At 40.3% G+C, this 121,896-nt stretch overlaps 2 protein-coding genes across 8 annotated transcripts; one reads left to right on the top strand and one right to left on the bottom strand.

Moving 5' to 3' along the window:
- Window positions 1–3,138: 3,138 nt before the first annotated feature.
- On the top strand, window positions 3,139–72,084 carry IL12RB2 (interleukin 12 receptor subunit beta 2; the record flags this gene model as incomplete). 4 transcript variants are annotated; one of them, XM_082865634.1, is made up of 15 exons in its annotated part: window positions 3,139–3,328; window positions 4,835–5,122; window positions 12,014–12,128; window positions 13,039–13,223; window positions 14,443–14,585; window positions 15,710–15,860; window positions 24,827–24,906; window positions 37,575–37,794; window positions 51,996–52,196; window positions 57,410–57,508; window positions 57,599–57,757; window positions 61,782–61,919; window positions 64,679–64,769; window positions 67,143–67,242; window positions 71,548–72,084. In XM_082865634.1, exons 1-15 carry the CDS (start codon window positions 3,253–3,255, stop codon window positions 72,082–72,084), a joined length of 2,583 nt encoding a protein of 860 aa, XP_082721760.1. In that variant the 5' UTR covers window positions 3,139–3,252. The 4 variants fall into 4 exon arrangements, with proteins under 4 accessions (XP_082721760.1, XP_082721759.1, XP_082721761.1 ...); XM_082865633.1 differs by having other exon boundaries at window positions 71,545–72,084; XM_082865635.1 differs by lacking the exons at window positions 57,410–57,508; window positions 57,599–57,757 and having other exon boundaries at window positions 71,545–72,084.
- Window positions 72,085–81,190: 9,106 nt separating this feature from the next.
- SERBP1 (SERPINE1 mRNA binding protein 1) lies at window positions 81,191–99,319 on the bottom strand. Of its 4 annotated transcripts, none has more exons than XM_082832425.1 (8): window positions 98,899–99,319; window positions 94,964–95,114; window positions 94,328–94,468; window positions 94,126–94,215; window positions 93,411–93,530; window positions 90,518–90,695; window positions 86,764–86,937; window positions 81,191–85,172 (listed from the first exon to the last, which is right to left on the bottom strand). In XM_082832425.1, the coding sequence occupies exons 1-8, from the start codon at window positions 99,209–99,211 to the stop codon at window positions 85,116–85,118; spliced, it is 1,224 nt and encodes a 407-aa protein (XP_082688551.1). In that variant the 5' UTR covers window positions 99,212–99,319; the 3' UTR covers window positions 81,191–85,115. The 4 variants fall into 4 exon arrangements, with proteins under 4 accessions (XP_082688551.1, XP_082688549.1, XP_082688548.1 ...); XM_082832423.1 differs by having other exon boundaries at window positions 93,411–93,485; window positions 98,899–99,303; XM_082832422.1 differs by having other exon boundaries at window positions 94,126–94,197; window positions 98,899–99,303.
- Between the last annotated feature and the right edge of the window lie 22,577 nt (window positions 99,320–121,896).

Below are 121,896 nucleotides of genomic sequence, written 5' to 3'. Positions count from 1 at the left end.
CCCATCTGGGTGTCCAGGATAACCTCCTCCCCTCAAGGTCCCTAACTTTAGTCACATCTCCAAAGTCCCTTTGTCGTGCAACATAATATATTCACAGGTCTGGGGATTAGGGCATGGACATCTTTGGTGGGCCATTATGCTGCCTACCACAGGGACGTTTATAGGGAATTGTCTGTAGCCCCTCCATCCCTCCTTCCCTTCTCTCATTCAATAAAGACATATTGAGTACTCTTTCCCAATGCCAAGTGCTCGCATACGGCAGTGAGCAAGACAGTCAAAGTTCCTGCTCTCATGGTGGCTTAAACTCTAGCACAAAGACAGATGACAAATAAGACAATCAAATAAATAAACAAGATAGTTACAGACTGTATCATGAAGTAAATAAGGTGATGAGTAGAAAGGAGATGGCCAAGACCACTTTGGCTGTGTGGTCAGGGAGGGGCTCTCTGAGGAAGTGACACATGATCTGAGGTCTGAGAGATGTAAGCCAGTCAGCCACTAAGAAGAGCCAGGGGAAGAGGATTCTAGCAGAGGAAATGAAAAGCGCAGAGTCCCCGGAGCAGCAAAGGGCATGTCTTCTTCAAGGAACAGTCTGAAGGCCAGTGTGAATGAAGCAGAGCTGGCAAGGCAAAAACGTAGAGCAAATGATGGTGGCAAGATAGGAGACATGAAGCCATGCAGTGGCTGAGAGACTCATGTATGGTAAGGACTTGGGATTTTTTTTCTAACAGCAATGGGGACCTGTTGATGTTTTTTTTGTTGTTTTTTTTTTTTTGCTGTGCGCGGGCCTCTCACTGTTGTGGCCTCTCCCGTTGCGGAGCACAGGCTCTGGACGCGCAGGCTCAGCAGCCATGGCTCACGGGCCCAGCTGCTCCGCGGCATGTGGGATCTTCCCGGACCAGGGCACGAACCCGTGTCCCCTGCATCAGCAGGTGGACTCAACTACTGCGCCACCAGGGAAGCCCTGTTGACGGGTTTTAAATAGAAGTGATATGAAGCAGGTAACATAATCTGATGTATGTTTTTAAAAGGTAGTCAGCTATGTGAAAATGACTTAGAAAGGGGCAAAGATGGATGGAGAGGCACATTAAGGAGCTACTGCAGTCGTCTAGGGGAGAGAGGACAGTGGTTTGGACTGGGGTGAGGATGGTAGAAATGGAGAGAAGTGGACTGATCTGTGATGTATTCAGGAGATAAAATTGACAGGACTTAGTGATGGTTTGGCTGTGGGGCATGAGAGAGAGGGTGGAATCGAGGATGACGTCTAGGTTTTTGAGCAATTCAGGGGATAATAATATTATTCACGGAGGTAGAAAAGGCTGGAAGGAGAACCAGTTTGGAGAAGGGAGACCAAAAATTCAATTTGAATATGTTAATATTGAGCAGTCTCTTAGATGTCCAAGAAGTGATGCCAAGGAGACATACATATGAGACTAGAGCTCAGAGCAATGTCTGAGTTGAAGATAAGCATCGGAGAGTCTTTAGCATACAGATGGTATCTAAAGCCAGGTGACCAGAGGAGATCCCTCAGGAGAGACTAGAAATAGAGACAAAACTGTCTTGAGTACACTGAGGTCCTCCAAGACTTAACAGTCAGGAGGAGGAGGAAGAGCCACCAGCAAAGACTATTGAAAAGATGCTGATATTATCTGGGGGCTACCCTGAGTGATGATTGGGTTAGAGGCAGAGGAGTCAAAAGAGCAAGTGGGGCTTCCCTGGTGGCGCAGTGGCTGAGAGTCCGCCTGCCGATGCAGGGGACGCGGGTTCGTGCCCTGGTCCAGGAAGATCCCACATGCCGCGGAGCGCCTGGGCCCGTGAGCCATGGCCGCTGAGCCTGCGTGTCCGGAGCCTGTGCTCCGCAACGGGGGAGGCCACAACAGTGAGAGGCCCGTGTACCGTAAAAAAGGAAAGAACAAGTGGACACTTTCTAGAAGCCCACTAGGGCAGGACTGTTGTATCTCTAGCACTTAACACGGTGCCTGGCAGATGAAAGGTAGCCATCACTGTTGAATGAATAATTGAATTTTTCTGAGGCTCTCCAGTACGTTCTGGCCCATTTCTAGGTATGGGAATGCGAGGTGAACATTTGCATTGGCTGGTTGCCAGTGGCCCAACATCACACAGCTTTTCAGCCTGCTTCATGAATTTCTGGCCCACCTTTAATAGAATTTAGGGATTTGCTGAAGTCATTCCTTAAGTTTAAACTTGGAAACAAACAGAAATCACCAGCTTGTGTTTTCCAAATCATTCAAGGTAAAAATACTCAGTAAAATAAATAAATAATGAATTAACAAGCAAACAAACAAAATTGAACTTCTATAGAAAACCCAAACAGCCCCCTAAGAACCCTTGGAATTCTTTTCTTACTGCCAAAGAGATCAATCTTTTACTAAATTCTTGGTGGGGGGGGGGCCGGGGTGTGTGTGGTTATGAGCCACCTTTTTTTAATTATTATTATTATTATTTATTTATTTTTTTTTTTTTGTGGTACGTGGGCCTCTCACCGCTGTGGCCTCTCCCGTTGCGGAGCACAGTCTCCGGATGCGCAGGCTCAGCGGCCATGGCTTACGGGCCTATGAGCCACTTTTTAATCTCCTGTTACTTCCAGAAGCACATAACTAGATCAGAAATTCTCACTACTGGAGCTTCCCTGGTGGTCCAGTGGCTAAGACTTTGCCTTCCAAAGCAGGGGGTGTGGGTTCCATCTCTGGTCAGGGAGCTAAGATCCCACATGCCTTGTGGCCAAAAAACGAAAACATAAAACAGAAGCAATATTGTAACAAATTCAATAAAAGACTTTAAATTTTAAAAATTAAAAGAAAGAAAGAAATTCTCACTACTCTTGGAATTTAATACTACTGCGTTTGACTATGATGATGCAGCCCTGTTTGGAAGAAAAAAGTTTTGTGTGAGACTGAAGCTCAGAAGGTTAAGTAACTTGCCCAATAGTCTCAAAGTATTTAAACCAGTTCTAAAGGACTCCAAAGGCCAGCTCTCTTCCCCCACCCTTTGCTGACCCCAAGAAGCTTAAAGGACATGGGGGTTAGAGGTGGCTAAGATTTTCAGTTTACTAGTTTTAAAGGTAAACTTCATTAAAAAAAAAAAATCTTAACAACGTGAAGAAAATTAAAGGGGCATTTTAAGCCCTCTGAATAGTATTGGTTCTGGTATTTTGTAAATATATTTAACATGAATGAATTTGTCTTCTTTTACAAGGAAAAATACAGAGGTGTATTCCAGAGTTGACTGTCCATGGTACATACAGTTAACGGGTGCCCATTGGCACTTATTTTTATCAGCGTGTGGCTGTTAGTTAAAGCAAAAATAGGTAAGATATTTCTGTAATCTAACCTGTGGAGGGATTTTTGGTTTAAATTCTCAGTTATAGATGAAATATGCATTTGTGGTAAATGTTCTGGTAGTTGGTCTTTTGTAGTCAATCTTCTGTCAAGTTTAAGTGGATAAGTCTGGTTCTATGTCTGTTACTAATATGTATTTTATTTCATTAATACTAATGATTAAGAGTCCAATGATATCTTTTCCTCTTAACAAAATGACTAGGTATCAAGCTAGGCATCATGAATGAATGTTTTACATTATAGTGCGTTTTAACAGAGGGTATTCATGGATGGATTCAGCTCTGCTAAAAAAGTAATGGCTGGCATTTTCTTTGCTGTTTTTATTGGCATCTTATTTTTTACTTTCTGGCCCCTTAGGATCAAAGAAACAGAAAACAAAAATATAAGTAAGATAAGAGAGAGAAAGAGACTTAGTTCTGAAAATAAAAATGGAAACTTTTCAGAATTCAGTATGTCCTTTATTTGATTTGAATAACTTTTTTACCAATTTGTTTATGGTCGTTGATCCAAGCAATCTGATAATTACCAAAAAAGGCTTTCAGTGGAGGCTTTATATCACATCTAAAAATTCAAGGTGAGTCTATAATTCTGAGGTTTTTTTTCTTTTTTTCATCAGCAGTAGTGAGTACTACCCAAAACTGCTAATTTCTGATTAGTTGTCGTATCTAAATATACAAAACCTCCTGGAGAGTAAGAATGACCTCTCTTTAAGAGTTTATTGTGGGACCTGGCATATAGAAAATAATATGGAGAACTCTTTTTAAAAGAAGAATACATTCATGTGATTTCGTATTAGCTGTATTGGGCAATGCTTCATCCTACCTAGGGTCTTACATCTCGAAGGAATACCATGGTAAGACTTGATTTCCATCCTTGATGCAAACTACACATACAGAGCCCTTAAATATTTTCTCTTTGTTATAAAATAATAGATTACACATACTTTATACCTCTAATATAGCAAGAGAGGGAATTATTCCCAAATCTGCCCTTTAACATTTGTAATAGCCTTTTAAACATTTCTAATAGCTTGTTCATCATTTTGGTATGAGTATTGAAGTAAGTGTTATAAATCATAAGTGGGGATGGAAACAAATGTGATTTATTCTGGGAAGTAATTTTTAGTAGTCTGGTGAATAATTTGCATATAAGAGAGATTGGTTTTTCCTAGAACTGTGCTCCTGACTGTTCTTCCAACCCTATTTTCTCACCACTTTCCTATTTATAGTTCTGGTTATAGTATTACTGTTTTGAGAAGGATGTACATTTTAATTCAAATACAGTTAGCCTTCAATATGTTTGCCTTCTCTCCTCATTGTGCTTCACCAATACAGCCAGAGCAATGTAGCTTATGTATATTTCCATCATTTGACAGGGTTAGTTTTATCCAGCTTCGGGGAATTACACAAACCCTCCATCTTGCAATGGGTTTCTTATATGCCATCTCATGTCTTTTGCATTTGTGTCTATTGCAGATGTGTGCAAGAGAGGGGATGTGACTGTGCAGCCTTCCCATGTAATTTCACTTGGGTCAGCTGTCAACATTTCGTGCTCTTTGAAGACCAAACAAGGCTGCTTGCAATTCTCCAGTTTTAACAAGTTAATCCTCTACAAGTTTGACAGAAGAATCTATTTTCAGCATGGTCATTCCCTCAGCTCGCAAGTCACAGGTCTTCCCCTGGGTACAACCCTGTTTGTCTGCAAACTGGCCTGTAGCAGTAATGACGAGATTCGAATATGTGGGGCAGAGATCTCCGTTGGTGGTGAGCATTCCATCCTGAATTCCTAAAAATTGGTGATCGTCTTGTATTTGTCATGATTAAGCAGAAATCCAAGTAGAAGACAGTGTTCTTTCTTCTTCCACCACAAGGATATATTTAATCTTTTTTTAAATATAAATTTATTTATTTATGGCTGCATTGGGTCTTTGTTGCTGCACGCAGGCTTTCTCTAGTTGTAGCGAGTGGGGGCTACTCTTCGTTGCAATGTGCGGGCTTCTCATTGCGGTGGCTACTCTTGTTGTGGAGCACAGGCTCTAGGCACGTGGGCTTCAGTAATTGTGGCACATGGGCTCAGTAGTTGTGGCACACGGGCTTAGTTGCTCCGCGGCATGTGGGATCTTCCCGGACCAGGGCTCGAACCTGTGTCCCCTGCATTGGCAGGCAGATTCTTAACCACTGCGCCACCAGGGAAGTCCTGGATACATTTAATCTTGATAGTAACATGAGCACCTCAATGTAAGAAGTCCAGAACTCAAATAGAACTGGGATCACATTTAGTAAGTCTCCTCTTCCTTCTCTTCTCTCTTTTCCACCCCTCTCCTCCCCTCTCTCTTTCACTCCTCTTTTTGGCCATTAAGACCATTTACCTATTGCCCGTGGGCTCCAATGGCAGGAAAATGGCTCTCCACATCTGAGTCTTCATTCCTTCTTACTTATGAGAATTGTTCAAAGCCACTGCCCCCTAAAAAGAAGAGAGATGTCTCTTTTGACTTATGCAGCCCAGGCTGATACCCAAGGCTGAGCACTTTTCCTCTCTCTGACTTAATGCATCATCCATCCACCTCACTCCTGACCACTGGTTATCAGACTTAGCAGAAGTTGAGAGAACTATCGTCATACTTAGTATCTTTTCCTGGGTTTTCTAGAAAACTGCCTGAGACAAAACTGACGTGCTAAGACTTCATGGGGGGAGGGGAGTTGTACAGTTCTAGAGAAGCAAGAGTGAGGGAATGAACTAGGAAAGGAGCAGAGCAAACACGAGGTGGTTAAGTGACTGAGCTGGCCTTGGCATCAACAGAAGATACAGCTGGTTTCTTGGTCAGTAGCGACATCCCCAGAAAGAACATATAGAAATAGAGTGACACGTGAAAGAGTTAACAGTCTGCCATCGGTCAGAGTTCACCCACAGAGCACCAACTCCCCCGCACTGCTTGCTTGCACTGTGTGTGGGCTCCTCCACGCAGCCGTGGGGAGAAAGAACTAAGATGTCAGAGTTGGCGTCTGCAGCCTGAGCCACAGTGCACAGGGTGAGCCAACAGCACACCTTCCTGCAGCCTGCAGCCTGCAGCCTTAAAGGCCCAGCCCAGCGAGCCAGTGAGCATACATAGGCCCTGAGCGATCCCACGGCACTCTGTGCCTCTGTGGATCCAGGGAAGCTCCGAAGGGGCAGGTGAGAGGCATAAGAAGAGTGGGAGGAATTGCTGCAGTAGGCTGACTGACCAAGATGCGAGGACAGGGTCCCTCTCCTAAAGAGAGTGACATAGAGCTCAGTGAGACTCTTCAGGATGGAAAGAGTCTCTTTCCCTCTTCTAGGGAAGAGGCTTCCATCCTCTTCTCTGTGACCTATAAGAAGGTGGTTGGTACCAGGCGGTCTTCCTGGAGGTCAGCCACAAGCATTGAGCAGAACACCAAGCAAACGTCTAAGCAAATCATTTGTGGGCACGGAGGCATAAACTAGGTCCTGTACTCCTCTTCCAGATCAGGGGCTCCTGTTCACACCACTTATGGGTCACGTACTCTCAGCTCTGATAGCCTGTGGTGTAGTAAAAGGTACCTGGGCTTTGAATCTCAACACTGCCACTAGCAGTGGACTCTTAGACAATTTCAATTCTCTGAGTCTCAGTTTCTCCATCTGTGTGATGAAGATACTAACACCTACCTCATAAGATGGTTGTAGTGATTAGATGACACCTTGTATGCAAAGTGCTTAACCTAGTACCGGTCACATAGGAGGCACTTAAGTGATGAGCGCTAGGGTTGCAGTTCCATCAGTTTTACTCTTTTCTTCATGTGTGCAGCATGCTGAGCGCTGAGCCTGTTTCTCTTGAAAGGAAGTATAAGCATTGGTTATAGACAAAATGAAATTTTTTTCTTAAAAACACCATTAGTCCTCACCTCCCTTGTCCTCAGAACACCTGAATATTTCATCCAGGTAATTCACAATCTTACAGACCATCATACCATATTGGTATCAGACATTCTCAGCCCTGTGATGTCAGTTCCAGGTGTCCACAGTGCTGCAGGTGTTTTCTTCTTATTTAGGGGGCTAACAATGGCCTTGAAAGTCAGTATCTTTGCAGATGTCCTTAAGCCATTCCATTCCATTTCCTATCTTTGCTTAGGTGCATGAGAGTGATGTAACCCCTTTTCATTTGTTTACTTTTTTTTTTTTTTTTTTTTGCGGTACGCGGGCCTCTCACTGTTGTGGCCTCTCCCGTCGTGGAGCACAGGCTCCGGACGCGCAGGCCCAGCGGCCATGGCTCACGGGCCCAGCCGCTCCGCGGCATATGGGATCTTCCCAGACCGGGGCACGAACCCGCGTCCCCTGCATCAGCAGGCGGACTCGCAACCACTGTGCCACCAGGGAAGCCCTCATTTGTTTACTTTTCCATCCAGAGGTTGTGGATACATCTGTGACAGTTTGCAGCATCAGGAGATCTAGGGAGATAGTGAGGGGTATCTGCCCAGTGCAGCTCAGTTGGGTGACACTGCTGGCATGTTGCTTGTGCAGCATACTCAGGTGGTAACCACACTATCAAATGGCTGCTCTTTGAACAAGTTTAGCACCTTTGAGGTGAAGAACTGACTGGAAGCAACACCTTTTTCTGAGTATGGCTAGTCATTCCAAGAAAAGACACAATGAATGTTGGTTTCACCCAGTGTAGTAAGCTTAAACCTATCTAGTGAGGGAGTGAGCAGCCCATTTTCTTTTTTGTGATAAGCAGTAGCCCATAGTGCCATTGCATACTCTGAGTGGGCCTGTCATAAAGTTGACTGGTTCTTCAGAACTGGGAATGGGTAAATGGCCTTTAAGCCTTCTCTTTCTGGCCCCTTCCTGGGCTTGTGCTGCTCTGCTGCCTGGAGCTCATCCAAATTGTGCAGTAACTAAACAACCAGTGCTCTACCTAACCTCAGAGGATTGGGCCACAAACTATTTGGACAATCAAGGAAATAAATGAAAGACAATGGATCCTTGCTTAGTTGTTTTCAATATATGTTTAGCTGTTGATATTTCTGAAAGCTGTTTTTCTAAGACCTTTTATTTCACCTAGTAAATAGGGCTTTTAAAAATAATAAGCATAATACGCATAACAATTCATTACATGGTAAACCATTTTAATTTTCAGAGACTTTGATTTCTGACCTTTCCTTAGCATCGGCTATTATATATTTGTATTGAAGAGAATCACATCTGGTTTCTCCTGGGACAGACAGTCTCTGCCCAAACTAAGTCCTGGGCTGAAGTAGACACCTTGATTTCATGGTCCAGGGAACTCACACCGAGAAAGTTGACTTGATTTGTGGGTAAGAGCTGTGGTCTTTAAAATGAGATGCTCTGCAAACTTTTAGGAGTAAAGGTGAGGGTGAGTAACTTTTTCATTAAGCAAAAGTGCCAGGTACTTTATCTCATTTGGTCATCAAACGACTGTATGAAGCGTTAGGGTAATGATGCTGGTTTGAACACATGCATTTACTTTCATTCCTTGTGAAATAAAGCCAAGATGCAGTAAAAAAAAAAAAAGTTTTCTAGAGGCACAAACCCTAAAGGACAAAAGGAATGGGAGGGGAGACACAGCAACAAAGTTTTGGAAGCTGGAAAACAGGTGGGCCAGTGATAATTGGCTTAGCCTACAGCTGGCAGTGAGAAACTTCAAGATGCAACCTGATTTAATGCAGAAGCTCCCACCCCAGACAGACAGAAATTGGTGATACCATATACTGCTGGGAGTGAGGGTAGCAGTGGGGATAAAAATGGGAGATTTTAATTGAAAAATCTATTTAAAAAACAGATTCTCAGATTCCCTTCCCAATTTCATGTATCCAGTTACTTGCTGCTTTTCTACACTGGCATAGCCCTGGAGGCCTGGTATCAGAGGGCCACTGAGCTAGTTTCAGCCCATTCAGTTGAGATTGATGGTACGCACTGAAAAACAGAAGGATGAAAAGGACATTGGCATATAGCTCCCTTCAGACCTGTACCCTCCTCCTGGCAGATTAGAAAATCCTTTTCTGGAAATCAGACCAGGCTAAGAGGAAATATCTAAAATTATTTGCAATAGAGGTTCCTAAGAAACCCTTGTCAGATCACCCTGGAGTGAAACCCAGAGTCAACAAGTGTCCCTCAACTGACATACCCACAGAGCTCCAATCTATAATGTAGTGTTCCCCCTCCTATATATGAATAAAAATACAAGGATCCAGGAATTCCCTGGTGGCCCAGTGGTTAGGACTCAGCGCTTTCACTGCCAAGGGCCTGGGTTCAATCCCTGGTTGGCGAACTAAGATCCCACAAGCCACACAGGGTGGCCAAAAATAAAAAAAAAATAAAAAAAAAAACAAGGATCTGAGGAAAATGCCTAACATGGAGAACAGAAACTGAAACAAACATGTGGAACAAAGCATAGAAGCAAAGTGGAAGAAACAGATGTATTCAGGGAGAAGAAATGTTAAGAAACAAAATCTATCCTTGATACACTGAGGAATTAAGAGCAAATATTGCATGTAGAACAAAAATAGGATGCTATAAAAAGGAAATATTCAGAGAATAAAAAACATCCCCCCCCAAAAAAAATAAGTGGAAATGAAAAACTCAATAGGAGGGAAGAAATGTAAACTGAGGAGTTTTTTTCCTCATATTAGAGCAAAAGGATCAAGAGTTTTAAAATATAGGAGATAAAATACAAAATTAGAGAAGAAGGTCCAACCTATGAAACTAGGGATTTTTAGAAAGAAAAAAACAGATAAAAATTATCAGAGAAATAATTCAAAAATGTTTCCCAACATAAAAACTAAAAGTTCCCAGAAGTTATGATCTCTTTGAGAATCCATAAGAATGAAAGAAAAGAGACCCCATTAAGCACAGTCTATACTCAGCCAAAGTATCAGTCAAGTGTGAGGGTAGAATAATGACGTTTTTAGCCATGTTCAAAATGTTTCCTCTCCTGCAACCTTTCCCAGGGAACTACTGGAGGATATACTCCACCAGCACAAGTAATTAAATCAAGAAAGAAGAAAGCATTGGATCTAAGAAACAGAAGATCCAACACAGGGGAAAAAAAAAAGAGAAGGAATTTCCAGGACACTGAGGTCTGGCAGTTCCAGAAAGATAGCTGTGTACAGGCACAGAGGCAAACCCATCTCACTGGAAAGTTCACAAGGCTCCCGGAAACTGGTCTCCAAGCAGATGAAACAAATAGAATTCTCAGTGCTTCTGAGTATGTTGAACAGTGATTCAGATAATTGACTTGAAAGTTTAGAATTATATTAATAATAAGGAAACTAAACAAATGGAAAAACAAGAAAATGACTACCTCCAAGATAAACAAGGTGTTGTACATAAAATGAAAAGTTAACATAGTATTAGTCATAAGCGGTTGTATATACAGATATATAAATGTATACATCTATATATGTATATCTATATATACACATATGAGTCTATTATCCTAGGAAAAGAAAGAGTTTATTATTCCATTAAACAAACCTCTATGAGCTACATATTGTTCTACTCACTTTATAGATGAAGAAACTGAAGCTCTGAGAAGCTCATCTGGGCAAGATCACACAGTGGGTACTTACTGTCCCCAGATCTATGGTGTGTGCTAAGGACAAAAAAAGCTTTTATTCCATCAATTACAGCTTTCTTTTTTTCTGAGCAGACAATGTCTAGGGCTTCGGTGGTACCCTTGTTTTATCTCACCCAAAGGAAGCCTCTGTCTACATCTGAGTCTCAGTATTAGGGTAGAATGAGATGACCCAGTGACAGAGTATTCTCTCTTATCTCCATTAAATCTGAGAAACTCCTAGCTTTGAGTTCTGTCTTTGACTATAAAATGGCTTCATTTAAAAATACACACCTTAAAAAAAAAAAAATACACACCTTATGATAGAAGGGACCATGCCTGCCTTGTTCACCTTTGCATTTCCACAGCTAACACTGCCTAGCCCATGGAAGGTTCTCAATGTCTGTGTACATAAAGAATTAATTTATACATGTTCATTAAGTCCTCCAAGTGATGCTGCAGAAATTAGATTTAGGTGGTACAGCCCAGGAAGGCATGACTAAGGGCCAGTGGGTAAAAGTGCCTTGGCAACAAATCTCAGGTCAATGGAGAAAGAAAGCCCCTCAGTTTTAAACGTTTCTAATATTTGAATGGGCTTCATTCTAAAAAAGTAAACTCATCATCAACCGGGGTAATGGAGCTAGCAATGGACGTTCACCTGTCAGGGAGAAGAGTAAAATACGGTGGTGAAAGGCTTGGATTCAAGTCAGCCACTCCTGGGCTGGAGACCTGATTCTGCCACTTCATCGTTTTGTAATCTTGGGCAAGATACTTCATCTCTAAGTCTTAGGTACTTGATGTAGCTGCTATGATTTCCAATTGAGAAAAACCACACATAAAACACTGAGCATAGGACTTGGCATATAATAATTGTTTGATCCATATTCACTATTATTGCCATGGTTATTAGAAGAAATTCATGCCTAGGAGGCAAATTTGAACTTCATGGGATCTGAAATAGCTCCCAGCTCCTCTGGGTATAGGAGACATAGGGGAAGTATTGTTATCTTGTTGGCAAATAATAACAATGTAATTGAAGTATCACCTGTGTGCTATTTAAAATAGGTGGTTTTGTTATTTATTTTTAAAGTTGTTCCAGAACAGCCTCAAAACTTATCTTGTATACAGAAGGGAGAACGTGGGACCGTGAGATGCACCTGGGATAGAGGACAAGACACCCACCTGTATACTGCCTATACTTTACAGTGAGTGAGACTGTATTTTCGCAGCTTTTTTGGTAGGTCTTCTCTTAGATGACATTTAGAAGTACCGAACAGTTCTAGTTTTACCAGAGAGAAGAAGCAATAAACACCTCTAGATAATTAGATACTTTAAAAAAAATTCTAGTGTTCATCAAGTAAAACTGGTTTATTCATCTAAAGTGTGACTAACTCAGAGTTCTCTTCAGGGCCTCCAAGGCCCACGTTGTAGTTGTTCTTCCCTGCTCTATAGGATTAAACTGGCTGCATTATATCCCTTTCCTTTTCTGCAGTTGTGGACTCTTAGGGTCATGGTATAGACTCTTAGAGTCTATAAATAGACTCTTTTTTGTGGTAGCATTCCATTTGCCTTGGAGGAGTTTCTTTTTAAAGCACCTTTGCCTGACCTGAGAGTTCACAAAAAGAGAGAGTCTGGGAGATTCTTTTCCTTGGAGTTGATTCTGTAATCCTCTCCAAAGATCCCGCTGGTAGCACTATGCCTAAGTGAGTAGGAGATAAGGAAAAGGCAGTGGGGCTCATGGTTCTGGTCTGTACCAGCATCTGGCATTTCTGTGCAGTAAATGCCAAGGTGGCCATGGATCCTTTGGATGATTGGATCTGTCCTAAGGAGATAAGATGTCAGCCAGGGTTTTGGGAATTCAGACAGTGTAGAGATGGTTACTCACCCATACGAATGTCAAAAAGTCTCAGTCCTACCAAAAAAAAAAAGAGAGGGGTGAAGTATGGTCCTATTTATGACCACAGAATACAAATATTCCCATTGTGTATCCCCTAGTAGTAAAACTCACCTTAAAAATGTGAGGAATTTTAAATATATGAACATTTTGTTCCTTTGTGCTAAGAAGGCAACAGCACATAAAGTATCTTGCTAAACACAATCGTCTTTCATTTACAGGTTAAAGGGACCAAAAAATTTAACCTTGCAGAAGCAATGTAATGATCACTATTGTGATCATTTGGACCTTGGAATTAACCTAACCCCTGAATCACCTGAATCTAGTTACACAGCCAAGGTTACTGCTATCAACAGTCTTGGGAGTGCTTCTTCATTCCCATCCTCATTCACATTGTTGGACATAGGTATGTATTATTTCACTTTTTCTAAGTGTCGATCTTTAGCACGTGAATATTATTTTTTAAATCACTTGAATGTTCTATGTGTGATTGTTTCAAAAGGGACAGTGGTTCATGGAAAGTGGCCAGTAGGCATAGGCAAAGGATAGATGTTTCTTTGATGCAAGCAAAAGGATGTATGTCTCTAGAGCTATAGAGAGATGTTCAAAATGGGATATTGAACATTATTCTCTCTGTTGGAGAAATAAGAGCCCCCTGGCCTCAAATCCCATGAAGGCACTGGCTGCCAGTGATACCATCTGACTGAGGCAAGGGTCATGTGAGGTTATTCAAGTGTCTTTTCACCCCCATGGCTACTCCATTGTTCTGAGATAGGCTGCATGTTGGCCTGCAGGGCTAGAGCAGCCAGGTGCCACCTATAAAGAAAGTGTATCATTGTACCAATCCATCTTCCTCAGAGAATACCTACCTCCACCCCTCTCATCAGCTTGGGAGCTAGAGTGAGCCAGTCCCAGCACATTTCTGAGCAAATGTAATTGGCCCAGTTGAATCAGAGGCCAATCCCAGGCATTCCCAAGGTCTCAACATCCCACGTAGGACTGGGCTTCAGGCCTGCCTGAAGTTCTGGCCTCACACTATGTGTCTCTCTTCTCTCTTCCCAAAGCACCTCTTTGCACACATACTGCTAACTGTGAGTCTGAACGTCGGTATCTACTCTATATTTCCCTATCAAAGTTCTGCCCATTCTACCTTCCATCTCTTTACATTGATCATCTCTAGCCACCTTCTTTCCCTCTTATTCTTCTCTTCTATTCCTCTGTTGCTCTCTTTCCTATGGCTTTTCCTACCAATATTTCTTCTCCTTCTGAGGTGATCACCACTAACCACACCTCTACCTTCTCAGCCACTGGAACTCCTGGGTTTTGGCACATTGGTTTTCTTTCAATCATTGAATTAAATGGAATCGAAATTATTACTGATGTTCATCGTAGTTTAGTAAAAATGAGGGTAGATTAAAGGGAATTACTTTAATGATTTAGAAATGAATCCAACCTTTTCTTCTTTCTAAAAGCCAGGGACTACTCTCTTGTCTATTTCACCAAGTTTAGTAGCCATGCATCTTAGAAATGAGATTTGTTCAACTCTTTGTAAGCCCATGTCAATACATAAGACAATTTCCAATTATGGAGCCTGAATCACACTTTTTTTTTGTCCTGGTTACCAGTGAGGCCTCTTCCTCCGTGGGACATCAGAATCAACTTTGTAAACGCTTCCGTGAGCAGGTGTACCCTTCAGTGGAGAGATGAGGGGCTGGTGCTGCTTAATCGACTCAGATATCGGCCCATTAACAGCAGGTCCTGGAATATGGTAATGGTCTCTAGAGTGAAGGGGAAACCAGGGAGGGGTTCTTAGTAGCAATGCCCAGATCTCTCTTTTCATACCAGCAAAATATGGAGTTTAAGAATATTTAGCCCAAAAGTACACATACACATTTGAGACATACCAGTCACTTACACTTCTGTTTATTAAGAAATATCTTAAAATTTGATCACTGATTCTGAAATTTTTTAAGCCACAGGCTTCTGTCAATCCACATTAATTTTCTACAATTTATTTCTAGTGAGTCATTTTTCCTCGTTATTTTACCCCCTACCCCATCATTACTTCCATTATTACTTTTTAGTAATTTTTTTTAACATATTGGAAAGAGAAATATTAGGGAATGTTCAAAGAGGGGCTTATCTGAATTGAATATTCCAAAGAAAAAGCTTCACATTTTGATGTAATAGTAAACATTAATTTTTTTTTTTTTTTTTTTGCCATGCCACGTGGCTTGTGGGATCTTAGTTCCCCTACCAGGGATTGAGCCCCAGCCCTTGACAGTGAAAGCATGGAGTCCTAACCACTGGACCACCAGGAATTTCCCTAAACATTAAATTTTTTACAATAAAAAATATAAGGTTATAATTCCTTCCAGTATTTTGTAAAATATAATGGCTTATAATAATAACAAAGGATCAGCTCCACATGTAGAGAGGTATAATAATTAAATTTTTCACCTATAATTTTTCCTATATAATTTTCTTATATAATTAAATTTTTCTGTTTGGGACCAGTTTTATGTCTGTGTTAAAACATTCATCACATCCTGGTTGTAACCAAATAAAGAATAATCTCTAGTGTAGAAACAAGCTTCTTCAAGGCCCTTTTGAAAACTGGTAGTTTTCAATCTTGTTTTTCAGCTGGTTTCGGGATCCCCCCTTGGAATCCATATAGATGGATTCTTAGACCCAGGAGTTTTTTGTTTTATTAATGAGAAGCTATTGTTTCAGATTAACATCACGTGTATTCAGTAACCCAGTCATTGATATTTCTTCTTATTGAATGACAGATTTGAAAAGTAAAAAGCGTTATCTGGTCTGGTTTTCCTACCTTTTATTTAAATTAATTTAGTATTAACAGGCACTTTTTAAAATCTTGTTGGATTCAAGGTTAATGCCACAAATGCCAAAGGAAGACATGATTTGCTGGATCTGAAACCCTTTACAGAATATGAATTTCAGATTTCCTCTAAGTTACATCTTTATAAAGGTAGTTGGAGTGATTGGAGTGAATCATTGAGAACACAAACACCAGAAGAAGGTATGTGTCTAAAAAAAACGGAGGGGAGGGAGGTGGATAGAGTGGAGGAAAGACAGGAGAGAGAGAGGAAGATGTAATGATTTCCTTGGAATAGAATCTCTAAAGAACTGTTACTGAATCAAAAAGTATGAGTGCATTAATTAACAAGCTCATTTTGACATTGACTTAAGTATTGAAGCTGTCCAGGGAGATACGTTTATATTGCTAAAAATTTTTTAATATTAGGTAAGTCCTACTCCTGTTTGCCACATGTTATGCTGGTTACAAGTTTATGCCTCAGTAATGTTTGATTATATCTCTTATTTCTATTTCACTTACTTTCTCAGTTACTTTCTCTTATTCCACAAAGCTGCAACCAGTAATTTCATTCCTTTATCATTAAACCTTGATACATTTTACCCTTTGGATTCTATGAAAATTAATATGGCTTTATAAGCCATACTAAAATCTTGAAAAAAGGTAAACTCTGGAGACAACATTTTAAAATAAAGTTTAACATCTGGCAATCTTCTCTCCTCCAAATGTTACAGCACTGCACTTCTTCAAACCTTTGATACTCACTGCTCACGTGAGTACCACTAGACTGCCCATAGCTATAAAGAGGAGATCAAATATACTTTTAAGTCTGATGGACTTTTCTTTTTGGTAATTATTGGGAAGACAATTTTATTGAAGTATAATCGAAAAAGCAAAAATGCTTATATAAACTTTATGACAATACTAAATCTTTGGAGATACAAGAAATAGCCATCTGAATATTAGTTTTCAAAAGCACTCAGTGATACAGTATACAGCTTCATAATTTATGAAAATTTGTTTCAGAGGAAAAATAATTGACACATAATCTGTTGCTTTATTATCTGAAGATTTTGAAGCATTAATGTCAGAAAAGCTAAGTCCTTATTTGTGAAACTTATAGATATGTGTGCATGTAAACTAGCCTAATGATTAAGCTACATTCATTTTCTGTGAGCTACTAGTGATTTTTGGTAACTGATGACACTTATCAGTGATACTCCAGTGACTTTCAAGGATGTAAACTATTAATAAAATAAATAATATATAAATTGTAGAATAATTGTATACTCTTCCTTTCTTCTGACAATAATTGCATTTCGCTATTTAAAAAAATATTTTTAAATGAATTCATTCAGCAAATTATAATTTATTCCTCTCATTTTATGATAAAAATCTCTTAAATTAATGTTGAGCCACTTTTTCTCTGTTTAAATGTGTGTCATTTTTATACTCCGGAGCTTACTCTTATTATCCTTTTATTACAATGTCAAAGTAATGCATTTTAAAAATACCTCATGGATTTTTAGACTTTATTTATACATAGTACAGATAAAATTCTTGGAAATGGGCCATATTTTATGTCCAAGTCCAAGGTAGTAAATAGGCTGAAAATTTTTAAGTTATATCACATTAAGCTAAAGTATAAACTAGGGAAACTCTGGGCTTGTAAATTCTTATCATTTTTACTCACACTTGATAATGACCCATTTAGAGATGTATGAAAAGGTTTTTCTTTCTTTCTTTTTTTTTCAAGTGTTTATCTGTTGCATTAAAAACCCAAGGCAGGATGGTAACTTTCTCATATCCTATAAAATAAACCACCATCATAACAATGAGTGCAGCAACTTGTTACGGTTATGAACTCGTAGATGGTTATGAATTGAACCTAGGAAGCTGGCTTATTCAGAGTAATTGCAAACATTCATAAAGAGAGAAACGCATTCTCTGAGATACACCACGCTACCAAGCTCTGCTGGTTTCCTTTCAGTGTCTGAATCTCCCTTTTTTGTGTTTGATCTTTCTGTGGGTTGTTGTAGGATCTCTTTTCTCTTACTCTAAACTTCATGGTTTTCACCTCTAACCGCTGTTCCTGTCATCAGTTTCTGTATGAAACACCAACTGATGTAAACCTAAAAGGTGTGAATTTTTTTTAACACTATTTCCTTTTGACCCCTGAGATGTGTACGGATATATAACTTGGCATTTAAAAAAAAAATACTAGTAAGCTTTTTTCTTTTCTTTTTTTTTTTTTAGTTACTGTCTAAAACTGAATGATCTTATGGTAGAGCTTTTTCTTTGCAGCCTTGGCTACTCAAAACAGAGCACTATGTTATCTCCTGGTGGATTGGGCACAGTTATTTATAGCACTCCAGCAGAGAATGAGGGTATTATTCACTCTGTATGGCCCTTTCCCATGTCATTAAATTCAACTCTTGTCATGGTCCTCCATGAAAAACACTTAAAATGACCACTAAGTAAGGGGTGGAAGGAAAGAGATAACTTTCTTATGTTTAGGAGGACAGTCCAGCAATCAGTAACCATCAGTGGGCCTGATACTGGGAAACAAGCAATCATATTTTACTTCTAGTGGGAAAACAGTCTGAATTTGGGCTGCATAGTGTCCAAACATGCCTGAGAATATGCCCAGATGTTGGGGGGAAGGCACTCCGTCATCATTTTGAACACCCAGGAGGAGACTCCAAAATAAAGATGAATGAGCCATTCCTTAGAGCTGTATCATCAGTTACGTGTTTCTGTCTGTTCATTCACCATTTTTCAGTCTTAAATATATGTTTGGTCTTGCTAAATGTGACTGTGAACAATTAATAAAGGAAGTGTTAAATTCTCATACTAGTGCCAGAGCAGCAAAGGAGAAGTCCTCCCCCACTGTGGTGATGGCATAGGTGATTGGTGAGAGATCCCAAAGAGGAGAAAATGCAAGGCTACCAGCTGCAGCCACCCATGTTCACATTAAGAAGCTAGACAATTATTCATTCATTTGTGACTTTGAACTATTGCTAGGATAGGTTAGGTGTGAACAATTAAATACTACAGGTTATTTTACCATCTTAGTTAGCAAGCAAGATGGTAAGTCTAGCTTAGGAGTCAGCAAACATTTGCTATAAAGGTCCATATAGTAAATATTTTCAGCTTTGCAGACCATATGACCTTTGTCACAACTACTAAAATCTACTGTTATCACAGGCAAGCAGCCATTGACAGTATGACAAATACATAGACAAAGCTGTGTCCAAAATTTTATTTTTGCACACTGAAAATTGAATTTTATAAAATTTTCATGTCACTAAAAATGATTCTTCTTTTGACTTGTTTTCAACCATTTAAAAATGTGAAAACCATTATTATTAGTTCACTGGCTATACCAAAACAGGGAATAAGGAATCAGCCAGATTTGGTCCATGGGCCATAGTTTGCTGACTCCTAAACTAGCTAAACTTGAAACTATTATACTTGCATCTTTTTGCCTAAGTCTTCAGGAAATGAGAATGAATGGTTCTTTACATTCTAAAGGGATTTACCTACAAACATTTTCATTAGAGGGAAAATGTTATGTTTTAGATCCAGTGAGTGTCCCTACCCTTTTTTCTTCTTCTTGTGGTCTCTTCTAAGCCCAACATCTATCCTGGAAGAAGTAAATGCCTGAGCTTAACTATTTGACAAGGTAGTGATCACCCAAATGGGAAGAAATGTTTTCCATGAAGCCCTCCAAAAGAAGCCACTAGGGGAAAAATACTTCTCTGGATGATCTGTGAGGAATGTGTGTATATCAGGAACTATGCCAGGTGCTCAGACATAATGATAACCAGTCAGATCCTCAGACTCAGAGCTTATAGTCTATCTTGGAACGTCACGGAAAGATTCCTGGAAGAGATGACACCAAGAAAAACCTGCAAAGTCCAAAGGGAATCTTGTGGCCTTCCTCCATCTGGAACATGTGGTCTCCAAGGTTATTGCAGTAGAAGAAAAGAGCTATTTCCTCCTAGAAGTACTTGATTCTCTTGAATTCTGTGAAATCCCTTGTTCCTGGTTTTTACTCTACCATGTTGGTCAGTTCTTCTTTGTCTCTTTTGCTGGCCATCTTTCTCTTTTTAATCTCAATCTGTAGGGCTTTATATTGGACCCCCTTCTTTTCCCAGCTGACCTCATTCAGTCTCATGGCTCTAAAACTAGATAGGTAGGTAAAGAGAGAGAGAGAAAGATAGAATATAGTTTCTGTCCTGGACTCTTTCCAGAACTTCAGGTTTGTGTTCCAGTCACCTATTCCATATCTTCACTTAGATGTCAACAGACATTCTAAACCTCACATAGCCTAAACAGACACTTTTATTTTTTTCTCCAAAGCAAAATGTTTCCAAAATGCCTCTGTTTCAATCTTTCCTATCGTGGTAATTGACACCACCATCTTCCTAGCTACTCAAGTCAAAAATGCAGAAATCATCCTTAACTTCTCCTTTTCTCCTATCCCCTCATACCAGCAGTTGACTCTTCTAAAACATTCAAAATGCATTCATTCTTTCCATTGCTACTCTGACTATCCTATTTTAAGCTACTTTCTCATTACAAAGTGTAACAATAAAATGAACACTTAGAAACCCACCATTCAGCTTAAATGCTATAAAATTACCAATATATTCTTACCGTGTCACACTTCACTATACGTAACCACTATTCTGGACTGTGTGTTTATATCATCCTCATACTTTTTCTCGTAACTTTCAGAAATGTATGTATTTCTAAACAGTGATTAGTTTTGCTTATTTTTGAGCTTAATCAAAATTATATGTGTATGTAATCTTTTGCAACTCACTTTTTTCCCTTGGCACTCTAACATGAGGCCTCCATTGACTTTAGTATGGATGAAACATTTCTGCTTCTATTAAGAAACAAGCTCTTCACTTGTGATCTGGATGTTGAAAGGTTATGTTTCTTTAAGAAAAGAAAAGATGGTGGAGTATTCAGCTATGTCAAATGCTGCCAATAAATCCAATGAAATGAGAATAGAGAAGTGATCATTAGATTTGGCAAAATAGCATTCATTGCCGACCAGGAGCAGCATCAGTAGTGTGATGGGGACAGAATCAATTGGCATTGCTTGAGAGTGAATGTTAGGTGAGGGAATAAAGACAGTGACAATTCACAACTCTTCAAGAAGTTCTGTGAAGGAGAGCAGAGATGTTGGGCAGTAGCTGGAGCAGGATGTGGTATTAAGAAATTCCCTATTTGTTTTTGCTTTTAGGATCAGAGATAATACAGTATATTTGCAAGGTGATGATAAGGTCCCAGCAGAGAGGGAGAAATTAATGATACAGGAAGTAGGATAATGGTGGGAGAGAGATCCTTGATGGAGCAAGAGGATGGGATCCAGAACTCAAGGGGTTGGTCTTTGATGGAAGTGGGGATGCTTCATCCACAGTAAAATCAGTAGGGGTGCTGTGTTAGGGAATTGATGGGGAAGTTCGAAAGTTTCCAGGGTGGAAAGATTAGGGAATCCCTCTCTGATTGCTTCCTTTTGCTCAGTGAAGAAGTTGAGAGAATCAGATCATTGGAAGTGGAGGGAGGGACAGTACCAGCCATTGGGAAGGAACACCAGGGTGGATGATGAGCCACCAAAAATAGTGACAGAAAGGAGTGGAAAGAGCGAGTGAACCAAGTGTTGAAAGTTATCAAAGAGGAGGAAGGGTGGGAGCATCTGTGTAGGGCTTCCCATGGAGACATAGCAAGGGGTAACATATAAAGGCAAGAGTATACCACTAAAAAATTGTTTAAGCAAATAGGTGTTTGTAAATCTGTTTGAGTTATTTGAAACTAGATTTTAGAGAAACGTATCACAGCCCAAAGAGTGGACGTGGAGTAACCAAGATGGCAAATAACTTATCTCTATCTTGTCCTGCTTGGAACATGGTTTGGACCAAAATGTTCTCATGGTTCAATTTAGCCCACTACCTGAAATCTCTCAAGATATTCCTTTTTCATATTTACTTTGTGTTAAATTCTCCATTTTCACTGTTCTTAGAGATCTTTCTACTCCACTCCACTGCCTGCTCAAATCTCTGTGGAGGGATTGCTTTCCACTTGCAATTCAATTGCTCTTGTTTACGCCCTTGCACTTGCCTTGGCTTCAGAGACGGATGCTAACCTCAGAAGTAGCACATGGCTTGGCCCTGATTTATTTACCACATGTGCTGTTTCACAGAATCCTAGAATCTTGGGATTTAGAGTTGAAAGAGCCCTCGAGGTCAGTTAGGTCAGTTAAACTGATCTTCTGCTTAATTTAGGATGTCCTCTTTTTTCATATTGGTGATTCCCTCCTCTTTAACCCAGTGGTTTTTTCCTTTACCTTGAAGGTACATTCATCTCAGGAGAACTGACTTCCATTTCTCAATATTCATATTTTTAATCATTTGTACCCATCTTTTTTTTGTCACTTGGACATATGGGCCTTTGACTTACCTTTTCTCGTCTACCCATAGTAGTTTTATCTGTCTTTTGTTAGATAACACTGAGGTTAGGACTTTAAGTGATTTTATGACAGTTGAATGTCAAAGATTGTCTCTAATATTAGCCCTTAAGTTGCTCTGAGCAGAAATGGTTTGACATTCCTGGTCATGAAATTTTATACTTGACACTCATACAGATTTGGCTAATGATTTCTCTCCCATAGAGGCTTATGCTGCAAGTGGGCACCATTAAAATTTCAGCTTCACTTGCAATATATCCTTTGAACAAAATATGACTCTAGAATTTGGTTCTTAGCTCTGTGATAATCTGGTAGGTTGTAGAGGCAATGAGTGACAATGAGAGGCAATGAGTGACAATGAGAGGCAATGAGGCAATGAGTGTTCCCTTTAAATTTCTTACCAATATGTAATTTACTGAAGACATTTAGCACCATGGAACACGTCCACTGGCTTTGACATTGAGCACACCCAAGTTTCCAAATCCTGATTATGTAGTCAATGTCTGGATTATCTAGTTTGTGGAGTGTTCAGATCTTTGCTCAACACGGTGGGCTGTAATGGATGAGCGGGGTCTTTGGAGACAGTGAGACCTGGGCTCGGCTCTTAGCTTTGCCATCACCAGCTCCACGCTTTTTGTAAATCACTTAACATTTGTCAACCTCCTTGTCCTCAGCTGCAAAACAGGTATAATCACATGTACCCTCTGCCTCGTGTGAGGATTAAGTGAGATCATGCATATAAAGTATCCAAAGATTACCTGGCACATGGTAGGTGGTTAATAAATGTCAGGCCCCCTTTCCTTCTGTTGCATGTGCTTTTTTCCTTTTATGCATCTGGACTAGCAGAAAAAAAGTTCTGAGCTTGACTCCTGGCTCCCTGTAATCCTGAACGATTGAGAGCACTTTCAGAATGTCTTCTGTACACATTTCTTACTTCTAATTCCTGGCTGCAAGGGTAAATACTACCACTGGTGGGAAGAGAAGGGGAAGAAAAGAAGTGAATGTTTAGATATAAAAAAAGAGAGACAAAGGCGAGAGAGGCAGGAAGAGGAAGTGACAAAGCAAGAGAATAGAAAGGTGTACCTGATGGAGGATGTAAGTTTTATAGAGAAATCATAACCCTTCACAGAGCCAGGCAACCGCATCATGCAGAGCAAAGAGCACAGGCTATGTGATAAAACAGAGCTGTGTTCAAAGCCTGGCTTCTCCGATGATTAGTTCTGGAACCTTGATCAAGTTCCTTAACTTCTCAGTACTTCAGTTCTCAAAGGAAGAAAACACAGCAGCAAAATTTACTGAGTACTTACCATGTGTCAGCACTCTTCCGTTCATTTACATTCTCACAACAGCCCCATCTGATGTGTAGAATTACTGTCCTCATTTGACAGATGAGGAACCTGGCTTGAGGACATGGTAAACATTTGTTCAGGATCACAGAGCTGGGATTTGCCCATAGACAGTCTGGCTCTGGAGCTCACACTTTAACCACTGCACTGAAGCTAGTGCATCACGGGGCTGAGGAGGACGGGAGATGTAATTGAATGGGCCCACAAAGGGCCTGCCCATAGTATGTGCTGGGACATGTGCTCCCTCCCTGTCCTTCTTTCTCTTCTCCCCTCTCTGGCTGTTTGTCCTCTGCTCTCCAGATGGGACTTAGTTTCTGGAAATTTCCATCTGGTTAAATGGAACTTGCTGCTCCAAAAGGAACCCCAAGATAGCCTCACCCTAATATACTCTGAATGTCACTGTTACACAAGTAAGGTTGGTGCAATTGAAGCCTGTTTTCAGGGATTGCTTCTGCTGATTCCACCCCTGGCTGTAAATCAAAACAAATCTGACAGTGGGAGAAATAAAACTACTTGACCCATTCATACACACACACACACACACACACACACACACACACACACACACTCTTAGACACAGGAGTTGATTATTCAGTTTCTTTTCAAGTATGTTCTATTGACTTTCTCAAATTAAATTAGGTAATATTTGACCATCGTCTTATGGATTGGTGATTATTTCTTCTATGAGTTCAGCCTGTGTTTCAGCATCAAGTAGATAATATTGCCTGGTTTTTTCATTTGCTTATTCATCATTTAACAAAGAGTAACTGGGAGTCTGTTACATTCTAAGCATTGTGCTAGGTATGAGGAGTATTAAGATGAATGAGATAGGCCTCCTTACAAATAGATTATTGTCTAGTGATCATAAAACCAAATAATTATACTCCAGTGTAAGTTCAGGAACGGAGATGAACACAAAGTTCATCATTTGTATTTTGTATTTTTACAGGATCAAAAAAATGTTTCCCTCATGATTTATGTTTATTTTTCTATTGAGAATTCTTTCTGCATTCCAATAAAAAAGAATTAACCAGACGTACTTTCTTTGAGTTGTTTTACTAATACACGTTTTAAGAGTAAGTGAAGAATCTAATTTCCTCGTCATTTTTTAAAATTTGTCTTCAAGGTAACCTTGTTTTTTCTGACTTCTGTAGTCAAAGATATATACATGTTCATTGTGTAACAGCAGAAAAAGGAAGATACTGGGACACAAAGAAAATTGAAATTATCCTATAATCCTACTCCCCCTGAATTATTTAATGAATAACCAATTGACTTCCAAAGTCTTCGTATTGTATAGATATATATGTATATATGAAACTTTTTTTTCCCCTTCAAAACAGAGCCTACTGGAACATTAGATATCTGGTACATGAGACAGCACATTGACTACAATAGACAACAGATTTCTCTTTTCTGGAAGGTAAGTTTGCAGTGTCCACTTAAAATTCAGGAGAATTATAGATTTGGGTTTTTTGTTTTGTTTTTATTGAGGTATAATTGACATATGAAGAGAATTACATATTTGAATGATAAGTTTCAAGGCCAGAAAAAGACCTTCTGTTTCCATAGTGGCTTTGGTATGAGCCTTCAGAGTCTGTGTTGGAGCTCATTTTCTCAGCCAGATCCTCATGATGCTTGATTCTGTGTCATTTATTTTTCCCAAACAAGGGTGAGAACTCTGACTTCCTGCCTCTACACAATCACATCTTTCCCTCACCCACTTCCAGTCAGATCAAGGTTCCCTCCCATCCCCGAGCATGTCCACCCTTTGACCCCACTCAGTACACCTTCTCTTCTGATTCATACAATATGCCCAACAGTGACCATGCAACCTCACTTATTCATTTGTGGGGAAATTAAAGCTGTGGATGTTTAAGAATATGGTTTCTTGCAAATCAAAACTACAATGAGGTATCACCTCACACCAGTCAGAATGGGCATCATCAAAAAATCTACAAACAATAAATGCTGGAGAGGGTGTGGAGAAAAGGGAACCCTCTTGCACTGTTGGTGGGAATGTAAATTAATACAGCCACTATGGAAAACAGTATGGAGCTTCCTTAAAAAACTAAAAATAGAACTACCATATGACCCAGCAATCCCACTACTGTGCATAGACCCTGAGAAAACCATAATTCAAAAAGAGTCATGTACCACAGTGTTCATTGCAGCTCTATTTACAATAGCCAGGACATGGAAGCAACCTAAGTGTCCATCAACAGATGAATGGATAAAGAAGATGTGGTACATATATACAATGGAATATTACTCAGCCATAAAAAGAAATGAAATTGAGTTATTTGTAGTGAGGTGGATGGACCTAGAGTCTGTCATACAGAGTGAAGTAAGTCAGAAAGAGAAAAACAAATACCGTATGCTAACACATATATATGGAATCTAAAAAAAAAGGTCCTGAAGAACCTAGGGGCAGGACAGGAATAAAGACACAGATGTAGAGAATGGACTTCAGGACACAAGGAGGAGGAAGGGTAAGCTGGGACAAAATGAGAGAATGGCATGGACATATATACACTACCAAATGTAAAATAGATAGCTAGTGGGAAGCAGCTGCATAGCACAGGGAGATCAGCTCAGTGCTTTGTGACCACCTAGAGGGGTGGGGTAGGGAGGGTGGGAGGGAGACTCAAGAGGGAGGAGATATGGGGATATATGTATACATATAGCTGATTCACTTTGTTATGAAGCAGAAACTAACACACCACTGTAAAGCAATTATACTCCAATAACGATGTTAAAAAAAAAACCAAATGGAAAACAATATGTTTTCTATGGTCATTGAAAAGGGAAAGGATGGAAAAAAAGCTGCTCTACCTCAGGAATACTAATAATAGTAGAAAATAATAGGAATAGGAAAAGGAAGCAGCCCTTACGAATAGTAGTAAAACAGTAGTAAACTGGACAACCTTCCAGAAAACAGTGAGGCCTAATGTTATTACAAAATGTAAAAGTTTTACAGAGTACTGAAAGCTGGCATTATCATTTCACTTAATCCTTACAAAAACTCTAAGAGGTACATACTAGTATCCCCACGAACACATGAAAACACTGAGAGTCCAAGAAAGGAGGTTCTTCTCAAAGTCACCCACCTACTAAGTGCAGAGCTGGGACTGAAACCCATCCAGCGCTCTTTCTGCTACAGCATGACTCATCTTTGTCCAAAAAAAATAACTATTTGAATTGAGCTACTGATTGGCATGTTCATAAGAAGAGGTTTTATTTCCCAAAACTTACATCCCTTTTACAACAGTTCTTCTAGTTAAGGGCAAATAAACAGTTTTGGAATTATGAAGCTGATGAGCATGAAACCAGAAGTCAGACTAATAAAGTCCTCTGGTGGGGTTAGCTGGATAGATTTTGATAATTGCAATCTTCTTCAGTTTTAAGAAATGAGCTCTTGCTCCCTCTTTCCCTTTCTCTCTCTCTCACACACACACAAAATGTCTGGCATAAGAGGAGTCTACTATAAATAGCTTGGTGAGTCATAATCAAGTTCTTCCCTTCGAAACTAAAACTGCAGCTTAAAATTTATCTTAAAATAAAGCATTGTTAATAGCAAGATTATTCCTAAAGCAAGGCGTTTAGAGCAGCCGTGATTTGTAAATAGTGTAGAAGAACCCAGCTCAATTCCTGGCTATTGGTTTTCATTTTCAGAAGTAAGCGACTGGTTAAAACAAATATCCTTCCTCCCATAAAGATCCCTCCTCCCCAAATGTACTTTACAGTTATCTGAAAAGATACTCTGTTCTGGTCCCATTTCACTCCTCTCTACTCTAGGGTTTCTCTCGGTAGAATGAGGGTAATGAGCCTGGTACCTGCAGAGCTGACAAGGCCGTCATAGGGCCCAGTCAATGAGAAGACACAAACGCAGAAAAATCACGGGGGCCACCAAGGAAAAATTAAATAATACTGCATCATGATTTTTATCCTAACAGGGTAAGCAGTGTGCCTGGTGCTATATCTGTGTATACCGTCACAGAGAGAATTTAGAACAGGCACGAGCAGGGTACCCTGAAACCAACGTCAGAGCAAAGTCAAAATAACTATTTGTTAGCCAACAGGTAATGCTTAGCAAGCTTGCGTATGCAAACTCCTCTCTGCTACTCATCTTGATCCTGTCGCTATTCCTCACGAAGCTTAGATTCTAAAATGAAGCCTTGAAATTCAAAGAGGCTTTAAAGCTCTGCTAGTCCACGCTTTCTCTCATAAACATTGCTCCCAGCCCAGCCAGGACAGACAGATAGCTGGGACCTTCTGGGACAGGGAGAATCGCTTTGGAGGAAGCCCATGCCTCGATGGCATCTCTTATTGAGAAGTTAGAAAATCTTTCCTTTTGTGGAGCCAGAATTGTGGGCCCAAGAAGGATGCTTTGGACTGGAATCGATTTGAATAAGAAACCAAAAATGTAAATACTAGAAGCTTCTATAACCTTGTGCCAGATGGTAGTCATGACAGGGCACCTTCAAAACCTTCAGTGATTGTCCAGCCTGAGAAAGGAAAGTTGGACCCAGTCTTCAGTTTTATAGGGTCATGACAGGATTTAGTCCTTCTCTGTCGAATCCTGGGCTTCTTCAATTGCCTCTCCACCCACCTGGGAGAGGCAATTAAACCCCGGCTGGAGTTGCTGAGATGAGCAGTCCTGCTCTGGACCCCAGAACCACGAATCCCAGACCTCTAGAGCCAAAGGGCATTTAAGCAGCATGTAGTTCTAACACTCGTTTTACAAACACGGAAACTGAGGTCTAGGGAGGGGAAGTGATTTCCCATGAGAGGATTCCATGATGTGGTGCTTGTGCTGGAAGCCTTTCCTGGGCGGAAATACTGCCCTCTGGAACCACCCCTCTCCCACTCATCCGCCTGGGGATTCCTCTTGCACCCCTTAGGCAGGCTTGGGAGTCTCACATACAGGGCTGTGCTGTGACACAAAGAACTCATCTAAACCTCAGGCTAGAAAGAAACACTGTAGCCGGATCAAGTGCTTTGTGGTGGGGCCTCAGTCAGACCACACTGGGGAAAGGAAGCAAAGACGTGTGTGGTGGCTAATTTTTCTTTTTTCACTTTGATCAATACTGGGAAACCAGATAAGGGGGACGCCCCGCCACTGCAAAGGGGAATTTGGGGCTTTGACACCAGAGGAAGCCCCAAGTAAAACCCCATCAGCCTGTGAACAAACGGAGAACACGTTTCTCTTGCAGATAGGGAGAAGTGAGATGACCTTTCATTTTTGTAGGATGTTTACACTAGGGGAGAACAGCTTGGTGCTGAATGGGTGCAGCCCCGGTGTGTGTGGAGGGAGTTGAGGATGTGTGAATGTGCGTGTCTGGAGTGGTGTGTGTGCATGTGTGTTGTATATGTGAGTGCACATGTGTGTGAATGCGTGGGAGGGATGTGAGTGTGTGGGTGTGTATATGTGAGTACGTGTGTGAGTGTGCGGGCATGTATGTTAGGCATGGATGTGTCTTAGTATAATAAAATACCATAGACTAGGGGCTTATAAATAACAGAGATCAATTTCTCACAGTCTGGAGGCTGGAAGTCCGAGATCCAGCTGCCAGCATGGTTGGGTGAGGGCCCTCTTCTGTGTCGCAGACTTCTGTTGTATCCTCACGTGGTGGAAGGGACTAGACGGCATTCTGGGGTCTCTTAGAGAGTGCTAATCCCACCCATGGGGGCTCCACCCTCAGGGCCTAATCAACCTGCAGAGGCCCCACCTCCTGACACCATCACATTAGGTGTTAAAGTCCAACATGTGAATCACCCTCCGCAGTGAGTAAGTGTGAAGGTGTGTGTGGGATACATGTGGGTATAAGTGTGGGTGTATATGTGTGGGTGTTTGAGTGTGAATGTGTATGAATGTATCTATATGCGTGTGATTTATGAAGGTGGGTGTGCGAATATGTTGAGGGTAAAGGAGACCTTTGATGTTCTGGTTCCCACATAGTTACTCATTTTCCCACACCTTGGTTTCTCCGAAAAACTCCATTTCCTCAAAAATATCCTGTACTATTTTTTGCCATAGTTGCTTTTTAAAAATTTTTTATTTTTAAATTTTTGGCCACACCACGTAGCTTGCAGGATCTTAGTTCCCCAACCAGGGATCGAACCCATGCCCCTGGCAGTGCAAGCCAGAGTCGTAACCACTGGACCGCCAGGGAGGTCCCCATAGTTGCTTTTAAGAGAAAAAATACTTTCTATGTTGAAGACAAAAAGTAGAACCTAATCTATGAATCAAGCAAAAACACCTGGATGTTGTTAAAACAGTAAATGCAATAACAGGTAGAAACTGTTGCTGTGTTAGCAACAGCCTCAGTGTTGGGTTAGAGCCCTTTCAGGGGTAGGGGGAGGAGTGTCACCAATTCTTTCCCTCAGATTCACTCTATCATCTCCTTCTGCACAAACTTTCATACCGTTTCCTTTGCTTTGACAAAGCATTTCAATCCATGATTCCAGCACACTTTTCCTTCAGTTAATACAGCTTCTATCCTTTAAGAAGAAAGTCACCTCAAATATATATGGAGATGATGTATGAAAAGATATGACGATGGGTTAAAGCCACATTAACCTTTCCAATTTCCTCTGTAAATTTCTTCAGTGTCCTCTCACTGTCTCGATCATAGCAAGTCACAAACTTTCTGAAATGGTGGTTTGGGCCACGGGTCTGGAAGAGAAATACCTGTGTGCAGATGGAGCTGAATTCACTCCTTCATTCACTCACTCATTGGTTTATTCATTCAAGCAAACACATACATGAAAACCCCTCTAGGCCTAGAGCCCGTGCTGCATGTGGGGATATGGAAGTGAACAAGCCAGGTCCAGGCTCCATGCCCTTGAGCTCACAGTCCAGCAGGAGGACAGAAATAGCAAGGAGGTGGTGAGGGCCCTCAGGTTCAAGGAGGGGTTCAAGGTTCGGCTGGGGAGGATGATGGCCAGGCAGGGGAAGGAGTGAGGAGTCAGAGAGGACCTTTCAGAATGTAATACTGCAGATTTCAGCATCGTCCATTCTCCATGCAGCTGACTAACTTTGTGAACCATAGAACAAAGTGGAGCTCAGGCAATGAGCGAGTCACTGCAGTTAAAAGATGGAGCATCAGAAGGACAAAGGGCATAGGAGAGTCTACACATCGAAAGATAGGCCTGACAGTCAGAATCCCACGTGAGTTTCTGCTTTTTAGTTTCTTAATTGGTTGGAAGGATTTCGAGGTGTGGGTAAAGTGAGTCCACAGTCGAGTTGCTGAGGGTTAAATAGGGTGAAGTTTTTGTTTTTTAGCTTGTTTTTTTAAACAATTTTAAGGATAAAATCTTTTGGAATAGTTTAAATCTTTAGAAAATATCACGTATAAACTGCCCCTTAAATTGTTAGTATTGATTCTGTCCAGGTGTTATTAAAGTTTTCTGACCCTAAAAAAAAAAAGAGAAGTTAATACTGGAGCTCCCCAGAAGAACAAGTTAGTCAGGACAAGGGTGGGAGAACATTTGACAGGAGAACCCCTGGGGACACGACTTCGGCTTGAAGGATCACATTAGTGAAGTGCTATCCCATAGAAATATAAAGCAGGCCACGGATGCAAGCCACATGCATAATTTAAAACTTTCTTGTAGGGCTTCCCTGGTGGCGCAGTGGTTGGGAGTCCGCCTGCCCATGCGGGGGACGCGGGTTCGTGCCCCGGTTCCTGGAAGATCCCACATGCTGCGGAGCGGCTGGGCCCGTGAGCCATGGCCGCTGAGCCTGTGCTCTGCAACGGGAGGGGCCACAGCGGTGAGAGGCCCGCGAACAGCAAAAAAAAAAAAGAAAAAAAAACCTTTCTTGTAGCCACATTTTAGAAAGTAAAAAGAAACAGGGGGACAATTTTAATAATATATTTTACTTACAGATATATTTGGAATGTTATCATTTCAACATGTAATTGATTTTAAAAATATGAATGAGCTATTTTACATTCTTTTTTTCCTACTATGTCTTTGACAACTGGTGTGTCTACTAAGTGCCAGTATGGCACAGTGGCCAGGGGCTCACCCTCCAGATAGCAGCCCGTCTCAGGTCAGGAGAGCCCCGTTTTGAAGGCTGCAGAGCTCCCTCCTGTAGTGGACAACAACCAGTGTCCTGAGCCTTAACAAGCAAGATAGAAGAGAGATAGGGAATCTTTTGGTTCCAAAGGTGGGGAAAAAACTGGGTGTTTTATATTCACTTGTTCAATGAAGTAATTCATTTGGATAAACAGCTACCCTCGAACCATAGAAGTCAAGAAGAAAGAGAAAAGAGCCAGCCCCGTACACCAGTTTACAGCACAGCCTCAGACTGTTGAGACCAGAAGCGGCTTATCCAGTACATTCACTTGGTCTCTTTCTCCCTGTCTTTGTCTTTGGTGAAAGAAGAATATTCCAACCTGTATCACATTGCACTGAAGGGATGAATTCTTTGGCCTCCTCATATGAAAGGGATTCAGTAAAAGTAGAAAGTATTATTTGTAACCTGGTTTATATTGATGGAGGACAAAGGTCTATTGTAAATCCCCAGGGAAGATTGGCTTCCAGGAGCCTGAGGCCCTTATATAATTAGAGGAGGTATCCAACCTCAGAATCAATGTTTAAATACAAAAGCAGCAGATGGGAAGATTAGTTTTGCTGCAGTATTCAACTCTCTCTCCTTCCCTTTCCCAACCCTGTCTCATCACAGGCTGGCACAGCATTTCTGGAGATATTTTCAGACAGAACAGGTTGCTTTCCCTTGCTTACTAGTCACACATACTGTACCAGATGCAATGCAGGGAATTTGGGTTGGATAGCAGAATGTGGTCAGTGACAAAGATAAGAGTAAGTAGCAGAGAATTAACAGAAGATAGAAAACAGAGATGGAAGGGGAGTTAAAGCTTTGCTCTTTAAAAGTTTCCATTATTTTGCTGTTTTCTAGCTGTAAAACAAGATAGACATCATTATGCCCGGGTAACGACCAGAAGGTATGACTATCAATTAAATCAGTTCAGAGTAGCGGAACACCTGGGAGATGCCTACTACGTGCCAGCATGCCAGCAGTTAAGACTTCATTCTCCAGATAGAGCAGCTGTGCTAGCTGGGTTCAAGCTCCAGCTTTACCACTTACTGTGTGTTCCTGAGCAAGGTGCTTAAAGTCTCTGTGCCTTACTTGCCTCATGAGTACCGTGCAGACAATAAAAGTATATATAACATGAGGTTGGTATGAAAATAAGAACTGTGAAAAGTGTTTGCCAGGTCATTCTTAGGAGGCGGACACTGGTCATGACACCGAGGATGCAAAGACGAACTGACAGGCTAGTGGGGAGATAGATCCACAGATGGAAATTTCCAGTACAGTGATTTTTAAAACTTCCAGGTGAGGATTGTCTTCACTTTGGACTGGGGTTGCTGAAGGCAGTCATAAGTTCTGAAGTCAAGGTACCCAGACTTAAACCCACACATTGCATGTACTTTGTAATCAACTGTATGGCACTGGTGAAACTTCCATAGAGAGCTGTGGTATAAGCCAGGTCAAGATTAATAGAAGAGCCATATAAGTATGATGGGAAAAGTGCCAATTATGATGCTTTTTATATTAGAGTTAAGTGAGAGAAGAGTACCCACCAAGTGTCTTCATATCTCTCATGCACCAAACACTCTTTTGAAACAGTTTACTTCCCTTAGCTCATTGAATCCTCCAATAAGCCTATGCTGGATATAGAATTATCCTCATTTTACAGATGAGGAAATTGAGGCTCAGAGAGGTGAAATAACTTGCCCAAGGTCATGTGGCTGCTAGGTGGCGGAGCAGAAAAGCAAAAGATCTTCCCGAATAACAAGAACCAAGTCAGCAGTGTTCCAAAACCAAAAAAAAAAAACCAAAAAATCTTCACAGATAAAGCTGTGACTAGTAAGTATTCAAACTGCCCAGCTTTCCAAGGGGTCTTGATTACAGACTCTCTTCTCTGATACAGGCTAAGCTCTAACTGTTTTTTAAAAGTTATTATTTGTATCAGGGGAAGTTCAGAAGTAAAATATTACTTTAAGTACAGTAGTTTTTTTTGAAGTCTTAAGAGGAAATGATTTATCAATTCACAGAAACACCTTTCCTATAATATACTTCAAAACACAAACGGGGCACGCATTCACAAATGCATCAGACTTTGTCCTTTCTTGGATTACATTCACCAAGTTATTTTTGACGCTGAAAGCCTTTTCAGGCAGCAGAATTCTTATAATGGTTTATGAGGGAGCTGTTCACTCTTTGCTTCTCAGACAAAGCGAAGTCAGAAAGGCTACGCTCACTAAGTTTAGATCATTTTCCACAGGGCAGAGCAGAAAGAAGACTGAAGGGAGAGAGGCAGTGGACAGCTTTTCCTTTTTAGTGTATTCTTACCAGTAGGAGAGGGTGACAACAACAGTAGGACCACTGGCTTGAAACCCACTCTCAGCACTGCCCAAGAAGGGACAAGAAGTACCCTGTCTTTGAGATGCTCCTAGGGACCCCAGACTCCGTCTGGATATCGCCCTCCTCTCTCATATCCACCAGGGGGCGCACTAAAATCTCGCATTACTTTTCTGTAGGGAGTTTTTTTTGAATTATTATTATTATTTTTTTTTTTGCGGTACGCGGGCTTCTCACTGCTGTGGCCTCTCCCGTTGCGGAGCACAGGCTCCGGACGCTCAGGCCCAGTGGCCGTGGCTCACGGGCCCAGCCGCTCCGCGGCATGTGGGATCTTTCCGGACCGGGGCACGAACCCGTGTCCCCTGCATCGGCAGGCGGACTCTCAACCACTGCGCCACCAGGGAAGCCCTAATTAATTTTTTTTAACATCTTTATTGGAGTATAATTGCTTTACAATGATGTGTTAGTTTCTGCTTTATAACAAACTGAATCAGCTATACACATATGTTCCCATATCTCTTCCCTCTTGCATCTCCCTGCCTCCCACCCTCCCTATCTCACCCCTCTAGGTGGTCACAAAGCACCGAGCTGATCTCCCTGTGCTATGTGGCTGCTTCCCACTAGCTATCTGTTTTACGTTTGGTAGTGTATATATGTCCATGCCAGTCTCTCACTTCGTCCCAGCTTACTGTTCCCCTCCCTGTGTCCTCAAGTCCGTTCTCTAAGTCTGCGTCTTTATTCCTGTCCTGCCCCTAGGTTCTTCAGAACCTTTTTTTTTTTAGATCTGTAGGGACTTCTTGAGTCAGTTTCTTAACCTCTCTAAGCTTTAGCGCCCTCATCAGAATGAGGAGTTATAAGGAATAAATATGACAGGATGTAGAGCTTCTGACTCATGGTATGGCCCAATAAATGATAGATTCCCCCTTCTCACCCACCCAAATAAACAAACACTAGAGTAAAAATAAATTTATCTGAGAAGACCCAGCTGGCTCCTCAGGCCAAGGTTTTTCTCGGTTCAGAGCTTCTCTCCTTCTGACTCAGGGCTCGTTGGCTCTGGAAAAAAAGAATTCTGGATCTCCACTCTCCCCGAATTGCTGACCTCATGCCCACTGTTGATGTTCCAGTTGCTTTGCAACTCTGGGCCAGAAGGGTGAATGGGGATCCAACTATGCAACATGGCGCTCGTACTCACCAGTTCGTTGTCTCACGCTTGCCGTTAGAGGGAGCAGTGAGTCAGAGTGGAGGGGTCATGAATCCAGAAGTCAGGAGCCCTGGATTCCACTCTCAGCCCCTCTGTCTGTCCCTTGAGTGGGCTTAAGCAAGTCGTCTCTTGTCCCCAGGGCTTAGTTTCCCCGTTGATAAAATGAAACACTGAATTCATTGTTAATCTGTAGAACCCCTTCCTGTTCTGTTGTTCTGGGATGATAGTCCATTCCGTCAGGGCCAGGTGTCATCAAGGGGTAATGCATTATATACATGATTCGCAAACTTGATGTGACTGGGTTTTTTTTAACCAACCTAATCACACTCTTTTTAGTTGCTTCAGGAGACTGAGTGCCCCTCCAGCTAAATACCTGTTTTCCCACTGGCTCATTGAACTCATTGAATCTTTTATTCTATGGACCCTGCTGGACAAGTTAGACCCATTTTCCAGTTTGGTTAAGGAGACCAGTTATCTGAGAGATGTTTATAGCCAAACTGGAGCTTGACATTTTATACAAGCATAACTCAAGGGATACCATATTTATTTGTCTAACTCCTTGGCCCCATCCTCACCTTCTCACTGATATTTGCAACTCAAAACTAATGCAAGGTGGGTCCAAGCCCTTCCCTGCCCTCTGGGAACATTTACTCATCTTTCCAACCCACACCTCTGTTTACTACATCACTGGGATCAGCTGGATTTCATTGGATCCAAGAGGACTTGACGTTTCCTCCCTTCTGTCAGCACTCTACCGCTGGATTGCATGAGATTGCTGAGGTGTCTGTGAACAATAATGAGTGTGTGGTAATGCAGGCTGTTTCCCTATTGCCCCTTGGGTTCCTGGCAAGAATGGGGAGCTTTGTGAGCCCAGTTAACTCTTGGGGAGTGCCTTTGGGTGGGGTGCCTGGGATGGGGGTGACAGTCCTCCCTCTGGAGCTGCACAAGGGACAGGGAGGGAAGAATGGAGTGAGAGAGAGCTGAGGGAATGGTCTTCCCTAGCCAGCTTTTGCTTTAATTTATCTTGTTTTTTCTCCTATGACAAAGGGCATGTTTATTAATAACAGTTCAGAACATCACAATGTCAAAAGCACTCACTTGTTTTAATCCACACAATGGGCCTATGAGATCAGCTGATGGACGTTTGCAGCGCTAACTTTCTTGGTTCTTGCCAGGACACAGGATGTCTTCTAGGGAACGGCTGAACGTGCGCCCAAAAATGCCCCCAACAACATGGCATTCACCCAGTGTGTTGACCATGGCTTATGACCCAGTCTTGGGCCTTGTGGATCCAGAAGGGTACCTAGGGCATGATCTGCATTATTCAAGCTCCTAGAGCCTGAAATATAAAAAGCTGGATGTTCATGCATTAATTTATAGTGAGAATTGCAGCTGTTGGGCCAACCAGAAGGCTTGAGTCAGCAGATAGGAGCATCCTCTCCCAGCATGCTAATTATTTCAGAAGCCAAATTATAATCAGAAGGCCAATTTTTTCACTTTAAGTGAAAAATACAAATTTTAAGTGAACCAGATGTTCACGTTAGCCCAGCCTCTCCTGACAGATAAATGACATAGGAAACCAAATTATTAAAAGATTGCTTAGGGAGCAGAGAACCAGAGAAAGGGGCATTTGCCAACCCTAAGGTGTGTCTTTCAGCGGCTTGAGGCCACCCCACACCCCATGGAAGGAAGAGTCTTGTCAAGAAAACTGTGATGCTTAAGTCTGGTGAGCAATGCCTTTCTCTCCCTGCACTAGGCATGGACAGGCACTGCCAACACAGGCCTTGGCAACTCCCCATTTCCAATGCTCCTGCTTCCCATGGTCCTTGTCCAAACAGGGTTACAGTACAAATAATTAGTTTTCTGCTTACTTTCTGGGATTGTTCCCAAGCCATCTCAATTGGAATTCTTGCAGTTCCAAAACTTGTTAGTCACACATTTATAAACAGTGTCTTAGTTTCCTAGCACAGATGGCTAATCCAATTCACTAAGTATGGATTTTACTAGTTTAGCTCTTAGAAAGCTTGTTTTTGATTTCAGGAGCAGCATTGCACTTTCTATGTAAAAATATATACGTGTGTGTGTTTCACAAATTTGGAAATGGAGACTCAGAGGGTCTGAATGCCTTGCCCAGGGTCACACAGCTGGTGATTGGTAGAGCTGGAACTCAAACCCAGATCTTCTGAGTCCAGATCCCTCACTTGTTCCATTGAATGTAATTGAGTTTTCTCCTATTAGGAAGTGTCACTTTGAAACAAGAAAGGAAAATCAATATGTTTTTAAGAATTAGCTTTAAAAAATGTTAACTGATTTTTTCTTCTAAGTGGCGGGGCTGGGTGGAGACATGAAAGTGTGCAGTGGAGGAGATGAGAAGATGTAAATAAAAAGGTCACTCCAGTGTAGCCACCTGCTGCTGGTAGTCATGAGGTCCTAGCATAGAGCATCCAGTGACCTTGTCTGAGAGTACATAGTAAGGAGATGTGTTTTGTTGCAGAATCTGAGTCTATCAGAGGCAAAAGGAAAAATCCTCCACTATCGAGTGACCTTGCAGGAGGTAGCAGGGGGGAAAGCCACACTACAGAACATCACAGAACACACCTCCTGGACCTGGGTCATTCCCAGAACTGGGAACTGGGCTGTGTCCGTGTCTGCAGCTAACTCGAAAGGCAGTTCCTTGCCCACTCATATTAACATAACGGACCTGTGTGGGGCAGGTAAGTACCAAATTTTCTTTAATATTACTTGAAGGAAATTGTTTTACTAATCTCTTATCTCCCTCAGGTCCAGCTCAAGGGCCTGGTATGAGTAACACAGGAGTTTAGAATTTGGAGTCAACAGCCTTCAGAGGCCGTCTGAAATTTCCATTTAGCCAGTGAGTGTCCTTGGACGAGTGAATTAACACCTCTGAGCTTCAATTTCCCCCTCTCTAAACTAGGGATTTTATTACCTGAATTACAGGTCATTGTGGGATTAAATACAGAGACTAATACGTAGCAGGTGCTTAATAAATACTAGTTAAGGAAATATTCATTACATTAAATTGAACGCTATTATCTGGCTCATTTTTCCAGAAGCAAGAATAATATGTGTTGTCAAGTTCTAGAAAAACCATACCTATAGTCAAAATATGTTTTAAAACCAATAGTATTAAAATGAAATTCTGGCTGTTATGGAACTATAGTACAATTTTGCTATAATACAGCTCTTTATTACACAAATTTAGATATGTATCCAATTATCTACACTGAAAACCTCCCAACTAGCTACACACATTTTATAGTTGCATCCCCTGAAAACTAACTTAGGATGTAAGCCCGTAATTCATCAAAAAAAAAATAGATATTAAAGCTATTTCTCAAGATCTGTATAATAAACGTATTTCAAGTCAAGATCATTGGCCTAACTTTTTCAAAAAATGCCTGATAGAATAAAACTCTATAATTAGATCCTTCCTTAAAATTCAGTGTAACAGTTTATCCACATGGGGGTCTAGCAATTATCATTTTGAAGAAGCTTCTACCAAAAATGATTATCTTATAGACATTGTCGAACCTTGGTTATATGTCATTTCAGTCGTACATCTGTAAATGTAGAGGTAATATAGTAGATAAAAATACAAATAAATATTGATATAACCTTGGGTTGGCATATGAGTTAGGAATCGCTCTTAGGAGTAAGAGTTGCTCTTACCGAAGGCCTGACTACAGTGACTTATTTATTCTCTTGTATAAAAGAAATTTGGAGGTGGACAGCCCAGGGTTAGTGTGACAGCTTCATAACATTGTGAGGACTCCAGGCTCCTTCCTTCCGTACCCACTGCCAAGTTGACTTCCATCCACAAGATGGAAGTGGTCCAGGATGGCTGCTGGAGCTCTAGCTGTTTCCTTCTAGGCAACAGAAAAGAAGAAGGGAGAAGCCTCAACTCTCACTCTTCAGGAGTTTTGCCCCAGGTCACACAACAACCCTTGCAAGTCATTGACCCTAACTGGTCACCTGATCACACCCAACTGCACAAGAGGCTCAGAAATACATTGTTCCCTTGCTAAAGAAGCTGAGGAGAGAGTATTTGGTAGGTAACTGGTAATCTCTGCCTCATGTGGGGAAGGCATGAAACCTGAAGGAAAAGATGGATTAACTATAGGGAAAAAAATCTCAAACTTTATGCATAGTAAAGTAAAAAATTTTAAAACACCATAAATAAGGCTTTAAAATGCAAAGAGCAATTTAAGAAAAGTGTATGCTACATTTTTGGTGAAAAGAGGATTGATTATCTGTATATATAAGTTTTCAAATAATACGAGATCATGGGATATGAACAGGCTACTCAAAACATAAATATAAAATAAATATAACATAAACATAAATATAAAATAAAAGTAATAATAAAGATATGAAATTTTTAGCCTAGTTAGCAATCAATGAGATGCAAATTTTGAAAAAACATGAGAAGTCAAACCAGACCGAGAAAGAGTAAGTAGAATTAGCATAACCTATATTGGTGAGAGTGTGGGGAAAATATACCCTTGTATACTGCTGGCAGGTGTGTAAATTGGTACAACTTTCTTAAGAGAAAGTTGGCAATTGGTAACACTAACAAACTTTAAATATGAACATATCTTTCGATCAAGAAATTTTTCCATTAGAAATGTGTCCTCGGGACTTCCCTGGTGGCGCAGTGGTTAAGAATCCACCCGCCAATGCAGGGGACACGGGTTCAAGCCCTGGTCCAGCAAGATCCCACATGCTGCAGAGCAACTAAGCCTGTGCACCACAACTACCAAGCCTGCGTTCTAGAGCCCTCGAGCCACAACTACTGAGCCTGCGTGCCACAACTACTGAAGCCCACGTGCCTAGAGCCTGTGCTCTGCAACAAGAGAAGCCACCCCAATGAGAAGACAGCGCACCTCAATGAAGAGTAGCCCCCACTCAATGCACCTAGAGAAAGCCCATGCACAGCAATAAAAACCCAATGCAACAACAACAACAACAAAAGAAATGTGTCCTAGCAAATAATAAGGCATGAGCTTAAAAAAAAATGTAAGCACAAAAATGTTTGTTGAAATGTTTTTGAAATAATGAAACACCTCAATAATGAAACACCTCAAAGCCTAAATATTTAATAATAGAGGATGGATTGGTTAAATATATCATGACCCTCACCCACCTTAATCCCACTCCAGCATTAAAGTGATATTGTAACTATGTTTTTATTAGCATGGAAATATGCACATAATAAGTGAAAAAGTAGGCTTTCAAAAGTATACATGGTATGATGTCATTTAAAAAATATATTTACACAAATACACATTTTAACATAGTAAAAAAAATCTAGGAGAATGTACATGGAAATATTAACAGAAACCATATCTACAATATGGTATTACAGGTAATTTTTATATTTAAATTTTTTTTCTTCAATGAATAAGTAGTATGTATATAAGTTTTAAAGGGAATTCTGTTGGGGGGAAATTGAGATCTTACCACTGTTTAGTATCCTGCTCTTGTTAAGATGTAGTATGTCAAAATACATTACTTCTTTAAACCTCACTGCAGATGGGTCTTGAGGATATAAGCTTCTTGAAGTTTCTGGGCCCATTCCAGCTTCTTTATTTAGATTTGGAAACAGCTTCTCAAAATGACACATTCATTATTTTAGAGTTGGCCTCTACATTATTGATTCAACAAAAATTTATTGAGATTACTATATAAGGTAACTGGAATTCACAAGAGGTAAAAAATACAGTCAAGGTCCTACAGTTATATTTTGATATTTGTCTAGTGGGAGGGATAGACATATAAACAAGTAAACTGCAGTACAGGATAAGTGTAATATTAGAGGTGTGCACAGGGCACTCTAGGAACAGAGAAAAGCTGAAGCATGGGCTTAGAGAGGAGGCTACATGTGAACAGAAATGGAGAGACAAGATGGTGTTAGCCAGGCGAAGTAGTGCAGGTGTGCGAGCGTGAGGATTTGCTTTCAAGTGAGGTCTGAGCAGGCATATAAGTTGAAAAGGAGAAATGGGGTGGGAAAGAGTTGAAGGTAAAGGGGAAAGGGGATCATTAATGGAATGAAGTTCCTGGGGAGCTGAAAGATGATGGGATCCAGTAGCAAAAAAGATGTAAGAGACACACTTCTTCCTCTCATAATGGAAGGTGTTAAATAAGGGTGAGGCTCAATAAGGAGGAGCGTGGAGGGGTGGTAAAGTAGGATATTGAAACAGTTCTCTAGAACTGAGCTGTGACTAAGAGGGTCCTACTCCCAGAAATCTCAAGAGCCTATTGTCTCTCCTAATGCCACACCTAAACCATCCAATAAGAGTAGTTGTGCACCCCAGCGAGACCTGGAGGACAGATTTGCAAACCACATGGTCCCATCCTGGAGCCCTCTTGTCTTATGCAAATTCTGCATGATCTGTAGGAATAGCGTACCATGATTTTTGTCTCCCTCTCTTTCAATATATGTTCACACTACTCACATAAAAAGCTTTCCTTCTAGGAAGAGAAAAATAACACCCCAAGAGGCAGAATTATGTTGATTTTGAGAAAGTAGGGACAACTTTGTTGCAAAAGGTATATGCCACAGCATTGCATATCAAGAAGCACTAGAATGATTTTGTTGTTTTATGATGAAAATTGAATGTGTGCTAAACCCACCAGTCAACAAGTAAAACATATTTAATATTTCAGACCAGTCCCTATGCTCAAGAATTCTTGAAACTATGGCAAGAAACAGAAAGCAGTACAGCCATAAATAGAGGCCCACACAGATGTCAGAGACTGAGGCCCCAGGAGGTGATGTAACTTGGCCAAGATCATATACACAATTAGTGGCAGAGCTGGACTGAAAAACCAAGCCACCTGTCTCTTAGGTGGGCACTTTTTCCAAATACCTTATGACTCCATAACTCTATTTAGAAGTTCTCAGTGAAAATGGAGATGGGAAGTCAAATGATAGAGGCTAAAGGAATAACTTTGAAAGGTGTCAGAGAGGTGAGTTGTTAGCAGAGTTCTAAAGGAGAGAGCATGCCCTGGCAAACATGATGGAGAAGAAATTCAGGCTGGTTCCTGCCAAGTGTGGTGACTCAGAGGCTGGGCAATGCCAGGTTGATTTACTTAGCTAACTGCAAAGAGAGCAGTGGTTAGAAAGGCTCTTTGGCTATTTTAGCCCATCATCTGGCAAAGGGTCTTGCAAACCCTAGGTGCTCAATACATATTACTGAATGAATACATTTTATTCTCCAAAACAAAACAAAACAAAAGCAAACTTGTGACATAGCCAGAAAATAAGATACCAAGGCAAATGAAGATAAAGAACCAGGGCTGGGGAATTCGAGTTCCTGGCAAGGGAGCCAACACACAGGTTCCAGGCTCTCACCACCAAACCTTCCCTGAAGATAACCACAGGAGAGACAGAACTGGATGGCTGAGTGCCTGTGGATGGGTAATAGTGATGAAGGGAGAGGGCTGAGGTAGCACTTGCTGGTTGCACTCCTTTTTCTTCCCCTTGTTGCCCTGAGATGTCCATCACCTGGGCATTTTTACTATGGGCAGGAAAGTCTGGAGGGCAGGGCAGAGTAACTTCATGGAAGCCCTGGAACCTGACAAAGAGTGCCTGTGATTTTCTTCTGCCACCCATCCCATGGCCTGGCAATTATAAAAGAGAATAACAGCCCTACCCCCCATGAAGAGCAGTGCCATCCACAGAGACATGGGTAGGTTCTGGAGCTGCCAGGTACACCTACGGGGAACAGGAGACAGGCAGAGCTTAGGGTGAATCACTACAGGCTCCCTGGCTTTCCTCTCTGAAAAGCTCTTCCACCCCACCTAAACTTACCTGGAGGAGCATGAGCTCTGGCTAAACTTTCATTCCTCCCCCAACAGAAAAATAAAGGCCAAGGCTGCTGATCAATCCAAGAAAATAAAACATGATCCCAAAGGAGAAAATTAGTAGAAATCTGAGGGGCACAAATTCTGAGAAAGAAAGGCAGCAAATGGGACTACCTGTATGGTAGGAAGTATAACCAGCACAACAGAAAGAGCAAGAGTTTAGAATAAGCATAATAAGTATCCTTAGAAAGATAAGAGAGGATGCTAGGAACATAAATCAGAAATAAGTGGTTGTGGAAAAGGCCCAAATAAAGAGATTCAGTATGGAAAGTTCAGTTGTTGAAATAATGAACTCACCCAATGGGTTGGATTGCAGAAAGGACTCATCTGAAGATTGAAAGAGTACATGGAAGATTGGATGAGAAACTCTTTGAAAAGTCATCAAAAGGGGAAAAGAATTTGAAAAATGAGAAGACTTAAAACACTGAAAGAATAAAAAGAGAAGTAATGACAACCACCTAAAAGGAGTCCCAATAAGAGAAAAAAAGTAAATGAAAGGGAAAAAGTATTCTAAAATATTTATCGAGAATCTTATAGAATGTACTACTCTGATGCAGGATGTCAATAGTGGGGGAGGCGATGTGTGTATGGGGGCAGGGGTGTGTGGAAAATCTCTGTGCCTCCCACTCAATTTTGCCATGAACTTAAAACAGCTTTAAAAAATAAAGTCTATTAAAAAAGAAAGAAATAATAGAAGGAAAGAAAACGAGTGCAGAATGATCAAGCAGGTGTTGCTCCCAAAAATACAAAGATAGATCACTATCAGAAAAATGCATCATTGTAATTCATTACTTTAATACTGAAAGAGAAAAAAAAGGATATGTTCTTAACAGATGTAGAAAAATATTCAGTAAAGCAAAGTTTTTAGTAAATAAATAGTTTTTGTTGTTGTTGTTTTTGGGTGTTTTTTTGCGGTACGTGGACCTCTCACTGCTGTGGCCTCTCCCGTTGCGGAGCACAGGCTCCGGATGTGCAGGCCCAGCGGCCATGGCTCACGGGCCGAGCCGCTCCGCGGCATGTGGGATCTTCCCGGACCGGGGCACGAACCCATGTCCCCTGCATCAGCAGGCGGACTCTCAACCACTTCGCCACCAGGGAAGCCCACATAAGTAGTATTTTATAAAAATAAAATCTATTTGAAAGCTATGAAGAAAAGAAAACTTTTTAGCTTTGCTGAGACTTTCTACCAAAAACATGCAGCAAGCATCATCGTAATAAAGATATGTAGGAACATTCTCTCTAAAATTACAAGATAAAAGCAAAAAAAAAAAAAAAGCTAAGATTTAATTCAGAGATTGAAAAGAGAAGATATTTTAAGTGTACAGCTAATAAGATTATTACATGGAAATTTTAACAAGGGCAATAGACAAATTATTAGAACTCATTAGAGAGTTTAGCAGGTCTGCCAGAATAAGAATAACATACACAAATTAATACTGGAAAAAGCAGTAGAAAATAAGATGCCATTTAAATTGCAAACTAATAGTATAAAGTGTCTAGGAATTAACCTAAAAAAGAATGCATTAAAACTTTAAGGATGAATTTTTGAAATTCCATTAAAAGATATAAAAGGAGACCTAAATAATTTCAAACAGACAGCATACTTATAAATGGGACAATTTAACATTGTCTAAATTGAGCTATAAATTTAATATAATTCCAATAAAAGTACCAGCTGAAATTTTTGAGGACTCTGATAAACTGATTTTAAAAGCTATATGGAAGAATAAAGTTTCTTGAATACCCAAGACCACTTGTAAAAAGAAGAGCAAAATGAGGAGGGACTTTAACCACCGAATAATCAGGTGTCACAGAGCCTCGTAATGTAACCAGTGTGTTCTGGTGAAGAAGCTGACCTAGACATAAACCCATGAATGTGTGGAACTTGGTGTGGGACAGGGATGAAACCACATTTGGAAAAATGGACTCACTGTGTGGAAAAAATAATAAAGTTTATTCCCTTAAAAAAAATATGCTTTAGCTAGATTTGGATTAAAAACCCAAATGTGAAAGGTAAAACCAAAAGCCAATGGGTGGAAATGTAGTTTAGTATCTTTGTGACCCCAGAATGGAAGGATTTCATAAACAAGACTCAAAATACACAAACTCTGGATAAATTTACCCACATCAAAGTATGTTTGTGCAACAAACACATCACAAAGTTTTCAGAGATTGAAAGACTGGAGTGAGATATATTTGGTGTTGAAAACTAACAAGTGATTAATATCTAGAATATAAAAGCTATTTCTGCAAGTCAGGAAGAAGACAGGAAACACAACAGAAAAAATGAGTGAAGTATGAGAAGGGGAAAGTCACACAGCTAGTAATATGGGAAGAGAAGCTCAGCCTCATAAGAAATCAGAAAATGAAAATAAAACCACAATTAAATACCACCTTACATGTACCGGATTGGCAAAATGAGAAAGTCAGAAAATACCAAGTGCTGGTGGGGAAATGAGAACTTCTTATGCTTTTCTTGTTGGAGTGTCAACTGACTGACTATTTTAGAGATCACCCTGGCTGTATTTAGTGAAATAGGTGAATTTAGTCTATAATCAAGAAATTCTGTGCATTTAGAGAGAGAGAGAGAGAGTCACTCTTTTTTTTTTAAATTGGAGTATAAAATAAATGCAGAGGAAATAGGCAAACTACCTGAAAAAGAATTCAGAGTAATGATAGTAAAGATGATCCAAAATCTTGGAAATAGAATAGAGAAAATACAAGAAACATTTAACAAGGACGTAGAAGAACTAAAGAGCAAACGAACAGTAATGAACAACACAATAACTGAAATTAAAAATACTCTAGAAGGAATCAATAGCAGAATAACTGAGGCAGAAGAATGAATAAGTGAGCTGGAAGATAGAATGGTGGAAATAACTGCCACAGAGCAGATAAAGAAAAAAGAATGAAAAGAATGGAGGACAGTCTCAGAGACCTCTGGGACAATACTAGGCACACCAATATTCGAATTATAGGCATCCCAGAAGACAAAGAAAAAAAGAAAGGGTCTGAGAAAATATTTGAAGAGATTATAGTTGAAAACTTCCCCAACATGGGAAAGGAAATAGTTCATCAAGTCCAGGAAGCGCAGAGAGTCCCATACAGGATAAACCCAGGGAGAAACATGCCGAGACACATAATCAAACTAACAAAAATTCAACACAAAGAAAAAATATTAAAAGCAGCAAGGGAAAAGCAACAAATAACATACAAGGGAATCCCCATAAGGTTAACAGCTGATCTTTCAACAGAAGTTCTACAGGCCAGAAGAGAGTGGCAAAATATGTTTAAAGTGATGAAAGGGAAAAAACCTACAACCAAGATTACTCTACCCCGCAAGGATGTCATTCAGATTCGACAGAGAAATCAAAAGCTTTACAGACAAGCAAAAGTTAAGAGAATTCAGCACCACCAAACCAACTTTACAACAAATGCTAAAGGAACTTCTCTAGGCAGGAAACACAAGAGAAGGAAAAGACTTGTAAAAACAAACCCAAAACAAGAAAATGGTAATAGTAACATACATATCAATAGTTACCTTAAGTGTAAATGGATTAAATGCCTCAAACAAAAGACACAGACTGGCTGAATGGATACAAAAACAAGACCCATATATGTGCTGTCTACAAGAGACCCACTTCAGACCTAGGGACACATACAGACTGAAAGTGAGGGGATGGAAAAAGATATTCCATGCAAATGGAAATCAAAAGAAAGCTGGAGTAGCAATACTCATATCAGACGAAATAGACTTTAAAATAAAGACTATTACAAGAGACAAGGAAGGACAATATATAATGATCAACGGATCAATCCAAGACAAAGATATAATAATTGTAAATATCTATGCATCCAACATAGGAGCACCTCAATACATAAGGCAAATGCTAACAGCCATAAAAGGGGAAATCAACAGTAACACAATCATAGTAGGGGACTTTAACACCCCACTTACACCAATGGACAGATCATCCAAACAGAAATAAATAAGGAAACACAAGCTTTAAATGACACATTATACCAGATGGACTTAGTTGATATTTACAGGACATTCCACCCAAAAACAACAGAATACACTTTCTTCTCAAGTGCACACAGAACATTCTCCAGGATAGATCACATCATGTGTCACAAATCAAACCTTGGTAAATTTAAGAAAATTGAAATCGTATCAAGCATCATTTCTGACCACAACGCTATGAGACTAGATATCAATTACAGGAATAAAAACTTTTAAAATGCACACATATGGAGGCTAAACAATACGCTACTAAACAGCCAAGAGATCACTGAAGAAATCAAAGAGGAAATCAAAAAATACTGAGAAACAAGTGACAATGAAAACACGATGACCCAAAACCTATGGAATGCAGCAAAAGTAGTACTAAGAGGCAACTTTATAGCAATACAATCCTACCTCAAGAAACAAGAAAAATCTCAAATAAACAACCTAACCTTATACCTAAAGCAATTAGAGAAAGAAGAAGAAGAACAACAACAAAAAAACCCAAAGTTAGTAGAAGGAAAGAAATCATAAAGATCAGATCAGAAACAAATGAAAAACAAATGAAGGAAACAGTAGCAAAGATCAAGAAAACTAAAAGCTGGTTCTTTGAGAAGATGAACAAAATTGATAAACCATTAGCCAGACTCATCAAGAGAAAAAGGGAGAAGACTCAAATCGACAGAATTAGAAATGAAAAAGGAGAAGTAACAACTGACACTGAAGAAGTACAAAGGATCATGAGAGATTACTACAAACAAGTATATGCCAATAAAATGGACAACCTGGAAGAAATGGACAAATTCTTTAAAAAGCACAACCTTCTGAGACTGAACCAGGAAGAAATAGAAAATATAAACAGACCAATCACAAGCACTGAAATTGAAACTGTGATTTAAAATCTTCCAACAAACAAAAGCCCAGGACCAGATGGCTTCACAGGGGAATTCTATCAAACCTTTAGAGAAGAGCTAACACCTATCCTTCTCAAACTCTTCCAAAATATAGCAGACGGAGGAACACTCCCCAACTCATTCTACCAGGCCACCATCACCCTGGTACCAAAACCAGACAAAGATGTCACAAAAAAAGAAAACTACAGGCCAATATCTCTGATGAACATAGATGCAAAAATCCTCATCAAAATACTAGCAAACAGAATCCAACAGCACATTAAAAGGATCATACACCATGATCAAGTGGGGTTTATTCCAGGAATGCAAGAATTCTTCAGTATACACAACAATCAATGTGATATACCATATTAACAAACTGAAGGATATAAACCATATGATAATCTCAATAGATGCAGAAAAAGGTTTTCACAAAATTCAACACCCATTTATAGTAAAAACTCTCCAGAAAGTGGGCATAGAGGGAACTTACCTCAACATAATAAAGCCCATATATGACAAACCCACAGCAAACATTGTTCTCAATGGTGAAAAACTGAAACCACTTCCACTAAGATCAGGAACAAGACAAGGTTGCCCACTCTCACCACTATTATTCAACATAGTTTTGGAAGTCCTAGCCACAGCAATCAGAGAAGAAAAAGAAATAAAAGGAATCCAAATTGGAAAAGAAGATGTCAAACTGTCACTGTTTGCAGATGACATGATACTATACATAGAGAACCCTAAAGATGCTACCAGAAAACTTCTAGAGCTAATCAAAGAATTTGGTAAAGTAGCAGGATACAAAGTTAATGCACAGAAATCTCTTGCGTTCTTATACACTAATGATGAAAAATCTGAAAGAGAAATTAAGGAAACACTCCCATTGACCATTGCAACAAAAAGAATAAAATACCTAGGAATAAACCTACCTAAGGAGACAAAAGATCTGTATGCAGAAAACTATGACACTGTTGAAAGAAATTAAAGGTGATAGAAACAGATGGGGAGATAGACCACGTTCTTGGATTGGAAAAATCAACATTGTGAAAATGACTATACTACCCAAAGCAATCTACAGATTCAATGCAATCCCTATCAAACTACCAGTGGTATTTTTCACAGAACTAGAACAAAAAGTTTCACAATTTGTATGGAAACACAAAAGACCCCGAATAGCCAAAGCAATCTTGAGAAAGAAAAAGGAGCTGGAGGAATCAGGCTCCTGGACTTCAGACTCTACTACAACGCTACAGTAATTAAGACAGTATGGTACTGGCACAAAAACAGAAATATAGATCAATGGCACAGGATAGAGAGCCCAGGGATAAACCCACGCACTTATGGTCACCTTATCTTTGACAAAGGAGGCAAGAATATACAATGGAGAAAAGACAGCCTCTTCAATAAGTGGAGCTGGGAAAACTGGACAGCTACATGGAAAAGAATGAAATTAGAACACTCCCTAACACCATACACAAAAATAAACTCAAAATGGGTTAAAGACCTAAATGTAAGGCCAGACACTATAAAACTCTTTGAGGAAAACATAGGCAGACACTCTTTGACATAAATCACAGCAAGATTTTTTTGACCGACCTCCTAGAGTAATGGAAATAAAATAAAAAATAAACAAATGGGGCCTAATGAAACTTAAAAGCTCTTGCATAGCAAAGGAAACCATAAACAAGACGAAAAGACAACCCTCAGAATGGGAGAAAATATTTGCAAATGAAGCAACTGACAAAGAATCTCCAAAATTTACAAGCAGCACATGCAGCTCAATATCAAAACAACAAACAACCCAATCTAAAAATGGGCAGAAGACCTAAATAGACATTTCTCCAAAGAAGACATACAGATTGCCAACCGACATGTGAAAAGATGCTCAACATCACTAATCATTAGAGAAATGCAAATCAAAACCACAATGAGGTATTACCTCACACCAGTCAGAATGGCCATCATCAAAAAATCTACAAACAATAAATGCTGGAGAGGGTGTAGAGAAAAGGGAACCCTCCTGCACTGTTGGTGAGAATATTAATTGATACAGCCACTTTGGAGAACAGTATGGACGTTCCTTAAAAAACTAAAAGTAGAACTATTATATGACCCAGCAATGCCACTACTGGGCATATACCCTGAGAAAACCATAATTCAAAAAGAGTCATGTACCACAGTGTTCATTGCAGCACTATTTACAATAACAAGGACTTGGAAGCAACCTAAGTGTCCATCGACAGATGAATGGATAAAGAAGATGTGGCACATATATACAATGGAATATTACTCAGCCATAAAAAGAAATGAAATTGAGTTATTTGTAGTGAGGTGGATGGACCTAGAGTCTGTCATACAGAGTGAAGTCAGAAAGAGAAAAACAAATACCGTATGCTAACGCACATATATGGAATCTAAAAAAATGGTACTGATGAACCTAGTGGCAGGGCAGGAATAAAGATGCAGACTTAGAGAACAGACTTGAGGACACCGGAGGGGAAGGGGAAGGTGGGACGACGTGAGAGAGTGGCATGGACATCTATACACTACCAAATGTAAAATGGATAGCTAGTGGGAAGCATCTGCATAGCACAGGGAGATCAGCTCAGTGCTAGAGGGGTGGGATAGGGAGGATGGGAGGGAGGCTTAAGAGGGAGGGGATATGAAGATATATGTATACTTATAGCTGATTCACTTTGTCGTACAACAGAAACTAACGCAACATTGTAAAGCAATTATACTCCAATAAAGATATTAAAAAAATTTTTTAATAAATTGGAGTATAGTTGCTTTACAATATTGTGTTAGTTTCTGCTGTACAGCAAATTGAATCAGTTATACATACATACATATATATATATATATATATGCACTCTTTTTTAGATTTCCTTCCCATTTAGGTCACCACAGAGCACTGAGTAGAGGTCCCTGTGCTATACAGCAGATTCTCATTAGTTATCTGTTTTATATATAGTAGTGTATATATGTCAATCCCAATCTCCCAGTTCATCCCACCCACCCTTTCCCTCCTTGATAACCATAAGTTTGTTTTCTAATCTGTGACTCAGTTTTTGCCCTGCAGATAAATTCATCTGAACAATTTTTCTAGATTCCATATATAAATGATATATATTTGTCTTTCTCTTTCTGACTTACTTCACTCTATATGACAATCTCTAGGTCCATCCACATTGCTGCAAATGGCATTATTTCGTTCCTCTTTATGGCTGAGTAGTATTCCAATGTATTAATATATATGTACCACATCTTCTTTATCCATTCCTCTGTCGATGGACATTTAGGTTGCTTCCATGTCCTGGCTATTGTAAACAGTGCTGCAATGAATATCGGGGTGCATGCATCCTTTCAAATCATGGTTTTCTCTGGATATATGCACAGAAGTGGGATTGCTGGGTCATATGGTAGCTCTATTTTTAGTTTTTTAACGAACCTTCATACTGTTCTCCATAGTGGCTTTACCAATTTACATTCCCACCAACAGTGTAGGAGGGTGAGAGAGACACTTTTGCACAGGCACACATGAGGACATGCTAGAGAATGTTCATTGCATCCTTGTTTGTGTTGGCAAAAAGTTGGAAGGAAGCTACTGCTTGTCACTTGGAGACTGGACAAAGACAGGGTTGAGGCAGCAGTCTGAAGGAATGAGCTGGATTTTCATATAGCAGCAGGATGGATGTATCCTGGAAACATAATGTTGAGTGAAATAAAAAGTTAGCAAATGCATTAGATTTACTCCAAACATGTTTCATGAAAATTCAACACACCAGCATAAAGCAACACTAGTTCTCAAGGACACATATATATGTAAATAAACATATGGGAGGTGGATTAGAAGGATGCATATTATATTCACTAGAGCAGGTACCTTTGGGGACACAGAAATGGGAAGTGAAATGGAAGGTGAAGGGGAAAATAATTTCATAAATAACACTACATAGGGTCCTGGCACTGATCTGAGAAGCTGGATGAACAAAATCTGTGAACCTGAAGTTCTTTATAAGAAATCGGTTCTTGCTACAACTTTGCTGGGTTGAGTTGTTGTTTTCTATGTCTTTATCCACTGTGATTTCATTTTTACCCCTCCTCCTCTTTCCCCATAAAGGGTTGCTGGCTCCTCAACAGGTCTCAGCAAACTCAGAGGGCGTGGACAACCTCATGGTGACATGGACGCCTCCAGGGAAAGCTGCCGCTGCTGTGCAGGAGTATGTGGTGGAATGGAGGGAACTCCGTCCGGGGGCCAGCACGCAGCCCCCTCTAGGCTGGTTGTGGAGTCCCCCCTACAACCTGTCTGCTCTGATTTCAGGTACTTAATTATTCACCTTCCTTCTAGAGTGTTTCTAAGTTCACGTTTTTTGAGGAAATTGCAGGTGGGAACCCAGAGTCATGCCTTCAGTTACAGGTAGCTGCATGAGAAGAAGGATAGTGATGACCTAGAGCCCATCAGGATGCACCACTGCAGCCATAGAAGACTCACTGATTAACTAAAAACTCTAGAATTTATGGAAAACTTATGTGCCTGATACAGTGCCGTATAAGATGACTGAATAATGAACCCAACAAGCATGGCTGAGAGCTAAGTAGTAGCCAGTCAGTGTGATGGACACCTTGCATTTGGGAGTTCATTTAATTTTGAGAACAGTCATGTGTAGCAAGACTTATTATACCCATTGTACAGACGAGGAAACCAGAAGATCTTTCATTTCCAATTCTGCTACTTACTAGTTGTGTGATAACAAATCCAGAATTATCTATATGATAATTGGTGTCTCTAGTCCTCAAATTCTGAATCTGTCAGTGGTTAAAATCAAGTGATAGAAAGTGTCTGAAAATGTATTCAAATAATTGGACAGAAGTTAATCAATGCCTTTTCTTTTTTTTTTTACAATTTCATTTTACCCTTGGAGCAAGCACATCCTAAATTTCTGTATCATACAATATGAATTTAAACGAAAAAGAAATCTCACCAATAGTCAACCATTCAATCCTGAGCGTAAACCACATTGGACAATTGGAAAACAAGGTAGCCAAAGGCTCATTTAATCATTTTTATAAATGATTGCTGTGGTGCACATCTTCCTCCCGTCAGAGTCTGACACTTGCCCTTTAGCTTTCATCATAGCAATCCCTAAATGGGGCTTGCCATTCCTGACCAGTGAAAAGAATCCTTAACCTCTTCTCTCAGAGGAGAGATCTAGTCCTAGTCACACAGCAGGCAGTTGACATTTGCCAAACAAACATTAAAGGGCAAGGTCTCAGGTTTACTTTTTTTCAAGTTCTTAATTCACAAACTCTGAAGTGTCTTACTCTGTCTGTTAGCCACAGTCAGCTTCTTCTTTTTTTATTTTTTTATTTTTATTTTTGGCTGTGTTGGGTCTTTGTTGCTGCACGCAGGCTTTCTCTAGTTGCGGCGAGCGGGGCAGTGCGCAGGCTCCTCATTGCGGTGGCTTCTCTTGTTGCGGAGCACAGGCTCTAGGCGTGCGGGCTTCAGTAGTTGCAGCAGTGGGGCTCAGTAGTTGTGACTCGCGAGCTCTAGAGTGCAGGCTCAGTAGTTGGGGCGCACAGGCTTAGTTGCTCTGTGGCATGTGGGATCTTCCCGGACCAGGGCTCGAACCTGTGTCCCCTGCATTGGCAGGCAGATTCTTAACCACTGCGCCACCAGGGAAGCCCCACAGTCAGCTTCTAAGATTGTTTTGTGTTTAAAGTACTGAGAGGCCTCCCTTACTTACCGATGAATATGTTACCAAAAACCTATTAGTGAAATTCTTCTTATTTTAATTTTCCCAAAGAGAAATGGTATTATTTGCATATCAAAGTTAGGTTAGTTAGGGCTTCCCTGGTGGCGCAGTGGTTGAGATTCCGCCTGCCGATGCAGGGGAGGCGGGTTCGAGCCCTGGTCCGCGAGGATCCCGCATGCCGCGGGGCGACTAGGCCCATGAGCCACAACTACTGAGCCTGCGCGTCTGGAGCCTGTGCTCCGCAATAAGAGAGGCCGCAATAGTGAGAGGCCTGCACACCGCAATGAAGAGTAGCCCCCGCTTGCCACAACTGGAGAAAGCCCTCACACAGAAACGAAGACCCAACACAGCCATAAATAAATAAATAAATAAATAAATAAATAAAAAGGGTGCTGCCTGGATAATCCAGTGAACATCAGAGGAAAGTGAGTAAGCCATTAGGGGTCTGGAACTTTTTTTTTTTTTTTTTTTTTGCGGTACACGGGCCTCTCACTGTCGTGGCCTCTCCCGTTGCGGAGCACAGGCTCCGGATGCGCAGGCTCAGCGGCCATGGCTCACGGGCCCACCCGCTCCGCGGCATCTGGGATCTTCCCGGACCGGGGCACGAACCCATGTCCCCTGCATCGGCAGGTGGACTCTCAACCACTGCACCACCAGGGAAGCCCGGGTCTGGAACTTTTAATGTGGAAACCACTTAGCCGATAGAAGAGAATTCTGGATTGGGGCAGTGGGGGGTGGTTGATGGTTGTTACTGGCTTCGACATGTATGTAAGAAAGGGTATGTGTCCTTTGTTGTTTTGGAGAGCATAATGAAGGCCCCCTGCATAAAAATTATAAGAAGACAGATGTCAGCTCAATTTTGAGATAGAACTTTCCTTATACTTGATGGTCTCTAATAGGACAGTTGATTGCCCCTCAAGGCAGTGTGTTCTCTGTCCCTAGAGTTGTTGCAGTAGAACCATTTTTCCTTTAGAGCTGTTATGCCCATCAAATCAGATGAAACAGTGGATAGAAAAGGCATTTACTGAACTCTAAACTGCTATATAATTGTAAAAGCTTATTATAAACTGTATTAGGATTTACCCCTTGGGGATAGTTTGAACTATATAGTCCCTACAGTTCTTTCCTTTTAGAAATTCTATATTCTACACACAATGCATAAAATAGATGACAAGAGAGAATGTTTTCCATACTTAGGAAGCTAAAATGTTTCCTAAGTATGATATATTCATTTGAATAAAATGAATAATACTGGTTAAGATAACTATTAATTCAAGTTGTTCTCCCACTTGAAAACACTTGATCAACTATGAGTCTGTGTTGATGTTATGTTCTGGAAATAAACACTTAAAACTTAACTCATACTTATCATGAATTCAAAGTAATCCTCTCCAATAAGTAAGGTGACTCATTGTCATCAGATCCTTACCAGTCTTTTCTCAGCATCTGGCTGGGGCCAAGTTGGGTGTTTTGGAGCAGACTACAATGAAGTGCACCTCCTGGATTATAAGTTGGTGTGGCCTAGGCTAGAAACTGTCAGTCCTGTCTTGTCTTGCTGAAAACAGTTCTGACCTTATAGAGACACTCCATTTACAAATACGTAGACATCACAGTGTCTAGAAAACCTTCCCTGATGCCTAGCTATTTGGGCCCCTCTTCTGTATGGTCCCATCATACTTCCTCTGTGATTACTCCTCATTGCTGATCATTTAATGTTTGCCTTCTCCCAGACTTAATAGGTGAATTTAGCTTTCTGCAGATAAACCACCTAAGAGGTGGTTTATAAATGTGAAGACAGAGCCTTTGCCCAAGGGTGCCAGGTATATGTGTATGCCTGGGGGTTTCAAGATATAAGCCTGGAAGTTGGAGCCAGACTGTAGAAAGAAATGAAAATGTTAAGAGTATGGGCTTCAGGCTTCCCTGGTGGCGCAGTGGTTGAGAGTCCGCCTGCCGATGCAGGGGACACGGGTTCGTGTCCCAGTCCGGAAAGATCCCACATGCCGCGGAGCAGCTGGGCCCGTGAGCCATGGCCGCTGAGCCTGCGCATCCGGAGCCTGTGCTCCGCAATGGGAGAGGCCACAGCAGTGAGAGGCCCACGTACCGCAAAAACAAAACAAACAAACAACAACAAAAAAAAGAGTATGGGCTTCATCCACCAGCAGCAAAGGCTAAGGAATTTTTGAGGTAGGGAGCAGACAATGATTAGGGGGTGTTCATGTAAGAATTAGCCAGTAAAACAGGAGTTCTTAAGGTCAGAACTGGGGAACAAGCTTGCTAGGGCTCTGCTCTTCATAGAAAGGAAAATGTCAGCTAAGTTGTGGAGCCACATTTTCCTCCCTCCTCCACTAAGGGTAGGCTGTTCATAAGAAGGAACCCACAGCTTCTGATGCAGCAGCTCCCCAAGGCCTCTGCCCTGAACTCACACTTTGCATGGCAAAATGCAACGAAACCATTTGCCTAATGAGCTCATCTGGAACTCCCACGTGGCACGGTGGTTGGTGGGTCCCTTCCAGAACTAGCAACAGAGCAGCCAGGCACCAGCCCCTCCCAAATGAAATGATTCCATATTCCGTGTGGCCCTCGGAGCTTCTGGGTCTGGAGGCTACCCACAAAGTATCTTTGGATTACAGGACTAAGCTGATTGCAGCCTTGCTCCATTTCACTCGGTTCATGGATACGAGTTGGCACTCACCCATGGTGTGAGTTTTGATTTCCTCGTGGTCCCTTCTGACGGTACTGGTTGCACGTCTGAGCTTCATATACTACCTACTTGCTGGAATATTTAAGGGACAATAGATTTTTATATAACACACACTAGTAAATTATTTTGTGATGTAAAATTCTTCTTCCCAAAAAAGAAAATGTTAAACCCTAATCAATTGTCAGTGTAGGGGACCAGACCTACCTATGGCAGGGCATTGAACAATATGGGAGAGAGTCCTTACCCTGACCACATGAGACTACAGTTAGGTACCTAACAGAAATAATCTTTTTCCTTTAAACTTTCATTGGGAGTTTAAAGATATGTCATGGGCAGTATCTATGAGAGGGGACTTTTCTTTACAGGAAGTAGAAATCTGAGATTCATGGAAATAGGGAGTTCGGGAAGGGAAGAGTGACTTGCCAATAAACTTCATGACTGACAGAAAACTGCCAAGTGTGGCACTTTAAAAGCTAGGAAGGAGGGCTTCCCTGGTGGTGCAGTGGTTGAGAGGGATGCAGGGGACACGGGTTCGTGCCCCGGTCCGGGAGGATCCCACATGCCGCGGAGTGTCTGGGCCCGTGAGCCGTGGCCGCTGAGCCTGCGCGTCCGGAGCCTGCGCGTCCGGAGCCTGTGCTCCACAACGGAAGAGGCCACGACAGTGAGAGGCCCGCGTACCGCAAAAAAAAAAAAAGCTAGGAAGGAGTATTAACATTCCCAGGTATCTTCCTAATCTTCCAAGCTGTGAAACAACTGAGATCTGAGTGGAACATGGTACGAGGAGTGGGGGAAGGGGGGGAACAAGGGGGTAGATTGCACTGAGCACCCCTGATTAGTCACGCCTGAATGTGTCATCCCATGTTGCCCTGTCAGAGCCTGATAAGCATCTAGGGAATTAGAAGAGCCATTCCGGTGCTATGTCTGCAAAACACGACCCTTACTTTTCTGTAAACAGCAAATAATTTATTTGTAAAAGTCAAAGTTTTTCCTTGAAGGTGAGTTTTGTTTCAAAAGCTGTCTGTGTGGTTTTCTTTAAATCCTTGTTTCACCCAGAGTAGCGTCTGTCTTTATGTCTTGCAGAAAACATAAAACCCTACATATGTTATGAAATCCGCGTGCATGCACTTTCAGGGGACCAGGGAGGATGCAACTCCATCCGGGGTAACTCTAAGCACAAAGGTGAGTCTTGGGACCTTTTGCCCAATTTTGCTGTAGTTTAATGGTTTGGATTTGGAGGGTGACAAAAGCCTCCTGTGTTCTACTTCACAGCACCACTGAGTGGCCCCCACATTAATGCCATCTCAGAGGAAAAAGGGAGCATTTTAATTTCATGGAACGAAATTCCAGCCCGGGAGCAAATGGGCTGCATCCTCCATTACAGGATATATTGGAAGGAACAGGACTCCGATTCCCAGCCTCAGCTTTGTGGTATGTGTGAGAAACAAAGCCAGCAGGGTCTTTCTTGTTTAGATGTTGGGAAAACACAAGGGTGTGCAAGTGCTAGCACCATACCTGGCACTTAGGAGGTGCTCCATAAATATATGTGAAATTAATTGAATGAAGAAAAATAGACATCTAAACACACACACACAATCACACACACAAAGTTACTGAATATGTGTTACGTGCCAAGCAAATTGAAGAAATGAAGTTACTGGACGAGGCTTTCAAGGAGCTTACTCATATGGGGAGACAGCATTTCAAAAAGCAATAAGCGTGCTTTGATACTATTATATAGACCCTTGAGACTTGCAGGAAATGCATTTGGAGAATCTTCGAATCACCACACTTGCAAATATCATCATAGCATATTATTTTCTCCTTAAATGGATAAAATATAATTTAAGTAACTCCTTATGACCCGTAATTATGCTGTAAGACTAAAGCAATTAAATTCTGGCTGGAGCATTATCTCAAATGATTTCATCACTCGTTCACCAAGCAGTTCCAAGTCACTTGCCAGATTTAATGTTCTAATCTTTGATTTACTCAGTTTTGTTTTGTTTTTCCTGGCTTGAGCTTCCCTTTAGTATTTCATAGGCAGCTGGCTTTCTTTCGGGAGCATTTATCATAAAGAAGCAACCATTTTATTCCTTCGTGAGAACTATTAGGTCCAAGAAGAATGTAACAAAGCCAGCCTGAGATGTAGGTGTCAGAGGGCTGCCTGCAGAGTGATTTTTACCTGGGAAACCTGAGGAATTGGTCCTCTCTCTTGACCTTAGATCTGCAGTACTGCTTCTCTAAAAGTTATGACTTTTAAAGCTAATTAATTTCTTATTACATAAATAATACTTGTATATAGTAAAAGCATTCAAATAGTTCCAAAAGATATAAAGTGGAAATTATCCCTTCCTCCATACTTAGGCTGTTAGCAGTTCTTTGTGTGTTCGTCCAGAAAAAAACTTAATGCATACACTAGCATACATTTGGGATAAACATCTGTATTCTGATCTGCACCTTACTTTTGCCTCTCAATAATACATACTGAGATCTTTCCACATCAATCCATGTGGACTTGTCTCATTCTTTTTTTTAACAGCTTTATAGTATTCCACTGTAAGATCTTACAATAATCAGCTTAATAATCCACCATTGTTAAATACAGCAGATCACTGAACAGAACTGCTCCCCACTGTCGGGGTCAGTTCTGAAATGCACCAAAGGTGATGAATCAATTGATCTCGTCATGAGCCATTTGGAATACTTCATATGAAATTTGCTCCCCCCCCCCAATTTTTCATTTTGACAGAATTTAAACCAAGATACTTATTTACAACAAGATCAACATGGTTAGATGGTTCTTAAATCTGCTCTTGTAGATGTTGAAGATATTACCTACCTTTTTTGCACCAAATATGATGAATCTAAAGTCTGTGTAAGGGTATTTTGAAATAAGTTTAAAGGGGAGAAGGTGCAGATTCAAAGCCCTGTTTTGTACCAGTTTTAGATGGTTTCCCTTTTAGCACTTACAGATGAACAAAGACCTGTTCCCTATCTTCAGAGAGCTCACAGTGCACCCAGGGAGATGGAAGAGTACACAAAAGTGATATGTAAGTGCTGTAATCAAGGACTGACACCTACTATTGCATTGGGCAACCAGAAATCATTGGCAAATCCACAAGTGCCATTTCTAGAGAGTGGTAGAGGGCAGTAGGTTGAGGAGGAGGGAAAAAGAAAGCAGAGAAGCTCCACATCAGCAAAAGGAGGATGGAGTTCCGAGGCGTCTTCTGTCACGGCCCCTAACAGCACAAGCAGGGTGCAGTAGGAACACCTCGCCTGCCTGGGCAGGTGAGCGGGGTAGCCCTGGGGCGGGGCATCTGCATTCCCCAGGTGATTTGGGTCCACAGCCACTCCTCTGGAAGTTTGTTGATACTGCCATGTGCACTGCTCTATGGGCACACACATTCTACTTATCGCTTGGCTGTTTTTGCCAACATGAGGGCAGAAGCCATGGCAGTTAGCTCACCATTGTCTCCCCCTTACCTATAATACAGCCAAGCACCCAGTAGGTGCTTAATAAAAATAGTATTTTTTGAGTAACAAATGGGTTAATACTGCCGTGGGCTTTGTCAAACCAATGCAGATGTTTAGATAAAAGCTGATTTCCAGGCGCCCTGCAGCTGTTTTGCCTGGTACCACTTGACCTTCTTACTGGTGACCTTTCAGATGATTGGCAACTATCACATCTCCCTAAACTGGTGCCTTTGTCATTTAACCACCTTAAACCTAAAGTTTCAGATCCAAGAACAGAATGGCCTCCTTTATCTCTGCCAGAGATCACAGCCCAGACAAGGCAGCAGAACCAGTATTTCCTGCATGACTTCTTTCTTCCTTTACTCCCCTCAACCTATTTGCCAGCCAAACTGCTGACACCATCACCCTCCTCTTGGCTTCCCCCATAGTTTCTATTTTTATTCTTCAAATATACACATGTGCATGTATCCGTGTTTGCGTGTAAACTTTTTTGGCCCAAAAAATCATTCAAACTCCTTCCCTTGTGTTCCAACGGCTCATTCACTCCTGGAGTTAAGGATGCCCTAACACCGCTGGACGACTGACTCCCTGATGCTTGCCTATGCTTTGCTGCAGAAAGATGACCAGAAAGTCTCTCCCAAATTATTGTTTTAGTCCCCTGCCTTGAGAATAAGAGACATTTTAGTGTAATCATATAGCTGAAGTCTGTGCAAGCAATTTCATCAGGTTAAAGTAGGCTTGGGAATTTTCCACATGGTACTTTTTCTCAAAAGGATGTAAAATATAGAAATTGCTCTGATAGTCACAGCTGTTAAATGATCTGCTCAGGCCTCAGCTCCTTTGGGTGGAGTGGATGCAATAATACAGGGTTCCATCTTGCTGGTCACACATAGTAAGTAGGGGTGAGTGAGTGTAAGGGGTCTGTTTTCCCTACTAGATGGTGAACTCTTTGAGGCAGATTCTGTGCCTTGGTGCCTTGTCGAGGGCAGACACTCAATAAATATGTGTGACTGTTGAAATAAATTCAGCAAACAGGGTCAAGATCTGACTTGCCCTGGGGTTTGTGAGACAGTAACTAATGTTGAGGCACAAAGTGCTGAGTTCTAGTTTCCACTTTGATCACCAGCACACACACAGGTCTGCTGAGCAAACCAGTAGGCTACACCTGTCAAAGTTCTTGCCTCGATTCTATAGCCCCCCTCAGTTTCTGAGAGGTCACTCCAAAACTCACACCCAGCAGATCCGTGGAGGAGGAGACTGCCTATTTACTAAAGGCTACCGATATTCCTATCTCTTGGAGGAAAAAAACAGCATAAACACATTGCTCAAAAACCAAAATCTTACTTGCTGAGAACCTGCAGGGGTGTTAAAAGCATAAAGAACTGACAGTCTAGCCTTGAACTACCAAAATAAATCTAAGTACCATTGTTCTCATTTTTTAGATTTTATGTCAAATTGAAGCAGATCAATGATTAAACCCACTACGACCAGTACCCAGAACTTACCAAAAAATAAAGAAAGTCAGAATTAATAAATGTTATTAAATGTCTATTTCATTAATTGCTAAACTTAGCTTGCTTAAAAATTCCGTTGAAAATAATTTGTACATTTAGTTTCCTACCCAGGAGTTCTCAAATATACCTGATAAATGTCGGAAACATTATAGTCATAGGAAATAGAAGAAGTTACTACAGCTAAATAGTTTCAAAAGCAAAATAATAAAAATTCTTTGAAAAGATTTTACCACAGGAAAAAAATGTAATTCTTCTGATATGCTGTGAAGTGGTGCTGTCATAAATGACAGTGCCTAGGGCCTTTTAAAGTGTTAAGTATTAATGAATTAGGACTACTTTAAAGCAGCAATGTGCTTTCCTCTTTCAAATTAAATGAAGCATTAACAAATAAAAATGAGTAAGAGCCCACATTCAGATATTTCCTTTAATTTGTGCCTTAACCTTTATATTTATCTTCCTTTCAGAAATTCCCTATAGGGTCTCCCCAAATTCTCATCCCATAGACAGCCTGCGGCCCAGAGTGACATACATTCTATGGATGACAGCTCTGACAGCTGCTGGTGAAAGCCCCCGAGGAAATGAAAGAGAATTTTGTCTGCAAGGTAAGAACCACCCTTAGAGAGGGCAAGTCCACTGTGAATTCCTATACAGGAGTATACTCCCACTCCTTGATATGGAGATTATCAGATTTTCTGTAATTCACTAATTACTTTCTTGCTGCTATACCTTTGCCCTTCCTATTTCCTCTAACCAGAGTGCCCTACCATTACATTGTCTGCTTGGAGACAGTGTCTACTCGTTTTTCTAAACTCAGCAAAAATGTTGCCCCCTCCAGAAAGCCTTCCCAAATGCACATCCATATTTCCTTCATAATGCGCTATACTTGACCCCTATTCAAAACTCTGAATCCAACAGGCAGGGACTAGTATCTGTTTAATCTCTATCATCAAGGTCTAGAATGGCACCCAGCACATAGTACTTGTTAAATGAATATCTGTTCAATGAATGATGAGAATAATCCCAAAAATAATACAGCTACTGCATATCAGATAGTTATGTGCCAGGCACTGTGTTAAGCTCTTTGAATACTGCATCAGTTTGCTGGGGCTCTTGTAACAAAGTACCACAAACTGAGTGGCTTAAACAACAGAAATTCATTTCCTCACAGTTCTGGAGGCTGGAAGTCTGAGATCAAGGTGTCAACAGAGTTGGCTTCCTCCAAGGGCTCTGAGAGAATCTGTTCCACGCCTCTCACCTAGCGACTGGGGGCAATCTTCGGCATTCCTTGGTTTCTAGATCTCTACCTTCATCTCACTTAAAGTTTTCCTTGTGTGTTTCTCTTTGTTCAAAATTGCCCTTTTTACAAGGATACCAGTCATGTCAGACTAGGGGCCACCCTACTCCAGCCTGACCTGTCTTAACTAATTACCTCTGCAATGACCCTATTTACAAATAAGGTCACTTTCTGAGGTACTTACTGAGTTAGAACTTCAATATATGAATTTTGGGGGTGGGAGGACACAATTCAACACATGTAACACATACGTTTACTCGTTTAATCCTGCCCACAGCCATGTAATGTGACTGCTTTACACGCCTGTACCTGGCCATACTACCAGGCACTCAATACGAAATGAATAAAAGAATGAGAGATTATGATGCCTTTTTACAGGTGTGAGGTACAAAAAGATTACCCAAGGTCTTAGAGGTGGCAAGTGGCAGAACTACAAATCAGACACAGATTTGAGTTTCTTAAGTTAAATTTGAGTATGTGACGAAGTGACCCAGCTAACATGAATTTCTCTCCACTGGCTAAATTATGTTTTTCTCTCTGGCAGCCCCTGTTTGCATCTGCTCTAAGCATAAAACAAGCTGTTCTTGCTTTGTGACATGGAGTATCAAGTAAATCATTCAGGACTTTGTTGTTCTATGCCAGATACTCCTCCACTGGGAAAAGTGACAAGCCCTCTTCTCAAGCACTCCCATGAAAGTTAACTTGTGAGCAATTAATTGGACTAAGGACTCAGCATCTTTCTACTCCTGGTACTCCAGACTCGTCCCATCTGCCCGGAAAGAAAGGCAGATGCTAACGAAATGTCAGATTGTGCCGATTGTGTGGGGTGGTAACAAGGTTTCCTGCATTAACTCCCCTGTTCAGCCCTGGGAAAAGCCCCTGTCACAGGGGCTAGCAGGTCTCTGGCCGCTAGTGGCCCCTGGTCACCCTCCCTCCCACCCTGTTCTTCACTCTATCAGAAGAATCTTTCTACAAGATCCCTGTTGCTGACATTCTACCTCCTGTTGCAACCCATCGGTGGTTCCCCACGGGCTTTCAAGCTAGAATTTAAACTGCTTTGTTACCAAGCCCTGCATGACCTGGTCCTGTTCATCCATCTAGCTTTGTTGTCTGCCGCATACTCATCATTCATACTGGAAAGCAGGACCAGACTATTTGCGGTTGCTGAAGCACTCGCTCTTTCCTCCTTCCGTGCTTGCTGTCTAGTCTGCACTTCCCTAATTTGTCCACTTAGCCAACTCCTAGTCATCCGACTCTAAACTTTTGACATCCTGCCTTTTGGGAAACCTTCCTGAGCTGCTCGTGAAGCCATTTCCCATGCTGTTCTCTGTGACACAGCCTTGTACATGCTGTTTTTACATGTATCCCGTGGCATCATGGTTTACTGTTTACATGTTTACACATCTGTCTTCAGAGCCTAGGTCCTATTCATCTGTGTATTACAGTACCTAATCTGGCCTGTTACATGGTTTACATTCAATAAATGTTGGATGAATTAATGAAAAATTCCAACACGTAGTGAAATATTTACATGTCATAGGAAGGAATCAGAACAATTTCAAAGACCCTAGGTAGACAGAGGGCTTATCCAATGGTTTGGTAAAATTAATAGCTACCATTTCTTGAGGCCTCCTCTGTTCAGGTACATGGCTGTGCCCTTTAAATACACCATCTCTAATGTTCACAACAACCTGCAAGGTAGATGTCATCGTTCACCTTTTATAGATCAAGAACCTGAGGTCCACACATCAGTCAGCGGCAGAGTTAGGAATGGAATCCAGGGCTTCCCGTTCACAACCAGTGCTTTGTATACCACACTCCCTTTCCTTCTGCACCTATTAGAGGAAGAAGCCCTTGTAGGGCTGGAGCTCCTTCCTTGGAACCTTAGTATTGGCCCCTTTGGGCCCTTTCTTCCTTCTTCAATGGGCGAAAGAGAGTTGGCCTTGTTTCTGAGTCTAGCTATCCAGGAGCTGTGGGTAAAGCCCAGCGGGTTCACACAACAGTCAGTATTTAGAAATGTTCATTGACGATAACTCAGTCACAGGGTATGCTAACTTTTCGTTTCAGGTGAAGCCAATTGGAGCACATTTGTGGCACCAAGCATTTGCATGGGTGTCATCATGGTGGGCGTTCTCTCAGTGCGTTGCTTCCGGCAAAAGTAAGTTCATTACACCTGCCAACTTTGGTAACTTTTTTTTTTTTCATATAATAGCTGTTGCTACTATGGGTCAAAAAAATGGTTACTCTTCTACATCGCTGGTAGCACACTAAATATATTCACCTTTTTGGGGTGACAGTATATGTTTAATTTTTAAAAATATTAAACGTTTCACCTAGCAATTCCCATCTAAGTATATCATAGGTATATACAGATAGTTAGTGGCAACTATGTTCACTGAAGTATCGTTCATAGAAGGAAAACAATTTGAAGCAACCTAAATGCCTAACGATGTGGGATTGGTTAAATAAATCACAGTATATTTCATGCTATACAGCATACTATGCATTCATTAAAGATGTAGAAGAAAATTAAATGGTATGAATATTTGCTATATTACATTTTAAAAAGCAGGTTGCAAAACATGTACTTTCATTTTTAAAAAAGTGCATACACACGTGCCCACAGACACGCAAGTTATATTAGTTAGCATTTAATTTGGTTGTATGTAACATAAAAATATGACAAATGAGCTAAGTTTCTCACCCAGGTAAAGTGAGTAAACTCAGGTAATGGCTGGTGTAGGAGGTCCCCAGTCATCAGAGACCTAGGCTCCTTCTTTTTCTGCTTCACTATCCCGACATTGGCTTTCATCATCAAGTTCACCTCATGGTACAATGGCTGCAGGAACTATGGCCATCGTGCCTGCATTCTACAACTACAGGGAGAGGGGAGGTGCCCACACCCACCTTTTCAAGACACATGAAGAAGTCACACATGGCACTTTAGGTTACCTCTCATTAGCCAGAACTTGGTGAGGCAAGGAAGGCTTAAAACTGTGGCCTTTTAGCTGGGCTTATTGTTGTCCCAGTAAATCAGGGTCCCCTTTCTAAGAAAGAGGGGAAAATGGGTATTGGACGGCAGTTAATACTGTGGGCTCCAAGGACATACACTAAAATATTAATAGTGGTTATAACAGGGGATAGAATCATAGTGCTTTTAGTTCTATTTAACTGTATTTCCTAAAATTTCTTTAAACATGTATTATTTGGTAAAGAGAATTTTTTAAATGAGTTAGTTATTCAATAGTTTTCTTCAGATGTTGTGTAATGTAGGAGAAGAGGTCAAAATAAAACTAGCTCAAAGTCATTCTACTAGTCATTGAACCTGTCTGAAAGGTTTTCCATTTATTGAAGTTCCCCCATATGTGATAGATAATTCAAAGCAGAGCTCTCTTTAGGTAGACTTTGAAAAAGTTGAACTCAAAGAGTCAACTAGGATCACATGCATCCTCTCAGAAGGGAAATAGTATCAGTTAGGGTGGAGGCTTCTGCTGTTAAAGAAAAAAAAAGAGCCCCCAAATATAGTGGCTTTAATAAAACAGCTCATTTTTCTCCCATATAATAGTTCTAAGGTATGTCATCCAGATTGGTTGGCAGCTCTGCTCCACACTGTCATTTAGGGATCCAATTGTCTTCCACTTTATTGGCCCACCATCCCTTGGGTACTTTCCTCATCTGCATGATCTATACTAGGTCACAGGTACCTCTGCTCACATTTCTTTGGAAAAAACCTAGTCACATGGCCTCATCTCTTGTTTCAAAGGGTTGAGCACGTCCCAGAAGCTTACTTTTCTTATTAAACTAAGTGTGTTAAAGCCAAGTCTTTAAAAATGCTTCATATTGGTCTTGATTTTTTTTAAAAAAAATAGTCAAAATAGTTAAGTCATATGCATATGAGAAACATTTTTAGGATTTTTTCTTCCGCATAATAAACTCACCTTAAAATATTTTCAAAAACCCAGAGATGTGGAAAGAAGAAATAAAAAGACCCTCTGATCACCAAATACAACTACTTTAATAGTTTGGATATTTCCATATTGGTATTTTTTTTGGCATTTTTTTAATTGGTTATGTCCAAGCTGTTTATACCACCTGTATCCCGTTTTACTCTTTGTTTTCATTACAAGCTCTTTATAAACATTCTAATTTACTAAATATAAATAGCAGTCTCCCCAAGGGTATTGACCATGTCCTCTTGTCTGCTGTTTTATCCCCAGCATGTGGCACTGTGCTGGTCATACATTAAGGATTCAATCAACGTTTGTTGAGTGAGTGCTTGGCTGCTTAGTGATAGCTAAACATTACACCGAGCAAAAGTTCCCTAGTTTATTTAGCAAACCCTAAGTGGTTGCACCACAAGTCTTTATCATCTATAAACTTCACAGAAAACTAGTCCAGACTTGGACGATGCATCATCTTTCTCCTGCAGTGTTTACATTTTACTCATTTGCATACCCCTACACTGAAGTCACTGTGCTTCCATGCCACCGTATGCCCACTTAACCCATGTCACTGTTTTCTTTACCTGCAGGGTATTTGTTCTCCTTTTGGCCCTCAGACCTCAGTGGTGTAGCAAAGAAATTCCAGACCCAGCGAATAGCACTTGGGCCAAGAAATATCCCATTGTGGAGGTAAGGTATAAAGCCTTAGTGGTCAGTCGATGGGGTTCTGGTGATCAGTACATCTAAGTCTTTCATCGTAGTACAGGGAAACCTCGGTGTTTAGATCCTATGGATAAGCTGCTTATCACGAGTGCTAGGTTACCATCTGAGTCATCACTCCCATGCACAGGAATTTTCTGAAGCTTATGACCAAGACTAAAAGACCCATAACTTTTCATTCCTCTCTATGCCTTCTGTTCCTCTCCTCACCTCAGCTCACTTCAAAAGAAATTTTAAAAGCAAATATATTTGCCAAGCACTAGTCTGAGCCTTGGCTCATCCAAATTCAAGAGCACTGAAGCTTTACTGTGATGTTCCCCGTCCTGTGTGAGCACAGAACAGATAAATAGAGCCCAGACTATTTTGGTCTTGGCAGGAAGCCAGTAAGTCATTCCATTGTGCAAGGAAAAGGTTTGAAGGCAGGAGAGGTTGCTCAGCTGCAGATGAGCGTGCTGGGAGTAAAGGACACGCAGGGAGCGGCTGCCACAGTTCTAGGAGGGAAGAGCAGCTCACAGCGGGCAGCAGGGTCTGTCTCTGACGGAGGATCTTGAAGGGGAGGAGAGGGGTGCCCACATTCTTCCCATCACCCGGCGCCTCGGCAGCCCCGCACTCTCGCATCGTATAGCCCTCCTCCTCCAAGATTCTTCTCTTCAGTCACCCATGCCTCATCCAGAAGCCAGTGGTACCAGCCGCCTCTCAGAGAAAGAGCTGGTCCCAGCCATGTCTGCCTCCGTAGGAAGTTAAGTCACCGCAGTTTAATGCCTTTGAAATAAGGCCACCTCTGCCACTTACTATGTCAATGACCCTTGAGCGCTTGCCCGATGACGTGAGCCTTAGTTTCATCCTCCGTAAAATAGGAATTGACAATATCTCTCATGTATATTGTTGTGAAGACTAAGTAAGATGCCATGTAAAGCACATGGCTCATATAAGGCAAAGATCATTCATTTTCTTCCCAGGAAGATTTACACTTGAAGTCTCCTCTCTCTATTGAGGAGTTTTGTTGCTGTTAAGTTACAGTAGCAAGAACAGTATAATAACAACAGTATATGTATGTGCGTGTATATGTCGTATATATGATAGATGTTTGATATATATTTGATTATACATGACATATAATTATATATGATATACAACAGTATTACATAATAATATATTTACATTTATATATACACATAACATACATTCTCTATGCCAGGCACTTAAAAAAAAATTTTCATGCATTAACACCTAATCTGTACAACAGCTTTATGAGATTGTAATATTATTATCCCCATTTTTCAGATGAGGAAAGTGAGGGACAGAGGACTCAGTAACTTGCCCAGTGTTAGTCAGCTAGTAGGTGGACCCTGGATTCACATACAAGCAGGATGTGCTGTCCTCCATTACACTATACGTTCTAAAAGATCTTAAGCACAGGCTGAGGGGTGTGTTTCCAGCAGTCAAAACCTCTGAGCTGAACAGACTAACTCAAGAGGTGTTCACACACTGGGCCCTCACTTGGTGGCAATATTGTGATGACCTATGGGAAGGCACTCAATAAGGATGCCACTGCTAGTATTAGAGGGGATTCAGGTACCAGGAACTGAATCAACTGAGCTCTAAGATCTCTCTCTTCCAATGCGGAGATTCCACAGTCCCATGTCCTAAAAGCCTGAAATAGCACAGTGAGAAGCAGCTCTGGGTCAGTCGCTGACACCTGGCTCCCAAGCTGGTAGCTGTGGCATCATGGCCTCTATTTGCCACTGCCTGGACATGAGGGGATACAGAGGCATGCAGAGCCACTGAAGAGCCCATAAAAGCCTAGAAGAGATGCTGAGAAAGACAAAGAGTTAGAGAAAGTAACACATGGAAAAAATAACAAATTGCCATACACATGCCCAAAGTTGTACAGTATGAGTATGTTCATTGCAGCATTATAAATAGAAGCTGTAATGTAACCTGCCACCAGGGGACTAGGTTAAACATTTGGGTATATCTGTACAACAGGATGTTATGCAACTACTAAAAAAAAATGAGATCTATATGTGTCTAACATCTCTAATATATTTAAAAGTGAAAGCAAAGTTTGTACTAATTGTCTAAAGTGGGTTCTCATTTGTATAAAAAGATGATTTTATACACACACACACAGTCTCCAACATGTACACAGGATATTTCTGGAAGCCTAAATATGAAACTGATAATGGTGGTTGCCTTTGGGGAGGCAGCTGTAGGCATGAAGCCCACTTAATTTTTATTACAAATTCCCTTTGAACTTAAAAAAATTTTTTTACAAAACTATGTGCATATATTTCTTTTGCAAAAATAACCAGTAAATTAGAAAATTAAAAAAAAAATTAAACATGCCATCTATGATGGCCTTGTGGCAGCCTCAGAACCCCATGTCACTTGACCCTTGAAGGGGTAGACTGTTTTTAAAGACCCAAACTGCTCTCCTGGTGACAGGCTGGGGCAGACATCAGAAACACAATAGTCTTTCACCTCCAACAAAATGTGCTTTAAGTTCTCAGACTTTACATCCCCCTACCATTTCTTAAAATGTGGCTAAAAAGCCATGGGTCTTAAAGCTCTAGAGGAAAAGGCCCAGTCATAAAGGGGATCACTGGGATGTTATCTATTTTGAGCTTGTAAAAGCTTAAAATAGTTTCCATGATGTACCTGAGTTATTAGTGGTCCAAGACGCCTTGCCCCTCAGCCAGGGGGGCTGCTTTGTAAAAGCTCTGAGGAACAGCCTCTATTGATACTGCCAGAGCTTTCAAGAAGGCAGAGCCTCGCACTGTGAAAACAACATGATCCTCATCCAGTGAGATCTCTTCCATAGCAGTGGTCTCAGCACTTTGGCCGCTGCCAGTCACGTTCCAAGCCAGACCAATGTGCCAGGGCCAGTTTGCATAGCGATAGGGAAAAAGCAGGCTCCCGAAAGAAAAGTACACACGTACCCTCTGGCTGCTCAGCGCCCTTTGCAGAAGTCTACCCTAAGACAGCATCGTCATTCACTTTGGGGACAACTGCCATGCTCAAGGCAAGGGTGGGGACATCAGAGGCCAGTCCAAACCAAATCATTCTTGCACAACTTGGCATCCGACAGATGAGGGATCCAAAGTCCAGACAGGTAGACTGAGTTTTCCCAAGCCGTAGAGTCTCCGAGTTGGGACTAGTCCTCAGGGTTTGCCCTGTCCTAATGCTATTTTTTGTTATTCTTCTCCTCCCTTAAGGCATGGTCCCTACTTGCAGATAGCTTACAGACATGTTTAAAAAAAAAAAAAAAGTGACAGCATAAAGCTTCTTGTGCTAAGAACCTAACAGGTGGCTTCTTTGCTGTTGTAGGAATCCAGTGGAGGGAACAGTCACTAGGGGCTTCATGAAAGCAGGCTTTGGAGATCTGCTTCAGAAAGATCAAGCAGTCAGCATAAAACATAGTTTCAAGGACGTAAAGAGAGCCCAATAAAGCCTGTAAAAAGAAATGTTAATAAAGTGCTTGAACTTGACTCAGGAATCAGTAATAAGTTTGGAAAGGAAAGATATGACACTGAAGAGCTGGTAACCAATTAGATGTCGAGAGAGACAAAGCAAGAAAAGTACCAACTGAAATTAGCTGTAGGGAAGAAAGGATGAACATCATTTCCAAAAAGTTATTCCAGAGGGTTCTTTCTTATGAGCATAACTGACAAGGATATTACCCTGACAAAAAACCTTCAGTAGTTGTATCAAAGCCCAAACTCTTTAGCATCCCATAAAAGTCCCTTCAACATGTGACCTCCTTCTATTTCTGAAGCCTCAGTGTGTCTGTCCTAAGAAAGAACTAGCAGGTTCCAGAATAGACCAACTCTCCTTGCCCACCACCTCCTTACCTGGAAAATACTATACATCTCTCAGGATTCAGCCCTAGTGTGACTCTTTTAAATTCTTCTGTGCCTCATCCCCAGACAGATGCAAGCTCAGCCCTTCCTTTGCACACCCTCGTACCCTCTCTGCTAGAGGAAAAGCAGCTGGTGCAGTTTGACTCACCAGAAACAAGTCTAGTTGAAGGTTGAGCAGGGTAGCGAATCGCTCACTGGCTGGGGTTGAGAGGAGTCCACGGCTCCTGCCTGTCTGCCTCCCCAGCAATGTTAACTGCTTCTCTTACCTCACAAAGTAAAGGCCCACAGTGTTCCACCTCGAGCTGACTAGGCAGTGCAGGCTGCCAGGCCTTTTGGAACCCTGGAGAAGTCGGTCGTCATGGCTACTTACTCAACATAGCCACATGAGTTTCTTCCTCCCCTTTTTCAGGAGGAGACGCAGCTGGCCTTGGATAGGCTCCTGACAGACTGGCCCACTCCTGAGGAACCTGAGATCCTGGTCATCAACAAAGTCCTTCACCAAGTGACCCCAGCCTTCAGACGTTCCCATCACCCCAACTGGCCAGAAAAGGGACAAGGAGTCCAAGGTCACTATACCTCTGAGGAAGACACAAGATACAGTGCCTCGAGCCCCCCACCTCCGAGAGCTCTCACAGCAGAGACAGGACAAGGGGTGGATCTGTACAAGGTGCTGGGGAGCAAGGGCCCCGACTCAACACCGGGAATCCCAGCCAGCCCCTCGACAGTCCTCCCAGTGGACTACCTTCCTGCCCATGAGGGCTACTTACCCTCCAACATAGATTATCTCCCTTCACGTGAGCCTCCCATAACTGACCCTTGGGAAGAACTGCCTCAGCACATCTCTCTTTCCATTTTCCCCTCGAGTTCCCTTCACCCACTCACCTCCTCCTGTGGTAAAAAGTTGACTCTGGATCAGTTAAAGATGGGGTGTGGCTCCCTCATGCTCTGAGTGGCAAAGCTTGAAGTTTGGAAAGTCGATGTGCCTCCAAGTGGCACAGCGTGCCCCATCTCCCCAGCCACCTGCTCCAGTGGTTGTTACATCTGGTTGCAGCTAGAGGGCAGGCAAGCCAACTCAGGGTGAATCTCATCTCAAGATACCTCATCTTGCCTTCTCCAGAGCCTTAAGATCACATCCTCTGCTGTGTGGACCTAGAGACTCCAATCTGGGTTCCTGCAACTTTCTTGGCTATGTTGGCCAGAAAGGAGAAAGGCAAGAGTGGAAACCAAAACTCTTACTAGCAATGGCAGACAGTCCAGAGGACCATTCATCCAACAACTATTTACTGTTGACCCTGAATAATATGTTTGAGCTGCATGGGTCCACCTATATACAGATTTTTTTAAATAATAAATTCTACAGTACTACATGATCCATTGCTGGATGAGCCCATGGATGCAGAACCACAGATGAGGAAGGCCAGCTAAAAGTTATATGCAGATTCTCAACTGCACAGGGGAGTTGGCACCCCAACCCCCACATTGTTTAAGGGTCAACTTATAAAGCAGCTACTACAAACCAGGTCTTATGTCTAGATCAGTACCGTCCAATAGGCCTGAGATAGAAATGTTCTATGTATAGCTGCCCTGTTTGATCCAACAGATACTAACCACATTGGCCATTGATTACTTAGGGATGTATCTCTAGTATGACTGAGGAATTGACTTTTTATTGTAATTAGTCACATATGACACTTGGCCACTGTATTGGAGAGCACAACTCTAAATGATGGACATATTAGTGAGAATTACTGGGTACCTTCAAAACAGATCGACCTAGTTTTACATATGCAGGCATAAAAGACCCCAGTGAACACCAATATAAAAGGGCTCCCAAGATGGTCATGGTTGTCCTTATTTGTAGAAGCCTAAGAATGTACCTTTTCCTTAGTTTTGCCCGTTTGTTTTCTTTTGCCTTCACCCTTTTTCAGTGAAAGCAGCTTGATGGTGGAAAGCTACTGCTAAACCCACTGTAGGACCCTGGGCAAACAGCCTCCCCTCTCTGAAATCCAATGTCTTGTAAAAGAGTGGGCCAAAGCTTCTCTGACCCCTTGTGTTTCCTCTTCTTTCTGCTGCAGCTGATACTGCCTTTAGGACCAGGGCTACCTCAGGGTCTCAGACCAAACTGCCTAGATTGCACTCATAAGTCATCCCTTCTGAAGGCATCCTGCTTTCCTTCCTCAAGAAAACTCTTGAGCTGGTCCTCAGACAGTTCAAGTGGAGCATGGAAGATAATTCTCTTTTCCCCAGCATGAACTTGGAAAACTTTAAAGATATGGCCTCTGGCTTATCATCCTCCCTTCACCCATCACTGCCTCTATCCCTTAACTATAGGCACTTCTGCTAAGTTGATAGAGAAGACTCTTAGTCTACATGCTAACAGTACTCTGCAAACAAATGGGATGAAAGGTCCAGAAACCTTTTTCTTAAATCCCTGTCAAGCCTGGGTCATACACCCTACCACCATCCCACTCAAACACTGGAGCTGAGGCAGCTTTGGTTTACCAGATGTCCCTCAGAGCTCTAGAAATTGAAATGAGCATTTGCTCTGTTTGTTCAACACTTCATCCATGCCTCCTGCTATTCCAGACTAACACGTTTAGTTCTTCCAAGCTTAATTTGAAAAGCTTAAGCTTCTTCCTTACATCTCCATTCTACTCTATTTAGCTGCTGTGTAGCACCCCCATACCATGGTTCCCTGCATCTCAGCAGCTTCAGTACTGGCTTGTCTGCACCCAGGATGTGGAGCCCCTTGACTGTTTGCAATGGGCCATGACAAAGCTGCCACCTCAGAAGCAGGCCAACCTATCACCTCTTGACAATAAGAGCCAACTTTTCTTTCTTGCAATACCTGCTTTTCCTATATTTACTTTCCTTTTGATTACCTGATAGCCATCTTAGTCACTCTTCCCCTACCCCGGGGGTCCGCAAGCCCCAGGCCATGGACCGGTACCAGCCCATGGCCTCTTAGGAACCGGGTCGCACAGCAGGAGGTGAGCAGCGGGCAAGCGAGCGAAGCTTCATCTGTATTTACAGCCGCTCCCCATCGCTGGCATTACTGCCTGAGCTCCGCCTCCTGTTAGATCAGTGGCGGCATTAGATTCTCATAGGAGCGCAAACCCTACTGTGAACTGCACATGCGAGAGATCTAGAGGTTGAGAATCTAATGCCTGATGATCTGAGGTGGAGCTGAGGCAGTGATGCTAGCTCTGGGGAGCGTCTGCAAATACAGATTATCATTAGCAGAGAGGTTTGACTGCACAGAGACCATAATAAATCAATTGCTTGCAGACTCATATCAAAACCCTATCAGTGAGCGGCAAGTGAAAACAAGCTCAGGGCTCCCACTGATTCTGCATTATGGTGAGCTGTATAATTATTTCATTATTTATTACAATGTAATAATAATAGAAATAAAGTGCACAATAAACGTAATGCGCTTGAATCATCCCGAAACCATCCCCCCTCCCCCCACCCTACCCCCGTCTACGGAAAAACTGTCTTCCACGAAACCAGTCCCTGGTGCCAAAAAGGTTTGGGACCGCTGCCTTACCCCTTTGGCCTCAACACAAAGGCCCCAGTCGCCCTTTTCCCCTCCACACCTTTTCCCCTCCCTTAAAACTCCAGGTGGTACTGCAGTCCTCACTTGCTTTCCTAAAAGGTGAAAAAAATTTTTTTAAGGGAGAGTTCCTTGACCCCTAAAGGCTCCTTCTAAGGATGCAGAGGCCTCCTCAGTGCTCCCCTAGCATGATGCACTTACTTCCTCTAGTGGACTGCAAATAGCTGGAAAGCAGGAACCATGGCAATCTCCAGCACCATGCCTGGTCCATAGTAGGCTATCAATAAAAAGTAAAAGATGTCTTCTGCCACCACTTCCACCCTGTTCCTTCTATTCCAGAAGCCAGTCCAGCTGTGCCTGCTTCCTCTTTATTGAGACAATTGCATTTGCTTGTAATCTCTTCATTCCCAACCCCCATCCTACCCTACCGTTTATTGACAGCACTATTGTAATACATGGAGCAGTTTCTTATATTAAAAACATATTTGAACATGCCTTTGGCTGCTCACCCTGCCAGATAAAATGTCCTCTTTCCATGAATGACAGGATGGGTAACCTCATTCTGCCCTTGCCCCAAAGTTTTTGTTATCTCCCTTTCTGCCCACACACAGTCAAAATCCCAAATCAGATTGCCTAGTTTACCAGGACTAGGTAGAGCTCACTAATATTCATATAGCCAGGCTTTCATTCCTCAGGAAAATTGCAACTCTTTAAATCCTCTCTCCTTATATCCAAAAGCCAACCCAGAAATCTCTGCTCTACTAAAACACATCAAATTCCTTAATTCTCTGGGACCTAAATACTACAAATAGTCCAAGTTCATTCTCAATGAATTCATGGGAATCTCTACCAATTCCTGCGTACAGATCATTACCCTGAATTAAAAGGGCCCTCTTTTCCAGAAGCCAGAAATTCTATTTCCTGGGCCTCTGTTTTCCTTATAGGCAATAGGAAAGCCAAACTGGTGTTATCTAGTTCTTTCCCTTTAGTGCCTTTTCCCCTCCACCCTGTCCCAATTTCTCAGCTTCCATTAATAGCCTACAGCTGCAACTCTCCAATTCCCAGAGGCCAGTCAAAGAAATGCCAAACTAGGCACATTCTATTCTAGTCAATCCCCCCGTGTTTGATTCTTGGTTTTCTCGATCAAGCTCTTTTTCTTTCACCTGACGTAGTTGTCATCTGTCCCAGCTCAGGCCCTCCAAAGAAGCCCTGTTGTTCTCTTCCTAGCCTGCAGGACACAAAGACACTCACATTATCCACCCTTATGAAAGGCTAATAGGTGAACCCTCAAATTAATCAATCTCTAGAATAAAAGAGATCAGAAAGGCCTCTTCTTCAACCTAAAAGAAAAAAAAAAAGATAAGCAATTTAATCAACTGGCCAACTGATGATAGAAAGAAACAAGTCATATTTTTACATCACAGCCTACACAGGAATAAATTTCCAATTAAAACTTTGCAAAACACACACACCAAGTTAGATAAAAGTATTTGCAAGACATGCCAAGATACTTAATAAGGCACTCTTACAGATCAATATGATAAAAGCCAACACTTCAAAGAAAAATGGAGTGAGCAACTCATAAAATACATATAAATGTCCGATAAGCATAAAAACCCCCCAGCTGTAATCAAAGAAATAAAAATTAAGTACCATTTTTCCCTTACCAAATTAGCAACAGTAATGAAAAAATTAGCGACTATTAATCAGAGAACTGCGGTTGGCTACAGGAATGTTAGTTGGCTCTTTTCTGGAGGCACCTGGGCAATATTCAATAAAATTTGACTAGCAATGTAGACTAAAGAACAGTACAAATATCATAAAGTCTATAAAAGATTTATCACAGCATTGATTATACTGGGGAGAGGAACCTAAATGCCCTTCAGTAGGGACATGGTTAAATCACGCATACAATCAATCACTGAATTTCATGGAGTCTAAGACGCCACCAATTTTAGGGGACACCTCATTACTTTGCTATGAATAGGGAAAAATGCAAATTAAACTGTAATATGCCATTGATTGCTATGGTGCACACTTCCCCGCCCCCTCCACATAATTTTAACATGACTGAAATTGGGATGCGTCTTAGAATTGATGCAAAGCATACTATGCAGCCTTTTAAAAAAAACGTTTGACATGGAAGTGGTTAAAACGGCTGAATAGAATCATCTCACTTTTATAAAGCAATGCAAAAAAAAATCTAAATATACACCAAAATGCTAACAGTGACTACATCCAGCCACAGGTTTTTAAATTACACTTTTGCATTCCTTTCATCACAAAGGCTCATTACTGTTAGAAGTGGAGAGTCAATGAAATATAAAATATTACCAATTTCTTTCCAAAGACCTGAGACAGTGGGTCCTAATGACAGACACTCACCACTTTCTTTATGGCCCATGTCTCTTTCATCCTCCAACTCCTGTCTGGCACTTCGACCCTTAATACTCCAGTCAGAGGGTAGAAAAGACAAAGTAGCTTCCACACTAGGTGAGGCGGTGGGGGGAGGGGGGGATGTTAGAGTAATAACTGAAGCAATGGATCTTTGAAATACAAAGTTTATATAAAAAGCCAAATTTTGCCTTATTCCCATTCTAACAGTAATTGTTAATAATGATCAATGACCTCTAACACAGTACTTAATACATGCAGTTTTTAAGGGGTGTAAGATGGTTCTCACCATGACTGGTTTAAGGTAGGTGTTATCTCCACTATAGAGATGAGGAAACTGTGATACAAGTAACTTAACCAAAGTCACACAATTAGTACCTGATACCGGTCTGGTTTTAGAGCATAATTTTCAACTACTTTAATTCTTTTCTGTGCAAGTGACTACACAACAAATTTATATCGATTAGGGTTCTGACTGTAGTTGACTGTAACTGTGAGTCCATAAAAATCTTTGAAGCTATTGTTACTAGGTAACCAAAAACTGGCATCTCTGTACTTCTAAAGTTCTAGAGCCTTCTTGGTTCTTGAGAAATCTACCCAAAAAGCATGACACCAGGACAAATCTGGCACTCCTGAATTTGCTAACTTATCTACCCAGCTAATCTAAATCCTACAATACAAGGCACACTGTGTAAGGCCACAGAAGGGAAATAACACTCCTGAGAAAGTCCATTATTTTAAGGAAATTGGTTAAGTATTTAAAACTATGAAAACATTATGCTTTTCAAAGAAAGAGAAAAGTAACCAGAGCAGTGTGTTCTCTCTTTAATTAAAATAACTATAACCCCATCCAACTTACCTGATTTTTTCCAAACATGGTTATTTCTTAAGTAAAAAGTAGGGCTGCATTTGACTCAATCAACTGTGTTGCTTGTATGAACTGTTGAAACATAAATGCCTTTCCTTCATTCTATGGTAATTGGCTCCACATTTTGTTAATCGTCCTTTCTTTTATTTACAAGTGGCAAAACCATTCTTAATTTGGCTCCGAATCTCCAAGAAACATACAAACCTATTATGTGCTACCTTGGGGTTCCTTTACATCAATTCTGGCCACTTTTCAATTTCCACAACTGTACGGAATTCTTCCACAAGAGACCTGGGCCTTGCCTAGGCAAGAGAATGTCAGGTGAGGCCCATAATACCTTCCCTTTTCCAATTTCACATATTTTGCTACCCATAGGTAATTGGACCCAATGAAATACTTATAAAAGCTGTTATGAGATTCTCACAGAGACTAAATTGTTTTCAAAGGCCCTGAATTTTCACCAGAAAGGTAGAACACCCACAAGCTGAAACATTTTTGCAAGTTCAGAAAACTGCAAAAACATTCTTCTGAAATTGGATAGAAATTATTAGTAACGAAACACACTTGTTCCTTTAGGAAACAAAATCTAACTCACTTACTAAAATGTCAACTATATATCCTCCTGCACATTAGCTGAAAATGTAGCCTGTGTTAACTAGAGGGTTTTTCCTGTGCTATTCAAAGCGAAGAGCCTGGAGACCCTCATCCCTAGACAAAAAAATCTCTCAAGGTGAAAATAGGATGCCACAAGAATTCATTTAGAAGCAGAAATCTTACTTTACCCCATCACAAAGGGAGTTAAAAGACCATTTGCCTTTTCACAATACTGTAGAAAATACTAGTTTTCTAAGTTTTCTCTCCTTTCACTTTAACAACTGCAGATGACTGGATTCCTTTGCATACCTATGAACACTCCCTTTAGACTCCCTCTGGTCTATGGCAGGATAGCTTTCAGAGCAGTTGTATAGATGTAAAAGAAAAAAAAACCCCACTTTTGACATACTTAAAATAGATAAAATAACTAGAAAGGATAATTCAGTAATTTCTCAAGCTACAGATACTCTTCAAACTTTTTCCTCTAAAAATCTGCAGTTATTTTTTAAACTTTAATAACTCTTAAGTAGCAAGAGACTGATGATCCTGAAAAAAAAAGGTGGGGGGAACATCCATGCTTTGCTGTAATTGAGGTGCTGGTTATTTAAGTTCTTCAAGCAAATATTTTCACCTGGTATCATACAGCCTCCAAAGCACTTCTCTATTTCTGTCAACGTGACTTCCAGCTCTACCATTTGACTCAAAATGCGGGGCTGAGTGGGGGTGGGCCAATCCAACTGTTCAATGTTGAACACTTTCATCTACTGGATTTTGTCGATACAGTGACAAAGTGCCAATCTTCAAGGGATACTGTTATGAACAAAACACAGTGGTCTGAAGCACACACAATATACGTGGCTGGGTATGCTGATTTTCCTCGTATGATTAGTGACCAATGAACACCTGCATGAAAAGTAGTTTTATCCAATCCAGTCTTCCATGGCATATTTAAGAAGCTACTACAACTGTAGCACCTAAGTGAAGCCTTGATAAACAAGTACACAAGAGCAAGCTGAAACCAAATCATCTGTAGTTTTTAGGAAAAGGTCTTCCTCTTTTACTGGGGAAAAAAAATGTGGAAGCTTCACTGGAAATTCAGAATTTCCACAGAAAAGACAAACCACTGTATCTCTAAACAGAAAGGTTTTCTGTGTTTAGTTCATTTTGCCAGTCATGTAAGCCTACACATTTTCAGCTATGAAATAGTGTTGGGGGGGGGGAGGATTCTACCATCTTCGTTGATGTGTTTAGTCAACCCCTGAGCACTTTGACAAAATGCCTAAACACGTGCTCATCTAACTTTTGTCAGTATGGCTGCCAAACAAAGTAACATTTCACTATAGATTATTACACCCAAGGTGTGAAACAACGAATTCAACATGTAAAAGTTCCCATAATTTCTGACATTATTCATCAGCTAATAAAAAACTTGAGATCCAATCTGACAAAATTCTGGGCAATGTCAAGAACCAAGTTCAACTGCATCACTTTACACAAAATCTCCATTCTAGGTAGATGAAAACCTGTGCCATTTCTTCAAATTGAAGCTCTTTCTAGGTCCTAAAATCTGTAAGAGAAATCAACTACAATTGCAATTAAGGTGACAGTGTAAACTATATACAGTGTATATTATACTATGTATTGTATATAGTGTAAACAATACTGTCCAAACAAACTACTTCCCAAATAACTTCTCAGTTCTCCAAATAACAAAATCCTAAATATTCACTAGCCCTTTGCTTTTCACATTTCCATACCAGTAACACTAAAGCAGCTATTTAAGGAGTAAAGCCACAGCAAGATCAGTTCAGAGCAATTCTCATCACTTTAGGTACTGTCTGTAAAGTTTTTAAAAATCCATTATGAACCAGAATTGTCAGATTAGTTATCAGCAAGTATCTCTTTTATGTTTTCCAAGCACAAGACTTAGAGTACACCTTCAAGTGCCAGAATACACATTCAAGTGCAATAGAACTGTCATACCCTCCTCAATGGGCAACAAAAGGGACAAATGTTACTGATTTAACACTACCTATGTAATTAACATCTCCAACAAAAATGTAATTTGGTAAATTATTTTCTAACTTGAACAGGCCGTTTCTCACCTTTTCTTTCCTTCCATTTCAAAGCGAACTGACTTCCAGTTATTTTGTACGACAGAAGCGAACAACTGACTCCGTTATTTAAGACGGAAGTAATGGCACAAAAGCTAGATTCTGCCCAGATAACCTCCTGGTTAAGCTGAGAAATGCAGTCCTCAGAAGCCATTAATTCCCGCCCCAGTCAACCTATGGAGTTAGAGACATTAGTTTTCTTACCTATACAAAATACTCATAATTGTCATCTTACGGAAAAGTCAAAATTAGCACAACAGAATTATCTTAGCACTAAGTGGTTAAGTGCCACTAAATGTGAAAAACTATAATCGGGCACTAAATATACTATTTTAGCAAATTTATACTTTCCTAACAGCTTTCAGAATTTGCAAGCTAAACAATTTTTTAAATAAGATCTTCCTTACTAAGAAGCTATCAAGTATCTTGCCCTTATTCTGATTAGAGGTAAGGGGTAAAAAAAAAAGTTTTTTAATACTTCTAATTTCACAACTTCCCAGGAGGTAGGGTGATTTAATCTGTACCTGGAAGTAAACTTTTTTTTTTTTTTAAAAAAAAGAACTTATATGTTGACCTGAGAGTGATGCTTAGATCAGGGGTCAGCAAACATTTTCTGTAAAGGACCAGATGTTTTAAGCTTTGTGGGCTACACACATCTTTATAGAATAATTTTTAATCCTTTTAAAATGTAGAAGCCATTCTTAGCTCAGGAGCCATACAAAAACAGGCCACAGGCTGAAATCTGTTGGCCCCTGGCTTAGACATAGCACTTATTTAAATGATACTCATTACTCATTTCCGATGTTAGTAATGATTTCAATAATTTATATCCTAATCACTTTCTGAAATTAAGCTTATCCTTTAGGTTACAACCTTTCCCCATATTACTGATCTAATGAATTCCTCTCAGCTTGACTTATTTCGATCACTTCTCTATTTGTCTAACTTACATCAAGTAAGATTCTGAAGCTGAGAGAACATGTCATAGGTAAACCCAGGCTGAGCAAAAAATCATTGAGCCCAAATTTCTGAAAGCTGCCACTTAACATACAGCTCAATGGTAAAACCTGATAGTTTTACAATGTTTATAGATTATCTCACTAATTACTAGAACTGAAAATTTGACTAGGGATTTTACTGCCTTGTTACTACTGTAAAGCATTCTAGTCATCACGTTCCGGGCTTTCTCCAGTGAACCTGGAGATGTGGCTTGTAAGTGTTCCGACTCCCTAAACATTTATTTACACGTTAATCTCAGCAGAATTACAAATGTCTGCATTAGAATCTATTTTCTAAGCATTTATTTATTTTCTTTACAAAGTAGAACTACAGGCATCTGAGAGCCTGAGAATTTGCTTTACCGATTACTTCAACGTTGGGATACAGATGTCCATTAGTATACCTGATATGATCTTACCTTAAAGTCAAAATCATTCCAGTTCTAGTAGCTCCACATTTCTAAGTTTTTATTTAGCCCTTTACTATTTGTTGATTCTTTCCATATAATGCTAGTGCTCTTAAAAATATATTTTAAAAATCCAATATACCGTATTCAGACTTTCTATGCAACTCCCTAACAGCATAACAAAATTTTTCTATTTCAGGACAACCATCTACAGCAATTCGAAAAATAACACAATCAAAATGAACACTTAATATTCTCCCTCCACACCCACACCAACAAGCCCCAAATGTATTTACAACTAGATATATGTCCTGCCTCCACTTTTTAAATAAAACTGAGTAAACTTAGACGTATAGTGCCTAGCGACACATATTAAAATCTTTCGTAACTCTGCACAGGTCTCAAAACATTTAATTATAAAAAAAGAGACCTCATCCCAATCATCAATGCAAACTGGAAACATGTTAATAAAAAATATAAGCTCTGGCATTATTTCCATTTAAAAGCATCAAGATAAAAGTTCATTAGAACATTCTATCAGCCACCAAAAAACAAACGACCCCCCGACATTCAGTATGGTTAACCTTCACACTCAAAACCATGGTTTGCTAAAAAGAAATGCCAATTGTCTTGTCAGTCCTTGAAATTCATTTTACAAGAACTTTCTTATTATAATAATTAAAATAGGTATCCCTCCCAAATGTTGACAGCCTAGTTTAATAAACACCCCACATAAACAAAACCTAAGTTTAAGGAGGAAAAAAGAAATATGAGCATTACCCTTGGGGGTGCACACATAGTCAGAAAACACATGACGATAAATGGGCTCCTATTTGATTGTTTTTATGACTTTTAAGAAGTGAGCATGAAAATAAAATCTTTATTTTCAATTATTACCCACCAATAAGAGAAAGTTAGGTTCACAGTTTTAGCTCTTGACACAAAGTGAACTAGGAGGCAAATTTACATCCATCAGATACAACTAATGGACCAACTTTTAAATTCCAAGCTATCTTGAAAGCTTGCAACATACCAGATATTGCTGTGTATTCTCTAGTGACAGAATGCCAGCAATGGCTGACAATGAATAGAACTTGTGATGGGTTTTTAATAGCAGTGTTTTTTTATATGTTGCTAGGAATCAGGAGGTTTATAACACATTCATGTCCAGAAATGAGTTAAGATACTTCTAAGTCTAAACACACTTATGTATGAGTGTGTTTAGGAGTGTGTGTATGTTGCAATCTCAAGAGGGGTAAAAGTCCATATGGACTAAATTAATACTTGCCTCTGGGTAGCAGGTATGTTTGTAAATATAAAATTATGTTAAACATTAGCACCAGTGCAGAACATGCTCAGCATCATAAGATCCAAAACACCAGCACAAGTTTATCCATCATTAAAAAAAAACCAATTACCTCCTTCCTAAGATGTCAAACTAGTAGGTAACTAGGTTAATAAATCTAATCCCAATGAACAACTCTTGTACTGTACAATTTCTCATTTAGAAGTATGGGGAGAACTAATCAGCTAAACAGACATTTTATGATTTAAAGTCTTAAATCATAAAGTATTTTAAAAACTGGACATTACCATAGATAGAAAATTACTAATAATAGTGACAAAAAGATCTTCAAAACTGTAAATAAAACCCCTTTCCTGTTTATCAATAAATGTTGCAGAAGACTTAAAAAAAAAAGGTCCTAGAAAGCCTGTTTGATTATTCTCTCCATGTATGTTTTAGTCAGTGGTGATGCTCTCGATCAAGAAATCCATTATTAACCTAATTCTCTAAGGGAGGAAGAGGTAAAAGATACTTATCACTTTCTGTGGACTCTATCAACTTAAGACCAAAATGAATAGCAATATAGGAAATTCAGAAACAGTAAAATTTTTGGTTTGTATTTCATGGATGGTGCTGCTGTTCCAACCTTATAAAGTAAAGCTGTCTGCTTTCCAAATTCCAAAAATTAACATACCCCCCCACTTACCATACTAACCAGTGCCCTTTGGTTTCTTTAGAACAAGGGTTGAAGGGTTGATTATGGATGTACAATTTTGATTTGGGACCTTTCACACATACAAATCATACTGAGCGGCCACTTACTTTACAGAGCAGTTTAAATATTACGCATTAGCCAAATTAACTTGTTCCACCCACCCTACTGGAGGAGGAAAAACCCAACACCCATAAAACTACTTCACTTGACAGTATGTGTCTATCAACAATAAGTAGCTTAAACAACTTTCACCAGTAAGGTGTCTAGATTGGTTTTTAAAACAGGAAAGTGACATATTTTAAAAGTAAATGTAATTAAAATTGTGAATCAATTATAAATTGAACCTAATGAACCATGCAGGAGCAAGGGTTAATAAACCAATGTGCTTTGAATTTGTTCAAGTACGGATATTTCTGTATATAAAGATCTAGCATATATAACAGCTATCATGAGAAGTGAAAAAAGACCTTATCCCCAGAAATGAAAATATTAAAACTAAGTTAAAATACATAAAGTAGTTAGTATTCCACACAGCATAAAATTTGACAATCAAAGTTTACATGTCTCAGTTGACCATGTGTGAAAATGCAAAGCAGGTATTAAAACTGCTATTATGTCCAATATTTAAAACCAGTTTGTAATAGGGGGAACATCTAAATCCTTAATTAAAAAACACAAATGAAGTGAAAGCTTTAAACTGGTACACACTGTTCACACCTATATTTCAAGTTTGGAAATGCATATTTGCAAGCAGCAATACAAAAGTATTCATGAAGAATGCATAATCTCTGAAAATTATGAAAACATCCCCGCTACCAATACATTTCCTAAATACAAAACTGACTACCATATTGTTACTTCTGTGTAGCAGGAGAAGTTCATTTTCAAAACAGATAAAATTCAGTCTTTAGGTGTGAATGGTATGAATGACAGTCTTTTTTTTTTTTTTTTTTTTTTTTTTTAAATTTCTTAGTCGTTTGGGATCCTTAAGCATGCAAGCCTCAAAGAGGAGGGTCCACAAGGAACCAGGGTTGTCTTATGGCATCCAGTTAAGCCAGAGCTGGGAATGCCTCTGGGTCATCCACATCAGGAGCAGAAGCACTTGACTGAAAAAGAAACAGAAGCAAAATTAAAGATTTTCAAATCTTATTAATATATTTCCAGTGTCTACATTTAGACACAGAATTCTGGAAATACTTAGTCTTATTACAATAAGTAAAATATGTCAAAGCTTTTACTTTTGAAAGGCAAAATTATGGATCAGAATAGGACTACAGTTGGGGAGAGATTGGGATTGGCATATATACACTACTATATATAAAACAGATACCTAATAAGGACCTACTGTATAGCACAGGAAACTCTACTCAATACTCTGTAATGACCTATATGGGAAAAGAATCTAAAAATGAGTGGATATATGTATAACTGATTCACTTTGCTGTACACCAGAAACTAACAACATTGTTAACCAACTATACTCCAATTAAAAAAAAAAAAGAATAGGACTACAAATATTTGCAATGAGCCTTGTCCTAAATTTCTATCAAGATCTCAGAAAACTCCCTAGCAACAGCATGGGTTATTTTTCTAATAAATCACACAAGTAGATTCACACAAGGTATGTATGTGGATTCTTACTCAGTTGTTCAGTATCCTTTTATTTTCCCCACTTGCTAAATAAGAATGGCAGCAATATGACAGCAGGCTAAGAAACCAATTACAATTATTGAAGCAGCACATTCATGGCTATTTACAGTCAAAATACAAATTTTTACAAAACAAAAAAGTATTGAAAAGATCCGTATACACAATGCCTTTAAAAAGAACCCATGTTACAGAAAGAAATAAAAAATCACTACATTGTTATGGGTGACCATAAAATCTAGGATATTAAGTTACCACTATAATCAAACATTGGCAGACTCAATCAAGCAGATGGGTCCCCCAATTTGCATATCAGGTGTTGAGAATTCAGGAGGACATTATGGTTGTTTCCTAGGTAGACCATAAGAAACAATAAACTAACCCAAGTTATCTCTAATACTTTAGTAACATCTAGTCATTAAAACCATGGACTTTGGCATCCGACAGATCATTTCAAATCTACCAATTACTAGGGCTTCTATCAACGTATTTCAGAAGAATTTGTTTTTTGTCACACTTAGTACAAGGCAATGGAGATTACAGAAAATAGGACACAAATGAATCCCAACTTACAGAACAGCTCTCATGAACAAAAAACAATCAGTCAATGCCACAAAATTATACAAAGGAAACAAAGGTTTTATTAAGCTGAGCCCTAAAAAGCAGTGAAGATTTGTCAAGGCAAAGTAAGTATTTGGCATTTCAGGCAGACCTTACCAAAGGCCAAGAATCACCTTGGTTCCCTTCACCTGAATTTCATCTTCTGTAAAATGGTGGGGTTTTTGTTTGTTTGTTTTTGTTTTTTTAGCACAGTACCATAACTGGCACCAGATAAGTACTCGATGAAGGGTGGTAAACTTAACTACTGGCAGCACTATTCAGTCACGTAAGTGCTTTAAACAAAAAATATAACCTAAAATGCAATTTCTTAAAGGCATGCATGTCAACCTTTTTCTTCTTCGACTTATGTCCCCAAAAGGACCTAGGGCAGTGATATATGGAAAGAGGTCCTCGAATTACTTAAAAGGGTAAAAGAAACCTTAAAACTACCTTGTCAGTCCTGATGCCACGGTTTGGACGTCCACCACGCCCACGGCCACCTCGTCCTCCCCTGCCACCACGTCCTGGGCGGCCAAGGTCTCCAAAATTGATCTCCAGCTGAGACGTTATATCATTTGCTGGCTTCCGGAAATGGTGATCCATAACCGAGTCTTCAGCATGAGCCTAAAAATTTAAGTGAAGGCCACTGGATGATTAATAGGAAAGTAATGTTGCACACTTCTAAATAATGAGTTTTCTCCTAAAAAGACCAAAAATCCAACCTGCTCTTTGTGTGAAAAAATATAGAAACACCTCTACAGGTAACAAGTAAGCTTTGGGATCAGCTACAGTAATCTAGGAGGAATAATTCCCTTCACTTTTCTCTATTTCATGTTCCCTTAACTTTAAATTATAGATGATATTAGCAAGTCTTGATTAGAGATATAATCACAATTATTCAAGTGGCTGGGCCCCATCTCACACCTACTGAATCATCATCTTTAGCAGTGAAGTATGAATAAGTACATTTAAAATATGCCCTTCCGATTAGCATTCCAATGTGAACCTCTGAGGAAGACTTGGATAGATGGTATATATTTCTATTAGAGACATTATTGAATATTTAAGTTTTAAAGAGAACTTTTGCTCTATACTCTTCCAACTATGACCTGGGAAAGAAATTATATATAAACTTCTCAAAATGCTTTTCTGTTCATATATAACTATGTGTTCTTCCATATAAATTGGAGAACTACAAATTCAAGTGAAACACAACGTTACATAAGAAAGGAACCTTGAAAAGCTGTGCACAAATAAAACCATGCCTTAAATTTACCACAGGAACCTTCTTAAAAATGAAGTCATCATATTTGGGAAACCCAGAACCTAAGCTACATAATGGACTCTGCAAAAAAAGGCCAGAGAATTTTACACTGCTTAATATCTGATCTCTTTTGTATGCTTGGGGTGAATGGGTTTTAATCTTCTAGTTAGAAACTTCTCATACTAATTTAAAGTATGTTTTAATTTTTCTAAATACACATATAATCCTCTTTTCTGAAGAGATATTTCACTCTTTCTAAATAGCTTGTAATATTACAACTGTTAATAATTACCTTTTAAGTACAAATAAATTTTGTATTTTTACACAGATTTTCATTCCTTTAATCATCGAATACCCAAATTAAATGTCATCCCTTTAGGTGAACTTTAAAGGCAACAGAAGATTCTTTTTAAAATATTATAAAGGAGCATAAAACACAGATGCAAACCCACAAAATCACTAGCAAATTAAAGTCAATGATATATACTAAGTCTCTGATTTTAAACGTTAGCTATTGCAATGATATCAATTTATCAATTAAAAGCATTTATAGGTTTCCAGAGCACAGAAGCAAAAAAACTTAAGTTGATATACTACTGAAAACATCTTGAAGGTTTTACTATAATAATAAAGAGGAAGTCTGGATGTTCAGGTTACATCCCCAACCTTCAAGTTAACTAGTAGGATAAATTTTTTACAAAGTTTTTTTTCTAGAGCACTGTATGACAATGAGGAAATAAGAGCTCTGGTCTCAGCTGTCAATAATTCAGTTCTCCATTTCTCAAAGTTTCTTTCTTTCCCTAACTACTTCATATTTGTTGTGAAGATGAAGATAAGTAAAAGAGAAAGAGTACTTAAAGCACTGTATACAACAAACTTGAAGACCTATCATACCGATCTTCCTCAAATTACAATGGTGTTGCATCCTGATAAAACCTGAATATCTTTAAATCCAAAATACATTTAATACACCTAACTTACCAAACATCACAGTTTGGCCTAGCCTACCTTAAATGTGCTCAGGACATTTACATTAGCCTATAGTTGAGCAAAATCATCTAACACAAAACCACAAAGCCTATTTTATAATAAACTGTTAAATATCTCACATAATTTATTAAATGCAGTATTGAAAGTGAAAAACAGAATGGTTTTAAGTGTATCAGTTGTTTACCCTCATGATCAGGAGGCTGACTGGGAACTGCAGCTCGCTGCCACTGCCCAGCATCACAAAAGACTAGCGAGTACTGCATATTCAGCCTGGGAGATCTAAATTCAAAATTTGAACTATGGTTTCTACTACATGTGCATTGTTTTCACACCATTTTAAAATCAAAAAACCAAGAAGTTCTAAGTTAGGATCAATCTGTATTCAAATGATAAGGCCATATATGCCAGTAAGGCTGGATTTCATGTACATACATCACAAAGGCAGCATAACTATAAGGGTCCAAACATACAAAAGTGGCTTGATAATGAAAATGTCCTGATTTCAAGATTACTCACCAGCAATTTCACATTTTATAATTTTCTAAAATTTCTAATTATATACATCACCTTGTATAATAGTTATTTCTTAAAAGCTCGATGTAAAATAATACTTAAAGCTGGGACACCTAACCTGATGTCTAAAAAATGCATGAAGAGGCTTCAGGGTATTAATGATACTAATGATACAATATATCAGAACATTTTATATCTATGTGTCCTATTCTGGAGAAAAGTTCCATCGGGACCCCAAAAAGGTCATGAATAATTGTCTCCAAGGTGCCAAGGTAAACCTCTTTCACATTAACCTGAACAGTTTAATAATTAGTTCAAATGAACAATCTCCCCGAAGTGAACTTTCATGGTTCTTTAAATAAAGAATTCTCTTTGTTTTACAGATACACAAAACAACTTTGTCTGCAAGAACTACAAAAAAATAACCAAAAGCATTCTAATGAAGGAAGATGTTTTTTCTTCCCTACAGGAATTGACAATATCCTCATTTATACTACCTTCATGAAGTCAATGTTTAAAAAATCATCTCCAGGGCTTCCCTGGTGGCGCGGTGGTTGAGAGTCCGCCTGCCGATGCAGGGGACACGGGTTCGTGCCCTGGTCCAGGAAGATCCCACATGCCGCGGAGCGGCTGGGCCCGTGAGCCATGGCCACTGGGCCTGCATGTCCGGAGCCTGTGCTCCGCAACGGGAGAGGCCACAACAGTGAGAGGCCCACGTACCGCAAAAAAAAAACACAACAACAACAAAAAAAGTTTTTTAAAAAAAATCATCTCCAAACCTCTATTTTATTTAAAAGTATTTCCAAGTTTATTTCACAGCTATTTTTTTGTTTAGAAAATTAAAATGTGGATTTTATTGAATCTTTTTATTACAGGTTGCCTTCATAACATTTCAATTTAACTTTGTGACTAAAATCTCATACTTACACAAACCCTAAAAGGATACAGCAGTGAGATTTTCCTCTAAGAATGTGCCCCAAGGCTTAAATAGAAGCTACCAAATCAAAAGCCACACACGTTTTTCTCAAATATTTTCATTAGTTTCCTTGTTTCCTAAGGAAAGGAAACTCATAAATTAATTCTCTGGTCTTTACAAGACATCACTCCTCAGTAAAGAAGGATAAAGATTCCTGGATATTATATATGGCATACGCAGACAGTTTCCCACATAAAAATGCAAACCGCCTAACCTAATACAAGTCTTAATGACTCCCAGTTAGGTAAGATTTTTTAAAATATTACACAAATTTGAAAGAATAATTTCTTAGACTATATGATAATGCAGTTTATTTTCCTCTTGGGGCAATTTATCTGCCTCAAATAATCCTATGTAAAACTTTTTATAAACAGATTACCCACGTGAAATTTTAACACAAAAATTGTAAATGCAATTCAAGACATCTGAACATTTTCAAACACCACAAAACTTCATTTTACCTCTTCACTCTTTGACTTATGAAGAACAAATCCCTTCTTCCACTGCCCATCAGCACCTTCATTTGGTTTTCGGATATTAAATTCTACTTTTGCCCGGTCCTTATTTTGAATAGCCTTCCATTCATCCAAAGTCATTTCTTTTGGGCCTTCTTCCTTTACTTCTTCAACTTCATTCTCCCTGTGTGAAAATGTTTTAAGTTTTACACGTGGTAAGGGGCTTATAAAATCATATAACTTACAATTATAAGTAAGGAAGTTAACCTTGGCTGGTTGGTAATCTTCTAGATTACCCAAGGACAGGAGAATCACAGTTTTCTTTGTAACCCAGTGGCTAACATGTGACTTGGCAGAGACCAGGAATCCAATGTTTGAATTACTGAAAGCGTGGATAACTAAGGAACATACAATTCATCTTCATAAACTCTTAAATGATCATCTATCAGTAACACAATCTTGAATTGGCTATATCAAACCTAGAACACATTTTTTAAAACCATACTACTGTTTTTAAAACTTACACTATGTGATTAAAATCATTAACCTAACTTCTCCTAAAACACATTTTTTAATTTCCATAATTTTTCACAATACATAATTTATAACATATATGAATGTAATCATCTAGGACATCCATAAGCAACCAAGTTTCATATTCTAGAATATAAAAGAACTGTTCCCCTATCCTTTAACACTTAAGGCAAATCTTTAATTTCTACAGATCTTAACGTTATATACTCCAACTTTCAAACGAATCGGTATATGAAAACGAGACTACAGTTTCACTAGTAATGGAAGTTTCTACAAAATACTGGTTTCAATGCTTAACAACAAATTAGTTATTTCTAAATATAATTCTCAGGCTATAACTATTACATATTATCCCTTTCCCTTTTTACAGAAACAAAGCATGGGCCTAGGAATCCACTATTTAATCTCAATTTCCAATTGTCACCAAACAAGTTGTTTGCTATTTTGGGAGCATTGCTTTCCAAAGATAGCAGGTGATTCAGTTAGCCTTGCTCAAATATCTCCTATCTCCTGTCTGTGCTACTACTCTTTACTGTTTGACAAATCCCATCTTAAAACTTCCCAGACCAAGCTTACACTGAATTGATGAGATCTAGACTGTAAAGTCCAACCCTGTCAGTTTACATATCAGAAAACTAAAGACTGAAAAAAGGTCCTAGGCTACGCGTAAGTTGTACCACAGCCAAGAAAAGAACTCGGCATACCTTTATCATATCATGAAACCATGACACCTACCGTCAAGGGTAGGATTGTAAGGATCAAATGAGACAAAACAGAAGCTCTAGAACTATACATAAGGAAGCTAATCAAATTCAGCCAAAGCTGTTTCTTAAATTTACACCTGCACATGCAAGACATAATACTATGTTCAGATTCTCCCCTATTCTGGGGTAAGACTAGAGGCTGTTCTAATGTCATCATCATGGTCTTTAGACCCAATACCCCCTTTTTAGTCCTGGGAACTGAGCTAAGGATTTGCTTCCAATACCCTATCAATAACATCCTTTCCTTCTGATAAAGTTGTAATCTTGTCAGATTACTCTTTTTTTTGCAGGGGCAGGGGGAGCGGGGGATCGCGGGCCTCTCACTGTTGTGGCCTCTCCCGTTGCAGAGCACAGGCTCCGGACACGCAGGCTCAGCGGCCATGGCTCACAGGCCCAGCTGCTCCGCGGCATGTGGGATCCTCCCGGACCGGGGCACGAACCCGTGTCCCCTGCATCGGCAGGCAGACTCTCAACCACTGCACCACCAGGGAAGCCCCCCAGATTACTCTTAAAGTGAGTTAAACATGAACTCTTCATTAAGGGAACAACATTTATGTTGAGCTTTGTAAAGTACTTAATGTTACGTAAGGTTCATCTATCTCACCTATCACAGTTTCATTGTTTACCACACAAAATTAAGACTCCATAGTTTCGTATAAATGAATTTATATTACCAAGTTCTACACATCACTTAACACCATGTATTTTTATCTACTCTCTCCAATAGTAAATTGATTATTATTCCTTATTCAAACAAATCCACAAAATATGATTTTCCAATCATTAATAGTGGTTCACTGTAAGAACAACTCTTTCTGGAGAAAAAGAGAAGTTTAGAAAAGCATTGCCTCCCTAAATGATTTGAATATGCCCTGATTAAGAATTACTGACCTAAATAATCTGTAATGCAAGACTTTAAACCACATACCGAAAGAAATGCCTGGCATATAACTTCTGCTTGTATTGATGGAAACCAGAGGAAGGCATTAAATTATTTCTACTAGCATAACTTGAGTCTTTAAAACTCTCCCACACCCTTGAACAAACAATTTCAAAACCGTCTTCTAGTGAACTGACAACATATTCTGGCGCTTGCTCTCCTCACACATTTTAAAACAAGCCAATAATGCCATGTTCCAAATTCTATGTTGATGGAAAAAAAAACTTCAAGGAGATGGAGCAACTAATTTTAAAATGGTCATGTTTTCTCATTTTAAACTGTATTAGAATAAAATTTGTATAGTTACATAGAGTCCAAAGTACTTTGAACTACGAGTTCCAAATATTTCTCAGGTTAAAACAGCTATTTTTGTGCTTAGGGTTAACAGGATTTACTAAAATACGTATCTTCCGTATCTTTTTAAGATGACAATGGTAACTTCAAATAGAAATAACCACTTCTATTTGTCAAACCATTAGAGCCCAACATATACATTTGTAAACCACTCCTCAAACACTATTTGAGGGAATGGAGTACAATAAAGTCTCTGCTTTTAAAAAGCAAATAAATAATAGCATTAAGCCTACAGGTTGTTTTCTTGTTAAACCCCAAACATTTCAATGCTCAAGCATTACCGCTACCGTACACACAAATCACTTACTTATTTTCAGTGTCCGCAACTGGATGTTCTTCACCCTCAGGTGTTTCCTCAGTCACATTTGATTGCTCCAAGTCACTGCAATTATAAGATATTGGTTTCTGAATGTATTTGGGGGACTCTCTAAGGAAAGAAAGAAAAAAAAAGGCATCTAGGTCCATTTACATGTAGCTGAAAGTCTTCACAGAAATATTTTAAAATTCTCACATTCCCAATGTCTTTTCCTACTAAATTTACTCCCCAGTAGACCACTGAGAGAAAATAATTTAAAAATGTATACTGATCCAAGTTATAGCTCAAGTACATTACTCAAAAAGTAGTATGACAGCAGTTAGTTCTAAAATAAAGCCTTACTGGCTTTTCAAATTTTTGTCATCACCAAAGGGGTCAATAGCTAGAATAAGAACTATTAAATAAGAAACATACAATAACATAATACCCAAATAACCTCAAAATAGGATTTCAATAAAAGCTATATATCCATATAAAAAGAAAAATTAGTACCATATATTTTTGAAACGTAGAAAAACTGGTCATTTGATACATTATAATCCAAACATATCCAAAAAAGCATTCATTATCTTGTAAGGAAGTAGCTCTGAGATAAGAGCATCCATCCTTGTCCCAGGGACAAGTAAAAATTTAATGGGCAAACCTCTAGTAAGGTATAAGATCAATTTTATTAGAAGTATTTACTTAAAAAAACCAGAATACCAACGTTAATTCATCTTTGACAGTTCCCCAGTTGTGAGATCCGCTACCTCCACGCTTGTCCTCATGCTTCAGGCCACTGTAATGTGAAAAAGAACTAACAAAACTGAGTTAACATAATACTCTTTAGTTCTAGAAATTCAAATTTTGTTTTATTAAAGTAGTAGCTTCAAATATAAAAGTATAATAAAAACCAATATAAGACTTACGATCTATCACTTCCACTATGCCTATCAAATTCACGTTTGCCACGAGAATCAAAGCCATCTCCCCGGCCCATTCCTCGTCCACGACCTCCTCGACCTCTTCCAAGACCACCACGGCCTCGGATAGGCCGGTCAATAATCGGTCTGTAACAAATAAAAAAATATTATATACTTCTAAGGTTTCTGGTAAAAGGAAGAAGGGAAATTCAAAGGCTCAAAGATGCAGGAACATATTTACTGGCTCATATCCCAAAGCAAATCAAAACTAGGAAACTCCCCAACGTAAGAAAATTACTTTGACATTCTCTAAAACTTTACTACTAATACATATACTTCTTCCTTGTTACTCATTTCACATTATAATCTAGTAAAACTGCTATTCACCAATATACATAAAAATTAAAATAAAAACATGTAACCTTCATAACTGAAGTTTCATTACAAGAAATCTAAGTTTGAATACTAAAAACTGTTACCAAAATGTCCTAAGAACAACAACACATACTTAAGACGTTTCGCTAGAAAAACTGATAAAATTAACTAGCCACACTGCTTCCTGGCAATTATGCTCAATTTATCTGTGTTAAGATGTCTCTCTATAAACTGACAAAACATGAAGAGATTAAGAAACAATCTTGCCTATCAACTGAAAATTCTCCTCCTTCACCCTTTTCTTCAAGTGGTTTTTCAAATCGTCGTTCACGAGGTGGTCGCCTTTCTGGTCTCCTATCAATTATCTTCCCTTCACCCTGAAGTTGCTGATCAGGTCTTCTTCCAACACGTCTTATTCCTAAAATGATTTTTAAAAAAACACGTAAGCAAATTATTTTTTGTAACACAAAAAACTAGGCCTAGGCTGTTAAAAGAAAAAAAAATTTACTCTTTAAGTCCATTAACTAGCACTTCCCACTGAAAAAGGCTAACACTGGGCATCTCTAAAGTGTAACAAGGTACTTCAGAAAAATTCCTATTTAAATAAACTTGTTTCAAACTTCCATTCAGTTTGCCAAATCACTTTTTTCCCCTAAAGCATTCTCTATAACTGACCTGGAAGTCATCTGGGTAGCCATTATTTCTCTCACTTTTCAAGATGCCAGTCTCTTAATTTAAAATTCTAAATTTAAAGAAATTTTAAGCAAATGATACATTTTGGTTTTAAAGATACCAAAGATAACACCATTAGCCATTCATAAATAATAACCAAGCAAACCAACACAATCACCAGGTAAAGACCCCCCAAAAAACCCCAGTGAAGACATTATTTTATTTTATATAATCTGGAGGGGGAGAAAAAGAACAGAGTAAAAAGACTGATGATTCTATGAAATTACAAAACTGAAAGGAAAACAAATGGCATTTAAGATTACATCTCTGATGGATAACAAGGTCTTACTGTAGAACACGGGAAACTATTGATATATTCAATATCCTGTGATAAACCATAATGGAAAAGAATATATTAGAAAAAAGAATGTATATATGTATAATCGATGAATCATTTCACTGTACAGCACAAATTGACACACTGTAAATCAACTATACTTCAATAAAAAATTTTCTCTATAGTTGAAGATAGCTATATAACAGCAAAAAAGTACCATTTTCCTCTCCTGTTGCAGTCTACATACATATATATGTATACATATACATACATACCACACCTAACTTTTAAAACATACTGTTATGCAACCAACAGGAAATAGTCCACTTATTTTATTATTATGGAGATTTTTTTGGTTTGCCCTTTCAAGTATCTTCGTTTCCAAAGAATCTTTAAAAACCACATACACAAAAGGACCCCTTTTAAGCAAGACACAGAAATAGAAACTTGTGAAACTAAGTGATGGCTGAAGCATTTACTGATTTCCCCCTTCATTCATTACTTTTTTCCTGTTAGTGTCAGAGGCCAGAAAGGCAACCAATATGCATTACTGGTAGCCTTAAAGATAATAAGTAGATTGATGGTTAAATTCATGACTAATATTTTAGGTATGCTCTAATTCCCAATCCACAATTTCTGACAAAGTCAAAAAGCACCTGAGGAATTGGTTTCGCAAGAAATTAAGTTGGTTCACTCTGGTTCTTTCTAAGAAAGTGTAACACCACCAGGATGCCCCCAATTGTTCGGCTGCTGGTAGCCAAAGTCAAACGGTAAATGTCAAACTCTTCAGTGAAATTTTAAGGTCCATTCCATACACTCTCAGGACAGACCAGAAATCTTAGATCTTACACCAAGGCATTTTAAATAAATTTCATCAGAGGTAGTATATTAGGGTGGAGCTATGGAACCAGTCCTTATAATATCCAAGCCACACACCCAAGTGAACAATGGCTTGCTTCCCCACCCCAATATCCAGTATCAGGCTTACAGAATCTACAACACTTACAAATAAATCCACCCAATGACTGACATTTAAAAATGCAAGCGTCTCTTGATTTTCACTAGATTCCAGGCTTCTAACATTAAAAAAACAAATGAGTAGATGGTGTCAATTCTCAAGTTCCTCAAATGGCCAAAAGACAAACTACAAAATTCAAAGAATATAAACATCAAACACACATCTAAGGCAAGTAAGTCTAGGATCATGCCAGGACCTCTATTCAAAGGCAAGGAACACATGATCAGGTTAACAATCAATCCCATGACAAGAGGCAGGGACTTTGTTTACAGGTCTATCCTTCCCCAATGCCCAGAATTGACTGCTAAGAGGTAAGGCCTCAAAACGATTTTTTTCATTCAATATTTTTATAGGCTTGTGTTTTATGCAATTTAAGGTTAAGTGTGCTCTGAAATGCTGACCTAAGGAAAATGTTGATAGGTAATAATGGAAGTTCTCCCAAGGAAAGACTACTGAATGTTGAACTCGGTCCTGGTCATAAATTTATGAAATGAATTTTTAACTTTGTAATTTAAAATACTAGGTTCCCGCTAAGAACTTATTTCAAAAATGGGCTTTATGATCAAAATATATGAGGGGTTTAAACCATGCTTTATGTTTCAAAAATTCAAAAGGGGTGAACACACTTCAGATTCCATTTTTTCACGTACTTTCTTTGGATTAGTGTGATGAAGGAGGTAAACTTGAGCAGTTTAAATAAATACACAAACCAGTGTTCCTTAACATAGAAATTAGATTTATTACATTGTGCTACAGATTGCTATAAAACTTAGCTGAATATTTAGCCTAAACGATGTATATACATGCTTTCTAATACTCCAACTTGTGCTTCCCTCCCCAACCTGTAATTTTAATACAACTGTTTTATTTACCACCTAGGTTCTTCACCCCAAACCTCACAAAGCTCTCTCTGTATTTTCTAAAAATTCTAAACCAAAACCTAACACAATTGTTTTGATTTTTTAAATTTAAATTAGTTGAATGTTATCAAATTCGACTAAAGCTAATGAGAACTCCTTTCAGAAGCACGTGGCAAAATTTCAATTTTCAACACATAAAGGAAACCTTTAAGCTTCAAAGCTTAAGTCCTACACCTACTTATTACGGATCGTGTACACTTTTTCTAATCCCCCACTGTTTTGCTTTTTCATCCATCACAAAAGACAAACCCGTAACGAGTGAGAGAGCAAAAACCAAGTTCAAGACAATCCTGCGAAGTTTACAGTGACCTGGAAGCAACTACTACCCGCCAATGAAATCCTGACCATGCTTCACGCACATGGGGAGAAAAAGCTGCACTCCAAAGGGCTCTGCAGCAGCTAACGCTGTGACAGCCTCGGCACTCTTTGCACCACGAGGCCCAGGCCAGGCCACGCCACATGAAACACTGCATGCGGGGGGTCCGGCCGGAGAAAAAGATCGTGACCCGAGGACGAGTTTCAGGTTTCCTGCCATCACCAATCTTCATTCAGAATTCCCGCTTCTGCTCAATCCAGGGTGGCCAAATTTCTCTCCCTCCCAACAGCCTGACGCACTCCAGCAAGTTATTAAGTTTGCAATAGTGGTGCGGGCGAGGGGATAACGATAAAGCACAGGGGGCACCTAAAAGGGCACCTCGCTCCACAACATCCGATAGGCTCGAACGTAGGGGGGTGCGTAGGTGGAAACTCCGACCCCCAGCTTTTCTCGGGGGTACCCCACGCCACCCTGGGACAAGACGGCAGGGCAGGAGCCTAAAAGGCACAACCGCACCTCAGAGCGGCGGGCTGAGAGAAAGCTCTGAGCAGGAAGAAGCCGCGGAGGCCCCACCATCCCGTTAACAACAAACGCTCCGAAAAAGAGCTCCCTTCCCCGAACCTCGGCCCATGCGCTCGCCCGCCAAGGAATCCGGCGGGAAGACAACAGCCTCCCAGGATCCCGACCACGCTCCTCCGCTCAGAACCTGAGGCGGGAAGGGGTGGCTCCAGGATCCTTGCAGGTGGCGGTTTGAACTTGTGGCTACCACGCTCCCAGCACCTTCGCAGGACCTGGCCTTCATCAGGCGGGGGAAACGCGAAGAAATCGGCGGCCAAGTCTCCCGCGGACCCTCGGAGCTCCAGAAGCCAGTGGTAGCCGCCAGTCCCCTCGCTCCTTCCCTCCATCCCGGGTCTCCCCCACCTTCCACCACAGCTTTACCTTCTTTCTTAAGCGCCACGGGCGGCTGCGTCTCCTCCTTCTTGTCAACCACGCCGACGTTGGGGGGCAGCGGGTTCTTGCGGTCTTTCTGGGACTCTTTACGCAGCTGTTTGCCCGCCGCGTTGGAGTTTGTCTGGGCTGCGGCCTGAGCTGCGCTCTTGGCCCCAGGGCCCCCAACGCCGCCCCCGCCGGCTTCTTTTTTCTTGTTCTCTGCTGCCTTCAGCACCTCGAAGGGGTCCGATTCGTCGTCAAATAACTGGTCGAATCGGTTGGTGACCACGCAGCCGAAGCCTTCTTGTAAGTGCCCAGGCATGATGGTGGCTCGGCGGCGCGTTCCTCCACGGATTGCAGCGGGCCGCGCCGAGCCAAGAGCGCCTGCTTCAGCTCTTCCCACAAGATGGCCGGGCCGAGAGAGGGGGGCCGTCTTCTCTTCCGGCGCCAGGCAGACATCCGGGAGCGGCCAGCGCCGCGCGGTACCATGGGGTGTGTAGGCCGAAGTCGCCTCTCCCGAGGCGGCTCCCAGCGTTAGGACTACAATTCCCAGAACACACGGCGCGACAACTCTTCGCGCGCGCCTCAGAGGCGGGACCTCACCGAGGGAGTGGAGCAGCAAGCAGAGGGAGGAGAAGAGTGGTGGTGGGCGGAGCCCTGCCACCTGCTCTCGCCACCCTTAAACTCTCCGGGTCTCGAGCTGCGCTGAAAACAGGAAAACGTGACGGCTTGTTTTGCTCGGGAAAGTTCTGAGCCTTCGCTTTTACGTCCCGCCTCTGGCCCAGGGCTAACTTTCCCCACCTGTCCGGGAGGTCAAGGTGACTACCAGTCTTACAAGTGGAGACTCACAAACTTCCAGGGCTGGCGGGTTGCTGAGGTGCCGCAGTTGCCTCACGAAGGCAGGACCCACTCTGTGTCAAGTCCCTAGCTGATCAGTTGCTGGAGTCGCCCTCCTGCAGCCCCAATAATGAATTGAGGCGCTTCTGTTTAATATGAGGCGGAATACGCTTCCTCTCGCGGGGACTGAACTCGAGCAGCAGAATCAACCCAAAAGACAAGTTGAACTATCGTATGTGAGTGTTGCGCTCTTTTCTTGTGTGAAGAATGCCGTGTTGCCACTAGTGCTTTAATTGAAGTAAACTGCTGACACTGCAACACTAGCCAGACGCTGGGCAAGCCTCGAAAAGGCACTGTTTGTAGAAACACTTTCTAGAGTCAATCCAACTGTCCTTTAGTGTCCGGCAAGCCCAGGATTGGGTGTCAGTAAAAAGTGCTCAAGAAATAACACTTTAGAGCATCTGAATGTGTGGTCTGCTGAGAGGTGCAGTGAGGGGAGGAAAATAATATCAGCGAAATAACTGTCATTACTAAAAGCATTGATATTAGTTGAGAATATTAAAGTCCATTAATGTAATAGAGTGTCAATGCGTATTCAGGCATATTTGGTAACGCTGTAAGTGTACTATCATAATTTTAAAACCTTTTTCCATTAACACAAAATATAGAAAAATGCATCTCTATGTTCCAGGTGCTATGAACAACCTTAATGTCGACAACAACTTGTTAGGTAGGTGGTTTTCCCATTTCACAGATGAAACCATTTCAGAGGTGAAATGACTTACCACGTTCACATCTTTTTAAGTGCTAGTGCCAGGAGTTAACCCAGTCTTCTAACTCCACTCTGAGACTCTTGACATCAGCTCTTTAATCCAGACTCTGATTTCTGATAGAAGTCAGTCAATATAAGTTAATTTACAGTATTTAATAAGATTTAAATATTGTTGCATGTCAGTCAGGGTATGTCACATGGCCAAGTGGAATCTTATCGATTTCTGAGCAGAATTTAAATCAGTTCCTTAACAGGGAAAATAAAAGAGTCGTGTTACAAGCATGTGGCAGCAAGCCTAGTGTTTTTCTTACTTCTAAATCCAGCCCCCATTCCTCAAAGTCACCTATTTCTCTGTCGCCTCAGTCCCTGCCATACACACTCCCATCTCACACAGAGACCCCACCTCCTTCCACGAGCTCTGGCTCTTGTAGCTCCTACCAAGACAAAGGACAAGGAGTGTTTGACTATACTCTTCATGCTCCTTTGAAAATAGCGCAAGTGCCATTTGGAAGATCTCCCTGCTTTAACAACATCTTTCTCTTTACCAAGGGCTGTTAATATCTGCATCTTTGAGACATCTGCTACACCTCCTCCTCTTACCCCTTTCTGACCACTGCCACAACAATGTCAGGAGCTAAAACTTGATATTTTATTAGGTACTTGGTGCACTTTATATGTGTGATCTCATTTAAGCCTCACATCAACTCTATGAGAAAGGTATTATTATTGCCTTTTTAAGGTGAGGAAAATGAAGCACAGAGGGACTAAGTAACTTACCCACTCCTACCACAGTCTGGGGGGTGGGGCAGGCCTGTCCTTAGTTGTTTTTTATCCTATGTACAGGTCTCTGATTTCCTCAGACAGATCTTTATGACCACCAAGCACTCTTACAACAAGAATACCTAAAGATATGCTACATGTAGGGAAATTGTATGGCTATGAATTTTTGAGTTTCAGTCATGCTCCTCAGGGACTTTATCTATTAATATAACGTAAAAATATAAATAAACGTTTGGGGAAAAACGGGAAAAATTTGTAAGCACTTTCAACTTCCTTCTCTCCCTTTTTTCTCTCCTGGAATTTTGGTTAATACAGGACATTTTTTTTTTTTTTTTTTTTTTTTTTGCCGTAGGCCTCTCACTGCTGCGGCCTCTCTACCGTGGCGGAGCACGGGCTCCGGACGTGCAGGCTCAGCGGCCATGGCTCACGGGCCCAGCGGCTCCGCGGTATGTGGAATCCTCCCGGACCGGGGCACGAACCCGCGTCCCCTGCCTCGGCAGGCGGACTCTCAACCACTGCGCCACCAGGGAAGCCCTTAAAGCCCATTTTTAAAGTATACAAATAAAGCTCCAAATGCTAATTCTTTTACATCTCACAATTTTATTTTATATGTAATTATTTTTGCAAATGTTTCCTTTCTTCTAAGAAGTTAAAATAGTCTTTAAAAATATTTAAAAGTTCCTGCTACTCTCAATAGAAAAAATATTGGCCAAATAAACCTCAAGAGAGAAGGAAAAGGAGACTTCTTGCAGACTTATTCAAATGAATGGCAGGAGCTGTAAGGTGACATGGTATAAGATATCACTGATTAGATATGTAGCTTAAAATATCAGCTCTCTGTAGCGATGCTTGAATCACATATTGTTCTCTGAAAAATACTTGTGCAACTTCACAGCCTTATCTATAGCAAGCTCTCTAGAGTTTTCTAGCAGTAAATGCTGAAAACTATCCAAATACCTTGATTAAATATCCAATATAGTTGCCTGATGTTAATGCAACTGAGAAATGGAATATTATACCTCCTTCCGACCCTCACTTGTTTTTAGGATGCTAATACTCAGTTGTCAACCACATTACAACTTGTTTTTTACCTATTTCTAAATCTCAAGTCTCTGTTACTAACTGTTGCTATATTATAATAGTAATTACTAACAAGGACTACAGTTTGAGCATTTGCTATGCACTTGACACTGTGCTAAATACCTTGCATGAGTCATTTCCTTTAATTCTCAGAACAGCATTATGGAGTAAATAATATTACTCTACTCCCCTTTTACACATGGGGAAACTGTGGTTAAGTGCCTCTCCCAAATTCATATTGCCTAGAAGAGTCCAGACAGTCTGATCTCACAGCCTGTTATACTTGTGAGTGGCATGATAGAGAGAACAAAGTCTTTCATGGCTACCACCTGTAGCAAAAGAAAACTATTATTCTATTATAACACTTTGGGGACACTGGATACAGGTATCATATAAATGTAAATAAGAGAATCTGATTTTTAGTGTACTCTATATAATGCATTTTTAAAACAAAAGCAATAAAGGTGGTTCTTATGAAGAAAAGGGCAAATCCGCCATGTCTGAGGATGGAATGCTAAATATAATATTCAAGTCTAGGCTCTTGCTAAAGTTAGGATATCAAAGCTAAAAATAGAAATGTTACACTCTCTATTTTGTCACCTCAAACTTTCTTTGAAGGTTGATACTCTTGATTTTAAGCTTCCCTTCCTTTTTTCCCTTACATTGTACTCTTAAAAAAAACACACACACACAGCTTTATTGAAACATAATTCACACACCATAGAATTCACCCATCTAAAGAGTACTATTCAAAAGTTTTTAGGATATTCACAGAGTTGTGCAGCTATTACCATTATCTAATTTTAGAACATTTTTATCACCCCCAAAAGAAACCCATACTCATTAACTGTCACTCCCCCATTCCCTCCACCCCCAGCCCTGGGCAACCACTAATCTACTTACTGTCTCATAGATTTGCTTATTCTGGACATTTCATAGAAATGGATTCATGTGGTCTTTTGTGACTGGCTTCTTTTCACTTAGCATAATATTTTCTAACTTCATCCATGTTGTTGCATGTATCAGTACTTCATTCCTTTTTGTGAATAAATAATATTCCATTGTATAGATAGACTGCGTTTTATTTATACATTCACCGGTTGATAGACATCTGGGTACTTCTGCTTTTTGGCTATTATGAATAATGCTGTTATGAATATTTGTTTGTAGAACTTGTATGGACATACGCTTTCATTTCTTTTGGATATATATCTAGGAATGGAATTGCTAGGTCATATGGTAACTCTGTTTAACATTTTTAGGAGCCAGACTGTTTTCCAAAGAGCGTGCACCATTTTACAATCCCACCAACAATTATGAGGGTTCCAAATTCTCCATATCCTGTGTGTTTGTCTTTTGATTATAGCCATCCTAGTGGGTGTGAAGTGGTATCTCATTGTAGTTTTGATTTGTATTTCCCTAATGGCTAATGATGTTGAGCATCTTTAACATGCTTATTGCCCATTTGTATATCTTCTTTGGAGAAGGTCTATTTAGATCTTTGCTATTTTCTAACTAGTATATTTATTTTTTAATTATTGAGTTATAAGAATTCTTCATGTATTCTAGATCAAGGGCCTTATCAGTTATATGATTTACATATTTTGTCCCAGTTCTGTGGGCTGACTTTTCACTTTCTTGGTGGTATCCTTTGCAGCATAAAACCTTTTTAATTTGATGTGGTCTTTTGTGATGAAGTCCAATTTATCTATTTTTCTTTGGTCACTTGTGCTTTTGTTGTCATATCTAACAAGCCTTTGCCTAACCCAAAATCACAAAGATTTACTCCTATGTTTTCTTCTAAAAGTTTTATAGATTTTTAAAATAGTATTGGCTCTTACATTTAGGCCTATAATCCATTTAAAACTAATTTTTTTGTTCCATGTATTCCCCTTCCTTTTAATTTAAATTAATTTTGAATATGTCAAACCCAAAGAAAAATTTTAGAAGGAAAAAAAAGGTGGTTATTTTTCATCTTACTATTTTAAAAACATTTTATTTTGGACATTACAATAAATTGCAAGTTTTTAGGTTTAAATACATCCAATGAAGTTCCAAATGCACCTGTATAAACCCCTTTGAAAACAGAAAATATATTTCACACTTAATACTATTTATTCATTTTGATAATAAACATTTAATTCAACAACTATTTATTGAACATCCACCTGTATGTCAAGCACTGCTCTGAGTCCTAGGGATTCTGTGGTGAACAAAACAGGCAAGGCCCTGGTCTTTGTGGACTTTACATGCTGGTGGAAAGAAGCAAAGAATAAACAAGTAAATAAATGTCACTGACATCATTTTCAGAGAATGGTACCTACTATGAGAGCATAATGTGAGGAAGGGACAACTGTTTTGGATTGTATGGTCAGAAAGCCCTCTGAGCTAAGGCCTGAACAATGAGAAGAAACCAGCCTTGCAAAGACTTTAAGAAAAAGCTGAGGAAACAGCAAGCAAGAGAACGTGAAGTAGGAAGGAGCTTGTAGATTCCAAGACAAAAAACAAAAGCAAAACCAAAAATCTCTGAGTGTGTAGCCAGATGAGCATGAGGTTGGAGTGGCGAACTGGAAGACAGATCTTACAGTGAATACAAAGGTAATTTAGTCTGTATGTGCTTTCAGATTGCTTCTAATTTTCTCTGCCAGGAAGAATCCCTTGGGCTTCCCTGGTGGCGCAGTGGTTAAGAATCCGCCTGTGCAATGGGGGGGGGACACGGGTTTGAGCCCTGGTCCGGGAAGATCCCACATGCCGCGGAGCAACTAAGCACACGTGCCACAACTACTGAGCCTGAGCTCTAGAGCCCGCAAGCCACAACTACTGAGCCTGCACGCCTAGAGCCCGTGCTCTGCAACAAGAGAAGCAGCCACAATGAGAAGCCTGCGCACTGCAACGAAGAATAGCCCTGCTCGCCGCAACTAGAGAAAACACGCATGCAGCAACAAAGACCCAACGCAGCCAAAAATAAAAATAAATAAATTTTAAAAAAGAAGAAGAAACTAACATGGTAATAAAGCTTACAATATAAAATATTCTGGGGACTTCCCTGGTGGTCCAGTGGTAAAGAATCTGCCTTACATTGCGGGGGACGCGGGTTCCATCCCTGGTCAGGGAACTAAAATCCACATGCCGTGGGGCAACTAAGCCCACGTGCCATAACTACTGAGCTCACGTGCCTCAACTAGAGAGGCTGCGTGCCGCAAACTACAGAGCCCACATGCCCTGGAGCCAGTGTGCCACAACTAGAGAAGAGAAAACCCACACACCACAACTAGAGAGAAGCCTGTGCCGCAACGAAAGATCTTGCATGCCTCAGCGAAGATCCCGCGTGTCACAACTAAGACCTGATGCAGCCATAAATAAATAAATAAATAATAAATCTTTTAAAAATATTCTGTAATCAAAATTCTCATTTGTTATTCTGAAAGAAGCCAGGTCAACACATTCTTGAAGTTTTAACCTGATACTTTAGGCATTGAGAGCGCAAAGGCATTCTTATTGATCCCATAGGAGCTCAAACATTGCTTTTTTTCACTAAAAGTTCCCTCTCCATACTCTGACTGTTCTTGGCTTCTGTGAAGTAGGTTAGATGTAACAGTACCAAACAAAGATTGTTGGCAGAAGGTTTCTTCATGGTGATATCATATTATTTACCAGGAGCTACCAAAAAACTGAAATAGTACATGTGCAGGTGGTATCCCTAAAATTGAAAAATCAGAAGAGTTAATTATAAGTGCAATGCTCAGACATAATAAGCACCGAATGAATAGGAGCCGTTATCACAATAGCTTAAACCAGTCTTCAGAGACACTACTCTTGATTGCTGGCTGGAATCTCTTAGGTTTCTGCTGCTCCCAGAAGAAACAAATGGTGAGGTTATAGGAGACGGATCCTTGTGGCTGACATTCACATGTGGAGATTATGTGTAGAAATTTTGGAGCAAGTTGTATGTGTGCAGAGATCTCAGGTTAGGCAGAGACACAGGAGTGAGGGCTACAAGGCCTTGCTGCCCACTGTCACCACAGGGAGTTTCTTCCTCTAGTGCCAACTTTGTAGAGATTGGGTTTGAATTTGTTAAGGGTATTCCTTTTAAATTTAAGCTGGGGCCTCTGCTTTCCTAGAAATTGCATACAAAATTTTGCATATTCCCAGAATAGACCTTGCTTTCATCAGATCTTTTGAAGAATTTAAGAGCAAATATGTAGAAACAGAAAGCAGATTCTCGTAGTGGCAGCCTACACCCGTGGAGGGGCTTGGGGACGAATGGGTAGTGACTGCTAATGGGTGTGGAGTTTCTCTTAGGGGTGATTGAAATGTTCAAAAATTTGGGAGTTCCCTGGTGGTCTAGTGGTTAGAATTCAACTCTTTCACTGCCATGGCCCAGGTTCAATCCCTGGTCATACAGCTGAGATCCCACAGGACACTTGGCCAAAAAAAAAAAAAAAGTTCTAAAATTAGCTTGTGGTGATGGTTATACAACTCTGAATATAGTAGAAAACATTAAATTGTGAACTTTAAATGGGTGAATTGCTGGTATGTGATGGTATCTCAGTAAAGTTTTTTGTTTTTTAATGAATAGCTAAGACATTCAAAAGACTAAGGACCACTGCTGTCTGGCATGAACCTCTGATTGTGTCTTATTTTATAATCCCAGAATACAATGATCATGCGTACTATGTGCCCGGCACTGTACTAGGTGTTTTACATGCTTATGTTATTATATAACAGACTTTGAAGTAGGATTGTTATCTACACTAAACATGAAACCAACAAATGGTAGAGACTAGATTTGAATTCAGTTGCATGCAGCTCCAAAAATTCATGTTCTTTCTATTATGCCACCTGTACTCCTCAAACTTTTCCAACTAAGTACCCATCATAGCTAAAAGGATATTACTTTAGAGGGCCATGTAGGAGAGTCTGCCCTTCCATTCTGTTCTAATCAGTCATCACACTCTAACAATTCTCGTATTATCTCCCAAATACCTCTTCTTCTCCATCCCCATGGCCAGCACTGCAATGCAGGCCTTCATATCTCTCTAGGAGTATCACTGTGGCCCTGACTTCAAATCTCATCAGGTCTGGATTATCTGATCATATACTCCCAGACTTGACAGCTTTTCATGGCTCCCTGTTACTTACAGGATAAAGTCCAAAGTCCTCAGCAAAGCCCTGAAGGCCTTTAATAATCTGGTGGTATCTTCTTTCCAGCCTCCTCACCTTCTTCCTGCCTCCTGCCCCATGCACCCGATTCCTTAAGCCAGGTAAAACTACTCACACTATCCCATGCACGTGCTCCATGCTCTTTATACACCTTACAATTCACATCCTGTTCTAGTAATATGTGGCAAATTCCTTCTCATCCATCAGGTCTTACCTTCAGTTCACTTCCTGTAAGAGGCCTCCTCCAACCTTCAAATGTCATGCACCCCTACCCGCTCTTATGCTCTAATATAACTCATTTCTACTCTATTTGCAGTACTTATTACATTGCACTGTCATTATTTGTCTATTTACCTCTTCTAGTAGTTTGTAAATATTTGTGGTGGGGGTGTTTTGTTTAGCTGTTATGCCCCCCAATGCCTGGTGATTAGCACATGAGTGGATCTATTGACGGAATGTGCCCTATATGTCTCACTAGATTTCAAGTGCTTTTATTTGCAATGCCTGGCATACTTCTATTTCCTAAGTAGCTGTTCAATGATACTTTGTGCTTATTGAGCATTTACTTGTGCCATGCACAGTAAGTATTTAATGTAGATTAACTAATTTTAAATTCATAATAATTGTGTGAGGTCAGTGTAATCATTAACCCATTTTACGTAAGAGACCTGAGGCACAGAAAGATTCACTAACAAGCTGTGTGACCTTGAGCAAGTAAATGGCAAAGCCACAATTCAGACAACGTAGTCTGGTTCCAATGTCCGCACTCTGACGCTATGCCATACTGCCTGTGTGTGAGTGTCTGTCAAGTGAAGGAATGAACAAATAGAATCCTTTCCAGCCTCTACAGGAGCAAAAGGAGTTGTTAGCCTATTTAAGGAGGGAAGATAGAAAGTCCATTAGGAACTGGAATGCGCTTAATTTCTCATGGGAATAATGTCAGATTTCACTGGGATTGGTTGAAATACTGTGAGAGCTTCAAGCATATTACAGGCAGTATAAGCAATTGTGAGTTGGCCACTCATGCTGGGAGGTGGCAGAGCCTGGTCTTGATCCTGGGACTGTGTGAAAAAAGGCCCTCGCATCAAACCATCACCCCACTGACCTGGGGCCTGGTTCTTAACCTCTCTAAACCTCAGGTTTCTTATCTGTTAAATAGGGATGTAATTGTTAGAGATCTCTTAGGTTTGTGAGGATTCAATGAGTTAATACTTGTAAAACACTTAAAACAAAGCAAGGCATGCTAAAGAAAAAAAAAGGAGGAAAAAGTTTTTTCTTGGGGAGGTTCACTAAAACCAAATAATCATTTCAGTGGTTTATGAATAGCTGCTAACACCTTTCTAAATGAGTAGAAGAGGGAAGAGAAAGCATCCAAACTTAAGTCAATTCTACTTTTTATCAAGTTTGGGAATTAAATGTTAGGAAAGAGAAGGTCATTGTAAACATTTGCTAAAGGGAAATGTTGGGGACACAGCACAAATAAATAATCACGTTAGAGATTCTCCATAGCTCATTAAGAGGTGCCTGACCATATATTTATACTTACAGAATACCTCTCTTTTGAGGAATTTAAACAACTTTTAAAATTAGATGGAACCTTTCTAGCTCAAGGGAATTCTGAATTCTGTTAATAATTTTAAGGGCTCTGTTTCCTCCATTCCCTAAATCTCCTTTTCCCCCCTTTCCCCTCTAGCTACAAAATTTCCCTCAGAAACAGCTTTTTAAGATACATTTCCACTAGTAAAATCCCCAAGTTCTTTTTTGTTTATTTTGAGAGGAAATGGTTAAGAATGAAAGTAAAAGAAAACAGAGAAATACTCAGTCCCCTTGGCTGCCTGCCAGGAAAAATGCCAAATGTCAGATGAGAGGCCTTGCTGAAAGCTACCCAGCCACAAGCACAAGGGATTGGCCTACCACGAGATAATCCTCTGGGGAAATTTATACCAGCAGTCTAAAAATTGGATGGTTTTAGGAGCTCTTCTCCAACAAGGTCTCACAACCAGACTTGATAGTAAAATATTAGGGCCTTAAGCTCCCAAATCAGTTGCTAAAAAGAGCCTGAGATCTCAGGTCACACGCAAAGGATTCAAATATGTGAATGCTTTAATCTGTCTGAGAGGCCATGTAACACAATGGTGAAGCACAGGCCCTGGGGCTAGAGAGATCTCTGTTTGGATCCTGGGCCACTATTTATCTCATGGATGATTTTGCACAAATTTCTTATTCTCACCAACCTACTATTTCTTCATCTATAATATCAGAAATAAAACAGTACTCATCTCAGAGGATTGAGTGAGAATTAAATCAAAAGCCCCTAACACATTTAAGTACCCTGCTCAGTAAATGTTAATTACCCACTACCACTAGTAGTTGACAAAACGTCAGCCCTCAACATTGAAAGGTAGGGACCAGCAACTTTTTTTTTTAATTAATTAATTTTATTTATTTATTTTCGTCTGTGTTGGGTCTTCATTGCTGTGCGCGGGCTTTCTCTAGCTGTGGTGAGCGGGGGCTACTCTTCGTTGCAATGCGCGGGCTTCTCATTGTCGTGGCTTCTCTTGTTGCGGAGCACGGGCTCTAGGTGCACAGGCTTCAGTAGTTGTGGCACGTGGGCTCAGTAGTTGTGGCTCATGGGCTCTAGAGCTCAGGCTCAGTAGTTGTGGCGCATGGGCTTAGTTGCTCCGCGGCATGTGGGATCTTCCCCGGGCCAGGGCTCGAGCCTGTGTCCCTTGCATTGGCAGGAAGATTCTTAACCACTGCGCCACCAGGGAAGCCCGAAACCAGCAACTTCTAATACAGAGGCTGCAGGACCATGCTACTCTTAGGGTGTTTTCATTATGTCTACACCAGTAAGTCACCACAGAGGATCTAGGTAGGTCTAATAACTCAACCATGAGTTTGGCAAAGGGAACCTAAAAGGTAATAACCTAAATCAAAAACAAGTTGTATACTTATTAATAACAGTAACTATTTGCATAGTTAATATATTATCCTACTTCATCATCACAATAGCCCCTAAGGGAATATCATTAGTCCTACTTTATAAATAAAGAAACTGAAGCTCTCAGTTTTCCCTAACAGGTAGTGGAATTGGGATTTGTCCAAGGATTATCAAACACTACACCTTCTTTTCTTTCATCTCTACTGTAAGGCCTTTTAGTTGAAAGCTGCAAGATTTAGCAATGTAATCTAGAAAAGCTCGGTATTTTTACTCAACGTGAACTGTGGCAAAACCTCAAAAAGTAGTTCCTCCTAGCAGCCCCTACCCCACTCAAGATCAGAACCCCCCTTAAGCACACCTCTCATCCCCCAAGCACATACTTGGTTTGAAGAGATTTTGAGCAAGTCCCATTTTAATCATATTAGACAGATACCAAAAACCAGGGTGGATACCCCAAAGCTGTCTTGTCTAGCCACACTTGGTCATGAATGCCTGCCAACAAGGCAGAGTGCATTCAGGGAAGCCTGAAAGAGGCAGAGCACTCAAAGCAAAGCAGTGGGGTGCCCCAAATAGCCCTGTGGCAGAGTGTATTTTCAAAGATGAACAAAACAATGTCTCATGCCACGTGCTCTCCTGCCATGTGATCTTCCAACTCCCCATCAAGAGGTGGAGTCCAGGGGCTTCCCTGGTGGCGCAGTGGTTGAGAGTCCGCCTGCTGATGCAGGGGACATGGGTTTGTGCCCCGGTCCGGGAAGATCCCACATGCCGCGGAGCATCTGGGCCCGTGAGCCATGGCCGCTGAGCCTGTGTGTCCGGAGCCTGTGCTCCGCAACGGGAGAGGCCACAACAGTGAGAGGCCCGCGCACCCACCCCCACCCCCAAAAAAAAAAAAAAAAAACAGGTGGAGTCCAATGCACTTGCCCTTGTGTCTGGGCTGGTCTTCATGACTTGCTTGACCAACAGAGTGTGTTGCAAGTGATGTTCTGGTTTTTCCAAGGCTGAGTCATAAGAAGTATTTCAGCTTCTGCCTGGATCTGTTGGACACCTCACTCTTGAGATACCGTCACTGACAAATTCAGGCCATGCAGAGAAGTCATGTGTGGGGATTTCAGGTAACAGCCTCAGTGGAGCTCCCAGCCGACAGCCAGCATCAGCTAGCAGCCTTGTGAGTGAGGCATCTGGGATATCCAGTCTAGTCAAGTCTTCAGATGACTGCAGCCTCAGCCAGGACCAGCTCCATAATTTGTAAGGCCCAGTGCAAAATGAAAATTCTGGGCTCCCTGTTCAAGATGTATTTAGAGAATCAAGATGGCAACAACAGGACATTGAACCAAGCATGAGGCCCTTCTAAGAATGGGGTCCTGTGTGACTGCACAGGTCACAGCCATGAAGCCCACCCTGGTGCTAGTAGACTCTGACTGCAACCAGTTGAGAGATCCTAAGTGAGAACTTCCCAGCTGAGCCCAGTCAACCCATGGAACAATGATAAACTGTTATTACAATTCACTAAGTCTTGGGTTGGTTTGTTATGCAGCAATAGATCGTGAGAACATTCCCACAAAACAACTGCAGTTAGCCCTAACCAAAAAATGCTAAAGATAGCAAGTCTGTGAAAGGATCCTCTGCTGAAAAATCACACAGAAGGTTGATTGTATACAATAAAACACATAAATCCCAGACCGGGAGTCAGGCTTCCCTGGGCTCAGAGACATTTTTCCCCTTTGGGCAGACTCTGGGAGAAACAGGCAGGCAGTATAGCTGCCTCAGAAACAGCTGAAAGAATTTAATAGCATTACCATTAAAAAATAAAACTCAAAATATGAATAAAGTATACTTTGCGATTAGATTTATTGCAGCAATGGAAAGAAGTTAAAAATGAGGGAGCCAAACCATTTTGGTTATCTCTCTAAGGTATCAGGGAGAATGAAAAAGGTTTGGGGGGGGGAATGCATGAATAGTTTGATTTTCTAAAAAAGTGAAAAAGTTGAATTCTGCAAACTACAGCTTAGTTATTAATACTTCAGTGATCATCCTGGGCTGGATTCTGGAATAGCATGTTCAAGGAATAGTTTGTGAATTACTAAAAGAGGAAGGACTAGGGCTTCCCTGGTGGCGCAGTGATTGAGAGTCCGCCTGCCGATGCAGGGGACACGGGTTCGTGCCCTGGTCCAGGAGGATCCCACATGCCGTGGAGCGGCTGGGCCCGTAAGCCATGGCCCCTGAGCCTGCGCGTCCGGAGCCTGTGCTCCGCAGCGGGAGAGGCCACAACAGTGAGAGGCCCGCATACCACAAAAAAAAAAAAAAAAAAAAGAGGAAGAACTGATCACTAGGATCCCATACTGATTAGGAATAAATCATGGTAGACACAGGGCTTTTTTTGGCACATAGCAGGTCATCAAAAAATACTTGGTGTATGAACTAATTTTATTTCTTTTTTTGATGGAGTTACCACACATTTCATAAAGAATTCAAGGCATTTAGCAAAGCATTTCATGAATTTCTTGAGGGAAAGAGATAGTGGGCCACAGGATAGTGGAGTTAGGTGATTTGTAACTGATTAAACAATCGGCTACAAACGCTTTGTAAAAGACAGAAGGAGTAGACTACCTGGCCTATCTAGCATAGTGGAATAAAGCTTGGATTTTAATGTCATTGTTCTGCCATTTGCTAGTTACAAGATCTGGGGCAAGTTACATAATTCCTCTCGGCCTCAAGTCTCCTTGCCTTCAGAGCGGGAGTAATATCCCACATGGGATAGGCATGGAGTAGTTAAACAGAAATCCCCAGGTCAGTTGGCCCTGGAGAACCAGAGCGGGTGGTTCCTCTGCCAGGGAGACAGTTACAGCGAGAGGCAGGAAACAACCCAAGAGGAAAAGGCTTTTGAGTAAGAGGAGAGTCTTCCGGGCAGTGCTTGGCTCAGAAGGCAGTCTTCTTTTCTTTTTTTTTTTTTTAACTTTTCTTAATGGCTTTCTTAATTTTATTTATTTATTTGGCTGCTTTGGGTCTCCGTTCCTGCTCGCGGGCTTTCTCTAGTTGTGGCGAGCAGGGACTGCTCTTCGTTGTGGTGTGCGGGCTTCTCATTGCAGTGGCTTCTCTTGTTGCGGAGCATGGGCTCTAGGTGCACAGACTTCAGTAGTTGTGGCATGCGGACTCAGTAGTTGGGGCTTGGGGCTCTAGAGCGCTGGCTCAGTAGTTGAGGCTCACGGGCTTAGTTTCTCTGCGGCATGTGGGATCTTCCCGGACCAGGGTTCAAACCCGTGTCCCCTGCAATGGCAGGCGGATTCTTAACCACTGTGCCACCAGGGAAGCCTGACAGTCTTCTTTTCAACAGACTTTAGACACAGAGGTCCCTAACAGCCTGTCCTTCCACCACAGGTCTGAGAAGAGTCCCTGGCATTCCAAAGCCTTCAGAGGGATTTTTTTTTTTTTTAAATACAGCAGGTTCTTATTAGTTATCTATTTTATACATATTGCTGTGTATATGTCAATCCCAGTCTCCCAGTTCATCCCACCACCACCACCCTGCCACTTTCCCCTCTTGGTGTCCATACGTTTGTGCTCTACATCTGTGTCTCTTTCTGCCCTGCAAACTGGTTCATCTGTACCATTTCTCTAGGTTCTGCATATATGTGTTAATATACAATATTTGTTTTTCTCTTTCTGACTTACTCTTCGGAGGGATTTTTGACTGGAGAGAGAGTCATGGCTCCTGATATGTGTGGTTCTCTTCTATTACTACTGTGTACAGAAACAAAACGTAAGAATAATATAAATTTAGCAATAGAAATACATAATGCAGGGAAACTCCATCCTGGAAAGACCCAACTTTGGGCAGCTTCAGAGACTGAGAGTTCTTTGCAGTTGGCAGATCAGCATTAAAATAGAAGAGCAAACAATCCAGGGACAGTCCAGGAGGCCTGACACAGAGCCTGGACTCACATTCAAAGCCCTCCCGTGTAGACTTTTGATGTTATCTCCAAATGAGGTTATATGTTTGATTGTCCTGGAGGTATATTTACAGAATTGAAAGTGGGTCATGTTCATACGCAGTTTTAAACTGGTGTTTCATTGCTGGACCATTACCACCTGTAATGTGTAATATTTTTAATAAAATTAATGAACCTAATAAGACAATTCTGTAATTATTTTGTGCATAGCTTTTTATCATACATTATTAACAAAACTGTTACTAAAAACCACTTAATGTAAACATGACCACAATTTTTGTAACTCTATTTTAGCATTTTTAAAAAACATACCAAGATTCTCAAAAACCACACATGACCTGGGCTTCTCTCAGCCTCTGAGATAAGGTGGACGAAAGCCAGGTTCAGCATCATGACAGTGAAAGTAGATGATTCATGCCAGGACAGCCTAGGTGCCACTCACTGGCTGAATTTCTCCGGAATCAGAGATAAGCCTTGGTGATGCTGGCCTGAGCTTTATGAGTTATCGTTCGTGTGTTTGGAGGCTCTTCCTGTGTAAACAATAGTTTTCACCCTTTAAAAGAGGAGAAGTGTTATACTTAAAGCAGGAAGATATCTCAGAGATCATCATGTCCAACATCTAACCCCTTACATAAAAATGTTTTGCAGCTATTAATACCTGGGTGAAGAAAGGTAGTCCTCAATTCCTTACCCAAAACCTTTGCCAGAGGTTTTCAGAATTCAGAATTTTTCAGATATAAGAAAGATAATATGTGCATATAAAGTATATTATGTAACACTCTAGTGGGATATACAGCAGACCCGTAATTGTAATCAAACATTATTTCTGCACAAAAACTTATGAATATTCATACTAAGTGGGAAATAAAGACTATAAATAGCCACATAACATATGAGCTTAGTTCAGGTTTTTGCCACTAAATGAATTCAGATCAGATTATGTCTTGCCAGGAATGAGTTACAAAACTAAACCAAACCAAACTAAACACCACCAACTTTCAGCTTTTAGAACTTCTCTAAAGATTTAAGTTATGCAGTTAACCCCAGTCCCACTCCAAAGGTATGTCTTCATATTAAATGGAATTTATGTATATCTAAATCTGTTTCAGTAATACTTAAACTATAAATTGAGCATGTTAGAATATGCCTTGCCCTTTGCTTTTTCATCACTGATCATTTGTTTGTTTTTTCTTTTATAAGTTCCCAAGGTAAAAGAAATCCTTCAGATACGAAAAAAGAAAGGTAGCTAATTATTGCATAACTAGTTTTCCATATACAAGGATACCATGCTATTTTTAAACACCAAAACACCAGGGTAGTTGTTGGTATATTTTTTTTAAAAACCTGAAATTGAATCATTTGTTTCAGAGGATGTATCCAAAGAATTATACACTGCATTAAAATCCCAAGTCAAACAAAGGTACATGTATTCTGACAACACCACTCCTCTGCTTTAAAAACTCTTCCAAGCATTGTTAGCTTTGTTTTAAATTTCCACTTCCCAGGTTTCCAGAGAGGTTGGCAACTTTTCTAATGTTTATTAGGCGTTTGTACTTCCCCCAGAGCCTGTTTCTGTCAGAGGGAGTCCTTTCACAATGCACGGTAGGGAGGGTGAGTGGTGTGTGGAGGGGGTTTACGGACTGTGTATAGGTGTGGTCCAGGGGTTGGGGAGGAGGGGATTAGGAGAGGAAATGGGAAGAAAGTAGAGAGGGGAGGAAAGTGTTAGGTCCAACTCTTACCTTGTCCCTGGAGCCTAACCACCTTTTCTTCCTTGGGGCTGCCTTTCCTCAACACTCCTTCCTTCTGTCTTACAGAGTCAGATCCATTTTCTCACCTGACTCTACCATACTCCTAGGATAACTTATTTTAATTGGAATCTTCTTCCTTAGGCATAGGCATCCTCCCAGAAGAGAGTAAAGGCTCAAGGGTAGAGATGCCCAATCCTAGACCCTGGTCTTTTCCACATGGAAGAACATCTGAGGACCAAGTGTAGAGACAATGAGGACATATCTTAGCCAAGTACGGAGATACCAATTTTGTCATTTTGCTCTGGTGTTGCAACCCCTGCAGTTTTGAGTACTCCTTATACTCAAGAACTGGCATTTGTCACTAATCTTCTAGGAGATCAAATGATATCTAGTAGAAAAATCCCAGTGGGTCTACTCCAGTCTTTGACTGTCTTCACTAATCCAGACAGATAAAGAGCATGCTTTGAAGGCAGGCTGAGACACCTTGAAGTGTGTGTTTAGCCTCCTTGAGTTTTCTCATCTATAAAATGTGGATTTAAAATACCCACTCCCTGTAAATCGGTGTGCAGTAGAGATAAAGAATGTAGTGTGTCTAGGGCAGTGGCAATGCACGTTAAATGTTTATTTCATCTTTTCTCCTTATAGGAACTTGTGGCCCCAGCACACTGATGGAGAAGTTATAGAAGGTAGACAAGGGAAAGGAGAAACATGGGGCCCCATATTTATAGGTCATCTTAGCTAGACCCAAAGAGAAAATTGACTGATATATCTTTTTTACATATGAAAGGTGTTGGAAGGGGAGAAAAGGACAATTTACTAGAATCTAATTATTTTCCCCAGTTTATCTGTCACTTTAGACACGTCCCTTGCCTTTATCTCATTTTTATTACTTTCATGACTCTTCTAACAGAAACATGCCACAGCGAAACAGCAATAAAGTATCATCTTTGTGATCTTCCTTGAAGGCAGTGGGGCATGAGGTCAATGGTTAGTGACCAGTCTAGAATCAGATAGACTTCTTTCCAGTACCAGCTCGGCCATTTATTTTGTAACTATGGACAAATCTCAAAGCCTCTATTTCATCATCAGTAAAATGGTATAATCTTAACTCATAGGGTCACTAATTTGCTAATCAATATTTTTTTGAACACCTACCTGCCAGGCGCTGTATTAGATGTTGAGGATAGACAGTTAACAAAACAAAATCCCATCCTTATACACCTTGCATTCTAATGGGAGACAAGAATATACCAAGAAACTTAATTATGTCAGGTGGTGACTATGGAAAAAACAAAGCCAAGTAAAAGCACTGGGGGTGAGGGAGCAGTTTATTCTCATATAGGGTGGTCTGAAAAGACCCCATAAGTAGGTGCCCTTTGAGTAGAGACTAAAGAAAGTGAAAGAGTAAAGTGTATTCTAGGCTGTTGTAAGATTTAAATGAGATAAGGCTGATAAAATCTTAGCACAGTGTCTGGAATACACTGGGTGCCATATCAATATTAGCTGTTTAGATTATTAAAGAAGGTATTGCATTACAGGAAAGGTGAAAAGTTTTCTAGTTCCACATAAGACACTCCTGAGGGACTCTTAACCACTGCAAAAGACAGTGGTGATGGCTTTTGGGACTTTTTACACATACATTTTATTGCTAGCAATAAAATGCCAATTCTAAGAACAAAAGTACTTCTGTAGGAGTGGGATGTTTTAAGCCAGCAAAAAAGAGTGTGGGGTAAGATATACTCCATAGAAAAGTGTTCAGATTCATATTCTCTGTAACAAATATTCCCTATTCTGCAATTTGCATGTGTGCTAAACTATTCCCCATCATCAACAACAATAATGGCAATGATGACATTAATTATGCTGTTTATAGGTTTGTAAAAGCTTTTCTTTCAAAGACCTCAAGTGTTTTATGGACATGACCTAATTCACCCTTACAGCTTCCCCAAAGGAGGTCTAGTCCCACTTAATAGATGAGGAAACTGAGGTTTAAAGAAGCTAAGTAACTTCTTCAAGGTCAAACAATTACCTAGGCAACTCTGATCTGGATCCCAGACTTAATTTTCAGGTCAGGTCCCTTTTTGCCTGACTCTTTATCTCTCTGGATCTTGGAGATGACTAGGTGGGTGCAATGAAAGGAAGCCATGATGTCAGATGTCAAAGTGCCCCTCCCCTGCTCATCACATAGTCAGTGATCAGTAAATCTTGTTTTGTTTTTTAAACCCTTTAAGAAAGAACTTCTTTATTCTTTCTTCCTTCCTTCCTTTCTTTCTTTCTTTCTTTCTTTCTTTCTTTCTTTCTTTCTTTCTTTCTTTCTTTCTTCCTTCCTTCCTTCCTTCCTTCCTTCCTTCCTTCCTTCCCTTCTCTCTCTCTCTCTCTCTCTCTCTCTCTCTTTCTTTCTTTCCTTTTTGGCTGTTTTGGGTCTTTGTTGCTGCACGTGGGCTTTAGTAGTTGCGGCGTGTGGTCTCAGTAGTTCTGGCGTGCGGGCTGTAGAGCACAGGCTCAGTAGTTGTGACACACAGGCTTAGTTGCTCCACAGCATGTGGGATCTTCCCAGACTAGGGCTTGAACCCGTGTCCCCTGCATTGGCACTGCACCACCAGGGAAGTCTCAAGAAGGGACTTCTTTAATGCTACCAAAATATTAAATATCTAGCACACTTCTCTGCTCTCTGATAACCACCTCATGCTTATATGTCAAGATGGTATCAACAAATACAAACCTTGGTTGATGAGAGAGGCCTAGTTTGGAAATACCCATTTGCTTGTAAATACAGATATTTGGTTTCTCTCTGTGAAAGTCAACAGAAACATAACAAGGAAATTCATTTTTGTCGCTCATCTCCTCTAGGCTAAGCCTTTTATATATGTCATGTGTTGTTTAATCCTCACTTTTACAGGAAAAATGATTGACCACACTTTACAGATTATAAACAAGGTATCCAAAAAGTTAAGTAATTTATCTAATGTCACATAGCTTATAAATGGCAAAGATGGGATTCAACCCCACATCTATCTGACATCCAAGTCTAGACATCTTCCATATGCAAATTTATGTTGCCTCACTCAAAGTACCTGCAGTCTGATGATCCAGTGTGAGTCATTTATGACCCATTTTTCCCTTTACATGAAATACTAGCAAAAAAATAAAATTGTCAGGTAAAATTTGAATAATGTAATTTTGCGGTTTTTAAACTTTCCTCTTTAAAGTTTATCAAGTTGGTATATGCAACTAAAATTTGGAATTTTGAAAGTTCTATCTGAATTTTAAGTATCTAATCTATCCCTTTGCTCTTAAATGTGGACAATTGGTAGCTTCCCAAACATTTCAGTGCACCTCTTTTTCCTGTGGTGGTGACAGCTGGATTTCACAGGCAGGCACCTCTGGAGACTTGAGGAAGTTCTGAAACCTGGATTTCAGTGACATCAAGACCTTCTCAGGTGCCTGAGGTGATGTCTTGTAGTTAAATGCTGCAGAGTTTGGAAAAAATTTCACTTATAATTCAATCATTCTTATTATTCAAACTGGTAAAGTGATGTTACGAGTAGATAACTTATGTATATATAATACCTAAGCAATCATCAAAAAAGCTATGCAGCCATTTGTTGACACTAATACAGATGATTAAGGAAAACAGCTGATCTTTGGGAAAGGGGAGCGACCAACACTTCACACACACATACACTATATATATATATATATATATATATATATATATATATATATAAAATTTGCTTTACAGGGAAATTTTTCAGGGTTTACAAAAGGATATGTGATTGGTAGTAGGAGACACAGAATGTTTATGAAGAAATTACATTTTCTTTTTTCTCTGCATTTGAACTCCTTTATAGTTTAAATATACACTCTTGAGATGGGCACATTCCTACAGCTGAGGAAGGGGTCTTGAGACCTCCTAAACTTGCATACTCAGTTTTTTGGATATTGTAATAAAAAAGTATTATGACACGAAAAAAAAAGCTATGCAAAGAAATATACTCCAAATCGAAATGAAATTCTCAGAAATGTTCGGGTAATACACAGGAAGGCATAAAAAAGAAAACAGAGAAATGGAACAGAATAAATAGAAAATAAAATGGCAAACTTAAGCCCTCACATATCAATAATTATATGTAAATGGCCTAAATACACCAATCAAATGACAGACTGGCAAAGTGAATTTAAAAATATGATCCAAATATGTTATCTATGAGAAACTCACTTCAATTATAATGAAATAGGTAGGTTGAAAGGAAAAGATAGAAAACAATATGTCATATAAACATTAATCAAAAGAAAGCATGATTGTCCATATTAATGTCAGAAAAAGTAAACTCCAATAAAAAGAAAATTACCAAAGACAGGCACAAAAAAATAATGATAAAAGGGACACTATACCAAAAAGACATAGCAATCCTAAATATGTATGCAACAAACAACCGAGCTTCAAAATGTGTGAAGCAAAACCTATAAAATTGAAAGGAGAAATAGACAAATTCACAATTATAGTTAGAGACTTTAATATACTTCTCTCAACAATTGATAGTACACCTAGACAAAAAATTAGCAAGGACATAAGAGAACAACACCATCAACCAACAGGATCTAATCAACATTTATAGAATACTCTGCCTCACAACAATAGAATACACATGCTGTTCAAGTGCCCATGGGTCATACACCAAGATAGACCATATCCTATGAGGTTTGCTATAAAACAAACCTCAACAAAATTTAGAAAATTGAAATCATACAGTGTTTTCTTTAACCACAATGAAATCAAATTAGAATAAAAGAAAGATTACCGAAAAATCTCCAAGCACTTATAAACAAAACAAATCCGTTTAAACAATCCCTGGGTTAAAAAGGAAGTCTCAAGAGGAATAAAAAGTACATAGAAATAAATAAAAATACAACCTATTTGTTGTGAGATGCAACTAACGCAGTTCTTGGAGGTACTCTTTCCATCCTATGAATACCCCAGTACTTTGCATGTTCCTTTAGCAAGACACAAAATTTCCTGTTTTAAAACCATTCCTTCTATATCTTACTTGTTTGTTAGGTTGTGAATGGACAGTATCTTACTTATTTCTCTCTGCCCTCATCTGGCTTACTGCTCATTAAAAGTTGATTGAATAAATGAATGACTAGACAGAGCAAGTTACTTAGCTGAATGGAATTGCAGCCAAACCAATTTCTGTGTGGAATCAGAAAGTGTTTATGGTAATTCAGTGCAAGGTATGTGGGCCCTTACGCAGTGGGGCTGCTGCATAGACACGATTCTGAGCTGCTGCCTAGTTTGTCTCACAGGAGAGCCTCCTTGGATTTTAGCTGCCAAATGTGGCAAGTGCCTATGAGCAATGAAAGTGGAGAAAATTCAACATACATAATTCCATATCTCTGCCCTCAGTAAAAATAGTTTCTTTAGTTAGTTAAATCAGATTCAACCTTCTCCTTATTCCCCTGCCTCAACTATATAACTTTTCCTATCCCTTCCTCTATTCCCCTATGAATAGGTTCATGAAACCATAAAACCAGAGAATTGAGAAGGACCATAAAGGTCATCTAGTACAGCTTCCCATTCAATAACTGAATACCCTATAGTCAGTAGAGGGGTGAGCTGCCAGTTTTTTTCACAATTGACTCAACTCAGAACTCTCTGGGAAGAGCATTAGTAAGAATCAAAATGTAAGGCATAAGCTTAGTAACTGAGGAAATGACCTAAGAGAGAGTCTGTGAACC

This window comes from Leucopleurus acutus (assembly GCF_964270905.1).
Source record: "Leucopleurus acutus genome assembly, chromosome: 2".
In the NCBI taxonomy this organism is placed as follows: domain Eukaryota; kingdom Metazoa; phylum Chordata; class Mammalia; order Artiodactyla; family Delphinidae; genus Leucopleurus; species Leucopleurus acutus.
This window is presented reverse-complemented; position numbering and strand designations above follow the sequence as displayed.

Bases quoted from the DNA above. Each gene is read 5' to 3' on its own strand.
- SERBP1 (XM_082832425.1), bottom strand. From the start codon at position 99,211: ATGCCTGGGCACTTACAAGAAGGCTTCGGCTGCGTGGTCACCAACCGA. The intron at 93,531-94,125 runs GTTGGTATTCTG...TTCTTTCCTTAG, and splicing joins ACTGTCAAAGATGAATTAAC to AGAGTCCCCCAAATACATTC. The intron at 85,173-86,763 runs GTAGTTTTAAGG...TTTCTTTTTCAG, and splicing joins GTGGCATCAGGACTGACAAG to TCAAGTGCTTCTGCTCCTGA.